Here is a 129,141-nt window from a genome sequence, read left to right as displayed (position 1 = left end):
CTTAACTTAACTTAACTTAACTTAACTTAACTTAACTTAACTTAACTTAACTTAACTTAACTTAACTTAACTTAACTTAACTTAACTTAACTTAACTTAACTTAACTTAACTTAACTTAACTTAACTTAACTTAACTTAACTTAACTTAACTTAACTTAACTTAACTTAACTTAACTTAACTTAACTTAACTTAACTTAACTTAACTTAACTTAACTTAACTTAACTTAACTTAACTTAACTTAACTTAACTTAACTTAACTTAACTTAACTTAACTTAACTTAACTTAACTTAACTTAACTTAACTTAACTTAACTTAACTTAACTTAACTTAACTTAACTTAACTTAACTTAACTTAACTTAACTTAACTTAACTTAACTTAACTTAACTTAACTTAACTTAACTTAACTTAACTTAACTTAACTTAACTTAACTTAACTTAACTTAACTTAACTTAACTTAACTTAACTTAACTTAACTTAACTTAACTTAACTTAACTTAACTTAACTTAACTTAACTTAACTTAACTTAACTTAACTTAACTTAACTTAACTTAACTTAACTTAACTTAACTTAACTTAACTTAACTTAACTTAACTTAACTTAACTTAACTTAACTTAACTTAACTTAACTTAACTTAACTTAACTTAACTTAACTTAACTTAACTTAACTTAACTTAACTTAACTTAACTTAACTTAACTTAACTTAACTTAACTTAACTTAACTTAACTTAACTTAACTTAACTTAACTTAACTTAACTTAACTTAACTTAACTTAACTTAACTTAACTTAACTTAACTTAACTTAACTTAACTTAACTTAACTTAACTTAACTTAACTTAACTTAACTTAACTTAACTTAACTTAACTTAACTTAACTTAACTTAACTTAACTTAACTTAACTTAACTTAACTTAACTTAACTTAACTTAACTTAACTTTTCTAGGGTCCAAAATGAAAAGCAAGGCTGACATAAGCTATCAACACTACAGCTATAAGCCATACAACCATGAAATGTGTACTCACCACCCACCTCCTCAGCCACTGAAACTATTGAACAGTTAGCTTCAAAACTGCAACAAAGTATAACTTACACTCCAATTCATTTTGCAAACACAAAACTCAAATGACTGAGCACAGTCCAAAGAACATTGTACAAATATTACAAAACTTAACAATAAATCCTAAAGAGCACACCCAAAACTTTATTGTGCTCTAATTACAATACTAACAACAAATATTTATAACATAACAAACAGTGCAAATTAAACCACTTCAAATACATAGCATTACAAATTAAAAAAACTTTGCAATTCTGAATTCTTACATTAGCTCATTTGAAAAAATGAATTCTCACAAAACCATACAGTACAGCTTAAAACAAGATTGTATAACAAACATATCCAAATTTTTTCAGTCATCATACAAATCCTCAAAGAGCACTCCCAGAAACTTTATTGTGCTCAAATTACAATACTAAACCAGATCATGAAAATTGACAACATAACATGCAGTGAACATCCTTCACAATACAAAACAATCTACCATCCATTTGTTTCCATCACAATTAAGCTCTTTACAGTCCAAAAACAGACCATTCACTTACTCCTAACAATACACAGAACATATTCACTTAACATACCACAACTTTTAAAAGTCCATCACTACTTCAGACAGGCTCCTCAACTCCATCCAGAAACTTGACTTGCTTGTAGAAACTCTCAAGTTGAAACACTTGCAACAGAAAAATATCCACTCAAACACTGCTCCTGATGAGGCCTCTTCAAGATGTACTCCATTTTCATCTTCAGTTCCAATAGTCAGGAAATAAAAATACATCACACCTGGAAAACAGACACCACCTCCCTCATCTGCACCACACTCCATGCACATATACAGGTACCCAATGAAACAAACATCTGCCCACCACCACCAACAAAATGACCCAAGTAGAAAAACAAAAGAAACTTTCAGATTAATTTACATTAAACATCCAAATAAAATACATTTCAAAAAATCCCTCCCCCAAAACCACACAAAACTAACCCTAACCCTAACTTCAAAGCATTAGAAATACAAAATTTCCAAAGTAACATTGCAATACAAAACCTAACCAGACTATTCAGACTTAAACATAGCCAAATACATGCAAGACTCTACTTACAATTACTCCAAACAACTACCCAAACTTAAATAGTGAAACAAGAAACACACACCTGCAATCTGCAAATGAATCCACACCCCAACTACAAGAACGCCCACAAAAAACATACTCACCCAATTCCTCTTCAATCCCAGAAAGGTACATGGACCTTGAAATGGACAGTTGATGAGTTTCCAACCATGTCAGATTTCTTGTATTACAAATATATACAATGAAAAACATGGTCCATTACACTACAAAACACTTTTGGAAAAATAAACTTCTTTCCAATCCAACACATTTTAACAGTGTTTCTCACATAAACTCACTCAAAACAATAAACTTTTTTAATCTACCACAATTTACAGCTTTAGCTTCAACCAACTCAAAATTAAACCTCTAGCACACAAAAAAGATCCCCTCAAAGAACTACCATCACCTCATCAACATGCACACAAATAGCAGATTCCATTCCAATTTTACAGTCCACAGCAATGACCAAAAACATCCCTCTTGGAAGACAGACACCACCTCACATCTGCACATTTTACCAGTAAAAAAAAAAACTAAACTTCATATTGTATGACAGCATTAAATATTAAAGTGCTTAAAAGGTAGATAAAAACAACATTACTCCATTGGATATATAAAATAGTTAATTATTATACTGTAGCTTGTGAACAAAGAACCTCTTTCAGGTTTCCATTCAAACAAAAATGTGAATTTACAAACAGCTACTTACCACCTGCCTCTTCAATCCCTGAAAGGATGTCAAACATTGCCATTTATCAAACTTCTTCAATTTCAATTAAACAACCTTGGATAAACATCCCATATCATTTAACAACATGAAACCACATCACCAAACACTACAACTTAATACAATATTGTACAACAAAACATACCCACATCTTTTCAATCACTAATACCCTGAAAGAGCACACCCAGCAACTTTATTGTGCTCAAATTACAATGCTAAAACTACAACAAAGTGACAATACACCAGACATTGAGCATTAAACAACTTCAAAAAATCTTGCATTACAAAGTTTTGAAAATACAATTTACAATTGAGAACACTGTCCATCACACTACAAAACAACTTTTCAAACATATTCAAGTTCTTTAAAGTTAAAAAAAGGAGACAAAGTAATTTCCCACAAACTTACTCAAAACAATAAAAGATCACATTTATTTGATCTTCCACAAATTTAATTGCTTTTAAACTCCAACTTTAAACACTCCTCCATTCCATCAAGACACATTCAAAAGTTGAAACACTGACACAAAAAACTTCTAAATTTACTCATAATAAGGCCTCTTCTACATGCACAAAATCATATGCCATTACAAATGTAGAAATCACACATAAAAACAAAACAGAAACAAACAGAAAAGCATACTTTTAGAATTGAATTAATAGGGAATATAATATGGAAACATATAAAAAAAATAATAACAATAATAAAGTTCAAGTACTGTAGCACAAACAGTACTAAAAGACTTTCTATTGATGTGTACAACTGTTTCACCACTGTGCTGTCACCGTCTGTAGTGTGATGTCTTAAATAACTGACTTAAATAAGTGTGAGATTGGGTGCAATTGCTATGAGTTTTTTTAAACAAATAAACATTTCTTTTCAAAACTAAAAGAGCAAATCTTAATTGCATTATATTGACATCTTTTACATTTCTAAATATCACATGTTCACACTGTATGAACACAGCGGTACCACAGGGTGTAGGGCGCAAACCCACAGGAGTCCAAGAGCACAACATTGCAGGATGGGATAGCCCTACGCTGAGGACATTGAATTAAGTGGAGGAGAGTGTAACACCTACAGCCACCATTGCAGGTTTTTTTTTTTTTTTTTTTAAAGCTACATACAGGACTCACTCAAGTCGCCCCTCCTCATCCCCTGCATGTGCGAGTTTTTTTTTTCATCAGAAGGAAAGACAGCTCTTTAAGACCATGCATTGATTACCGCAGCCTTAATGCCATTACAATCAAGAATCACTACCCTCTGCCACTTATCCCTGCAGCCATAGAAGCCATCAGGGGTGCCACCATCTTCTCTAAACTCCATCTACGTGGTGCCTACAACCTCATTCGCATCCGCAAGGGCAACAAATGGAAAACTGTTTTCATTACCACCCACGGTCACTATGAATATCAAGTCATGCCATTCAGCCTCACAAATGCTCCTGCGGTCTTCCAGAATTTTATGAACTACATCTTCAGGGACATTATCAATCAGTTTGTTCTGGTCTACATCTTGATCTTCCTCAGCTCTCTTCAGGAACACATCACTTGCATCCAGGAGGTCCTCCATCGCCTCATCGACAACAAACTGTATGCAAACGCAGAGAAATGCCTTTTTCACATCTCCAAGGTACAATTTATAGGCTACATTATTTCTCCACTTGGTATCAAGATGGACCCTGCCAAGACAGAAGCCATCAAGGACTGGCCCACCCCTAGGAACTTGAAGCAGATTCAACAGTTCCAGGGATTCACCAACTTTTATCATCGCTTCATCAGGGACTTCAGTTCTGTCACTGAACCCATTACCTCCTTGATTCGCAAGGGTCCCAGTCAGGGTAAGTGGACTCCTGAAGCTGACTGTGCTTTTCTCCGCTTGAAGTACCTTTTAACCTCTGCTCCACTTCTCCACCACCCTGATCCTCTCAACCTTTTGTCTTGCAAGTGGATGCCTCGGCACACAGAATTGGCGTCATCCTATCCCAGTGCCATGGGGACAGGGGCATTCTGCATCCCTGTGCCTTTTTCTCTCAGAGACTGTCTCCTGCCAAAATGAATTATGACTTGGGTGACAGGGAACCACTCTCCATCAAACTCGCTCTAGAAGAGTGGAGACACTGGCTGGAGGGGGCTATGCACCCCTTGACCATCCTTACTGACCACAAGAACCTGGCTTACCTCCAGTCAGCAAGGCAACTTAACCCCCCATCAAGCTTGATGGTCTCTATTCTTCACCCGATTCGACTTCTTCATTACCTATATACCCAGCTCTAAGAATATCGAGGCAGACGCCCTATCCTGCCTGCACAACCCCCCTGATTCTGAGAATTCCCCTGAACCCATTGTTCCCTCCAATAAGATCATTTCCGCTATCCACTGTGACATTGAGGACCTTGTGCGCCGCTCTCTCTCCAGCCAGCCTGTACCACCCCAGTGCCCCCCGGATAAACTTTTTTTTCATGACTCTCGATTCACCAGACATCTCATCACACCTCTCTCTCAAGACCGATGTGGCCGACTATATTAAAGCTTGTCCGACCTGCACCATCGCCAAGACTCCTCGCCTCAAGAGAGCCAGTCTCCTTCAACCCCTCCCTAGTCCCAGGTCACACGTCTCCATGGACTTCATTACTGACCTTCCCCCAAGTCAAGGCAAGTCTGTCATTATGGTCATCGTCAATAGATTCTCCAAAGCCGCCCACTTTGTGCACCTTACCTCGTTACCTACTGCTCAGGAAATGGCTGACATCTTCGTCCTTCAGGTCTTCACCTCGTATTCCGTCTTTCACCCTTTGGATTTCTGGACACCTATTCTCTCAGCACCGCATAGGGTCCTAACACCTTTTTACAGCAAGTCCCTAGTGACTTCAGTGACAGAACAGTGAGCCTTAAGATGGACCCCGCAGGCTCTAATTTTCCTTCAGCGCTGCTGGCAAAGTACTCGGGCACTGGACCAGCTCAGCTCTAACGTTCAACAATTAGTTAACTTTGTCTCCGGGTCTGCCCCCCAGCCTGTCATTTCCCACCCACCCCGGAACCCCATGCCTCCTCCCACCCTGGACCGATTCGATGGCAATCCGAACATGCCAGGTTTACCTGATGCAGTGCTGGGTGGCTTATAATCTCCGTCCAAACTGCTTTCCTACAGATAAAGAAAGGATTGATTTTATGGTAGCCTACCTCTCTGGCCGGGCCCTGGAATGAGCTGCAGGTCTCCTCACCAGGAATGCTCCGGAAGCCAAGATCTCACAGTTTCAAGCACTGTTGACCAACTTCAGACAGTCCCAATCCTATTTCGCCACCTCTCGCCTTTCAGTCCTATCGCAAGATGCAAAGCCTCTCCAGAAATACATCACAGACTTTCGGGTTCTGGCATCCCAGCTTGCTTGGAATCAGGAGGCCCTCATTCATCAATTCCGCCGGGGTCTGTCCCACGCTGGAGAGCTTTGTTTCGCTGGTCGTAGAGTTAGACGTCCACCTGCAGCAACGTAGGGCTCTAGCCAAACCCCTCCCGTTCCTACTCTGGCTACTCCCCCTTCGGTCTTATTCCTGAAGAACAGAGCCGCCGACTCTGAGGGATGCTATCTTTATTGTGGGGCCCCGATCACCTCAGAGCCTCCTCTCTAGTCCAACCCCTTCGCACCACCCATCCCCCTGCTAAGGTCAGTATCCATTCTCTCAGTCCTTCCACATCCGGGCTCTCCCTCCGTGCTACTCTTTCCTGGGGCAGTTCTCGGGAACCCATCTTGGCTTTTGTCGATTCAGGTGCTGTGGGCAACTTTCTAGACTCCAGTCTCGCCACCTCTAAGGATTCCCCTGCTGTCAGTCTCCCCTCTCATCCACATACAGTCCATCGACAGCTCCTCCCTCTCTCCGGGATTGGTGGAATGGCATACGATCCCCCTCTCTCTGCATATTGGTATTACTCACCAAGAACAGATCCAGCTCCTCCTCATCCATTCCCCATCTCTTCCACTTAATCTTGGTTTTCCCTGGTTGCAAGTACACAATCCTCGTATTTCCTGGCTTGCCATGATATCACTGCCTGGAGCCCTCGCTGCATTTCCCATGTCAGGGAACCTATAGGTAGTATAGGAGGATCCTTATGCTTGACCGGAATTCCACAGAACACAGAGTAGCAAAGGGACGATCCGAAAGACGAAATCCAAAGGCTGGGTCGATTAGGGAGGCAAAGGGTTTGGTAACGAGAGATATCCAAAAACAATCCAAAAGTCAAAATCCAGAAGGCGAGGTCAAGAGGCGGAAGCAGAAGATTCTAACGGGAGATCAGTCAAAAGGCTAGGAAACACACTGGAGAATACTGCGAGAGGCTTCTCAGTAGTGAGCGTGGGAAGGTGTGTGAGGGGAGTTTAAATACTGAAAGGAAAGGGGTGTGAGTGGATGATTGCTTAGGGAGTGAGAATTTGAGGAATCTGATGCATGTGAGAATGTGATGGGTTCAATCAGGGATGAGATTGTGAAGCAGATTTTCCCAGAATGTAACGTCATTTGCGAGGGAAAGTGTGGGGTGTGACAGGGACAGAACGGCGTTTGAGGTACAGTGTGGGGCGTGACAACCCATTGTTGTCAACTTCCCCAGAAACTCCCAATCACCCTCATCTCTCAAGATATCCCATCCACTATACCCCCTGCTTACGCCAATCTTCATCTGGCAGTTTGTAAACAGAAAGCACTGTCTCTCACCCCACATCACCTTTACAACTGCCCAGTCGATCAAAATCCAGGTACCTTACTTCCCAGTGGATGCATCTTCCCTCTCTCTGTACAGGAATCCAAGGTCTTAGAAACCTACATCCAGGACTCTCTGAAATCAGAATTTAGTCACCCCTCCGCCTCCCCTGCCTGTGCAAGTTTTTTGTTGGTAAAAAGGATGGCTCCTTAAGACCATGTGTGGATTACCGCAGGCTTAATGCAATTACCGTATAGAACCATTACCATCTGCCTCTTATCCCCACAGCCAAAGAATCTGTCCGGGCCGCCACCATCTTCTCAAAATTTGACCTACGTAGTGCCTACAACTTTCATCCGCATCTGCGAGGGCAACGAATGCAAGACGGCTTTCATTACCACTCACGGCCACTACGAAAACCAGATCATGCCTTTAGGTCTCACCAACACTTCGGCTGTTTTTCAGAATTTCACAAATGACATTTTTCGGGATATTATTAAATCGGTATGTCCTGGTCTACCTGGATGATATCTTGGTCTTCTCCAGCACCCTTCACGAACACACAACCCATGTCCGGGAGGTCCCTGGTCGCCTCATTGAGGACAAGTTATTTGGCAAGTTGGAGAACTGCCTTTTTCATGTGTCTAGGGTGCAATTCCTAGGTGACATTTCTCCACTTGGTGTTCAGATGGACCCTGCCAAGAAGGGCCATAAGGGACTGGCCCACCCCCAAGAACTTGAAGCAGATTCAGCACTTCCTGGGTTTTGCCAATTTTTAACGCCACTTCAGTTCTGTCGCAGCCCCCCATTACCTCCTTGACCGCAAGGGCTCCAAGCATGGCAAAATGGACTCCTGAAGCACCTTTCATCACCTTTTCACCTCTGCTCCACTCCTCCACCACCCTGACCCCTCTCTGCCTTTTGTCCTGGAAGTTGATGCCTCCTCTCACAGAGTCGGAGCTATCCTGTCCCAACGTCATGGGGACAGGGGCGCTCTTCACCACTGTGCCTTTCTCCCGAAGAGTGTCTCCCACCGAGATGAATTCTCTGGGTGACAGGGAGCTACTCTCCATTAAACTTGCTCTCGAAGAGTGGAGACACTGGCTGGAGGGGGCCCTGCATCCCTTCACCATCCTCACCCATCACAAGAATCTGACCTACCTCCAGTTGGCAAGGCGACTCAATCCCCGACAAGCCTGGTGGTCCCTGTTCTTCACTCGATTTGACTCTCTCATCACTTACACTGCTGGCTCTTAGAATGTCAAGGCTGACGCCCTTTCCTACCTGCATGATCTTCCTGACTGAGAAACCCCTTAAACCCATTATCCCTCCTCATAAGATTGACGCCATCCGCTGCAACATTGAGAACCTCGTACGACGCTCACTGTCCAACCAGCCCGTACTCCCCCCCCAGTGCCCTCCGGATAAGCTTTTCGTTGCTGACCAGGTCTGCTCCAACATTCTCCGCTGGGGCCATGACTCTCGCGTTGCCGGTCATCTGGGGGTTCGACGCACCATCTCCTCTCACTTCTGGTGGTCCTCCCTCGAGACTGATGTCACCGACTGTTAAGGCTTGTTCCACGATCAAGACACCTTGTCTCAGAAGAGCTGGTCTCCTTCAACCTCTCCCTATCCCCAAGCATCCCTGGTCTCACGTCGCCGTGGATTTCCTTGCTGATCTCCTGTTAAGTAAAGGCAAGTCTGTCATTCTTGTCGTTGTTGATAGATTTTCCAAAGCCGCCCAGTTTGTTCCCCTTACCTCGTTACCCACTGCCCAGAAGATGGCGGACGTTTTCGTTCATCAGGTCTTCAGACTCCACGGCATACCGACTGATATAGTCTCTGGCAGAGGCCCTCAGTTTACGTTCCACTTTTGGAAAGCTTTCTGCAAGGCTCTAGGGACCTCTGACTCCCTCGCCACCGGCTATCATCCCGACGCTAACGGCCAGACCGAGCATCTGAGGCAGGAGCTTTTAACCTACCTGCGAGCTTACGTTTCCCCATCCCAGGATGTCTGGAACTCTCTGCTACCTTGGGTCGAATACGCCCATAACTCCCTCTACTCCTCCTCCACCGGCGTCTCACCCTTCCTCTGCTCCTTGGGGTATCAACCCTCATTCCTCCTGAATAGCAGCCCCGACTGACTCGGATATTCCCTCCATCTGTCAATATACGTCTTCTCTTAACTCTGGAAAACAAGCACAGAAGACCCTTTCCCAGGCTCCAAAGGGGACAACTTGTCTGGTTATCAACCAAGAACATTCCATTACGCCAACCCTCTGTCAAGTTGGGACCCCATTTTGTCGGCCCTTTCTGGGTTGTTTCCAGGATCACCCCGGTTAGCTTTTGTCTTGCTCTCCCCCCTACCCTTCGAATCCACCCAACCTTCCACGTTTCTCTTTTTAAGCCTTATCACCGTCTCCCCTCTCTAGACCCCAACCTCGGCCATCTCATCAATGGCACTTCCACCTTGGCACTGGGGGCAGTGCCAGTACCTAATAGACTGGGAAGGATAAAGTCCCAAGGACAGATCGTGGATTCCAGAACGGGACATCCTGGATAAATCCCTCATCAGGATCTTCCGTCAGTCTACGGCATCCAGAGCCGCCCGTGAGCGGGGGGGGGGGTACTGTCACGAACCGCACTCCCGCGTGCACCTCTCTGCATCAACACCTGCACCCTAGTTGAGCAATTAGCACTCCTCACACCCTCTTTCCCATTTAAACCCTCGCTCACTGTTGAGATGTCTTAGCCTTTCTCTTGTGCGCTTACCTTACTGTACTGACTTCTGGATACCGACCCCGTTTTGTCTTCAGCAACGTCTTCATTTTTGTCTCACAGCTTTTGGATTTGGATACCTCACAGACCTGACTACTGGATATCCGATTGCTCTGTCCCCGGCTTTGTCTTCATTTCTGTTTCGCAGCTTTTTGATTTGGACACCGTACCGACTTAACTACTGGAAACCCGACCTAGCCTGCCCATTCAACCTCGTATTCTGTCTTTCGTCCTATGGATTTCTGGACACCTATTCTCTAAGCACCGCATAAGGTCCTAAAATCTCCCCCCCCCCCCCCTCCACACAAGTCCCTAGTGACTTCAGTGACATTTAGCCAGTTGTGGGTCAACTTCAACATCTGTCCAACTGTTTTTGATCATTTAACTTGAGCTTCTTAAAAAAAAAAAAAAAACAGAAAAGGGTCCTCAGATTAAAATTAAGTATTACATTAGCTAGATTGAGTGAATGGCCTCCTGTTGTTCATAACCCTTTTAATGGTTTTAGATTCCAGGCACTATTGATAAGTAAACCGCTACCCCACACTGCACAGCATAATAGCTATATTTGAAAACAGTAATGAAAAGTATCTTTTCTCAGGATAACTCCCCTCACAAAGAAAGCCAAGTAACAGTTTCAATACTCCCAAAACGCAGTATGTCTTACAAAACTGTTAACTTTCAGAACCAATGTGAAACTGAAATAAGACACAGGAAACCCAGAAATTACTGGAAGCACTCCCCATCCCAGTGTATTACCTGCAGTGTTCTCTTAAAAAAAAAAAAAAAAAAAAAAGTTTCTCAACCCAAAGCAAGGTTGTATAACGTGAGGGGGGCTGTCTGGTGTGTAAATGCTATTGAGTCATGAAGACCCCCTATTCCAGTATTACCTGTAGTGTCATCTTCAAAAAAAAGTTTCACAACACAAAGCATGACTTGGAAAGTATAAAACACTTACTTGCAGCATTGTGCAGCTGCTAATAAGCTGCCGAGTAACAATTTGAATTTTCCTGCTGTCAGCAGTATTGTGTATATAGTTTACCCTTACCTGAATGAAAACAGGACATAAATAAAGGGTTTCAGAAATCAAACAAAGCTTAATTCCCGTGCTTACAGTCTTGGTAATTGGAGGCTGCGCTGTTCTGCTTCCTATGGTGATATAGGAATTTTTCCACAAAGCCGTATTGAGCAGTATTTCTCACATTGTGTGTACACAGCGGCCCCCCAGGTTCCAGTTAGTGCATAATTAAGCATTAATGAAAAACCAGAGGTTTTAAAAAAAGAATTAGCTCACTGATGTTTTACCTGGAGGCTGTGAACACTTTCACAAGTCGTGGTCTTTAAAATGCATTTGTTTGAAGGCTTTCTGCACTTCCCTTCCAAAGATATGGACAGAAGAATAATTCAGCGTGGTAAAAAAATGGCTTAAAAATGACAGTGAAGGCTGTGAAAACAGTCACAATGTACTTTGTACACACAGCCAGTGTTTTCGTAACTCAAGGAGGTTTCGTGAAAAAGCTACAGGCATGCCAATGTAATCTTTTTTTTAAATTTTTAGAAAAGTTTTTTAGAACCATAAAATAGCAGGAGAGCAGAAAAAGACCCCATGCAAAGAGGCCGAACAGGGAGTTAGCCCGGGCTCAGCAGTGCAAAGAGTTCTGGATTGGCATATAGAAACCTTTTGTCACGGATGTCGGAAAGGACGAACCATGGAATGGCAGGAGAGCAAAAAGACCCCATGCGTAGGAGCAAGACGGGGGTTAGCCTGGGCTCAGCTGTTCAGGAAATGCCGTATAGAAACCTATGCCCTCAGTTAGCGGATGTGGGGCGACCTGGTGCTAGGCAGATTTCAGGACATCCAAATGTCAATGCTGAGTGAGTAGCAGAGCAGAAGCAGGAAATAAATGGGCTACACAACAAGACAAGAATAATCACAGGGAACTAGGAACAGGAGGAAAGTAGAGCGCCATCTAGGTGTACTGGGTGTGACAGCTATGCCCTCAGGCCACGGACGGAGCAATGACCTGGTGCTAGGCGGGTCTCAAGATATCCGAACATCAATGCTGAGCGAAGTTACCCAGAAATATATAGCCCCTGCGAGAGAGAGAGACAACGGAAGGAGAGCAAAGCACAGGAAACTAGGGACAAGACAGTAGGAGCATCCTGCAGAGGGCGTGACAGTACACCCCCCCCCCCCTTCATGGGTAGCTCCTAACGTCCATACAAATAAGTGAGCTGCACAGCACTGGGGAGAGGAAAAACCTCATTTAACTGAAAGGAAACCTCCAGGAGTTCACGGCTGAGAACTGCCCCCTCCTTCAGGTAAAAAAAAAAACCTTTGAGTAGAGGAAGGGGGGGCTGGATTGGGCTCCGGAGGAGCAACACAAAAAAAGGCAGAACAGACAAAATCAAACAAAAATAAACCCTAATGGAACAGGGGGAACAATTAACACATAGGGGCATGGAAACCCAGACCAGAGGTGGTGGGAGCTCGGAGCCAGGGAGATCAGAGTGCATGGGAGCCCAGGACAAAGTTAAAACATGCAACAGGTGGGGCAACCTGGTGCTAGGTGGATTTCAGGACATCCAAACGTCAATGCTGAGTGAGTAGCAGAGCAGAAGCAGGAAATAAATAGGCTACACAAAAAGACAAGAATAAATCACATGGAACTAGGAACAGGAGGAAAGTAGAGCGCCCTCTAGGTGTACTGGGCGTGACACCTATGCCCTCAGGCCACGGACGGAGCAGCGACCTGGTGCTAGGCGGGGTCTCAGGATATCCAAACATCAATGCTGAGCAAAGGAGAATAAGTTACCCAGAAATATATAGCCCCCAGGAGAGAGAGACACCGGAAGGAGAGCAAAGCACAGGAAACTAGGGACAAGACAGTAGGAGCACCCTGCAGGGGGCGGGACAGTACGCCCCCCCCTTAATGGGTGGCTCCTAACGTCCAAACAAATAAGTGAGCTGCATAGCACTTGGGGGAGGAAAAACCTCATTTAACAGAAGGGAAACCTCCAGGAGTCCACGGCTGAGAGCTGCCCCCTCCTCCAGGGTATTAAAACTTTATTGGGTAGAGGAAGGGGGGGTCAGGTAGAGCTCCGGAGACTTGCCAAAAAAAAAAAAAAAAAAGCACAAACCACAACAGAATTAAACGTGAGACCATAAAGAAGGGGAAACCAGGAAGTGAAAAATCAACACCAAGCAAAAAACAAGAAAAAAAAACACAGACTGGGCAAAACATGTTCAACATTCTATCACTGATATCGGAATGAACAACCCAAGGAGAGCCAGGCAAGGAGCCCGCTCACAGACACGGATGTCCGGAGTGATATCCGGCAATAAGAATAGGAATGCCAGCTCAACATTAAATCACGGAAGCCAGGAGAGACAACCCAAAGAAAGCCAAGTATTCAGAAGTGTATGTCGGGATGGCATGACAGACTGACCCGCTCACAGCCTCGGAAGTCAAGAGTAGCATCCCACGAATAGAATATCAGAACTGAAAAAAACTACATTCATTAATACTATTAGTAATATCTTCAGTAAATACTGATGCATAAAATATTTATGATAAAGGTAGGTTGTGTGCTTTTGTCCAACTGAGCAATCTTGCTTTCATCGAATATACCCTTTTTAATGTTGGATGATTAACATGCTGTAATACAGTTTAAAGTCTAAAGAATATACAGCTTAAATTCTTAATTGAATAAAGATTGTCCCTCAGCATTGATCTGGATTCAAAACTGGCAATTTCTGGTGACAGCTCAAATGCTGGACATGCAAGGTTAAGCTTTATGAGCTCCACCTGGTGGTTTTACAAGGTGATTCCGGGTACTATTAACAATCTAATTTGCATACAGTCAATTGCAGTATGACACGAAATTGCGCGTTTTGATGCAACACGCCCACCGCGTTGTACCACAGCATACCCAGCTTGTTTTGAATGGCTGCATCTGTACAAATCGAAACAAACCGACCCCCAAAACTAACACCTCCCTTCCTGCACAATACCCCTTGCTAAACTAATGTAATTGTGCACACTTCCATCAAGAAAAAACAAACTACCTCCACAATCGTAGAGCAAATAAATGCTCCAATTTCAGTTCTACATTGTATTGCATGACTCTCAAAAAAATACAATACAAAGCAATAGAAATTCCAAAACATGAAAATTGCAAAGTTCCAACATAACACACAACCAAAACAGGCTATTCACATTGAAAATTAAAACTTTGACTTAATTCCAAAAGTCAAAAAGAACATAACCAGCACATTCACCTAATAACAAACCATAACAACCATCAACATAAATTGTTAGTGTAATAAGGGTATCATTAAACATCCAAATATATACAGGGCTTTACTTTCAATGACTCAAAAAGGTGTGAATGGTGCAATTAGCCAAAGAGCTTACCACCAGGAAAACAATTGTTCAAAACAAAGTTACTTCAGATATCATTCAGCCAAATCATAACAGAACATCTTCAATGTCCACTAGAACCAATAACATTATAGCCATTGAAAATAAGTGAAGCTCCAACTCTTCTCTGAATCCAACATGGCCTCATCATTCACAACCACCCTCACTGTAAATCAGCATACCTTACTCCACAAATTCAGAGTACTAATCTAAACAATGTTACCAAAAACATTCATATTAAAAAAAGCAAAATAGACTAATTTCCAAATCAGCTAAAATGACAAAACTGAAAGCTCAAAACAACCATAAACATCTAAGCATGTTTCAAAATACTCATATTTAAGCATAAAAAAAGGATAACTCCTAACCTTTAAAAAAAAAAACACCACATTCAACATTATCCAAAAAGCTCAGTGCAGCCAACCTGAAGCTCCTCCTCACTTTCACATCAATAGTATTCATACTATCTTTTTAAGTTGCCCAAGTAGAGCATCGTGTGTAACGCACAAACTTCACATTGGCACCCAGGTTATTTCCATCACCATTCCAAAACCCACAAAGTCAAAATTGACTCTCCTTCATTATTCCAGTCACTTAAACATTAGATCCACAAAATACACCAACAGCAACATACTGAACCTCCAGTACAACCTTCACAATTCAATAAGCTTTAAATACCACACAACAAAACACTTGACCAAATTAGTCCCTAACCCTTTAACTCCTTCTCCCATCTAAAAAGGAAAAACCATTGTGTAATTATTCCAAATGTCAACTTCCCATCAAAACAGTTTAGGCATACAACAAAAAGGAGTTACACACCACAAACACATATCTCAATTTCCCCAACTCAACGCTTGCCTAAACACTGAACCGGATCTAAAATACTACCTATTTGCCAACTCAATTTACATTCTCTTACCTGCCACCTTTTTGAAAACAATCATCCAAGAATGTAATGTCCTATAGCCTTGACTGCTTACAAAAACCAATGAAAATTAACAAATTCAGGTCCAAACAGGTTTAAATCCTTTGAAATCCTACCACCCTTTGGAAAACCCATTTACAAAGAACCTTATAGAACACAACCCATGGCTGAAAACATTTCAATTCAAAGAACATAACCCTCACAAGAATAAACATCAGATTTCAGAACACATTAAAATAAACTAAAGTAACTTTTCTTCCATATCTCCAGAAAAAAAAACTCTAGTTTCAACTGATTATAGTACCATTAAACTCAACAAGTACCACAAACCTTCCCAAACCCACATTGCACAAATATTACCCCCCCCCCCCAAAAAAAGCATAAAAAACACCCACCTTTCTCAGTCTTTCGGCTAACACAGCTGCAAGCCAAGACCTCCTACCCCTACAGGAACCAGAAACAGACTGACTACTAGACCCAAGGCTGCGTTTTAAAACCCTCATCATTAACTCAGAAGTGTGGCTAATTCACCAGGAACCTACCACAACATGTCCTCAAAATGGTCAATTTGCAAAGCCCTATTGTTCATAATGTGACACACACCTGTTTCCAATGACTAAACAAGTATTAGCCAGCCCATCTACAGATCCAGCCATTCAAAATGCACCGGTGATAATGTGGGGGCTACTTAGAGGTTCAGGATCTGCTGGGTAACAATTTATTTTTTTTTTTTTTTTTTTTTTACAAACAGTTGTGGGACTGCACTACTTTGTGGAACATTTGGACAGTCTTTAGAAGACAGTCAAGTTTCAACTAAATATGTTACCTTTCCACCCATCACATACAACCCTTCCCAAACTCACAGTACAAAAATATTCTAAACACCTTCAAAAACTTCAACTGGCAACAACTTCAACCTACAACCTTCTTCAAATTACCACCCAAACCCAACAAACATCAAAACCACTCACCTTCCATAGCAGTCTTTGGGCTAACACAGCTGCAAGCCAGGAGCTCCTACCCATCCAGGAGCCAGAAGCAGACTGACTACTAGTCTCCAAGGCTGTGTTATTAAACCCCTCATCATTAACTCAGAGGTGTGGCTAATTCATCAAGAACCTATCCCCACATGCCCTCAAAATGGTCAATTAGCAAAGCCCTATTGTTCATAATGCGACACACCTGATTCCGATGACTAAACAAGTATTAGCCAGCCCATCTACAGATCCAGCCATTCAGAAGACACAGGTGATAATGCAGGAGTACTTAAAAGGTTCAGCATCTGCTGGGTGCTGCAACTTTTTACAAACACTCAGTTGTGGGACTGCACTTCTTTGTGGAATATTTGGATAGTCACCAGAAAACGCCTGAGTTTAAATCCAAGTCAAAGGTAAGGAACAAATCTTTGCCAGTTATAGAAATTGAATTGTATACTGTGTATGACAGCATGTTAAATATCAAAGTACTTAAAAGTAAGTAGATAGAATAAAAACAAGATTGCTTAGTTGGATATATACAAATAGTTTATTATTATACTGTAGGGTGTGAACATAATGTGCCTCTTTCAGGTTTACATCGACAAAGAGAAAATCCAAATATATAATTTTATGGCAGAAAGTAAAAATAAAACATAATATATAAATAATGTACACAACAGTATTCCACCTTCTTCATACATCTTTTTAGGCATCAAAATCTTTAAATTGGTAAATTACAGTGGGATATACAAAAGTTTAAACATGCTGCTTCTAACACTATAGTTTATATACATGTGAAATTATTTTTATCCTTTTCAAAGAATACATAGTAAATGCCACTTGCTGTTATAAATAATGGCATTGAATTAATACCACTTAATTATATTAATATGGAATCACGTAACTAAGCAGCCAAAAATATCACAAATTGATGTTTTGGACTTTTAACTTTTAAAACTTTTTGTGTCCCTATAGAGGTAAAGGACAATAGATAATAACACTTTATTGGCCATATATATTTTTATGATATTAGGAATTTGTCTTTCCACATACCCTGTGTATGAGACACACATACAGGGAGAGAAGCTTGGGGTCAGACTGCAGGGTCAGCCATTTGAACAGCACCCCTGGAGCATTTGGGGTAAAGGGCCTCACTCAGGAGCCCAATGAAATAGGATTCCTGTGCCAGCTGTGGGATACTAACCAGCAACCTACCAGCCACTCTCAGATCCTTAGCCATAGAGCCACCACACCACCCCATGGAAAATGGGATTTCATGGCCCATGCAGGAATTGAACCCACAACCTTGAGCTCATTAATACCATACTCTAACCCATTGAGCTATCCAGCACCCGACAGCACACATAATGTAGCGTGCTCTACCTGTTTTTCATTCCTAAAGATTTGTTTGACTAGATAGTTATATAAAAAAGTTATATAAAAGTCTATAGTTATATAAAAATCTTAATATACTATACATAATTACTATTTCATGTTTTTAAAAAGTAGACTTTGTTTATTAGAAAAAAAACCTTGAGCCCTAAGCAGGAATTGAACCCAGATCTCCTAGGGGGGGTGAGAGGACCACACAGCTAAACCCACTGCACCAACAGAGCACTTGGAGCTGCTGCTGAAACAGACAGGTCAAACTGTTCCAAAAGTAATCAGGACTGAATGAGTCACAAAATAAACATTTTCAAATAAAACAGACTACAGTTATACAATCAGTTACATAAATCTTTAATATTTTGATCCATTCATGTGATTACTAATTTCTTTTACTACATATTTCCATTTCATAATCCCATGAGGAAAGTGTGGTGGCTCTGTGGCTAAGGATTTGCACCTGTGGCTGGAAGGTTGCTGGTTCAAATCCCACAGCTATCAGAGGGCTTTTTCTCCATTGGGCCCCTAAGCAAGGCCAATTGCTCCAGGGGTGCTGTATAATGGGCCCCAGACCTCTCTGTATCTCATGGACAGCAAGTTTGGCTTATGTGAAAAAGACAAATTCTTTTATAATTGTATATGGCTAGTAAAGTAATCTTACCTCATTCAGTGGATTCTAAAAAGTACATGTATTTTATTGGAATAATGCAAGGAGTCATAGAGAAGATTTATATGCTTTTTAAAAGAATCCATAATATTTTAATCTTAATAATGTTTTACATTTAACATAGTCAGAAAGAGCACATCAAAACTTAACCACATAAAGTGAGTCTTTGATGCATAATGTTTGTAAAGTGCAATCCTTCTGTGTACTTTTTATTTAAGCTACCTCTATCAGTCTTAGACATTAAGTATGTTTATATTACTAAATCAATATAATTTATGATGATATGATGTTCAAAGATTTATTCTCCTGTTTTTTTTTATGCTCAGCTACCAAAATTACCCTTTTGTTTTAAAATTCGATATTAAGATTCCATATTAACCAGGTTTAAACATGCACTTTGAATGCCTACATCTGTATAAATCTCTTGATCAAAAAACACAAAGAGGCTCAAAAGTGCAAACAATAATCATCAATGAATAGCTTCCCACATATGATTCAATCAGTCGCACTTTATTTAACCCCAAAATGAGAAATTCATTATCCATCTTCAAATGAATAGATGTATTATATGGAGTTTGTATAACTGTTGATTTAATTCAGCCAGCCACTATATACAGTTGTGAAGGTTTCACCCCTCACTGGACTTGGTACATTCTGAGGGGGAGGAGCCAGCCCAGCTCAGAGGATAAAAGAGCAGACTCCCTGTGCCTCTGTTTTCATTCAAGAGTCCAGGAGCTGAGGAGAGTGGTAAGTGGTGAGTACTATTTCCTTACTTTTGTAAATCTTTTTTTCTAACAAAGTTTATTTTAGAAAAGGGGTACTTAGATTAAATACACTTGGCTCCTACTACAAACCTTTTGTTGAGCAAAGTATTTGTTATTTTATATTTATTAACCAGTAGTAATCTACTACCTTTTTTGCAATAACCTACTCGCACGTTAAAGTTTCTACTGACTTAATTGGTGGACACTTCCAAACAGGTCTATATAAATGAAGAGGATTTATTTCATAATGTGATAAATTATTAAAGGTTTTAAGAATAAAAAGTGTTAAAAACAAAACCACAAATTAAGGTGTCTCTTTAGCTAAACCATGCACTTACAATTCAAAACCTACAAAGTTGGCATTTTTATGGTTAACATGGTACTTGAAAAAACTGGGATATAATTAATGAAATAGATTATAATTGTAAAGGTCATTACACTCTGTACTGGACTGACCCAAATCACACTAACCTCTGGGATTGGAGAAAAAGACCCCTAAACTCTAGTAGAATACATTGAGCAGCTAAGCTACTGTACCAAAAGTAGAAGAGTAATAAATCAACAAAACCTTGATAACTACCAATCTCATATGGCATATATGAATACTGGAGTGGCATATTTTATAATAAACTCAGTATGTCACCATTGTGTTTTCATTAATGAAATGTAATTACATCTACAAGCAGTTGAACTTGAAGAGGCAGGATCTGGACAACCTGACCTTTTCACACTTTTTTGGGTTCTTCTAAAAATGAAGAAAAGGTTGCTTTAACTACCAACTCAAGTTTATGATGTGATAACTAATGTGAAACTTCTTTATCCTATGAATGATGCATACCATTGCTTATTAAATGTCAATGTGCACATTCTTGCTTCTCTCCAAGCCATCATCATGGTTCCAAAGGACTCCTTCATGCAGGGCTCATGAAAATAAACACTCCTTACACATGGTACTTGTCACCGGTTTATTTTTCTACACATTACACTTCATGGGACGACTGGAACAGAACCAGATTTGGGCTTCTCATGTAATTTTCTCTCCAGTTTGTGGCTGTCTCCGAGATGTGTTCTCTGCCACAGTCCAAGAATATGGAGGTAGGTTAATTGCATTCTTGCACAAGTAGATGAGGAAAGGAATGGCATTCCATCTGATCTTCATTGGTGCAGTGAGCAGTATGGTTAAACCACTGTAAATAGATTTATACTTCCTTGCTGGCAGAAATCACTTATAGTAACATCCACAATAGATCTATTGCAGAGACAGACAAGCCCTCTATAAAAGACTTCACTAACCAAAAATCTAATTAGTTTAAAAGGATGAAAATTGTGTAACAATTACATTTGCTAGACTGTAAACCTAATGTATAAATAATTTTACTGCCACCAATGCTAGCAGTTGTCTCTGCCCTAAATGGCAACCTCTACACCACTCCATACAATTCTGATAACTCCTTTCTTAAATCTATTATATTCTCTTGGTCTATTCTATAATCTACAACTACTGCAGCTATAACAATTTCACACCAACATGTTACAAAAATAGTACTTACTTTGCAATGCAGTCTCAATCACTACAGTATGAAATGGATTCATCTTGGCAATACTTCCAGTAGACTTTTGTTCTTTTAAAGACATCAACTAATGCATTAAGACATACAAATAGCTGCACCCAAATTCACTACACATACAGAAAACCTTGTATAATGGACAGCTTAAGTAAACTGCTTTTGGGACATTTTCACATGGAAGGGAATGGAAGACTTAATTGGTGTAACTTCAGTTGCACTGGAACTGCTTGTTTACTCTTAAATAAGTGTATCCATTGTTACTAATGGGAGGCACTGTAGAGAGCATCAGTAAAAAAAAAGTCAACCACCCCAGATGGAAAAGTACCAGTATGACATTAGCAGCAACCACAAACAGTGAAAAAATAAACCATAGTGCCAACATTACCTCCAGACTGGACTAACACTATTGAGCAGGGTGCATAAAGTAAAAAGCAAAACCTTACTACCCAAGATGCATGAGTTTGTCTACACATGGAGAAAGGCATAAAGGGACAAGCAAGGAGGAAATGACACCTTACAAGGGTGCAATCCCCTCCAGGACTGTAGGAGTAAAAACTCCCTCTATAGGGGATGGTACTGCTAGTCACAGAGGCTGTCCAGTGTGCCTGTTACAACCAAGTGTCTAAAGTTGTAACTTCTAGGATGGTTTTGGATGGTGGTGGGTTTCTGGTGAAGAACTTAAAAAGCATGACAAGTTTTGGTGCAAAAGATTTATTTAAAGTGACTGGTACATAAACAGGATAACATGGAACTAGAGCAGTGCCAAAAAAAACAAACAAAATGAGGCTGGCTAATAGTGAGAAAGCCAACCAAACAAAAACCCAAAACACTCAGGTCTTCGGCATCTGAAACCCTGGCTAACCTTAACTACCCCCAGCCAGCCATATAAAACAAAGGCACTTGCCCATCCTAAACTAGTGTTTCTAATACAAAAACCAATGTACCTGACAACTTCAATACACTAGGGAACTACAACCAAAAGCAAAAAACAAAAGATGACAAAACATACTACAAAAGAACACAAAGGTTGATAACATGTTAGGACAAGGTAATTGCAAAAAAGTTCACACAAAAAAAATGAAGCCAAAGCTAGACAAAAAAAACCCAAAAGTAAAACATGAGAACTGAAGAAAATCAAAGCCGAGCCAATCACAACCAAAGACACCTTCATTCTAAAAACCTCTACTTTACAAAGAAAATAAAGTACATTTTCATTTCTACACAACTGAACAAGGCACAAACCACCCAGGGGCAAAAATCTAATAACTTTCATAAACCCAAACCATTAAAATTCTGTGCTTTACATTGTCAATGCCTAAAAATATATACCAAAGCTTAGATGCCTAAAGAATGCTAATAAACATCCTCTACTTACATCAAATGTACCCAAAAAGTAGGACCTGAACCTCCCCAGTAGTAAAAAAAAAATAAATAAATTGTGAAACCAATCAATTAGGAAGCAAATAAAAATAAAAATTGTAGTCCAAATAAAAACTACAGGAAAAAGCAGATCCAGTGGCACAATGTACTTAATATAATTAACAGCAACTTATGTTGATAGTGGTGGTACAAGAAAAAAAAATTGGTACTTTATTAACATCCCATACAGACAAAAAGACATTCAATACACGAGAACATTCTCTGGCAAAGTATTTACAAAGCCACAACATAAAACAAAAATCCTCTCCCATGACAAGAGCTTTCTGTGCAGGTACCAAAAAAAGAGCCACACTCGGGTAAACCTTTCCTAAAGGAGTGGATGGGATTAGTTTTCCTTTTATTCATGCCTACTTAATAGGTTTAATTCACTTTTACTCTACAGCCAAGGCAAGATTTATCTACATGTGTGCACCCATGCAAATAAATCATTGCTTGACCTTAGCCTCTCAAACGCTTTTCAAAATGGCTAAGAATGTGCAAAGTAGCTACCAAGTTACAAAACTTGGAACTCTTTCTCTGTTCCTGCACCAAAAGTCACTGTCTCCTCCCTGCCAGGTGGCTCAGGTGCTTGAGTTACAAGCCAAGGTCCTAACAGCCATTACAAGGCTGGTGTGCAGAGATTCACAGCTCCTGTTGGACCATCAAAAGCACCTGAACCTCTTTCCAGCCCACAATTAACCCAAAAAAAGACCCCCCCTCATTTTTTGCTTGTCATTAGAAACTTCTACAGCAGCTTTAATGATCCTCTGATTTGCCCATTGGCTTCTGGGATGGGAACAGATTCATCAAGATATTTGCAGACAGAACCTGCTACCCAGTCTGCTGCATCTGGGCTCCTGTCCTGGTGAAGGTCTTCTCTTGGCAGCAAAGGCCTGGTCATCCCCCTGACAGCAAAGAACCTGAAGAAAAAAAAAAACTAGTCAGAAATAGTCCAGCCTACATTTCCACTTCCAACACCCAGTTTGACCTAAACTACTATAAATGTTCAGTACTACCTTTTCAGGACAAACCAACAAAACCACCCTAAAATGTGATAAAGCAAAAACAGAGTGCAGAACTCAAGTCCATTTCTAATACCTTGTTTAAAGCATTTAACATTCCCACACAAGTTCCCCAAAACAGCCAGTTAAACCTCTCCCTTCCCTCAACCTTGAGGAACTAAATTGTTCTTGAATACTTATCAAGGACATAAATCCACTTGCTTCTCCTCCTAGGTGTGCTAGCTTAAGACAAGACAATTAAAACTGTTAACATTCTCAAATATTCAATTCCTCATTAAAAGTGCAGGGTTTCAGATTCCTCCACATTCCTCAGATAACAGGATCTTTCATGTTAATTTAAAGTAAAAACATTTAGGCAAGAAAAAGTTGTTTGTACTATACAACTCCCATGCACATGCCAACAGCTGCCTAACCAATATACTCAATTATCTAACTTGACATGCAATCTCCACAACTGTACCTAAACAAATCAACATATACCCAAAGTACTCAAATGAAACCCCATGTACCCAGTGTACTCAAAATGAGAACTTGTCTCACTCACCTGACTGGATCCTCTGATGCTGCCTTTAACTTGCAGTCTTCAGACAAGCACACAACTCTAGCGGACCTTCACTGAAAGACCCCCGCGACCAGCCCCATCTGTGCTCCACTCCTGGGCGATGAAAGGACCTCCCTCTGAAGCCCAAGCTTGCTCATCTCCTCTAGCAGCATAGAGCCTGAAATGGAGAGAAGGATTCAGACCAGGTCCTCTGCACTTCTTAGAAACAGTCAAGCCAGCATTTCCACTCCCAACATGAACACAGTGCAGCACCTGTCCAGGACAAACCAACAAGAAAACACCCAGCAGAGAGCCAAGAAAAACCCCCTAGTCAAGGGTTCTTGGCACAGGATCCAGTGCAGTTCCTCCCCTGGGAGAAGAGCAGGTCCTGTGCCAAGCACCCATCAAGAGAAGCTGGCTGACATGTGGTCTCCACAGAGCTGTAACCAGCAAGAAATCACTGAAGGGAGCAGCTGGTGTGCCAAGTCACCATTGTACTGCTCGGTATTTAAGTGATTTATTTACATGTGTGCACCCATGAAATAAAATCACATACAAAAGCACTGATTCCATCTTTCAGAGCCAGAATGACAGCCAGTCAAGTGCACATTAGTATACAAATACCTCAACCAAGCAGGGAGGAAAAATTACCCAGAAGAAAGTCAAAGAAAAACTACATCACTATGACTCTAGATGTTTAGCACATTAAAGCATAATGTGCTCTGCCAGAAGATAAACAAGAGCTTAACCAAACCAAAAGGAGCTTTTTAAAAAATGTCTTACAAGCAAGGACAAAATTAAGTGTTTATATTTGATTTAGACTTGATTAGAGAAATGAGTTATTGGAAAGTGAAACTCACCAATCGCTCCAGGAACAAGGTCCTCCTAGACTTCCTTTGCAACAGCTCCAAGATCCATAGGCATCCAAAAGAATCTAAAAGCCTCACCCAGCATATAAAAGGCTCATACTTTACTTCCATGACATTAACAGATTGGTGACTGGCTATGAAAATTAACTGTTCAAACCAGTTACACAAGCAATAAATAGAGAAAGACCTTTATCTAAAACCATCAAGCTTAGATTCCATTATTGTATAACCAAGGTAAAAAGGAATGACCAAGTCCATTAACATTTTTATTCATGTAGACCAAACATGGAAATAAAACTCATTTTAAATAAAACCATCTTCTATTAAAAGGCAGTACAGATTTCATACAAGTCAAAATCTCAAAAAGTTTTACACCCAATTAAATAGTGGTTGATATTCAGGCGTTTTTAAGCACACTAAAATGTGTACCTAGGGCTGTAGAAATGTGACTTAAAAACCAAATTAAAATTTTTGGTTTTACATAAAGAAAAATTCAGGGCACCCCAATAATCCTGAGATCCACAGGAATATGAGACCAAAACACTGACCATGTTCAGTACTAAACGGCTGCATCCTGGACTGAAAGGGTTTTAAAGCTTAAACATTCAGAACAAACTCAAAAGCACACCAGCAGCACTCAAAACCTAGTGATGGGTCACAACCAATGGATTTAAACCTTCCAGCCACTTCATGCATTCTACCATCAGGGTGATTACAGCCTGCACACATACAGATCAAACCAAGTCTTGCATTCCCCAATGAATAGAAACTCCTCAAAGTTCAGGTTTGACAACCACTTTGCACAAGTTGACACTTTTACAGCCACATCTCCTTTATATGACCTGCTGTACAAGATACTCTGAGCAAAACCATGCACCATTTTGTATAGTATACATCAGTACTACACTTATACACAGAACAATAAAACTTAATGTAGCAGTTAGTATTGTTTTAAAAAAGTAAACATCTACAAGAAGAAAGTCCTCTAACAAAAGCATAAATATTATTGCAGCTCCCCCTTTTCACAAAGCACAGCACACATCCACTTCCAGACAGCTGGAAACTCATCCCTCCCCTTTCTGCACCAAAACGGACAGCATTACTTTCAGTGCTAAACTTTTGGTTTTAGGCATCTTAATCCTTACAATGAACCCCAGCTGCAATCCTAGTCTAAAGCGTACCACATCTGTAAGTAACTCAGGTGCAGATTTAGACTTGATCCTCTGCACCTTTTAAAAACAGTCAAGCCAGCATTTCCACTTTCAACATTTTCACAGCAAACCTTGTTCAAGAGAAAACAAACAAAAACACCCTGAAGAGAGCAAAGAGGAAACCTCCCAGTCCACAGGGGAGGGTTCAAGTGCCGTTCCTGTGCCAACACCCATCAAGAGAACCTGGCTGACATGCCATCTCCTCAGAGCTGTAACCAGCCAGGAGTCTGCTGGTGTGCCAAGTCATTCTTGTGCTGCAGTGCATCTAAAGAGATTTACTTCAAAGTGCACCCATGAAATAAATTCAGGCTTTCAGAGCCAGAAAGACAGCCAGTGAAGTGAGACACTGCTTAACCAAGACCGACAAGCATTTCCAAGAAATAGACCAACAGCTCTACTAATCGTGTGGATTAAGCTTAAGGATGCTTAAAATTGCCCACCAGAAATCACAAAACTAAGCCTCAAACTGAAAAGACATTTAAACATTTTGTATAAGCTAGCAAGACTCGTTTCCTAGTTCTAAAGGAGGCAGGAGCCTTAGTAATCAAGCTCTAGTTCTCAATTTCAGTTACAACTCTTGACTCATGTTTTCACCAAAACTTAGCTAACATAGTATTACAGACTCAGCAATACACCTAGATGGGTTTTCTGCCTTCAACATGGACAGAACTACAGAGTCTGGTAAATCCAGAGGTGGGGGAGTTTGCATTTTTATTAACACATGGTGCAACATCTTCCATCATGAAACACTGCTCACCCACTCTGGAATTTCTAATGATCAAATAACACCCCTTTTATCTGCTGAGGGAATTTAAAACTTATTATAGGTAGATATTTTGATCCCATGAGGGAAATTGCAGTTCAACAGCAGCTAAAGTGAACAGCATTGTAATGAATGATACAATACAATCAGTACAGTGAGAAGTGCACTAAGTAGAGTTACTCACAGTCCAGAACATACAAAGAATAAACCAAAACAGTACACAAAGTTGTATTGCACAAGTCCCTGGCATATTGCACGAAAACAGATGTAGCAGTTTACTGTTCAGACCGTTTATGACTGCCATCTACATCCACCCCCGACTAATGGCAAAGAACCTGCACATCCCGACAACCTTTATCATTTTGGGTGACTAGTCTTACAAACTCAACCCCATTCTCCTGAAATACCAATCGGCAAGTCTCCTTCCCAACGAGAGGAGAAAACACTCTGGACCACGTTTACACCAACATTCAGAATGCTTACAAGGCCATACCCCTCCCCCAGTGTGGAAACAGACCACAATCACCATTTCTCCTCCCCACACACAGACAGCTGCACAGGTGAGTGAAACCAGCAGTCAGGACAGTGAAAGTGTGGCCTGAAGGAGCTGAATCACTCCTGCAGGACTGTTTTGAAGGCACTGACTGAGGTGTTTTTAAAAGAGGCATCCACACAGTATGCATCAACATACAGGAATATACATCAGTCACTAGCTACATCAAGACATGTGCTGGCTATGTGACAAAGGTAATAAGAGCATTTCCTAAACAGAAACCATGGATGAACAGAGGTCTGCAACATTCAATCGGGCAATAAATCAGAACTGAAGTCAGCCAGTATCAATCTAAAGAAAGGTATTAAACATGCAAAAATCACACTCAAACAGGAACTGGAGTAACACTTCAGCACTATTGACCCAAGGCGCATGTGGCAAGGTATACAGGCCCTCACAGACTACAAAAAGGCAGACCATCTGTCCATGATGCCTCCCTGCCTAATGAGCTCAATGCCTTTTATGCTCATTTTGAAGCCAGCAACACTTTTTATCCACATCTGGATAAAAAAAAAAAAAAAAAAAAAAACACAGGATTACTATTCATCTACTTCAGCTCAGCTTTTAATACCATCATTCCAGAAACTAGTCAAGAAACTCAATGCACTGGGTCACGACACCACCCTCTGCAATGGGATTCGGGACTTTCTGACAGGCAGACCTCCAGCTGTCAAGCTTGGAAACCGCACCTCCAGCAACACTGCACAGAAGTCCCCCGGGGTGTGTGCTTAATCCATTGTCCACCTGTCTGATTAAGAAAGTGCAACACAGCCTGAATTTCCCCAAGACGGTTGAAGGCGGCTAAGATATGTCCCCAGATTCTCACCAACTTTTACAGATGCACTACAGAAAGCACACAGGTTGCATCAGTGTAGTATGGCAACTGCAGTATTGCGGACCACAAAGCCCTACAGCGGGTGGTGAAAACTGCCCAGTCCATCACTGGGGTTACTCTCCCATCCAAGTCATTTATGATGGAGAGTGCTTGAGGAAAGCTCTAAGCAAAGACCCCACACACCCTAGCAAGAAGACTGCTTGAGCCTCTACCATCTGGAAACCAGTACCGGAGTATTTGGGCCCAGACAGTTTTTACCCACGCACTACACAACTATTAAACTTCCAGCCTCTCACCCATGAGCTGAACCCTCAATCAAATCTAAAACGCACACATTGAAATCTACCTCACTTGCCAAGAAGCTCACTCTCCATAAAATGTTTTATCCTTTATTTCACATAGTTGAAGTATGATCTTGCACATTGCCTATTTTCTTATACAAAAGTATTGTTTTGTACTGCTTAACATCCAAGAGCTAGCCAAATAGCATTTTGTTATACCATATACCTGTATATAAGTATAATGAAACTTGAACTCTACACTTTCCCAAATCAAAGACAAGATGCAAAAGCCCACAACTCACCGCTGCAGTAGGGACAGTGTCCTGCATGACTACTGTACCTTTGCATGTGTTCCAACATCCACAGGTGCCCAGCAGATTCACCAAGGGCAGCTTAAAACCCCTCCTTGCTTTCTAGTGTTCAACCTGCAGGACTTCAATACTCACAGGTCACACTCCCAATATCCATTCAGACAGCCAAGTCTGTTCCATGGAAGCTCATCTCCAAACAAGACGTCATCAGCACTGTCTGCATTCAGGTGGGCAGGGACTGGGGAGCACTGGGGACTGGGGCATTCCACTCTAAATCACAAACAATATTCCAGAGTCAATCATACCACTCAGCACCACTGTGGTCTAGCCTCATTGAGAGAGGTGGTTCTGTGAACATAACTGACCAAGATACCAACACTCTTCTCTTGAGACCAGGAGCTGAAAACTTCAAAAGCATCCTTTTTCCAGTGACAGTCCTCATCTGACAGCTGCCTCTCAGTGCACCAACTGCAAGGACAAAACAGGACTGTCCATTTTCCTCCTCCACACTACCACCATGCAGATGCAGTTTTAAAAGTGCCCCTCACACTGACCTGCATCTCCCCTTGTTCACAGAGAGGAGTCCAAGTCCACTTCCCAAGCAGTAGCACTCCTTGCTCTCCACCAAGACAGCTATGGGAAAACTGCATCCTGTGGAAAAAAAAGATCAGACCCCCCCCCCCCCCCCACAGTCATTTACATCGAAGCCAAAAAGATAAGGATAACCAATTAAGCAGAACATGATTATACTAAAAATGCAAGATGGGTTAGGAGTAAACTAATCAGGCAGCGGGATAATTAGATTACTCAGTTTACTCCACTTCTGGTGATGAGAGGTCATCCATCTGGGAGCAAAAGCCTGGTCAACCCTTCTGGCAGCAGATAACCTAGTAGACAGATTGTTATGATCCTCTGCACTTAGAAACAGTAAGAACAATTACTCCCAGCTCCAGTTTTGTACTAAACGTCAAATGTTTATGGTGCAGCATCTGTCCAAGATAAAACAGGAAAAACACCCTGCAGAGAGTGAAGAGAAAACCCCCAGTCAAGGGCTCTTGCCACAGGGGAGGGATCCAGTGCAGTTCCTCCCCTGTGAGGAGAGCAGTTCCTGTGCCAACACATCGCGAGTACCTGGCTGATATGCTGTAACCAGCAAGGAGTCTACGGAGGAGGCTGTTGGTGTGCCAACTCACTATTGTACTGCTGTGCATCAAAACCAATTTACATGTGTGCACCCATGAAATAAATCCGATGCAAAGCAGTAATTGCCTTACAGAGCCAGTCAAGTGCACATTAGTATACAAATGCCTCAACCAAACGGGGAGTAAAAATTACCCAGAAGAAAGCCCAAAAAAGGTTCACCTCTAGAAACAGTTCAGCATGTTAAAGCGTGACGTTATACACCAGAAGAGATCCAAGAGCTTAACATGTAGCCTACTCCAGAAGAAACTTTTCAGCTTCAGTAAACAGTTCTAACAAGCAAATACTAAAAGGTTATATAGCATCAAGTTTGAAATGGATAAGGTTAGACCGGAAAAGAGTGAAACTCACCTCTGCTCCAGGGACATGTCCTCTATTACACCACCCTTGCACCTGCTCCAAGATCCATGTGCATCCAGGAATTTCAAGGACTGCTTGCAGCACCTCTTCACTTTCTACTGTTCAAACCACAGACTTCATTGCTTACCAATGGGCATCAACCAGTCACACAGCTGGTATCCAGTGAGCTTCCTCTGAGCAGGGTCCTCCAAGGCTGTCACTGCACTATGCATTCAGCTGGCCAGGAACTGCAGAGCACTGATTGAACTATAATCAAATGCACAGATCTGCATCACTGCTGACCCATCTCAGGAAAAACAGCTACACTTGCACCTCCTCTACTTACCTTCAAACCCACCTATACCTAGGCCTCAAGAGTGCACCGATTAGAGTGAGAGCAAATAACATATCCACACCGAAGATGAGGGTTACAGCCCAAGCACGTCGTCAGGCAGTAGAATGATTGGTTTACCCACCACTCTTTCTACCTTATTCAGAGGCTCGGGACTTTCTGTAGATGAGAACTTGAAGCAGGTGGATCACCTCACCTTACTCAGGACAAAGCTAGCCTCCTCTCTTCTGAGCTGGACCATCATGCAGCATGGCATCATGGACACAGACACCACTAACATTGACAGTTCTGGATCTTGTTGCAATACTCCAGGACAGTTCTCACCCTGGACTTAGATGCTGTTGCTTCACTTCCTTGAGATTAGCTTGGATACTGGCTGAAACCAGAAATGAAAACTAGTCAAATCGGTTGCAAAAGCAAAAAAGTAGAAAATTTGAGACACTCAATTAAAAACCTCTAGCTTAACCAACTGAGCCTTATAACCAAGATACATGATTGTTACCAAATCCATTTAAAGTAGTTCACCACGTAGATGTGCTGCACATTCAAGCACAACTTACCCATCATTAAAATCCAACCACCACTACCGAAAAACAGAACTGATTATGCAAAGCTGCATATCCAAATAAAATAGTAATTGAAATTCAATTTTTAAAGAGACCCTAAAAATGCATACCTAGTGCAGCAGAATTTTTGCCTTAAACTCAAATTTGAGACGAGGCACTTCTGATTTTGCAAAAGTAACAAAAATTCAAAAACAGCAAGGATCCACAGCAGTATGAGATCAAAACACTATCCATCTTCAGTACCAAACCGCTACAGCCTTAACCAAGGTGAAAAGGCTTTAGAGCTTAAACAAATTAAACAATTGAAACAAGAGTACATAGTACTCGAAACTGATTGATAGGGCACCACGTGGATTGAGGTCTTTGAGCTGCATCACACACTTGACCATCATGGAGAGAATACTTTGAACACATACCAATTAACCCATGGTCAAACTAAGCCTCATATTCCTCAATGACTAGAAACACCTTTAAAAAAAGCTTTCTAGAAGATCAGCAGAACCACTTAACCAAGTTTCACAGCCAGTTTTACACCAATAACAGGTTTGTGCTCATGGTTAAAGTACACATCCAGTATAAGAAAGTCCAACAGTCTTCATGTAGCTCTCTCCCTCACAAGGCACAATACACAACCACTTCTAATCAGCTGGAAACTCACTCCCCTTTGTGCACTAAACCTCTGACAGGACTGTGCTGGACATTCACAGAATAGTCTCACTGGGTAATCAGGAAGACACCATACTCTTAGTTCCCCCTTTAATTTACTTAATTCACTTCTAAAATTTCAATGTAAGATTTAGTTACATGTGTGCACCCATGAAATAAATCTTACATACTGACAATTCTCTAATTTCCCAGTCATACCATAAACAATTTTGCCAAATCCTCCCCAGTGCTTGCACAACACTTTCAGTATTTGACTTCCGTCCCCTGATTAACCAGTACTTATGCTACAGTGACACTTTATCATTAAGGCTAAAAAAAAAAAAAACAAAGAACCCCAGCAGCTCCAGGCTACATCAGAGTCCCCTCTTACCTGGAACAAAGTCAACTTTGGCTCAATCAGCCAGGTGGCTCAGCTGCTCCTGGGAACAACCATCAAAAGGCTGATGTGTAGAGCACCAGTCGGAAAAGAAAGCTGCTCAAGTGGTGTCAAGCCCACAGCTGCCCCACACAACCTCCCCAATCTACTCTTGAGTGGTAAGGAACTCACTGATCTGACGGTCTCAGACATGGTATTTCACTGTTTGAAAACATCACCAAGGAGTCTCCAAGAGGAGGAGGCTGCTGGTGCTACAACTGCTTAAGCAAGAAACATCAAAACAAAAGCCTACAATAAAGAAACCCACAGTTCAACAGGAAGCTAAACTTGCCCAGTGAATCCCAAAACTAAGCCTAGTACAAAAGTGAAAAGGCATTGCATTTGGAATTTGCTAGCAAGACACTCACACCTGACTCCATATAAAGATGCTTTTAATCAAACAATATAGTTTGATATTTCAGTCATCTTTGATTTGGGAAAGTCTACAGAACCAGTCACAAGGTGCAAAATGCCAAAACTCACCAATGATTAGACAATGTTCTGCACAACCTTCCCACGTGTTTAATACTCACAGAACACTCCCGATATCCTTTCGGACGGCCAATACTATTCAATGGAAGCGTCCATCAGCACTCTTTGCATTCAGGTGGACAGGGACTGGGGAGCACAAATCACAGCATTCCACCCTAAATCACAGAAACATTCCAGAGACCAAGACACTTCTCTTGAGACTAGGAGCATCTGGTCTTCAACCACTGCCACGTGCACCAACTGTAAAAGAAACAGAACTAACCACTCCCATCCTCCACACAGAGGGGACCAGGTTGTGCTGTGTAGGCTGCTCCCAACTTTAAAAGCTCTCCTCACACTGACCTGAATCTCTCCTTTGCTTACCTTCAGCTCACATTGTTCACTCGGCGCAGCCCAAGTTCACCAGCAGTAATGCTTCCTACTCCCACATTCTCAGTCTGACAGCTGTCACCTGCTCATTGGAATACACAGTGTAAAAAAAGTATTTCAACATCACTATCTTGCATCACAACACTGGCTTGAATACTGAAGATGCCCAACAGATTGCTACAGTTAAAATTAGTTGCAAAATCAAAGATTCTCAAAATATTCAATTTTCCATGCAGTAAACTAAAGAATGCTTGGCTTTCAGATTGTCCTGCATCTCTGACCCTGATTACAGGGTCTTTCAACTTCAAGTACAAACTAGAAGTAGCCAAGAGTTTGTCATACAACACTATGTCCCATGCCAAAAGCCATCTGCCCAGTACACATAAATATACCCCATACAACAGTCTACACAATTGTACGTGAACCCAGAGTACCCAGGTGTATGTACTGTAACCCAATGAAAATGTTCCCCATGTAGCTAGTGTACACATTGTAGTCAAACCTGAATCCTCTGATGTTATCAATGACATTCAGACTTGGAACAAGCTCCCCACTCCTCCAGTAGACCTTCATAGAAAGACCGGCCCCATCTGCGCTCCACTCCTGGTGATGAAAGGTCTTCCCTCAGGAGCACAAGCCTTCTCATCCCTATTGGCAGCAGAGAGCTTGAAATGGAGAGAAGGATTTAACCCAAGTCCTCTTCCTTTCTTGGAAACAGTCAAGTCCGCATTTTCACTACCAACAGGGTCCAAGTCAAACCAACAGGACAACACCCTGCAGAAAAAGGAAACCTCCCAGTCCACTGTCGTGCCACAGGGGAGCAAGTGCAGTTCCTGTGCAAACACCCATCAAGAGAACCTGGCTGACATGCTGTCTCCTCAGAGTTGTAACCAGTCCGATTCATCAGGTCACAATTGAAGCAAAGTGATTTATTTGCATGTGTGCACCCATGAAATAAATCACATACAAAGCACTAATTTAGTCTTTGAGAGCCATAATGACAGCCAGTCAAGTGCACGTCAGTGCCTCACCCAATCAAGGAGCAAACATCACCCAAAAGAGACAAGACAAATCCAAAATTACACCTCATTTCCAAGTGGATAGCATGTTGCAATGAGGTTCAAGAGTTTAACACTAAGCCTACACTAAAAGTACCTTTTCCTCCATTGTAAAATTCTTACAAGTGAGGGGGTTGTTTGATCAATTTGGACTAAGCAACATGAAAGATATCCGAAAGAGAAGCTCACTCACCAATACTAAATGGTTAGAGCATCAAATTTGGTTTGGATTAGGGAAGACAGGAGAAGAGTGAAACTCACCTCTGCTCTGGGTAGTGCAACTGCTCCAAGATACATGGGCTTGCAGCATGTCTTCGCTCTCCCGTTTTAAAGTTCTGCACTTTATACTCACGGTAGGGCATCAACAGGTCACGCAGCTAGCATCTTTTCGGCCAGCCAGTGAGCTTCCTCGAAACAGGATTCTCCAGGCCTGTCACTCCACACTGTGCATACAGCTGGCCAGGGACCGGGAAGCACATCACTGCTGACCAAATGCACAAAAAGTTTGACTTGCAACTCACCTTTACCTTGGCCACATGGGTGCACTGATTGGGTTAGGATCAATGATCAGGTCAGCATTGAAGGTGCAGGTTATAGGTTAGGGTCAGGAATTTCAGGCAGTGGGATGATTGGTTTACAGTCTGCGAGTCCTAACAATTTAAGCCGATAAAAAAAAAAATTGAGCAGATGCATCACCTCAGCTTTATCCATACAATTAGTTAATTCACCACATAAAAGGATCAATGATCACTAAAACAATTTTCATCCAATAAAGCTCAGGGCTACAGTAAATCTGATTACACTGGCTCGCAAAAAAAAAAATCTAGAAAAATTAAAACCTCAAAAGAAGCTATTACTCTTACCTACCACAGTAATACTAACATTTTAAAAGTAAAAAACCACCACAAATCACAGGAGCGTCTTCACCTTCTGCAGCTGGGAACGCACTGGCTCCAGGGCTGCCTTATAAAACTCCTCAGGGCGATTAACAGGAGCCAATCCCAACCTGTGCTCAGTGTCCCACCTCCACTGTTTCCAAATCAACACAACTGCTTCCAATGACTAAACTAGCACTTACCACCTCATCTATAATTCAGATGAGATTTGGATAATTAATGGACTACAATCAACCATAGAGAACTTTCCCACCACTATTAATCCATTAGTTATCTCAAACTAAAAAGGAAATTAACCTTTATTTAAAATAAGACAAGACTGGAGGAACAAAATTACTTAACCATGTGTTCAGCTTGGGAAGACTAGAGAAAGGTATGATATCTGAAACATACTTGAAGTAAAGCAGAAATATTAACCAATACAGACAATTCTTTCCATATGACTTAATTACATGCAGCACTTTATGGTCCCAGGAACTAGCATGGAAACTGCTGAGCAAGAGACTTTAAGGCAGAGGTCTTAAGTCTGAAAAATTCCTTATCTGGAGCAAGCACAGCACTACCCATTGATTCAAACCAGTTTTAAACTGATACAATGCATGTAAAACCAAAAGATTCAAGCAGGAGGTGTCCATTCGCCTTAAGCTCACATCTCCTACCACTATATGGGTACAGAGTAACAGATTCCACTCTTAGACTCCATCACAGATAAGTACAACTGACACCCCTGCATGTTGTCACACTAAGTCCTTCTGGACCCAAGGCCTGCTCATCCCTTCTGACAGCAGAGATCCTGAAATTGAGAGAAGGATTTAGTCCAAGTCCTCAGCACTTTTCAGAAATACTAAGGAAGCTCAACCCCAAATCCAGGATCGTGCTGAACTTGCAAAATGTTCAGTATAGCACCTGCCCAGGACAAGCTAACAGGGAAACAATGTAGAGAGCAGAGAAAACCCCCCAGTCCAGGGCTCTTTCCACAAGGAAAAGATCCAGTGCAGTTCCTCTCCCTTGAAGAGAGCAGTTCCTGTGCCGACACCCATCAAGAGAACCTGGCTGACATGCCATCTCCTCAGAGCCTCAACCAGTAAGGAGTCTGCAGTGTGCCAAGTCACGGTTGTACTGCAGTGTATCCAATGTGATTTACTTACATGTGTGCACCCATGAAATAAAATCCCACACAATGCAGTAATTCAGTCTTTGAGTCAGAATGGCAGCCAGTTCAGTGCATGACGGTGTAGGAGAGCTTCAACCAAGCAGGGAACAAACCCAGAAAGAAAGCCAAAAAGGTTTAACACATTAAAAACCATGTCATTTGCCACCAGAAGATATCCAAGAGGGGGGGTTGGGTGAGTGAAACCCACCTTGTCTCCAGGCACAGTGTCTTTCTAGACACTACCCTTCCATCTCCTCCAAGATCCATGGGCATCCAGGAAACTTGAGGACAGCTTACACCTCTTCACTTTCCCCACTGTTCAAAGCACAGGACTTCCATACTCACAGATGGACAACAGGTCACAAAGCTGGTATCCTTTTAGCCAGCCAGTGAGCTCCCTCTGAACAGGATTCACCAATCTTGTTTCTCCACACTGTGGATTAATCTTGCCAGGGATTGGGGAACACTGATCATTGTACTAAAATCAATTAACAATCCACACTAAAAGATCTTGACCTACACCTCCCCTCTACATACCTTCAAACTCACCTTTACCTTGGCCACAAGAGTGCACTTGAGTTAAGAGCAATAATTGGATCAGCATTAAAGACTCTGGCTGACTTGATTACTGACCACTATTTTCTGCAAACTGCCCATCACAGAGCAGCCAAGGTCAGGGATTCAGGCAATAGTTGAAATAGACACAGCCTTCCGCTTCCTCAACATTCTTCCTTTGACACGGCAGACGTCCAGGGAAACTGGATCCTTTTGCAATATCCATTAATGGTTGTCAACAGCTCACTAGAACATGTAGCACCAAACAACAACAACAAAAAACAATGAATCAAATTCAGTGCATCCAACTCGACTCCACCCCAATCCTGATGGATCACGGATCCTAACCCTCAATGCTGGATCCTTACTAGCTGAAAGAAAAAAAAAAACAAATCCTTGTCCTGCTCACCCAGGACATAGATGCCCTTGCTTCTCTTCCTTGACATTAGCTTGCAAGCTTCTGAGGCAAGAGATTAGAATTCTTCAACTTGCTTCCCCGTGCCACACAAATACTCAGATCTTTAGGTCAATTTACAGAAGACTAACATTCCTAAAGTAAAGGGGAAAAATAGTTAATGGAAGATATATTTTTCCCCATCTGGACATAGGGTACATACAAGTACATCTAATGCACACCTAAATAAAACTACCAGTACTTCTACATAAAAACAGTAACAAGTTTACAGTACAGAGAATTGACAGACATTTCAAAGTTGTATACCCAAACAAATAGTGGTGGACAATGCTTTAAGAAAATGCCTCAACACACAACGAAAGAGGTGCAGTAAGTTTGCATTTACTACAAAAAGAGCAGAAAGTCCCCCCCCCCACCTCCAAAAAAACAATTAGGTTCCACAGCAGTACAAAACCAAACACACTAACCATCTTCAGTACCAACAGCAGCAGCCTTGACTGGAGTTCCATAAGAGGGGAACGGTTTGAGTTTTAACACTTAAAGTTGATTTCAGCCTTCCAGCTACAGCATGCTCTATACCATTAGGGAGATTACAGCTTGTACATATGCAGAACAAGCCATTGGTAAAACTAAGCTTAACATTCCCTAATCAAGTCATTCAAGTGTTCCAAGAGGTGTAAAAATAGAAATAGTTTACTACCATAGTATCTTGTATGGTCACAGGTCAATACACAGGAGCCAAGGGAAAAATATGCAGTATAAAACCAGTTTAAACAGGAGCACAAACAATGAAGTCCTCCAGCACAAGTAAGTTTCCATACTGCTCTCTCTCCCTTCTCACAAGAGAATACATACCACTTCAATCACCCAGAAACTCATACCTCCCCTTTCTGCACTAAACCTCTGACAGCATGGCTTTTAGTGCAGATAATGGGGAAAAATACAGCCTCACTGGGCTAAATCAGGAAGTCCACCTTACACTAGACTGGAGCATAGGTTTCCCCATTTTTTAAGTTTAATTCAGTTCAGAATTTCAGTCAATGTTAGATTTATTTACATGTGTGCACCCATGAAATAAATCTCACATACTGTGAATCTCTATTTTTCACTGGAACCCTTAGCAAAATAATTTAGCCAGATCTTTCCCTGTGCTTGCACAACACTTTCAGTATTGGACTTCCATTCCTAATTTACCACTTCATTTAAGTTAGAAAACAAAGAACCCCAGCAACTACAACTAAACAAAGGCTGTAAAATCAGGGACCCCTCCTGCCTGGAACAGTCAGTTATAGCTCAACCAGCCAGGTGGCTCAGGTGCTCCTAGAAACAGCCACCCCAAGGCTGGTGTGCAGAGTGGCAGTCAGAACAGAAAGCCACTCCTACCTTTGAAGGAGGATCAAGCAATGTCAAGCCCAGAGCTGCCCCACACAGTCACCCCGGTCTCTACTCCTGGGTGGTAGAGAACTCACTGAGCAGCTCTGACAGGGTCCCCTAACAGCTGTTGTCTTGGTTTAGTAACTAAGAACTCCTCAAGCAGATCTTCACTGAAGAGAAAGCACCCAGTCTACAGTGTGCCACATCTGCACATTCCTGGCAAATAAAGGTCATCCCTCTGGGAGCAAAGGCCTGGTCAACCCTTCCAACAGCAGAACCTGAAGTAGAGATTTAGATTTGATCCTCTTCACTTTGAGACAGTAAGAATTTTTACTCCCAGTACCAGTTTAGTACTATACATGTCAGTATATATTACAGCACCCAGAAGATAAGAAAACCTACACCTCAAATTAAACCAACACTCAAACATGATAGAAAAATCACCAGAAGTCTTCCAAAACTAACACTAAGCCAATTCTTAAGGGTAAAAATAAATAAATAAAAAAAACAGGATACAAGAGTGAAACTCACCTCCTCCTAGACACTACCTTTACAACTGCTCAAAATTCATGGGCATCCAGAATATTCAAGGATTGCTTGCAGCACCTCTTCACCTTCCACTGTTAAAACCACAAGACTTCAATATCCACAGGTGGGCATCAACAGGTCACACAGTGGGTATCCTTTTAGCCAGCCAGTGAGCTTCCTCTGAACAATTCTCCAAGCGATGTCTCCATACTGTGCATTGAGATGGCCAGGGATTGAGAAGCTCCGAGTACTGCAGTGTAGTTTAACTCACAGACAATCAGAACCACTGCTGAACAGCCTTATAAGAAGCTGGTCTGTGCAGTTTCCACACACCGTTCCAACAAAATCTCCTCTGGAAACTCCACCAGCATCCTCTCTCAAGTGAATGTGCTCATTGTCACCATCTGCCTCTCAGAACAGCACCTGAAGGAGACAAGGGCAGCAAAACACTGATGGCCACCCCACTGCCACAGAGAGGGGACCAGAACAAGTGCCATACAGACTTCTCCCAGCCTTAAGAGCTCACCCCGCACTGACCTGCATCTCCAGTTTTCTACAGTCCAGCAGAGACTGGAACACCAGCATGTTGGACAGAGAAGGGTCTTCCCTGATGTCCCAGTGAAACTGTCAAGTCAGGATATAAAGCCTTTCCTGTTGCCAGTTTGAGCTCTAGAGAAGAGATCACAGTATTTACCAACAAGAGTTTCATACACTAAAACAAAATGTATAAGTGTTGGGGAAAACTAAAAATTGTCTAAACCAAAAGCAAATAGAGACTTCACACTAATCTTAACTTCACTCCATACTCTCAAGTATTGACACTTCTTAAAGTTTTTAAAAACACATCTTTGCAAAAGCTTTACAATTCTTCAACAACTCCTGGTTAAAAAAAGCATAGCAAAATAATTTACCTTATATAATAATGACATTAAAAACTAACAACCACCACTCTAATAACATAAAGCCTCTCTTTAACCTGCTGTAATAAGAGACAAAGAGAGCCAGACACCCACCCGCCTGGGCTGCCTTGTTATAAGCCTCATGATGACCTCACGGCTGTAGCTAATTCACCAGGGGCCAATCCCAACGGCTCCTCAAAGGGCCACTACCAAACCCCCACCGCTCCTAATACAACACACACCTGCTTCCAACGACCAAACAAGCATTAGCCAGCTAACCTATTGATCTCTCATCCCAAAGCCAAATTAATTTCCAAATGACTACCAAGAACACTTGTTAAATAGCACCCTGCTCCTGTTATTCAATTAGTTGCAGTTTCTTAGTGATTAAACCACCTTTTTATCCCTTCAAATTTCACTCATAAATGGTGAAAAGTGACTTGAAGCCAAACTGCAAATTATTCAAGATCCTTAAAATGTCCTTAATATAATTTCAAATGTTCAAAGTGTATATATATCCACACTGTATATCACATATATAAACACAACATGTTTGGTTGTGTAACAAAACATAACTGCAACCTTGATATTAACTTAACATAAAATTTTATTTGGTCAAAACCATCACTAATCACACAGAAAAAAATAACACTCCTACACTCCTGAGGAAAAAAAAACATTAATTAAAAAAGTTAATTTATATGACAAATGAACATGGTGGGAGTACAATAAGTAATGGTTGGGCTCTTAAATTTCACATTTATATCTGCAGATGACTAGAAACTCATCTCTCCTACATATGTGTGTGTTTACAAGGCTGTTTTTTTATTCAGTTCAGTTTATTTGTTATATACACAAGTACAATTAAATCCTTATTCACATGTATGGTCCTATAAAAAGACATTAAGGAACACCCCTTTTAACTGTGGGTTAAACCTGTTTCACAGCCACTACGACTGTCACCTGTGGATGCTTTGCTCCTCTGTTTTTGCTACATTCCAAGGGGGAGGTGCCAGCCCTGCTCAGGGTATAAAACAGATTACTCCCTTTGCTCCTGTTTCCATTCAGTGGTTCAGAACAGGGGTGAGTACAGGCTGCTCTGGGGGGTAGAATATGTTCTTGAGATTTGCTTTAAGTTTACAGGGCTGAACTAGTTGGTTTTTCACTTTCTGGGGTTAAAGGGGACTACCACTCCTGGACTGGAGCAGCAAGTGTTTGTATTGTTGCTAAATATTGATTTAAATGAGTGTTTACAAGGTTGTTTTATCAAACACTTGATTATGACCATTTAGTTTGCATTCCTATAATAGTATAATTATATTTCATAGGTAAAATATAACTAGTATACTTTTCTTGATTACCTGGTAGAAAGCAGCTGAGCTGCATGAAGCCATTTCTGGTGGACTATTGATATTGTAGGTGGGTACCTGCATCAGCATGCGCAGTCTGCAAAGGAACAAGTAATATGCATATTCCATGCTGAAAAGAGAAGAAAGAAAACACACTTCAACTGTGAAGCCTTCTTTTTGTTTCCAATTGATTTTGGCTTTTTTTGTTGCTTGGAAAACTGGTTTTACTCAGGTTTCTTGTGGAGGTGCCAGCCCAGCTTAAGGTGTAAAAAGTCACTGCTCCTGTGTTCATTCAGCATTTATAAAGTGGTGACATCTGGCTGTTTTTGGGACAAGCCTCTTTGTCAAGTGCTGTTTTTCTCTAGTTGACTTTTTTAATGAGTGGGGGCTCTTAGATTCGTTCACTTGGCTGGTTCTAGTAAACTGACTGGAGTGCCTGTTCCTGATGGAAAGGTCAGGATACTGTGAGCTGGGTAGGTACACTGTAGCAGTGTCCATTTTCCTTCATGTGGAATCCTTCTGTTAAGCTATGACACTTTCCACCTGCCCACCAAAGTGAGGGTTTCCCAGTTTATTGAAAATAACTTTTCCTGAATCTTGGGAAACAATTCCAGTGGCTCTTAACTCTAGAGAAGTGGTTCCCAATCCTGTTCCTGGTGACCTTGTTTCAGCTCAGCCCTTAGTTACACAATCAAACCCTTCATTGACTGTGGTTTGTTCCCTGTTCTTACTCATGTTGGAGATTTAAAGTAATATATTGTAAGTTAAATAAAGTCCCAAAGGGGTGCAAGTCACCAAGACTTGGAACTACTGCTATAGAGCATAGATACCCCGTCTTGGCCCGACAAACTTACTCTTCAGGTTTTCCATGTTTTTTTAAAGAATTGGCACCTAATGAGCAGTGTTAACCAGAGCTGCTGTCCTTGTCCTTCATTTCCCAGCTGGAATGAACCAGGGTTTGGGAAGGAGGACCCGTGGACCCCTGTGAAGAGTGATCCTGAGAACAGGAGGTGCTGTACTCCTGCCATTGTGGGAGTCCCAAACAGTGCTTAGCCACATCACGGAGGCAGACGCCTTGGGTTCTTTCAATAAAGGGCTGGGTAATATGCTTATGTGATTACACAAAAGCTGTGTAGCTCTACCCTTGAGAAGGATAGACTATGGCTTTGACTACTAAACTTCAAATGGCCTATCAATAGTATCCCTTTTCCTTACCTCATGTACAGCATCAAACCCTGGGAGGTGGTTCATCTTCAGTGCTTCTGTCATTTTTGCAAAACGTGATGCAGAGCTTTCTTCCTGGTGCACACTGTTCTTTAGTAACACTTGCATCTCGTGTAGAGCATGGAAAAGGTGAGTAAATGTACTAGTTTCCCTGAATCACAGATTCAACTGCACAGGTTATAACTGTGTAATACTGTTTACAACACATACTAGTTTATGCCAAGTTTTGAACTATAATGGCATTTTAAGTGATTGATTCATCAATGGTGTAGTTTTTTAATCTGTTACTATTGTCTTTTTTTCCCATAGGCAAGTGTACTATTCTAGGTTTATAAAAGTTATAAATCTTACCATCTTACTTGAGTGCAACATGTAACACTGCAAGTGTTAATCCAAGGGCTCAGTACTGCAATTAAACTGGGGGGGAAGTGGAGGTGAACGCTGGACACATTCCTACTGGAATAGTGCTCTATAGGCAATATTAAAATTATCTTCCGGTTTTAAGGCTCAGCAGTGGAAACCAATCTATTGTTCACTTTGCAATTAACTTTCTTGTTCCTTTACAACCAAAAAATGTGGACAGCTTCCTCCTCAAGCACTTACTAGTTTAAAACATGATTTTTTAGCTGCTGTGGTACTAGTAATACATACCTACTACCTGCAACTACAACCAGCATGTGGTGGCAGTGCCAGATGAGATTAAGTGTCACAAGTAGAAGTTCACACCCATGTCTTTCCAGGATATAATCTGGAGTTTAACTGTCTGCCTATGCTGAAACAAGCCATCAGTCCTTTAAAATGGTAACTATCATTGGTTAAATGTTTGTTTTATTTATATAGTTAACTGACTGTTTTAGAAATGAAGCTTTTCCATTGCCTTTCCAGTCTGACCTTAGCAGAATCTCACTACTCTTTACAAAATCCACAAGGTGGCCAAGATCAATATTGTCTTCTGGATCTGTAGCAGCTTCACATGTGCACCTCAATGAAGGCTGACATCAGTAAGGAGGAATTGAGACCCAGTTTAACTACTGCAGTTTAATTTAGATCTCCTGTACCTATTGGGCGGAAGAAAAGTGATTTTTTTTGTGGAAGTGATTTCAAAAGCTAGGGCAAAGCCCACAGAGCTCAACCAATCGTTGACAATGTGGCAACTGCTTTACCTCAAATGTTTGTCTTCAGAGTACAAAAAAGTATGAGAAAGCAGTTGGGGAAAAAATACTCAACTCCATTTACATATTAAAATGTACCTTCTTCCACTGTTCTCTTTTGCCCAGTCCCACACAACCTTCCTTAAAATACAGGAGAAATGGTTTTGCTCAGAATGTTCATGACTAGACTAACCTATCAAGTTTAAGTTGTTTTCTGATAGCGGTAGGTTTTGCACCATGAAATTTGAAAATGCTAGATGTAAGTAGGTTACCTTTTTTCAGAGAGAAGTAATGTATTTATACATATTGTGAATTTTTAAACATACAATTAAAGAGTGTGTTTGCATTAAAGCTTAATTAAAAATATTATGTGCGATAGCTTATGTAAAAAGCAAACAAAATATACAAAAGTGGATGACTGTAAAAAATTAAGGTACAACAGAGTTCCTCACGTATTCAAGCCTGGGTTCAATTTTAACTTGGCAATATCACTCTACACTGCATCTCCTGTTCCAGTTTGCTCTTTCTCCAGGCCTTCACTCTGCACTACAGCTCCCAGTTCCAAACCTGCACTCCAGTCTGCACTGTGGTTCCTGGCCTTTGCCCTGGAGCTCTGGCCTATTTTCTGCTGGTTCTCTTGCCTGAGTTTCCAATCTACGTTGGGAGGCAGCCTTCATCCTCTAGGACCCCAGGGCTCCTCTAGTGCAGGCACATTTCATTCTTACGTCAATGTAAACCATCCAATAAAATTAGCAGGTCTCAACCAACAGACTCACAAGTAAACCAGAATGAACAGTGGAAGAAGAGTATTGAGTGAGCTATCATGATCCTCACTGCCTACTCAACCATAAGACAAATCTCTTAATGAGCACTAGGACTGGCTAAAGAAATTACTGTTGTTAATAAGGTCCAAATTATAATTGCTAGACTTGGACTATGCAGAAACTGATTTAAAAAAATTGAAGTGATTGTCCAAAATTTGAGGTTCCAGAGGCTTCACTTCTGCTCAAAGTGACTGGGGTGAGACTTTACTGAGAACCCTGGGCAGTAGCTGTGGTTTTAGAGCAAAGCCATGAAAATACAGCTGGATGCTTCATTCACACATCCTGCTATACCATGGTAAAACCAGAAGGCATTAGCTCATGCTGAAGGATCTATAACTAGTAAGATGACAGAATATTGTAGGACATTTTTGCCTTGTTGTTTGGAGGTAATGCAGTAAAATTCCTGTGAAATCTGTAACAAACACTCCCAGTTTATCTGGTGTTTATCCACCCCTCAACTCTTCCTTCTCCTCAGCCTTGATCCCCTAGACATGTTTAAAACCAATAAACATGCTACCACTGTAGGTGGTACTCAGTCTTAAGGTGTGTTATACAAGGTTACAAGAACAATATGTTTACAAGTCCAATTGAATTATCAAGAGTGTGAAAGTTAGATAAGAGTTTTAACTGCAGTTTTGTCTTTAAACTTGAAGGTATCATCTCTGGAACAGAAGGTACTATGCTCACTGACCTCCTGGGACCATCAGGACTACACACCAGTGGAAAAGCATTTTGGCACAAACAGGCATTCAAAGGGTCTGAAAAAAGCCATCATAGTATTTCCAAGAGTAACTTGGATAATCACCATGGCCTGCCTGCACCACCCAAAAAGACAATTTTTCCTGTTCAAACAAGTTTGCCTACTTGTGCCACTGTAAAATCCTGGGAAGGTTATTCCGAAAGGAGCAGCTCTCCCCCTGTACTGTTCTACTTAGTTCTGCAGGACTGAGGCTACAAATCAGCACAATAAAAACTAAGTCAAGACCTGGCTGTGCCTTCTTGTTTCATTAAAGATGCACTATGTACAACCAGAATTAGTCCTGAAGTGTGTAGAAGAACAATAAAAAAATAAATGACACCGAGGACAGTAATGGAACAGCACAATCGTGTTCCTCAGGAGAACCTCAGATGGCTTTAGATAGATACTTTATTGATCCCGTGAGGGAAATTGCAGTGCAACAGCAGCTTAACACAGACAACACAGCCACAGTGTAACGAATTACATAATAATAGTACAATACATACAATACAAGAGTTACTCACAGTCCGGACACAGAAAGAACAAACTAGAACAGAACAGTACACAGAAAAATCGTATCACACATCTGAATATAAATATAGATGTAATGCACAGGTCCCTGGCATATATTGCACAAAAAACGGTTGTAAACGGGGAAAAAGAAAGAGAACAGATCACTGTCAATGTTGCCTCTGCCCAGACGCAAGGTGGATGTGTTGTACAGTCTTATGGCAGAAGGCAAGAACGACCTCCTGTAGCGCTCCCTGTTGCACCGTGGATGAATCAGTCTATTGCTGAACGTGCTCTTCATTTCTGCAAGCCTGTCATAGAGGGGATGGGAGAAGTTGTCCATGATGGCCTCCATTTTGGACATCATTCTCCTCTCAGCCACTACCTCAAAGGGGTCCAGGTCAGACCCAATGACAGAGCTTGCTCTTCTGATGAGCTTGTTCAGCCTTTTAGAATCCACTGCTCTAATCCCAGAGCCCCAGCACACCACTGCGTAGAAAATGGCACTCGCTACCACCGACTGATAGAACATATGTAGCATCTTACTACACATAATTCAGAAATGTATGTACTTGAAAAATAATTGGTACTGTTTCATCACCAACTTACAAATCCTTTTTGCAATCAATTTCAGTGCGTCTCTTATACCAGCCACACGAGAAAATGAATCACTAAGTGGATGTTAAAGTTTAATTTATCCCATATTCCTTCTTCCTTATATTTTTCCACTTTTTGCACAAATTCAGGTAATTATCTTTTCTTGAATTTCCTGGAAACTAGTTAAAGAGATCAAAAGCTCTTGGGATCCTAAGAGGTGACCACTGCATTTAAACTTGAAAGTTTTTAATACCATAAACCGATATTGCACTAACCGGGAGCATTTCCAAATCCTACATGAAAAACAGACAGCTCTCCTCTTTCCAACACAAGCACAAGTCCGTTACAGATGGCTGCATTAGACTGTTTCCCACACATCAAATGCACTCTGTGCAGAAAATTAAATTGCTTAAGTTGATGATGTACAGAAATAGACACTGTGTACAGTACATCTTTCCAGACCCTATTCCCCTGTTCAGCCAGATCCTTCTCCCAGATAAACTCAATCGCATGACATGCTGATGTTCCAGAGATCCTGTTAATTCAATATAGTTGACAGGCTACATGGGTATAAGTTTTAAGTACACCTGTGAGCTTCTCCTCAATTCTGACGCTTTTAAAGTGTGAAGAGTGTTTTAAGAGCTGCACTGTGAGCTGCAAATCAGTTTTTGTTTGATTACATTTTTCATCAAATACACTCTGCTGAAAATTAAATTGCAGACGCTTATGATGAGCAGAAATAGACACTTTGTAATTCAACATAGTTAACGGGCTACATGTTTATAAGTTTTAAAGATCCCCGTAAGCTTCTCCTCAATTCTAACAATTAGGTGAAGAGTATTTTTACAAACTAAAGTCCAGCTCATAGTTAGTCTTGAAAAAAATCTAGGAGCGTTACTTGGAGACTAAACAATTATATGAATATTTGTGGATGTAATAAATTAAGATCTCTGTTGCAAGATGACAATATCCTTGCTGTTACAGTATATTGGAATTCCTCATTTGTAAAATGGGTTGATTGGAAAAGCAAATGTGGATGCTGCCGAATAAATATTGTATAACTAATAAGGTTAAGGAGGTTTCATACAAAATAATTAATCATATTTACCCAGTTGAGACCCTTGTTGTCCAGCGATTTAAAATTGAGATAAGTGATAAATGTGTTTTATTGTGACATTAGTAACTTTTCTATATTTATTTTGGTTATGTCCCATGGTAAAACCTTTCTGGACTAAGTTGCAAATTATATTAAAAAATAGACCAATATTTATATTTGCTTTGAAGAAATAGATGGCATGTTCAATCTCAGCCCCATCGAAAACGATACAAAAATATCGTTTGTAACTTTATTAGAATGGCACATTATCATGTACACAAAATGAAATAGTCTGGGAAAAATCCTATGTTTGAGCATTTTAATATGGATGTAAAGGAGAATCTGCAGACTGTTTCAAATTGTAAAAATATGAAAGCGGTGCAGACTTCAATTTGTTTCACCTTTTTATAATTTGTATTTATTTTATATGTACCCCTGTGATGCTTTTGTCTTGAAATGTTATCTGTACTCTTGTTTGTATTGTGTTCGATAATGCTTACATATTTTTTAAAATGAACTATTAATAAATAAAATTTAAGAACTAAAAACTATTAAACTTACATTCTGTTAACGGTATTTTCAATTTAAAAAGTTTCGAAGGTGAAATTTTGCTTAATGGCCACAAGGTGGCGCCATTGCACTATTTCTGTAAGAATCAAAATGTATTTTTCCAGTTTAATTCCACGGATCGGCCAACAGAGGGGGCACTTCTCCTACTGCTTCTATTGAATTCATTATAATTGCTTTCACTTATATCGCGCTTTTCTTTACGGGAAGATGTGATGAATTATGGAAAATGAAGCCTGTGCACTGTGGATTTGAAAACTATTTTAAGTTTCATGATGGATGAATTATGAGAAAATGTTACATTGTCTGGTGGTATTTGCAATATTCTCAAAATATACAACAGAGCGACATTTTAATCTCACACAACAAATATTAGAAGATCCTTCTTTTATACCTAAAAGCTTTCAGATGTTGAACAATTAAAATATTGCTTGCAGGAATCCAATTACTGTTATGAACTTTTTACAAGCTAATTGTCTGATTTAATTTTAATCTTATGATATTATGCATAATGGTAATGTACCATTGTTGTATTTTATTATTGTCATGTATGTTTTATGTTTAAGGTTTTGATGAAAACAACAAATTAGCTTCAGGACACTAAAGATGAATTAAATTATAAAGTAGATAATTAAATCATAGTATTGCAACCATATTTACTGGCAACCACACTGTCTAATTTTGGTGCTGCTCTTAATCTTGTCAGTTGGGTTGCTGATTTCCTTACAGACAGAACTCAGGGCCTAAGAGTCAACCATACTTCGTCTCAAGCTGCATTCTTGCACAAATGCTTCCCGAGGATCTATATTATCTTCCTTTCTCTTTGTTCAGTATACAATTTGTACGTTATTACCAGTCAAGTAAGACACATTTGCAGACAACTGTTATTAGTTTCTTGCAGGCAGATGTGTAGAGTCATGGGCCAACTAGAGAAGATTTTGCCACCTGGTGCAAACAAAACTACTCCAAGTAAGTTCACTGTCAGCTCAGCTCAGCTCTGGGCATCAGTGTGGTGGACTGTGCTGTAAGAGTGCCTTCACTGTCAGGCCCCACTCGGATCAAGAGAACACAGCAGCACAGGGACACACTGACACAGCCAAGCCAGCTGCATGACCTGCACCAGGCGTAGATGGACTCCAAACAGCCACGAATGCCAAAGAGCCCTAAAGACAAACTTCAAACAAAATAAACTACATTTCAAAACTCAAAGAAGGCTCCACAGCCAAAACATTGTTTTCTTTCGTCTCTTTATAGCAGGGAATAAACCCATTACTTGATCCCTTACATTTCAAAACGCTCTGTATCAAACCAACAAATCGTTCATAAATTTAAACCATGTTTTTGAGAAACTAGCCTTAAAATCAAAATGACTACATTCATATGAAACACACTCAGAAACAATATCAAATGGTTTGATACAGAGTGCAGAAACAACTGAAGAGAACTACCAGAACTAAAACAACACCACACCACTCTGAACTGCGCCTCAGATACTGTGAGATGGTTGGACACTACATGCACACCCTAAAGAAGATAAGCACATACACAAACAGACAACTCTCAGACCATAAAAGAACTGTGGCCAAGACACAGTCAACAACACCTGACCCAACTGCAGCTCAGACCTGCAGCAAAGCCTGCTCAAACTCCTCAACCTTGTCCTGACAGCCGGCTGTTTCCCTGAGGCCGGGAATCAAGGACTGATCATGCCTGTCTGTAAGAATGGAGACAGACTCGACCCCAACAGGTACCGAGGCTTCAGTGTGAACAGTAATCTGGGGAAGGAACTCTGTCGTATCTTGAATATCTGATAACTGGCCCTCCTTACTGAGCACAATGTCCTGCATTAGAGTCCGACTGGCTTCCTACCAAACCGCCACACATCCCATAACATTCACACCTGGGCTCTGATGGCCCATCTGGACCCAGAACAGCAGAGCCTGGCACCGCTGGAGCAGCACTGTCACACCTGGGCACTGCCAGCCCATCTGGACCCAGAACAGCAGAGCCTGGCACTGCTGGAGCAGGACTGTCACACCTGGGCACTGCCAGCCCAACTGGACCCAGAACAGCAGAGCCTGGCACCGCTGGAGCAGCACTGTCACACCTGGGCACTGCCAGCCCATCTGGACCCAGAACAGCAGAGCCTGGCACTGCCACACCTGGGCACTGCCAGCCCATCTGGACCCAGAACAGCAGAGCCTGGCACTGCTGGAGCAGGACTGTCACACCTGGGCACTGCCAGTCAATCTGGACCCAGAACAGCAGAGCCTGGCACTACTGGAGCAGGACTGTCACACCTGGGCACTGCCAGCCCATCTGGACCCAGAACAGCCTGGCACTGCTGGAGCAGGACTGTCACACCTGGGTACTGCCAGCCCATCTGGACCCAGAACAGCAGAGCCTGGCACTGCTGGAGCAGGACTGTCAGACCTGGACACTGATAGCCCTTCTGCGTGAGACCAGAGTCATTGGTTCCCAGAACAGATCCAGATCTCAGGAAAACAGTTACAACTTCACAGTGAACAACAACACTTTGAAACACATACTTCTAACAGACAATCAGTTCATCTGGGAGTTTTCCTGGCAGTGAAGTCACTGAAGAAGAAGGCACACAGGGCTTTCCATGGCAGTAAAAAGAGGCTCTACAACATCAGTCCCCCAAATACAATTGGCTCTGAATATTCAAAAGTGCAATCGAACCCTTTACCCTATACTGCAGTGAAGTGTGGGATCCCCTCAGTGAGCAAGATTACACTAAATGGGACAAACAGCCTGTAGATACTCCATCCAAAAGAGTAAAAACATCCTCCAAACTGGAATGCTACAGAATCCTAAACAGACGATCCACACAATAAACACTAGCTGGATATTTGACCAGGCTAAGAAACAGCAAAGAGATACAGACCCTGTCAAGTACAGGTTCAGAGACACAATCAGGCCAGAGCAACTGGCTGACAAAGACCCGAATGTCCAGAGAGGACAGGCTGTGCTCCCATTGCCGAAAGAAAAAAAGGAAAGAGAGATACACTTTCTGCCGCACGGTGAGAAATATTCTGGAACAAGACGAACATTATTCACCAATAAAACAGATCATATCGCAAACCTGTCAGAATCAGAACAATGTCGAGTCCTGCTGGGAGAGAAATAATACAGTGTGTGATCTCCTGTCCCAGCCTGAGGAACAGTGAGCCTGTCTCTCAATAATAATAATAATACAGTGTGTGATCTCCTGTCCCAGCCTGAGGAACAGACAGTGAGCCTGTCTCTCAATAATAATAATACAGTGTGTGATCTCCTGTCCCCAGCCTGAGGAACAGTGAGCCTGTCTCTCAATAATAATAATAATCCAATGTGTGATCTCCTGTCCCAGCCTGAGGAACAGTGAGCCTGTCTCTCAATAATAATAATACAGTGTGTGATCTCCTGTCTCAGCCTGAGGAACAGACAGTGAGCCTGTCTCTCAATAATAATAATAATACAGTGTGTGATCTCCTGTCCCAGCCTGAGGAACAGACAGTGAGCCTGTCTCTCAATAATAATAATACAGTGCGTGATCTCCTGTCCCAGCCTGAGGAACAGACAGTGAGCCTGTCTCTCAATAATAATAATACAGTGTGTGATCTCCTGTCCCAGCCTGAGGAACAGACAGTGAGCCTGTCTCTCAATAATAATAATACAGTGTGTGATCTCCTGTCTCAGCCTGAGGAACAGACAGTGAGCCTGTCTCTCAATAATAATAATAATACAGTGTGTGATCTCCTGTCCCAGCCTGAGGAACAGACAGTGAGCCTGTCTCTCAATAATAATAATACAGTGTGTGATCTCCTGTCCCAGCCTGAGGAACAGACAGTGAGCCTGTCTCTCAATAATAATAATACAGTGTGTGATCTCCTGTCCCAGCCTAAGGAACAGTGAGCCTGTCTCTCACTAATAATAATACAGTGTGTGATCTCCTGTCCCAGCCTGAGTAACAGACAGTGAGCCTGTCTCTCACTAATAATAATACAGTGTGTGATCTCCTGTCCCAGCCTGAGGAACAGACAGTGAGCCTGTCTCTCAATAATAATAATAATAATAATAATAATAATACAGTGTGTGATCTCCTGTCCCAGCCTGAGGAACAGACAGTGAGCCTGTCTCTCAATAATAATAATCCAGTGTGTGATCTACTGTCCCAGCCTGAGGAACAGAGAGTGAGCCCGTCTCTCAATAATAATACAGTGTGTGATCTCCTGTCCCAGCCTGAGGAACAGTGAGTCTGTCTCTCAATAATAATAATACAGTGTGTGATCTCAACAGATGACTCTTGGGCATGTGCCTGTGTGTTGTTAGTTTGTGTGCTTTTCTATATATTGCCTGCTGCCGTGAAACACATCCACCTCGGGGATAATGAAGACTCCCTCTCTCAAGAAAACACAACGCATCTGAAAATGACTTTTCTACAAATGTTTTCACTCCTCTGGTGTCAAAGTACGGCATCTGCAGGAAGGGGCGACTTGTCCATCCATCGTCCAGCAGGCCCACTCTACAGCACATTAGACAGATGCCTGTGAAATCAGCACCTTCAGGCTGCTTTACAAATATATTATGTAATACAATGCGTATTTTTACGGTCACGTTAACTTGCACTGTTAGTGTGTGTTGTGAGTTCTGGTGTGAATGAAACATGGCTGCTGTGATCAAATAACATTCAGAGAAACTCCAGCTCTCAGTGTTTAAGAATATTAAACCTTTACTGACCACAGTGGTGTTGAAAGCGAAGCTCCACTAATGTCTGTCAGGAGCTCCTCAGAGCCTCAGCTGCAGAGACCGGCCTGGAGACGCCCATCCTTCTGACTTGAAACCTGACAGGTGATGAACAGGAAAGGTTTTTACTCGTGTGTCGGGACACCTGGAGTGACGGACTGGTTGGCATTGCAGCCCTGGCTTTCTCCTCAACTGGGATACGATCAGGTGGGGATTTTGTTTTCCTGGGGGTTTAAGTGGTGCACCTTGACTTGCAAATTCGTTTTTACTTTATGACAGTTTTTTTTAGTTGTTTTAAAGAACTTACTGTTTTGATTAGATGCATCAGAGATTGTGACTCTGCTTTTAGCTTCCCATTCCTTCCAAACAAAGGGTCTTCTGTTGTAGAGAACAGCACAGCATATCCAAAGCGAAGCGGGAGGGGACTGCAGTCCAGAGAAACCTTTAATTTTACAAAGAATGGAGGCAATTTCACACCTCTGGTTGTGCCAGAGGGTCCTCAGTGGAAGAGATACCAGGGTCCCCAGCACTGCTGTCACCTCTTCTGTACTCCTCCTATGCTAACAACTGTGTATCTACTGCTGTGAAAGGAATCAAGTCTGCAGATGATCCCACCGGAATAAAAAAAAAAATCTGTAGAGGAAGGAGGTAACTGTTTTAATCAACTCCAAACAGACAGCACCCCAGGAACAAGACCCATGAGAACAGGGGCAGAGTATGCAGACTCCATACAGACAGCACCCCAGGAAACCAAACCCATGAGAACAGGGGCAGAGCATGCAGACTCCACACAGACAGCACCCCAGGACACCAGACCCATGAGAACAGGGGCAGAGCATGCAGACTGCACACAGACAGCACCCCAGGAACCAGACCCATGAGAACACAGGCAGAGCATGCAGACTCCACACAGACAGCACCCCAGCACACCAGTCCCATGCGAACAGGGGCAGAGCATGCAGACTCCACACAGACAGCACCCCAGGACACCAGACCCATGATAACAGGGGCAGAGCATGCAGATTTCACACAGACAGCACCCCAGGAAACCAGACCAATGAGAACAGGGGCAGAGCATGCAGACTCCACCCCAGGAAACCAGACCCATGAGAACAGGGGGCAGAGCATGCAGACTCCACACAGACAGCACCCCAGGAAACTGAACCCATGAGAACAGGGGCAGAGCATGCAGACTCCACACAGACAGAACCCCAGGACACGAGACCCATGATTACAGGGGCAGAGCATGCAGACTCCACACAGACAGCACCCCAGGACACCAGACCCATGATTACAGGGGCAGAGCATGCAAACTCCACACAGACAGTACCCCAGGAAACTGAACCCATGAGAACAGGGGCATAGCATGCAGACTCCAAACAGACAGCACCCCAGGACACCAGACCCATGATTACGGGGCAAAGCATGCAGACGCCACACAGACAGCACCCCAGAAAACCAGACCAATGAGAACAGGGGCAGAGCATGTAGACTCCACACAGACAGTACCCCGGGACACCAGACACATGAGAACAGGGGCAGAGCATGCAGACTCCACACAGACAGCAACCCAGGAAACCAGACCAATGAGAACAGGGGCAGAGCATGCAGACTCCACACAGACAGTACCCCGGGACATCAGACCCATGAGAACAGGGGCAGAGCATGCAGAATCCACCCCAGGAAACCAGGCCCATGAGAACAGGGGGCAGAGCATGCAGACTCCACACAGACAGCACCCCAGGAAACTGAACCCATGAGAACAGGGGCAGAGCAGGCAGACTCCACACAGACAGCACCCCAGGAACAGGACCCATGAGAACAGGGGCAGAGCATGCAGACTCCACACAGACAGCACCCCAGGAAACCAGACCCATGAGAACAGGAGCAGCGCATGCAGACTCCACACAGACGGCACCCCAGGACACCAGACCCATGATTACAGGGGCAGAGCATGCAGACTCCACACAGACAGCACCCCAGGACACCAGACCCATGATTACAGGGGCAGAGCATGCAGACTCCACACAGACAGCACCCCAGGACACCAGACCCATGAAAACGAGGCAGAGCATGCAGACTCCACACAGACAGCACCCCAGGAAACCAGACCCATGAGAACAGGGACAGAGCATGCAGACTCCACACAGACAGCACCCCATGAACAGGACCCATGAGAACACAGGCAGAGCATGCAGACTCCACACAGACAGCACCCCAGGACACCACACCCATGACAACGAGGCAGAGCATGCAGACTCCACACAGACAGCACCCCAGGAAACCAGACCCATGAGAACAGGGACAGAGCATGCAGACTCCACACAGACAGCACCCCATGAACAGGACCCATGAGAACACAGGCAGAGCATGCAGACTCCACACAGACAGCACCCCAGGACACCAGACCCATGACAACGAGGCAGAGCATGCAGACTCCACACAGACAGCACCCCAGGAAACTGAACCCATGAGAACAGGGGCAGAGCATGCAGACTCCACACAGACAGCACCCCAGGACACCAGACCCATGAGAACAGGGGCAGAGAATGCAGAATCCACACAGACAACACCACAGGAACTAAATCCAGGCTCCCAGCGCTGCCACCCACTGCGCCGCCGTCTCTCACCTTTTCACCTCCACCTGCACATCATGACGCGACCGGAGACCGGAGACTCCTCACTCCGGCAGTAACACACCCCAGCAGGAGGAGGCGCCGACGGACTCGCTCATGGTGCAGTGAGCCCAGCGGTGTGAGGCTGGTGTCCAGCGCTGATGTGTCCCTGATAGTCCTGTCCCACAGCCTGCGAGTCACCGTTTCTTCCACAAAATACTCCAGCCAGCGCTTTTTAGACTCAAGTTTCTCAAGTTTCTGTTTTTCTCGCAGATTAGATTAAAAAAGCCGCCTGTTGACCTGCTGGAGGTCAGACCCGCTCCGGCAACAACTACTGCAGCTCCGTTGCCCCGGCAACCACGTTTTATTTAACAAAGTAAAATAAACACCGGAGAAAAGTTTGCAAACAAGACAAGAGAGCTCAGAAACCCACAGACACGACGGCAGTGGGTTTTGTTTCTGTGTCGAGTGGATAAACCAGGCAGGACGAGCGCTGCAAACACACTAGAGTACACATAACACAATCAGGGGTACACAAGACTCCTGCTTTTTACACAAACAGGTTCAACAGGTCAATAAAGAGCAGGTCGGCACAGCTGTCATGATGTCTCATTTACAAAGAGTCTGAAGATTTGCTCGTCTCTTCCCAGAGCAGCTTCACTCCGGAGAGCAAGGAACAGCTCCTGCCGAGTCCGTCTTGTAAGACAGACATAGAAATCCGCGACACGGTAAATACACTGACATTGTATAATTAATTCTGATGCTCAATCAAATCTGCGGAACACGTGCGGAGCGCAGTCCAGAGCACTATAAAGACTACATTTCCCACAAGCCCTGTGGCGACTTCCTTTTGACGTAATCGATTCGCGTCTTTTTATTTTTAATTATAACAACAATACATGCCATAAAAACAAGAATACATATAACACAGAGTATAGTCAGGGGTACATACGATAATACATGTACATGTTATGGAAAAAGATTAAACAAGTAATCTTGTTTAATAGTAAACAAAAGCAGATGAGGTCCGTACATGTTTCAAATTGTCTGTACAGACGCATTTACATCCGTTTTAAAGTGTTTAAACATGGGTCTCCTCTCACAGCATTTCGTTAATTATTATGAAGTATCATATTTTTTTAAATACAAACGATATTTTCATATTACTTTCAATAGGTTTAAAATGTAGTATTATTTAACTTCTTTAAAAGTAATGTCAATATTAGTTTCCTTCTTTACGTTATCTTTCAGAGTTGCTGTCACAAACGTCACAGTTATCATGACTCGCCGCCATAGACTCGTGTATCTCTGTCGCCGCCCAGTGGACATTTCTCGAAAGTGCAGTTCTTTTTAACTTTTTATGGTGGCAATAAAAATAGATACAATACAAACAAGAGTATATTGATAGCACATCAATAATACCATCAGGGGTACATAGTATAATATATTTACACTTCTGAAAAAAAGATTAAACCAGGTTAATAAAGATAAGGGCTGATATAGTCTGTAAATACACTTTTACATCTATTTAAAATGTTCTAACGAAGCTGCCTGAGGAAAGAACTTACTGTTTTGATTACATGAATCAGAGATTGTGACTCTGCCTTTAGCTTCCCATTCCTTCCAAATAATTTCAATTTCACACCTCTGGTTGTGCCAGAGGGTCCTCAGTGGAAGAGATACCAGGGTCCCCAGCACTGCTGTCACCTCTTCTGTACTCCTCCTATGCTAACAGCTGTGTATCTACTGCTGACTCCATGAAAGGAATCAAGACTCCAGATGATCCCACCCAAATAAAAAAAAAATTCTGGAGTGGAAGGAGGTCTCTGCTTTAGTCGGCTGGTGCCGTGAAAACAACCTCTAACTCTATATAACTCCAACTGCCTGTGTCTCAGGAAGCCCTGGTCCGTTTGTAATGGAAAACCATTGAGAGCACTAGAATGACTGATTTCCATCTTCACTCTAGGTCACTGTGCTGAACAGCACATTACTGTATTCTGCATATGATATGTCTGTTATTTACACCTTTTCTTTCTCACATTGTCTCTCTGTCCGTTTGGATCAGGTATTTGGAGAGCACCACCACACCAGCCAAACTACCCAAACAGTTGCTTAGGCACTCAAGTGGACTTGATCAAATTAAACTTTCCAACCTAAACAGGAAAATGACAGTTTAAATGGATTCTGCTGCCTTATTAATCATATTTCTCTTCTAAATTCTTTTAAAATAAAAACAAATATTTCTGACATGATACACACAAATAGCTATTTTTATACTTTCTGGTTATATTTCAATCTTATAAATGAGGCATTTCTTTCCTGCGGTTTGAGGTTGTTAAAGAGAAAGACCCCATACTATCACAACCCCCTTTACAGGCTGGTGAAAGAGGTGAAATGAGGTAGCGGAGGTGTAATTGAGTCGGACAGCAAACTGTCACCTGCTGCTTGCCAGGACAGGAATCTTACAAAGGTCCACTCCTCCCAGGAGGGTCACAGTAAGAATGATGATGAGTAACACGAATGATTACAGTTCAGGGCCCCAGCACTGCCACCCACTAAAATAAACATGACACACAAGAGAACCCACAAGACAGTCATGGAAATCCATGACACGATAAACACGCTGAAATGGTACAATATAATTAATTCTGATGTTCAATCAAATCACCGAAACACGTGGGCAGTGCGGGCCAGAGAACTACAGAAACTACATTACCCATACGCCCTGTGGGCGACTTCCTTCTGACGTCATCGACTCGCGCCTTTTGACTGTTATTTTAATTTTGGGTTCATTGTATTTATTTTGTATTTTGTATCCATGTACAATACATTCATTCATTCATTCCTCTTGTTTGCAATGCAATGTATTCTTTGCATTCTTTGCTGTTGAAAATGCTTAAATATATTTAAAATTAAAATAACGTATTAATACGAACATTACTAACGGTATTTTAATTAAACAAACTTTCGGTGAAATTTTGCTGAATGACCACCAAGCGGCGCCATTGGCACATTATTGTAAGAATAATCATTTCTAAGAAATTTTCCAGTTTAATTCCACGGACCGGCCATCAGAGGGGCACTTTACTCGGCCTGCTGCTTCTGTTGAATTAATAATTGCTTAAATTATTGTCTGGTGCTAAGTATTTGTAATATAGGATTGCTCATGTCTGATCTGGAACACGAGATGGAAGTTTAACATGTGTGATTCACTGAGGTGGAGGGGTGGGAAATGACTGAAAGAAGTCTTGCCATGCTGTATTATTAATAGTAGTAGCAGTATTGTCATATTAACACAAATCCTCAGACTCACTAACATCTCCAATAGAACGACAATCTCACACATCAAATATTAGAGGACCCTTCCTTTATACCTAAAAGCTTTCAGTTGTTGGACAATGAAAAGAGTGCTTGCAGGAATCTAATTACTGTTGTTATAAACTCATTACAAGCTAATTGTCTCATTTCTTTTTTTTCTTTCTTCTCTTTTCAGCAGTAAATAAACCCATTACTTGATCCCTTACATTTCAAAACGCTCTGTATCAAACCAACAAATCGTTCATAAATTTAAACCATGTTTTTGAGAAACTAGCCTTAAAATCAAAATGACTACATTCATATGAAACACACTCAGAAACAATATCAAATGGTTTGATACAGAGTGCAGAAACAACTGAAGAGAACTACCAGAACTAAAACAACACCACACCACTCTGAGCTGCGCCTCAGATACTGTGAGATGGTTAGACACTACATGCACACCCTAAAGAAGATAGGCACATACACAAACAGACAACTCTCAGACCACAAAAGGCCTGTAGCCAAGACACAGTCAACAACGCTTGACCCAACTGCAGCTCAGACCTGCAGCAAAGCCTGCTCAAACTCCTCAACCTCGTCCTGACGGCCGGCTGTTTCCCTGAGGCCTGGAATCAAGGACTGATCACGCCCGTCTGTAAGAATGGAGACAGACTCGACCCCAACAGATACCGGGGCTTCAGTCTTGAATATCTGATAACCGGCCCTCCTTACTGAGCACAATGTCCTGCATTAGAGTCAGACTGGCTTCCAACCAAACCGCCACACATCCCATCACATTCACACCTGGGCTCTGATGGCCCATCTGGACACAGAACAGCAGAGCCTGGCACTACTGGAGCAGCACTGTCAGACCTGGGCACTGCCAGCCCATCTGGACCCAGAACAGCAGAGCCTGGCACTGCTGGAGCAGGACTGTCAGACCTGGGCACTGCCAGCCCATCTGGACCCAGAACAGCAGAGCCTGGCACTGCTGGAGCAGGACTGTCAGACCTGGGCACTGCCAGCCCATCTGGACCCAGAACAGCAGAGCCTGGCACTGCTGGAGCAGGACTGTCAGACCTGGGCACTGCCAGCCCATCTGGACCCAGGACAGCAGAGCCTGGCACTGCTGGAGCAGGACTGTCAGACCTGGGCACTGCCAGCCCATCTGGACCCAGGACAGCAGAGCCTGGCACTGCTGGAGCAGGACTGTCAGACCTGGGCACTGCAAGTCAATCTGGACAAGACCAGAGTTATGGTTTTCCAGGAGAAAGCCAGACCTCAGGGAAACAGGTACAAATTCACACTGAACAACAACACATTGGAGCACACATCCAGCTACACATATCTCGGTCTCACCATCAGCTCTTCTGGGAGTTTTGACCTGGCAGTGAAGGCACTGAGGGAGAAGGCACTCAGGGCTTTCTACGCAATAAGAAGGAGGCTCTTCAATGTCAACCCACCAACAAGAATTTGGCTCCAAATATCTGAAAGTGTAATCCAACCCATTGCCCTATACGGCAGTGAAATGTGGGGTCCCCTCACAGACCAGGAGTACACTCTGTAGAAACTCTAATCAATCTGTAGAAACATCCTCCTTGCGCAGAGAAAAACAGCTAACAGCGAGTGCAGGGCTGAATTAGGCCAGTACCCACTGATAAACATACAGAACAGAGTAATCAGACACTTGTTACACCTGAGAAACAGAGGCCACAATTCATACCACCACTAGGCCCTGCTGATCCCAGAGTACAGCTGGTCTTGACACCAGTCAGTCTCAGGACAGCACAACTACAGCAACACCAATCACAATCATCCAAATGCGGAGGGGACTGCAGTCCAGAGAAACCCAGCATTTGACAAGGACTGGAGGCCATTTCGCACCACAACTGTAGAACAGGATTCTTTCTGCACACCCAGTACTGGGGGCTGTGTCGGAGGCTCCTCACCAGAAGAGACTTGCATTCCTGTTGGCTCCTCTCATTCTGTGATGATTTTAGACGTCGCATCGGGCAGGAGGCAGGCGCTCTTCGGGAGCTCTCGTCCCGTGCTATAACTCGGACCACGTGTTGGCACAATTGCTTCCTACATCGAAACAGAAACTTCAAACAACAAACCCCAACAAGAAATCTGTGCACACTTGGACTCCTGCTGCAGCTGAGGAGCTGTCACGCACACACCTCCTGTGTGGGTAGTGTTGGCCGTAAGACGTGTTGTTCACAGAGAGAAAAAATACACCATAGCAAGTCAGCACTCAAACAAACCAAAAGGCCAGTTTTATTGAAGTTGACGCAGCTGGCCACACAAACACTCACTGCGTCTCTTCACCAGGTATCAGAAACAAAATAAAGGAACAATCTTTTTATCATATCCACTCGCACCTTGCTCTAATTTCCAGACTCCTAACTTACCACTCCCAACAAACCCCAGTGCTCGCAACACCCTTTAAATAGGATTTGGCCCGTACCACTATGGATACAATAGGTGTAAAACAGAAAATTCACAAGACAAACAACACATAGCACAGCAGTCCGGACTACTTGGACACACAATTACATGAAACCCTTAACAATTCACAGGACAGACATTCATCAGATCTTCTATACCTAGTTGCCATTTTTCGCAATAACATTAGGCTCTGATAACCTCCCCTCTCAGCATTCCAGCAATGTTATGTTCCTCTAGCTAAGCTTCAGGCATATAACCAGTCTCCTATCTGTTTGCAACCTTTTGACCTTTCTGAGGACCCCTCAGAACAAATAGACACTGGCTTCTCCTCTCATGCAGTGCTGTTAAGACTTAAGCTAGTGGCATCCTACACTATGCTTTGTTCCTTTAGGGCCATTTCTCTAAAAATAGTGTTCTCTACCTTTTGATTCCCCTCCTGTCCACAGCTAGAACAACTGTTTGCTAACAAAGACTGTTTATCTGTCTGGAAAGGTCTCCAAACTGTTACCAATTCCAAAAGAAAATCCCCTCAGATACATCTTGATCACTCTCTACCAGATAACACATTTTACAGCAGGTCTGAAACACAAAGGATCTCCAACGACCTTGTCCATGGCAGTCTCGCAACTCCTCCAAATAATTCACATCCTGGGGATGAGCTATTGTCCCCCACTCAACTGGAGTGCCACACCCACTCACACTCAATCTCTCACGAAGACTTGACGCCGTTTACAAGTCTTGAGAATGCCCTGTGAAGCAAAGAACAGGATGTGTTAAGGCTATTCAAAAAGCAAAACTGTAAAAAGTCAGCAGGACCTGACTGTGTATCTCCAGCCACACTACAGCCCTGTGCTGGCCAACTCGCTCCAATCTTTACAGACGTTTTTAAGCAATCATTGTCCCAGTGCACAGTGCCAGACTGCTTCAAATCTTCTGTTATTGTTCCTGTTCCAAAAAAGGACACAAGAACCTGCCTTAATGCCTACAGACCCGTCGCACTAACGTCAGAACTGGCGCATCTTCCCAACACGTTCGTGTCACAGTGAGGTGACCCCTCAAACAAGAATTATTTCCTGCCTCATATATGACTACGGCACCTAGCAATGCAAACAGGGTGCTAGGGCCCCTCTCCATTACCACAGGTTCTGTTGATCTCCCAGATCCACCAATGCCCACACAGACCAGCGACAAGCATGTGTATCGTATAAGTGACCTTTTTATTTTCTATCCATATTCACCATCAGCCAAAGACACAACGAAAACAGCAGCAACAAAAGGTCCTTCCAAGGGTCATAATGAATCCAGAGGGACGGCAGTCTTTTCTGTCAAGTACCGAAGAGTGGCCACTCGAACGATTCTTCTTCGTACCTGTAAAGTCTTTGATGGCCCCAGTGAACGAGAGGCCGGTCCCATTTCCCCAGACTCCGTTCAGGTTCCACTAGAAATCCTCCCGCGAACTGTATTCCATTCCCCTCAGTTTGGAGCGGCTAGCCGGGCCGGTTTCTCGCTCCTTGCCTTCAGGTATTAAAAGTCTCTGTACAGTACCTCTGATCCGATGCCACTGTCTCCCGTGGTCGTCAATCGGTCCTTGCCTCCGCGAACTCGCGCTCCGCAGCTTCCCTTGTGCTGCCTGTGTCGTCTCCCAGGTCTGGTGGGAATCGGGAGCCCGCTCCGTTCCGGCTCAGATGGTTTTATTCCTCCCCTCAGCCCATCTCCCTCAGGGGGTTTTCCACTGTCCCTGTCAGAAAGGGGCTTGCCCAGTATTTTACCAGGAGGAAGCTCGTGTGGCTGAAGAGTGTGAGAGTGCCGAGCTTAGGTGTTATGGGCCCTTATCACTTCTTTGTTCACTCTCCAGGTCGGAGAAACCTGAAAAGAGACAAACGTTGTGAGACCATTTATAAGCTCGGTGACCTCGAATTAAACAGAACAATAGCAACACTGTTCTACAAACCTTTCATTGAAAGGGTTTTCAAACACTGTCCCACTTGCTGGTTTGGCAACATCAGTAGCTGGAATTGAATATGCAGCCATTAGTCTGCCTGGCAAAAAACAACCGGTCTCTCCAGTGGTCTGCATACAAGTGAACACACAAACCCCATACTATTAAAACCCCCTTTAGGGCACACTCACACCACAACACAATCAACCCGACAGACTCACCAACACTGGACTGCAGAAGCGGCAGGAAACCCTTGAGAACATGAGCAGAGCATGCAAACTCCACACAGACAGCACTCCAGGAAACCAGACACATGAGAACATGTGCAGAGCATGTGCGCCGTCTCTCAGCCTTTCACCTCCACATGCAGATCAGGACGCGACCGGAGACCGGAGACTCCTCACTCCTGCAGGAGGAGGCGCCGACGGACTCGCTCAGCCCAGCGCTTACATTTCCCCGACAGTCCTGTCCTACAGCCTGCGACTCACCGCTTCTTCCTTTTCTTCTGCGAAATGTCCACAAAATACTCCAGCCAGCGCCGTTTAGACTAAAGTTTCGGCTTTGCCAGCTGTCTCCCTCCCGGAGGTCAGATCGAAACAACTTCTGCAGCACCGTTTCCCCAGCAACCACGTTTTATTTAACAAAGTAAAATAAACACAGGAGAAAAGTTTGCAAACATGCAGGCAGGATGAGCGCTGCAGACACATGCTGCTGCCCGGGTCCGTCTTGTGAAATAAACAGAATTTTGCACCCCAGAAAACTGGAGCCACGAGAACATAAGGAGAGCATGCAAACTCCACACACACAGCACCCCAGGAACTAAATCCAGGCTCCCAGCGCTGCCACCCACTGCGCCGCCGTCTCTCACCTCCACTTGCAGATCATGACGCGACCGGAGACCGGAGACTCCTCACTCCTGCAGTAACACACCCCAGCAGGAGGAGGCGCCGACGGACTCGCTCATGGTGCAGTGAGCCCAGCGGTGTGAGGCTGGTGTCCAGCGCTGATATTTACCGACAGCCTGCGACTCACCGTTTCTTCCTTTTCTTCTGCAAAATGTCCACAAAATACTCCAGCCAGCGCTTTTTAGATTAACGTTTCTGCTTTGCTCGCTGATTAGATTACAAAAGCCGACTGTTTACCTCCTAGAGGTCAGCTCGCACCAACTTCTGCAGCACCGTTTCCCCGGCAACCACGTTTTATTGACAAAGTAAAATAAACACAGGAGAAAAGTTTGCAAACAAGACGGGAGCTAAGAAACACGAGGACAGTGGGTTTGCTTTATGTGCCGGGTCGATTAACCAGCGCCGCAGACACGTGAAATACAAGAAAACATACACACAAGGGAACACATAAGAGAGACAAAGAAATACAAGACACGATAAATACGCTGAAATTGTATTAATATAATTCATTCTAATGTTCAATGAAATCAGCGAAACACATGGGCAGGGCAGCCCAGTGAACTACAGAGACTACATTACCCATAAGCCCTGTGGGCGACACCATTTTGACGTCATCGACTCATACTTTTGTATTTTTTATGAGACCAAAAACTACAAGAAAACGTAACGTAGCAGTCGTATTGTCAGGATACATGCAATAATACATGAACATTTTATGGAAAAAAAGATTCAACAAGGTAAATGCAGATAAGGCCCGTCCATGCTTCAACGTTCTTACAACACAGAAACAGACACATTTCAGAAAGACATTCTGAAATAAAATGTCTTTACATCCGTCTTAAACTGTTCAAACACGGTCTCCTCTCACACCATTCCCTTAATAATTACGTTGCGCAAGTATAATAATGTTTTAAAATACAAACGATATTTTCATCTTCCTTTTCAATGGGATTAAAACGTAACAAATGTATTTCCGATTTCAAGTCTTTCCGATAGCGCTTTGAGACTCAGCTCCGTGTATCTCTGTCGCCACCCAGTGGACATTTCTCGGAAGTGTCACCGCCCGCCAGAATTCGGAAAAGTCCCGGGACTGAAGCTGTGTGACTGGACAAGAGCCTGTCTCCCGCCTCCTGCTGAAATCTCAGCGCCGATTGGACAAAATCTGCTCACAGTCCGGATCCAGTGGAAGGCCGATCCACTCCGGGTTTTCCTTAACCGGCAGTCCGGATCCAGTGGAAGGCCGATCCACTCCGGGTTTTCTGTAGCCGGCAGTCCGGATCCAGTGGAAGGCCGATCCACTCCGGGTTTTCTGTAGCCGGCAGTCCGGATCCAGTGGAAGGCCGATCCACTCCGGGTTTTCCGTAGCCGGAAGTCCGGATCCAGTGGAAGGCCGATCCACTCCGGGTTTTCCGTAGCCGGCAGTCCGGATCCAGTGGAAGGCCGATCCACTCCGGGTTTTCCGTAGCCGGAAGTCCGGATCCTTTACGATGCACGCAAGACTACGTTACAGATCACCGGAGTACATTATACAGGCAAATAAAGATAAGGTACGCACAGCTTTCATGTTGTGATACTTAGACATGGTTTGGAGACGTTCCCTCGTGTGTATTTTGAATTATTCAAATGCGTGTCGCTTCAATTTGGAAGCGCATCATTTCAGTGCATGAGCTTACCCGTTATATTGGGCGAGATTTCACACGGATAATCAAACAAGAACGAGTTTGCCCTGGAATCCAGTCCACTGCCCAACCTGAAAGTCAGAGCATGAGAACGGACGGATTGTATGGCGATTGTGGTGTTGCTCGACCACATCAATTAGGCGAGAAGTACAATCTGCTACTACGACATACGGTCTAATTATTCAATTTTCGATTATTTCTCATCTTTAGGCTATTTCTACATCTAATAACGAGCAAGTATAATGATTAAGCCAATGATACATTATATTTTAGATTCGGTTCAGCAGTATTGAGCAGTAAAATAACATCAATTTGTCTACAGGAAATGTCAGAATTAGAAGCCTTCTTTACACCATTTTGCCGATCTGTTCAGAGTGTTTTAACAACAGAACAAAACAAAAACAAACGTAAGGTTTCTGGGCTGCTTTGAGAAAGACAATTATCATCTATATTACTTTTAAATCTATGCACACTGTGTATCTTTATCGGGTCGATTCAATGTACAAATTTGTATTGACGCCTTAACCATATTATTCATACAAAATCTGTTTGACAATAGTCATGTTTGATTCCACTCACTTTCCCCAAAGAGGTGCTCCAAAATAGTTTGACAAGATATTGTGAGATTGCGAGAGGGATCTGAAGTATTTATTAGTACAAGTATAACTCAATTGTTTTCCTTGTAGTCTAATAAAGGCTGTAAATTCTTCCATAGTTTCTGATGGGCTACTGTTAGTTTCTTAAAAGCATCAATACCTCTCTAGGAGTAGCTCTGGTTACGACGGATTGTTATCAGACGTATCACAAACATTATATCTATTCATAAAATCTGCTTGATTCTACATTTCATCATCCACACCAGTTAATTTGTTGACCCCGCTTATACTATTTTAAACCCAGTTTTCAAAGCACAGGTTTATTTTTTCTCTGTATTCTAGATGATGTATCTATGGGAGGTATGTTTATCTATAAGAGACCACGTGATGAGAACTTCTTCATGGAAGCTGGCAAGTTTCAGGGGGGTTTCCAGCATCCAAATGACATTCAAGTAAAAAGTCTATACCCGCTAGTTCCTGAATGATTAAATTAGGGAAACATACACCACCTACTTTGCTTAATTTTGTAAATAGTACTCTGTCGGTATCGGTATTAGATGCTCTAAACCCTGTAGCATTTAGGCCTCCTTCTGCCCGTGTTTGACAAATAACAACCATGAATAAAGTTTTTTTTTTATTTTACTAAGGTAGAGAACATCAAATCACAAAATCACCTTTTTGAAAATCTTAATACCAAGATATTTAATCACATCTTTTACATGTATATAACGTACGGAGCAGACACTTTTCAACAGCCACCAGTTCACTTTTCTGATATGTAAAGAAAGACCAGATACAGAGGAAATGACTTGTAAACGCATTTAATTGCTTTGTCCACCTCTGTGTGCTTTCTCAGAGAGAGAGTTGTATCCTCAGCCAATTGGGAACACCTGTAATCTCTTTATCCTGTACTTGAATACCCTGAAACTATTTGTTATAGGGGTGTAAGCAGTGGGAAGAGGAGTGGGCTCGTGTCGAATTGCCTTACCCGTTCCCAATCTGCAGGAGGTCCCACGACGGCAGGTAGCTGCTCCAGTCGCTGGAGCTCAGTTCGCTGTCGAGGGAGGAAGAGGGCTCTGGCTCGGGGGAATCACGGCTCCACGGCTCCTACCTGTTGCATAGTGTTTCTGCCCTCCCGATGGCCTCTGTGTTTTAGAAGGATCTGTCTCTTTTCGCTTGCTTACACCACAGGTTTCATCGAGGATAGTGTGCATCCTGAAGCAGTGAGTTATCGGTCTTATTTCTACTGAGAAACAGTTCAAGCACTCACAAAACAATAACCAGGAGACGGTGTATGAAAAAGAATTGTAAGACTTGCAGAGTAGATTTGAATAGACAGTAGACGTCACACTGCGTGCTTGAATATCAGAGATTCAATTCATTCTTTCCTGTAGGTTAACTTCCTGTTTGACATTGTTCCGCTGTCACTTCTTCACAAACTCATAACTCGCCGTGTTCAATTTTGTGTTGAGTTACAGGAACCTCAGCATCAGATGAAATCCTCTTCAGCGCCCCAGGGAGACTGGGGGACTTGCCAGATTTTCAGCTTTATCACTGGGTCCTTCGGCTCAGGGCTGTTGAGCAAAGTGCTCCCCTCTGCTGGAGAGCCACAGGGGCACTACAGAGCGGCCTCGTGTTCCCTGCTCCTGCCCGTGCCTGTGGACGGCCAGTGTGACCGCGCGTGAGACAAAGTAGTGCATTCGTGGTGTAAATACAGAATGTTCACTAGCTGACTGAGGAAAGTTACAGAGACGGGAGTATACGTTCTGAAATAATGTGAACCACTGTTACTACACACAGACAGACTACTTAAAAATCATGTGGCTTTTTAAGGTTGTTTTGTCTGCCTAAAGTACGTTAGATTTGTCACAGCAAAGAGTTTGAATACTTACAGAATGCAGCAGCTAGAATTGTTACTTGGAGCAGAAAGAATGACCACATAACCCCCATACTTCTCTCTCTTCATTGGCTTCCTCTCAGGTACAGGGCGGACTTCAAACTCCTTCTACTTACTTACAAGGCTCTCAGAGGTCAGGCACCTGTCCTGCCTCGCAGGGATGCTGCAGAGGAGAAATACTGTACACAGCATAGTTTCAGAGGCCTGTCTGTCCTGGGCTGGGCACCATGTGAGTTGAATGCTGCATCAGTGCCATGGATCCAAGAGGGGCATCATGGATACAACTGTCGTTTAGGAGGATTCTGCTGGTCTGCAGAGACCTGCATGGGGTACTGACATACAGACGACGTGATGGATGGATGGATTAATACCCGCATTCATTTCTTTCTTTTTTTTTAATGATATAATGTTAGCATGCCCAAAGGAGTTGGGCAGCCAGTTGACCTTGGACCCCTAGAGGATTTTATTCTCCTTACTGAGGAGTCTTTGGTTCCTTTCCTCCATTGTCTTCAGTTCTGTATTCACAAAATGTATATTTACCTGCATTGTTCAGCGCCTTGGGGCAACCTTGTTGTGAAAGGCACTATATGAAAATAAATTGAATTGAATGGAATGACAGAGTCACGGCTTTTCCAGTTTCCTCTCCTATTATCTTCTTTATCTGCACTCTAAAACACAGTGAAACCTTGAACCTTTCAACTGGACCACTGCCGTTCTACATCACAATGACTCTAACTAGGACGGAGACTTGAATGGGATGAAAAAGGAAAAGGCATTATTTGCAGGAAGAAAATAAACTGTTCCACCTGATCACTTGCTAAACAAAGTGATTCACTGGAGTGGAGGCGGTGAAAGCTTTGTGAATCAACTTACAAAAGGAAACATGTAAGAAACGTGGCTCCCATATTTAACCCTTGAAAAATCTATGAGTGTTATGTGGAGGTGAAAGTATTGTTCAATTATTCTAATAAAGCTCACTCAACTAAGACCCAGAAAAGTACCAGAGTATTCTCACCTAAGAGGAAATACTAACAAGTAGGATGCTAAAATGAAAAGCATTAAAAACTGAATGATCTTCAGTAGCTGAAATGATTATTGAGCTCTGGGTCACAGTGCTCCTGAAAAAAAATCAAATTTCAGCAGACACCCAAGGACAGCAGGTGAGCACCATGCTGAGCCAGTGTATAAGTGTATGAATCACAGTTTCAAGGAGCTTTTTTCAGTTTCGTTCCACTGATCGGCCAACACGGGGGGAACTTCAGTCTTACTCGCCCTATTGCATTAAGAAACTGTACAACATTCTCCAATAAGAACTTGCGACCTCACCTAACGAAAAGCAATTTGCGTAGCAGGGAAAGAGTGGACTCCCACTGGGGATTTTTGTTTTTCATCCCGATGGTGATGTGCACTATATAGAACGTTGCTGGACCCATGTGCAATTGGTGTCATTTCTAATCTAGAGGTCAAAGCTGTGAAACTTTCAAAGAGATGGAAGATCTCTTGCGAGACACCAATTCACAGAAGGGGCTAATGAGATCTTTGCTTGAAGTCTCATTGTGCTGCACTATTTCATTTTTCAGTGGGCACGACTCACAGGCATCTAAAATCATCTCAGTGACAGACTAAACAGGCCTCTCGCAAAGACTCGGGAACAGACACAGACCTTATCATCTCTGCTCCTCGGGAAACGTGCAGAGATCACATTAGATGTGTTGCTCAAGCTCTTTATTGTCACATACAGTAAACCCAGCAGTGTGGTCAGTGCGGGATGTGTTCTGTCCTGACGGCAGGGTCAGCAGCCAGAGGAGACCTGAAACACAAGACGGAGAGGTAAGACATTGATTCCGACAGAGAGAGCTTTCACACCGGATTACTGACAAGAGGAGCAATAAGAGAAGAGTTGTAAAGACACGCCGAAGAGAATATTCTCATCTAAGAGGAAATATTAACAAGTAGGATGTTAAAATGAAAAGCATTAAAAACTGCATGATCTTCAGTAGTGAAATGATTACTGAGCTCTGGGTCACGGACAGCAGGGGAGTGAATGAGTTGTTTATTTTGTTTCCTGTGAATTATGTAGAATTCACAACGTGTTCCATTTGTACAGGAAAACCATTGAGAGCAGATTCACTTCTTCTGCGCCAGAATGAATGATTTCCATCTTCACTCTAGGGTACTGTACTTTACAGCTCTGTATTGTTTTCTGCATATATGTCTGTTATGTATACATTTTCTTTCTCACTTTGTCTCTCTGTCCATTTGTATCAGTTTGTTGGAGAGCACCATCACACCAGCATCACAACATTTATTCTACTGCCTTATTAAGCAAATGTCTCTCCTAAATTATTTTTATATTTAAAACATTTTTTGACATGATATACACAAATGGCTAGTTATACTTTCTGATTATATTTCCATCTTAGAAATGAAGCATTTCTCTCCTGCAGTTTGAGGTTGTTAAATAGAAAACTGGATCACTCCAGGGCCGAATCTTCTCCCTCTCTTACATTCGTTCACGAATGATCACAAGAGCAAACACATAGACTGACTTCTCACAAAGTGTGTCGATGACACAGTCCCGGTCAGCTTACTAAAGGACCCAGAAAATCACCACGGGCCAGTCTGAACAGTTTCACGGAATAGTCTGTTGACTTCTCTTTGATGTTTCATGTTACAAGAGCAAAACAATACTCACTGATTTGAGGATAATTGCGCCATCCCTCCAGCCTACTGAAATGAACCGTCAGACTGCAGAAAACGTCAGTGACTACAGGTCCTTGGGACTGGTCAGAGAAACCTGAGATGAGACAAACGTTGTGAGACCATTTATAAGCTTGTGACCTCAAATTAAACGGAAGTCAGACATTTTCAAAGGGGGCAACACTGCGGCACAGTGGTTAGCATCGCTGCCTCATAGCACCGGGGCCCTGGGTTTGATTCCAGGGGTGCTGTCTGTGTGGAGTCTGCATGTTTGTTCGCGCTGCAGGGGACACCTCACCCCCACAGGGCACACAGACACAAACTCACACCACAGCCCGATTTTTCCACAACACAATCAACCCGCCAGTATCAGTTTGTGTTCAGTGCCGGGGAAGTGCCTTGTCCTTGCAGAACAAAAACAAGGTGATCAGGACTGACGGCAAGATTCAGGTATTCAAGTACCCAGTAAATCCAGGGCTCAAATGGGGGAACTGTTTCACGAGCTACACAACATCCTCACACACGATGACAGAGCCTTGGAAAGCCGTGTGGAGAGTGAGGTGCTCGTACCCAGCCGGAGTTAAAAGAGCACGCATTGAGCAGAGCAACTGAGCAAAAGCACACTATCGATCTACCCAACCCAGAAAAGCACACATCTCTGTGATACAGAGGCTAAGGCAACATGTGAGTAAAGGATTTTGAATCAGCAATTGTGCTGATGAGCCAGTCAGCAATTTTTCAGAAACAGCAAACATGTCGTCAGCCTCCAGGAGCTGCAGAAGATTGTGAGATATAAAGGAGTGAAACCAGGGCAGGAGAAACTGATTCCTCGTGTAGGAAGCTGAGGAAAACGATGCACACCCTGCAGACTGAAAGGAAGACAGCACAAACTATCGGTAATGTCAGCCTAGAAGAAAGTGTAGTGCAGTGTGTTGCAACTAAGTTTTTGTTCAATATTTGTTTTGTCTGAAAGAGACTGTTTTGATCAGATACATGCAATACTATTTCTTTCTCATTCTCTGTCTTTGTATGTCTTATTTGGATCACACCATAAAGTTCATAACCCAGCCAGTTGCTTTGGCTCTGAAAGCATCCCTCAGCAGGGACAGCCCTGATCCCCAAACACAGGGCTGCCCTTCCCACTGCCCGTCTGCTCTCTGCCCAGTGGAAGTAGCGTTTCTGCCCCACAGCTGTGTGAGAGAAGATGACCTGAGAGCACTAACCCACCTCTGGAGAGGGAAGAGTCTCAGCTGGAAGGGAGGAGGAGCTGCCGGGCTGCCGCAGACAAGGCGCCGCTGAAATGATAGAGAAATCTTTTAGAATCAAACGTCACCTGGCTCAGTGTTTAAGCTGTAGTACATGATCACATTAGATTATTAAAACATGCAGACTGCCATTTCCATTCTGTACAAACAAAGGGTTTTCCATTGTAGAAAACACCACTGCAAATCCAAAGCGGAGTGCACTGGGACTGCAGTCCAGAGAAACCCATCATGTTACAAGAACTGGAGGCCATTTCACACCAAAACTGTACAATAGGATTCTTTCTGCACACCCAGTACTGGGGGCTGTGTCAGAGGCTCCTCACCGTTCTGTGATGATTTTAGCCGTCGAATCGGGCAGGAGGCAGGCGCTCTTCGGGAGCTCTGGTCGCGTGCTATAACTCGGACCACGCGATGGCACAATTGCTTCCTACATACAAACAGAAACTTCAAACAACAAAACCCAACAAGAAATCTGTGCACACTTGGACTCCTGCTGCAGCTGAGGAGCTGTCACGCACACACCTCCTGTGTGGGTAGTGTTGGCCGTAGGACGTGTTGTTCACAGAGAGAAAAAATACACCATAGCAAGTCAGCACTCAAACAAACCAAAAGGCCAGTTTTATTGAAGTTGACGCAGCTGGCCACACAAACACTCACTGGGTCTCTTCACCAGGTATCCACACAGACAGCACCCCAGGAAACCAGACCCATGAGAACAGGGGCAGAGCATGCAGACTCCACACAGACAACACCCCATGAACAGGACCCATGAGAACACAGGCAGAGCATGCAAACTCCACACAGACAGCACCCCATGAACAGGACCCATGAGAACACAGGCAGAGCATGCAAACTCCACACAGACAGCACCCCAGGAACTAAATCCAGGCTCCCAGCGCTGCCACCCACTGCGCCGCCGTCTCTCACCTCCACTTGCAGATCATGACGCGACCGGAGACCGGAGACTCCTCACTCCTGCAGTAACACACCCCAGCAGGAGGAGGCGCCGACGGACTCGCTCATGGTGCAGTGAGCCCAGCGGTGTGAGGCTGGTGTCCAGCGCTGATGTGTCCCTGATAGTCCTGTCCCACAGCCTGCGAGTCACCGTTTCTTCCACAAAATACTCCAGCCAGCGCTTTTTAGACTCAGGTTTCTTAAGTTTCTGTTTTTCTCGCAGATTAGACTAAAAAAGCCGCCTGTTGACCTGCTGGAGGTCAGACCCGCTCCGGCAACAACTACTGCAGCTCCGTTGCCCCGGCAAACACGTTTTATTTAACAAAGTAAAATAAACACAGGAGACAAACAAGACAAGAGAGCTCAGAAACCCACAGACACGACGGCAGTGGGTTTTGTTTCTGTGTCGAGTTGATAAACCAGGCAGGACGAGCGCTGCAAACACACTAGAGTACATATAACACAATCAGGGGTACACGAGACTCCTGCTCTTTACACAAACAGGTTCAACAGGTCAATAAAGAGCAGGTCGGCACAGCTGTCATGATGTCTCATTTACAAAGAGTCTAAAGATTTGCTCGTCTCTTCCCAGAGCAGCTTCACTCCGGAGAGCAAGAAACAGCTCCTGCCGAGTCCGTCTTGTAAGACAGACATAGAAATCCGCGACACGGTAAATACACTGACATTGTATAATTAATTCTGATGCTCAATCAAATCTGCGGAACACGTGTTGAGCGCAGTCCAGAGCACTATAGAGACTACATTTCCCACAAGCCCTGTGGCGACTTCCTTTTGACGTAATCGAGTCGCGTCTTTTTATTTTTAATTATAACAACAATACATGCCATAAAAACAAGAATACATATAACACAGAGTATAGTCAGGGGTACATAGGATAAAACATGTACATGTTATGGAAAAAGATTAAACAAGTAATCTTGTTTAATAGTAAACAAAAGCAGATGAGGTCCGTACATGTTTCAAATTGTCTGTACAGACGCATTTACATCCGTTTTAAAGTGTTTAAACATGGGTCTCCTCTCACAGCATTTCGTTAATTATTATATCGTGGAAGTATCATATTTTTTTAAATACAAACGATATTTTCATATTACTTTCAATAGCTTTAAAATGTAGTATTATTTAACTTCTTTAAAAGTAATGTCAATATTAGTTTCCTTCTTTACGTTATCTTTCAGAGTTGCTGTCACAAACGTCACAGTTATCATCTGTATTGATTTTCAATCTCTGCACAACGAGGATCTGTACGGAGGCGCTATTGGACTCGCCGCCATAGACTCGTGTATCTCTGTCGCCGCCCAGTGGACATTTCTCGAAAGTGCAGTTCTTTTTAACTTTTTATTGTAGCAATAAAAATAGATACAATACAAACAAGAGTATATTTATAGCACATCAATAATTCCATCAGGGGTACATAGTATAATATATTTACACTTCTGAAAAAAAGATTAAACCAGGTAAATAAAGATAAGGGCTGATATAGCCTGTAAATACACTTTTACATCTATTTAAAATGTTCTAACGAAGCTGCCCGAGGAAAGAACGTACTGTTTTGATTACATGAATCAGAGATTGTGACTCTGCCTTTAGCTTCCCATTCCTTCCAAACAATTTCAATTTCACACCTCTGGTTGTGCCAGAGGGTCCCCAGCACTGCTGTCACCTCTTCTGTACTCCTCCTATGCTAACAGCTGTGTATCTACTGCTGACTCCGTGAAAGGAATCAAGACTCCAGATGATCCCACCCAAATAAAAAAAAAATTCTGGAGTGGAAGGAGGTCTCTGCTTTAGTCGGCTGGTGCCGTGAAAACAACCTCTAACTCTATATAACTCCAACTGCCTGTGTCTCAGGAAGCCCTGGTCCGTTTGTAATGGAAAACCATTGAGAGCACTAGAATGACTGATTTCCATCTTCACTCTAGGTCACTGTGCTGAACAGCACATTACTGTATTCTGCATATGATATGTCTGTTATTTACACCTTTTCTTTCTCACTTTGTCTCTCTGTCCGTTTGGATCAGGTATTTGGAGAGCACCACCACACCAGCCAAACTACCCAAACAGTTGCTTAGGCACTCAAGTGGACTTGATCAAATTAAACTTTCCAACCTAAACAGAAAAATGACAGTTTAAATGGATTCTACTGCCTTATTAATCATATTTCTCTTCTAAATTCTTTGAAAATAAAAACAAAAAGTTCTGACATGATACACACAAATAGCTATTTTTATACTTTCTGGTTATATTTCAATCTTATAAATGAAGCATTTCTTTCCTGCGGTTTGAGGTTGTTAAAGAGAAAGACCCCATACTATCACAACCCCCTGGCCAGCAGCCATATCACCCTGCAACTCACAACTGGTAACCCACTGAAGCTAAGCAGGTGTGAGCCTGGTCAGTACCTGGATGGGAGACCTCCTGGGAAAAACTAAGGTTGCTGCTGGAAGAGGTGTTAGTGGGGCCAGCAGGGGGCGCTCACCCTGTGGTCCACGTGGGTCCTAATGCCCCAGTATAGTGATGGGGACACTATACTGTAAAAAGGTGCCGTCCTTCGGATGAGACGTAAAACCGAGGTCCTGACTCTCTGTGGTCGTTAAAAATCCCAGGGCGTTTCTCGAAAAGAGTAGGGGTGTAACCCCGGCGTCCTGGCCAAATTTCCCATTGGCCTTAACCAATCATGGCCTCCTAATAATCCCCATCTATGAATTGGCTTCATTACTCTCTGCTCTCCTCCCCACTAATAGCTGATGTGTGGTGAGCGTTCTGGCGCACTATGGCTGCCGTCGCATCATCCAGGTGGATGCTGCACATTGGTGGTGGTGGAGGGGAGACCCCATTACCTGTAAAGCGCTTTGAGTGGAGTGTCCAGAAAAGCGCTATATAAGTGTAAGCAATTATTATTATTATTATTACAGGCTGGTGAAAGAGGTGAAATGAGGTAGCGGAGGTGTAATTGGACAGCAAACTCTCACCTGCTGCTTGCCAGGACAGGAATCTTACAAATGTCCCCTCCTCCCAGGAGGGTCACAGTAACAAATACTAAACACGAATGATTACAGTTCAGGGCCCCAGCACTGCCACCCACTAAAATAAACATGACACACAAGAGAACCCATAAGACAGTCATAGAAATCCATGACACGACAAACACGCTGAAATGGTACAATATAATTAATTCTGATGTTCAATCAAATCACCGAAACACGTGGGCAGTGCGGGCCAGAGAACTACAGAAACTACATTACCCATACGCCCCGTGGGCGACTTCCTTCTGACGTCATCGACTCGCGCCTTTTGAACGTCATTTTAATTTTTGGTTTATTGTATTTATTTTGTATTTTGTATCCATGTACATACATTCATTCATTACTCTTGTTTGCAATGCAATGTATTCTTTGCTGTTGAAAATGCTTAAATATTTTTAAAATTAAAATAACTTATTAATACGAACATTACTAACGGTATTTTAATTAAAAAAAACTTTCGGTGAAATTTTGCTGAATGACCACCAAGCGGCGCCATTGGCACATCATTGTAAGAATAATCATTTCTAAGAAATTTTCCAGTTTAATTCCACTGACCGGCCATCAGAGGGGCACTTTACTCGTCCTGCTGCTTCTCTTGAATGAATAATTGCTTAAATTATTGTCTGGTTAAATTGCTTGGTGCTAAGTATTTGTAATATAGGATTGCTCATGTCTGATCTGGAACCCGAGATGGAAGTTTAACATGTGTGATTCACTGAGGTGGAGGGGTGGGAAATGACTGAAAGAAGTCTTGCCATGCTGTATTATTGATAGTAGTAGCAGTATTGTCATATTAACACAAATCCTCAGACTCACTAACATCTCCAATAGAATGACAATCTCACACATCAAATATTAGAGGACCCTTCCTTTATACCTAAAAGCTTTCAGTTGTTGGACAATGAAAAGAGTGCTTGCAGGAATCTAATTACTGTTGTTATAAACTCATTACAAGCTAATTGTCTCATTTCTTTTTTTTTCTTTCTTCTCTTTTCAGCAGCAAATAAACCCTTACATTACTTGATCCCTTACATTTCAAAACGCTCTGAATCAAACCAACAAATCGGGCATAAATTTAAACCATGTTTTTGAGAAACTAGCCTTAAAATCAAAATGACTACATTCATATGAAACACACTCGGAAACAATATCAAATGGTTTGATACAGAGTGCAGAAACAACTGAAGAGAACTACCAGAACTAAAACAACACCACACCACTCTGAACTGCGCCTCAGATACTGTGAGATGGTTAGACACTACATGCACACCCTAAAGAAGATAAGCACATACACAAACAGACAACTCTCAGACCACGAAAGGCCTGTAGCCAAGACACAGTCAACAACGCTTGACCCAACTGCAGCTCAGACCTGCAGCAAAGCCTGCTCAAACTCCTCAACCTCGTCCTGACGGCCGGCTGTTTCCCTGAGGCCGGGAATCAAGGACTGATCACTCCCGTCCGTAAGAATGGAGACAGACTCGACCCCAACAGGTACCGGAGCTTCAGTGTGAACAGTAACCTGGGGAAGGAACTCTGTCGTAACTTGAATATCTGATAACCGGCCCTCCTTACTGAGCACAATGTCCCGCATTAGAGTCAGACTGGCTTCCTACCAAACCGCCACACATCCCATCACATTCACACCTGGGCACTGCCAGCCCATCTGGACCCAGGACAGCAGAGCCTGGCACTGCTGGAGCAGGACTGTCAGAGCTGGGCACTGCAAGTCAATCTGGACAAGACCAGAGTTATGGTTTTCCAGGAGAAAGCCAGACCTCAGGGAAACAGGTACAAATTCACACTGAACAACAACACATTGGAGCACACATCCAGCTACACATATCTCGGTCTCACCATCAGCTCTTCTGGGAGTTTTGACCTGGCACTAAAGGCACTGAGGGAGAAGGCACTCAGGGCTTTCTACGCAATAAGAAGGAGGCTCTTCAATGTCAACCCACCAACAAGAATTTCGCTCCAAAGATCTGAAAGTGTAATCCAACCCATTGCCCTATACGGCAGTGAAGTGTGGGGTCCCCTCACAGACCAGGAGTACACTCAGTAGAAACTCTAATCAATCTGTAGAAACATCCGCCTTGCGCAGAGAAAAACAGCTAACAGCGAGTGCAGGGCTGAATTAGGCCAGTACCCACTATTGATAAACATACAGAACAGAGTAATCAGACACTTGTTACACCTGAGAAACAGAGGCCACAATTCATACCACCACTAGGCCCTGCTGATCCCAGAGTACAGCTGGTGTTGACACCAGTCAGTCTCAGGACAGCACAGCTACAGCAACACCAATCACAATCATCCAAATGCGGAGGGGACTGCAGTCCAGAGAAACCCAGCATTTGACAAGGACTGGAGGCCATTTCGCACCACAACTGTAGAACAGGATTCTTTCTGCACACCCAGTACTGGGGGCTGTGTCGGAGGCTCCTCACCAGAAGAGACTTGCATTCCTGTTGGCTCCTCTCGTTCTGTGATGATTTTAGACGTCGAATCGGGCAGGAGGCAGGCGCACTTCGGGAGCTCTCGTCCCGTGCTATAACTCGGACCACGCGATGGCACAATTGCTTCCTACATACAAACAGAAACTTCAAACAACAAACCCCAACAAGAAATCTGTGCACACTTGGACTCCTGCTTCAGCCGAGGAGCTGTCACGCACACACCTCCTGTGTGGGTAGTGTTGGCCGTAGGACGTGTTGTTCACAGAGAGAAAAAATACACCATAGCAAGTCAGCACTCAAACAAACCAAAAGGCCAGTTTTATTGAAGTTGACGCAGCTGGCCACTCAAACACTCACTGCGTCTCTTCACCAGGTATCAGAAACAAAATAAAGGAACAATCTTTTTATCATATCCACTCGCACCTTGCTCTCATTTCCAGACTCCTAACTCACCACTCCCAACAAACCCCAGTGCTCGCAACACCCTTTAAATAGGATTTGGCCCGTACCACTATGGATACAATAGGTGTAAAACAGAAAATTCACAAGACAAACAACACATAGCACAGCAGTCCGGACTACTTGGACACACAATTACATGAAACCCTTAACAATTCACAGGACAGACATTCATCAGATCTTCTATACCTAGTTGCCATTTTTCGCAATAACATTAGGCTCTGATAACCTCCCCTCTCAGCATTCCAGCAATGTTATGTTCCTCTAGCTAAGCTTCAGGCATATAACCAGTCTCCTATCTGTTTGCAACCTTTTGACCTTTCTGAGGACCCCTCAGAACAAATAGACACTGGCTTCTCCTCTCATGCAGTGCTGTTAAGACTTAAGCTAGTGGCATCCTACACTATGCTTTGTTCCTTTAGGGCCATTTCTCTAAAAATAGTGTTCTCTACCTTTTGATTCCCCTCCTGTCCACAGCTAGAACAACTGTTTGCTAACAAAGACTGTTTATCTGTCTGGAAAGGTCTCCAAACTGTAACGAATTCCAAAAGAAAATCCCCTCAGATACATCTTGATCACTCTCTACCAGATAACACATTTTACAGCAGGTCTGAAACACAAAGGATCTCCAACGACCTTGTCCATGGCAGTCTCGCAACTCCTCCAAATAATTCACATCCTGGGGATGAGCTATTGTCCCCCACTCAACTGGAGTGCCACACCCACTCACACTCAATCTCTCACGAAGACTTGACGCCGTTTACAAGTCTTGAGAATGCCCTGTGAAGCAAAGAACAGGATGTGTTAAGGCTATTCAAAAAGCAAAACTGTAAAAAGGCAGCAGGACCTGACTGTGTATCTCCAGCCACACTACAGCCCTGTGCTGGCCAACTCGCTCCAATCTTTACAGACGTTTTTAAGCAATCATTGTCCCAGTGCACAGTGCCAGACTGCTTCAAATCTTCTGTTATTGTTCCTGTTCCAAAAAAGGACACAAGAACCTGCCTTAATGCCTACAGACCCGTCGCACTAACGTCAGAACTGGCGCGTCTTCCCAACACGTTCGTGTCAGAGTGAGGTGACCCCTCAAACAAGAATTATTTCCTGCCTCATATATGACTACGGCACCTAGCAATGCAACAGGTTCTGTTGATCTCCCAGATCCACCAATGCCCACACAGGCCAGCGACAAGCATGTGTATCGTATAAGTGACCTTTTTATTTTCTATCCACATTCACCATCAGCCAAAGACACAACGAAAACAGCAGCAACAAAAGGTCCTTCCAAGGGTCATAATGAATCCAGAGGGACGGCAGTCTTTTCTGTCAAGTACCGAAGAGTGGCCACTCGAACGATTCTTCTTCGTACCTGTAAAGTCTTTGATGGCCCCAGTGAACGAGAGGCCGGTCCCATTTCCCCAGACTCCGTTCAGGTTCCACTAGAAATCCTCCCGCGAACTGTATTCCATTCCCCTCAGTTTGGAGCGGCTAGCCGGGCCGGTTTCTCACTCCTTGCCTTCAGGTATTAAAAGTCTCTGTACAGTACCTCTGTTCCAAAGCCACTGTCTCCCGTGGTCGTCAATCTTGTGCTGCCTGTGTCGTCTCCCGGGTCTGGTGGGAATCGGGAGCGTGCTCCGTTCCGGCTCAGATGGTTTTATTCCTCCCCTCAGCCCATCTCCCTCAGGGGGTTTTCCACTGTCCCTGTCAGAAAGGGGCTTGCCCAGTATTTTACCAGGAGGAAGCTCGTGTGGCTGAAGAGTGTGAGAGTGCCGAGCTTAGGTGTTATGGGCCCTTATCACTTCTTTGTTCACTCTCTGGGTCGGAGAAACCTGAAAAGAGACAAACGTTGTGAGACCATTTATAAGCTTGGTGACCTCGAATTAAACAGAACAATAGCAACACTGTTCTACAAACCTTTCATTGAAAGGGTTTTCAAACACTGTCCCACTTGCTGGTTTGGCAACATCAGTAGCTGGAATTGAATATGCAGCCATTAGTCTGCCTGGCAAAAAACAACCGGACTCTCCAGTGGTCTGCATACAAGTGAACACACAAACCCCATACTATTAAAACCCCTTTAGGGCACACTCACACCACAACACAATCAACCCGACAGACTCACCAACACTGGACTGCAGAAGCGGCAGGAAACCCTTGAGAACATGAGCAGAGCATGCAAACTCCACACAGACAGCACTCCAGGAAACCAGACACATGAGAACATGTGCAGAGCATGTGCGCCGTCTCTCAGCCTTTCACCTCCACATGCAGATCAGGACCCGACCGGAGACTCCTTAGTTTTCTTCTGCGAAATGTCCACAAAATACTCCAGCCAGCGCCTTTTAGACTAAAGTTTCGGCTTTGCCAGCTGTCTCCCTCCCGGAGGTCAGATCGAAACAACTTCTGCAGCACCGTTTCCCCAGCAACCACGTTTTATTTAACAAAGTAAAATAAACACAGGAGAAAAGTTTGCAAACATGCAGGCAGGATGAGCGCTGCAGACACATGCTGCTGCCCGGGTCCGTCTTGTGAAATAAACAGAATTTTGCACCCCAGGAACTAGACCCACGAGAACATAAGGAGAGCATGCAAACTCCACACACACAGCACCCCAGAAAACTGGAGCCACGAGAACATGAGCAGAGCATGCAAACTCCACACAGACAGCACCCCAGGAACTAAATCCAGGCTCCCAGCGCTGCCACCCACTGCGCCGCCGTCTCTCACCTCCACTTGCAGATCAGGACGCGACCGGAGACCGGAGACTCCTCACTCCTGCAGTAACACACCCCAGCAGGCGGAGGCGCCGACGGACTCGCTCATGGTGCAGTGAGCCCAGCGGTGTGAGGCTGGTGTCCAGCGCTGATATTTACCGACAGCCTGCGACTCACCGTTTCTTCCTTTTCTTCTGCATAATGTCCACAAAATACTCCAGCCAGCGCTTTTTAGACTAACGTTTCTGCTTTGCTCGCTGATTAGATTACAAAAGCCGACTGTTTACCTCCTAGAGGTCAGCTCGCACCAACTTCTGCAGCACCGTTTCCCCGGCAACCACGTTTTATTGACAAAGTAAAATAAACACAGGAGAAAAGTTTGCAAACACGACGGGAGCTAAGAAACACGAGGACAGTGGGTTTGCTTTATGTGCCGGGTCGATTAACCAGCGCCGCAGACAAGTGAAATACAAGAAAACATACACACAAGGGAACACATAAGAGAGACAAAGAAATACAAGACACGATAAATACGCTGAAATTGTATTAATATAATTCATTCTAATGTTCAATGAAATCAGCGAAACACATGGGCAGGGCAGCCCAGTGAACTACAGAGACTACATTACCCATAAGCCCTGTGGGCGACACCATTTTGACGTCATCGACTCATACTTTTGTATTTTTTATGAGACCAAAAACTACAAGAAAACGTAACGTACCAGTCGTTTTGTCAGGGTACATGCAATAATACATGAACATTTTATGGAAAAAAAGATTCAACAAGGTAAATGCAGATAAGGCCCGTCCATGCTTCAACGTTCTTACAACACAGAAACAGACACATTTCAGAAAGACATTCTGAAATAAAATGTCTTTACATCCGTCTTAAACTGTTCAAACACGGTCTCCTCTCACACCATTCCCTTAATAATTACGTTGCGCAAGTATAATAATGTTTTAAAATACAAACGATATTTTCATCTTCCTTTTCAATGGGATTAAAACGTAACAAATGTATTTCCGATTTCAAGTCTTTCCGATAGCGCTTTGAGACTCAACTCCGTGTATCTCTGTCGCCACCCAGTGGACATTTCTCGGAAGTGTCACCGCCCGCCAGAATTCGGAAAAGTCCCGGGACTGAAGCTGTGTGACTGGACAAGAGCCTGTCTCCCGCCTCCTGCTGAAATCTCAGCGCCGATTGGACAAAAGCTGCTCACAGTCCGGATCCAGTGGAAGGCCGATCCACTCCGGGTTTTCCTTAGCCGACAGTCCGGATCCAGTGGAAGGCCGATCCACTCCGGGTTTTCCGTAGCCGGCAGTCCGGATCCAGTGGAAGGCCGATCCACTCCGGGTTTTCCGTAGCCGGCAGTCCGGATCCAGTGGAAGGCCGATCCACTCCGGGTTTTCCGTAGCCGGAAGTCCGGATCCAGTGGAAAGGCCGATCCACTCCGGGTTTTCCGTAGCCGGAAGTCCGGGTCCGGTGGAAAGGCCGATCCACTCCGGGTTTTCCGTAGCCGGAAGTCCGGGTCCGGTGGAAAGGCCGATCCACTCCGGGTTTTCCGTAGCCGGAAGTCCGGGTCCGGTGCAAAGGCCGATCCACTCCGGGTTTTCCGTAGCCGGAAGTCCGGGTCCGGTGCAAAGGCCGATCCACTCCGGGTTTTCCGTAGCCGGAAGTCCGGGTCCGGTGCAAAGGCTGATCCACTCCGGGTTTTCCGTAGCCGGAAGTCCGGATCCTTTACGATGCACGCAAGACTACGTTACAGAGCACCGGAGTACATTATACAGTCAAATAAAGATAAGGTACGCACAGCTTTCATGTTGTGATACTTAGACATGGTTTGGAGACGTTCCCTCGTGTGTATTTTGAATTATTCAAATGCGTGTCGCTTTAATTTGGAAGCGCATCATTTCAGTGCATGAGCTTACCCGTTATATTGGGCGAGATTTCACACGGATAATCAAACAAGAACGAGTTTGCCCTGGAATCCAGTCCACTGCCCAACCTGAAAGTCAGAGCATGAGAACGGACGGATTGTATGGCGATTGAGGTGTTGCTCGACCACATCAAGTAGGCGAGAAGTACACTCTGCTACTACGACATACGGTCTAATTATTCAATTTTCGATTATTTCTCATCTTTAGGCTATTTCTACATCTAATAACGAGCAAGTATAATGATTAAGCCAATGATACATTATATTTTAGATTCGGTTCAGCAGTATTGAGCAGTAAAATAACATCAATTTGTCTACAGGAAATGTCAGAATTAGAAGCCTTCTTTACACCATTTTACCGATCTGTTCAGAGTGTTTTAACAACAGAAAAAACAAAATCAAACGTAAGGTTTATGGGCTGCTTTGAGATAGACAATTATCATCTATATTACTTTTAAATCTATGCACACTGTGTATCTTTACCGGGTCGATTCAATGTACAATTTTGTACTGACGCCTTAACCTTATTATTCATACAAAATCTGTTTGACAATAGTCATGTTTGATTCCACTCACTTTCCCCAAAGAGGTGCTCCAAAATAGTTTGACAAGATATTGTGAGATTGCGAGAGGGATCTGAAGTATTTATTAGTACAAGTATAACTCAATTGTTTTCCTTGTAGTCTAATAAAGGTTGTAAATTCTTCCATAGTTTCTGATGGGCTACTGTTAGTTTCTTAAAAGCATCAATACCTAGTTCCTGAATGATTAAATTAGGGAAACATACATCACCTACTTTGCTTAATTTTGTAAATAATACTGTCGGTATCGGTATTAGATGCTCTAAACCCTGTAGCATTTAGGCCTCCTTCTGCCCGTGTTTGACAAATAGCAACCATGAATAAAGTTTTTTTTTATTTTACTAAGGTAGAGAACATCAAATCACAAAATCACCTTTTTGAAAATCTTAATACCAAGATATTTAATCACATCTTTTACATGTATATTACGTACGGAGCAGACACTTTCCAACAGCCACCAGTTCACTTTTCTGATATGTAAAGAAAGACCAGAAACAGAGGAAATGACTTGTAAAGGCATTTAATTGCTTTGTCCACCTCTGTGTGCTTTCTCAGAGAGAGAGTTGTATCCTCAGCCAATTGGGAACACCTGTCATCTCTTTATCCTGTACTTGAATACCCTGAAACTATTTGTTATAGGGGTGTAAGCAGTGGGAAGAGGAGTGGGCTCGTGTCGAATTGCCTTACCCGTTCCCAATCTGCAGGAGGTCCCACGACGGCAGGTAGCTGCTCCAGTCGCTGGAGCTCAGTTCGCTGTCGAGGGAGGACCAGGGCTCTGGCTCGGGGGAATCACGGCTCCACGGCTCCTACCTGTTGCATAGTGTTTCTGCCCTCCCGATGGCCTCTGTGTTTTAGAAGGATCTGTCTCTTTTCGCTTGCTTACACCACAGGTTTCATCGACGATAGTGTGCATCCTGAAGCAGTGAGTTATCGGTCTTATTTCTACTGAGAAACAGTTCAAGCACTCACAAAACAATAACCAGGAGACGGTGTATGAAAAAGTATTGTAAAACTTGCAGAGTAGATTTGAATAGACAGTGGACGTCACACTGCGTGCACAAACTCATAACTCGCCGTGTTCAATTTTGTGTTGAGTTACAGGAACCTCAGCATCAGATGAAATCCTCTTCAGCGCCCCAGGGAGACTGGGGGACTTGCCAGATTTTCAGCTTTATCACTGGGTCCTTCGGCACAGGGCTGTTGAGCAAAGTGCTCCCCTCTGCTGGAGAGCCACAGGGGCACTACAGAGCGGCCTCGTGTTCCCTGCTCCTGCCCGTGCCTGTGGACGGCCAGTGTGACCGCGCGCGAGACAAAGTAGTGCATTCGTGGTGTAAATACAGAATGTTCACTAGCTGACTGAGGAAAGTTACAGAGACGGGAGTATACGTTCTGAAATAATGTGAACCACTGTTACTTCACACAGACAGACTACTTAAAAATCATGTGGCTTTTTAAGGTCGTTTTGTCTGCCTAAAGTACGTTAGATTTGTCACAGCAAAGAGTTTGAATACTTACAGAATGCAGCAGCTAGCATTGTTACTTGGAGCAGAAAGAATGACCACATAACTCCCATACTTCTCTCTCTTCATTGGTTTCCTCTCAGGTACAGGGCGGACTTCAAACTCCTTCTACTTACTTACAAGGCTCTCAGAGGTCAGGCACCTGTCCTGCCTCGCAGGGATGCTGCAGAGGAGAAATACTGTACACAGCATAGTTTCAGAGGCCTGTCTGTCATGGGCTGGGCACCATGTGAGTTGAATGCTGCATCAGTGCCATGGATCCAAGAGGGGCATCATGGATACAGCTGTCGTTTAGGAGGATTCTGCTGGTCTGCAGAGACCTGCATGGGGTACTGACATACAGACGACGTGATGGATGGATGGATTAATACCCGCATTCATTTCTTTCTTTTTTTTTTAATGATATAATGTTAGCATGCCCAAAGGGGTTGGGCAGCCAGTTGACCTTGGACCCCTAGAGGATTTTATTCTCCTTACTGAGGAGTCTTTGGTTCCTTTCCTCCATTGTCTTCAGTTCTGTATTCACAAAATGTATATTTACCTGCATCGTTAAGCGCCTTGGGGCAACCTTGTTGTGAAAGGCGCTATATGAAAATAAATTGAATTGAATGGAATGACAGAGTCACGGCTTTTCCAGTTTCCTCTCCTATTATCTTCTTTATCTGCACTCTAAAACACAGTGAAACCTTGAACCTTTCAACTGGACCACTGCCGTTCTACATCACAGTGACTTTAACTAGGACGGAGACTTGAATGGGATGAAAAAGGAAAAGGCATTATTTGCAGGAAGAAATTAAACTGTTCCACCTGATCACTTGCTAAACAAAGTGATTCACTGGAGTGGAGGCGGTGAAAGCTTTGTGAATCAACTTACAAAAGGAAACATGTAAGAAACGTAGCTCCCATATTTAACCCTTGAAAAATCTATGAGTGTCATGTGGAGGTGAAAGTATTGTTCAATTATTCTAATAAAGCTCACTCAACTAAGACCCAGAAAAGTACCAGAGTATTCTCACCTAAGAGGAAATACTAACAAGTAGGATGTTAAAATGAAAAGCATTAAAAACTGAATGATCTTCAGTAGCTGAAATGATTATTGAGCTCTGGGTCACAGTGCTCCTGAAAAAAAATCAAATTTCAGCAGACACCCAAGGTGAGCACCATGCTGAGCCAGTGTATAAGTGTATGAATCACAGTTTCAAGGAGCTTTTTTCAGTTTCGTTCCACTGATCGGCCAACACGGGGGGAACTTCAGTCTTACTCGCCCTATTGCATTAAGAAACTGTACAACATTCTCCAATAAGAACTTGCGACCTCACCTAACGAAAAGCAATTTGCGTAGCAGGGAAAGACTGGACTCCCACTGGGGATTTTTGTTTTTCATCCCGATGGTGATGTGCACTATATAGAACGTTGCTGGACCCATGTGCAATTGGTGTCATTTCTAATCTAGAGGTCAAAGCTGTGAAACTTTCAAAGAGATGGAAGATCTCTTGCGAGACACCAATTCACAGAAGGGGCTAATGAGATCTTTGCTTGAAGTCTCATTGTGCTGCACTATTTCATTTTTCAGTGGGCACGACTCACAGGCATCTAAAATCATCTCAGTGACGGACTAAACAGGCCTCTCACAAAGACTCGGGAACGGACACAGACCTTATCATCTCTGCTCCTCGGGAAGCGTGCAGAGATCACATTAGATGTGTTTCTCAAGCTCTTTATGGTCACGTACAGTAAACCCAGCAGTGTGGTCAGTGCGGGATGTGTTCTGTCCTGACGGCAGGGTCAGCAGCCAGAGGAGACCTGAAACACAAGACGGAGAGGTAAGACATTGATTCCGACAGAGAGAGCTTTCACACCGGGTTACTGACAAGAGGAGCAATAAGAGAAGAGTTGTAAAGACACGCCAAAGAGAATATTCTCATCTAAGAGGAAATATTAACAAGTAGGATGTTAAAATGAAAAGCATTAAAAACTGCATGATCTTCAGTAGTGAAATGATTACTGAGCTCTGGGTCACGGACAGCAGGGGAGTGAATGAGTTGTTTATTTTGTTTCCTGTGAATTATGTAGAATTCACAACGTGTTCCATTTGTACAGGAAAACCATTCACTTCTTCTGCACCAGAATGAATGATTTCCATCTTCACTCTAGGGCACTGTACTTTACAGCACTGTATTGTATTCTGCATATATGTCTGTTATGTATACATTTTCTTTCTCACTTTGTCTCTCTGTCCATTTGTATCAGTTTGTTGGAGAGCACCATCACACCAGCATCACAACATTTATTCTACTGCCTTATTAAGCAAATGTCTCTCCTAAATTATTTTTATATTTAAAACATTTTTTTACATGATATACACAAATGGCTAGTTATACTTTCTGATTATATTTCCATCTTAGAAATGAAGCATTTCTCTCCTGCAGTTTGAGGTTGTTAAATAGAAAACTGGATCACTCCAGGGCCGAATCTTCTCCCTCTCTTACATTCGTTCACGAATGATCACAAGAGCAAACACATAGACTGACTTCTCACAAAGTGTGTCGATGACACAGTCCCGGTCAGCTTACTAAAGGACCCAGAAAATCACCACGGGCCAGTCTGAACAGTTTCACGGAATAGTCTGTTGACTTCTCTTTGATGTTTCATGTTACAAGAGCAAAACAATACTCACTGATTTGAGGATAATTGCGCCATCCCTCCAGCCTACTGAAATGAACCGTCAGACTGCAGAAAACGTCAGTGACTACAGGTCCTTGGGACTGGTCAGAGAAACCTGAGATGAGACAAACGTTGTGAGACCATTTATAAGCTTGTGACCTCAAATTAAACGGAAGTCAGACATTTTCAAAGGGGGCAACACTGCGGCACAGTGGTTAGCATCGCTGCCTCATAGCACCGGGGCCCTGGGTTTGATTCCAGGGGTGCTGTCTGTGTGGAGTCTGCATGTTTGTTCGCGCTGCAGGGGACACCTCACCCCCACAGGGCACACAGACACAAACTCACACCACAGCCCGATTTTTCCACAACACAATCAACCCGCCAGTATCAGTTTGTGTTCAGTGCCGGGGAAGTGCCTTGTCCTTGCAGAACAAAAACAAGGTGATCAGGACTGACGGCAAGATTCAGGTATTCAAGTACCCAGTAAATCCAGGGCTCAAATGGGGGAACTGTTTCACGAGCTACACAACATCCTCACACACGATGACAGAGCCTTGGAAAGCCGTGTGGAGAGTGAGGTGCTCGTACCCAGCCGGAGTTAAAAGAGCACGCATTGAGCAGAGCAACTGAGCAAAAGCACACTATCGATCTACCCAACCCAGAAAAGCACACATCTCTGTGATACAGAGGCTAAGGCAACATGTGAGTAAAGGATTTTGAATCAGCAATTGTGCTGATGAGCCAGTCAGCAATTTTTCAGAAACAGCAAACATGTCGTCAGCCTCCAGGAGCTGCAGAAGATTGTGAGATATAAAGGAGTGAAACCAGGGCAGGAGAAACTGATTCCTCGTGTAGGAAGCTGAGGAAAACGATGCACACCCTGCAGACTGAAAGGAAGACAGCACAAACTATCGGTAATGTCAGCCTAGAAGAAAGTGTAGTGCAGTGTGTTGCAACTAAGTTTTTGTTCAATATTTGTTTTGTCTGAAAGAGACTGTTTTGATCAGATACATGCAATACTATTTCTTTCTCATTCTCTGTCTTTGTATGTCTTATTTGGATCACACCATAAAGTTCATAACCCAGCCAGTTGCTTTGGCTCTGAAAGCATCCCTCAGCAGGGACAGCCCTGATCCCCAAACACAGGGCTGCCCTTCCCACTGCCCGTCTGCTCTCTGCCCAGTGGAAGTAGCGTTTCTGCCCCACAGCTGTGTGAGAGAAGATGACCTGAGAGCACTAACTCACCTCTGGAGAGGGAAGAGTCTCAGCTGGAAGGGAGGAGGAGCTGCCGGGCTGCCGCAGACAAGGCGCCGCTGAAATGATAGAGAAATCTTTTAGAATCAAACGTCACCTGGCTCAGTGTTTAAGCTGTAGTACATGATCACATTAGATTATTAAAACATGCAGACTGCCATTTCCATTCTGTACAAACAAAGGGTTTTCCATTGTAGAAAACACCACTGCAAATCCAAAGCGGAGTGCACTGGGACTGCAGTCCAGAGAAACCCATCATGTTACAAGAACTGGAGGCCATTTCACACCAAAACTGTACAATAGGATTCTTTCTGCACACCCAGTACTGGGGGCTGTGTCAGAGGCTCCTCACCGTTCTGTGATGATTTTAGCCGTCGAATCGGGCAGGAGGCAGGCGCTCTTCGGGAGCTCTGGTCGCGTGCTATAACTCGGACCACGCGATGGCACAATTGCTTCCTACATACAAACAGAAACTTCAAACAACAAAACCCAACAAGAAATCTGTGCACACTTGGACTCCTGCTGCAGCTGAGGAGCTGTCACGCACACACCTCCTGTGTGGGTAGTGTTGGCCGTAGGACGTGTTGTTCACAGAGAGAAAAAATACACCATAGCAAGTCAGCACTCAAACAAACCAAAAGGCCAGTTTTATTGAAGTTGACGCAGCTGGCCACACAAACACTCACTGGGTCTCTTCACCAGGTATCCACACAGACAGCACCCCAGGAAACCAGACCCATGAGAACAGGGGCAGAGCATGCAGACTCCACACAGACAACACCCCATGAACAGGACCCATGAGAACACAGGCAGAGCATGCAAACTCCACACAGACAGCACCCCAGGAACTAAATCCAGGCTCCCAGCGCTGCCACCCACTGCGCCGCCGTCTCTCACCTCCACTTGCAGATCAGGACGCGACCGGAGACCGGAGACTCCTCACTCCTGCAGTAACACACCCCAGCAGGAGGAGGCGCCGACGGACTCGCTCATGGTGCAGTGAGCCCAGCGGTGTGAGGCTGGTGTCCAGCGCTGATGTGTCCCTGATAGTCCTGTCCCACAGCCTGCGAGTCACCGTTTCTTCCACAAAATACTCCAGCCAGCGCTTTTTAGACTCAAGTTTCTTAAGTTTCTGTTTTTCTCGCAGATTAGACTAAAAAAGCCGCCTGTTGACCTGCTGGAGGTCAGACCCGCTCCGGCAACAACTACTGCAGCTCCGTTGCCCCGGCAACCACGTTTTATTTAACAAAGTAAAATAAACACAGGAGACAAACAAGACAAGAGAGCTCAGAAACCCACAGACACGACGGCAGTGGGTTTTGTTTCTGTGTCGAGTTGATAAACCAGGCAGGACGAGCGCTGCAAACACACTAGAGTACACATAACACAATCAGGGGTACACGAGACTCCTGCTCTTTACACAAACAGGTTCAACAGGTCAATAAAGAGCAGGTCGGCACAGCTGTCATGATGTCTCATTTACAAAGAGTCTAAAGATTTGCTCGTCTCTTCCCAGAGCAGCTTCACTCCGGAGAGCAAGAAACAGCTCCTGCCGAGTCCGTCTTGTAAGACAGACATAGAAATCCGCGACACGGTAAATACACTGACATTGTATAATTAATTCTGATGCTCAATCAAATCTGCGGAACACGTGTGGAGCGCAGTCCAGAGCACTATAGAGACTACATTTCCCACAAGCCCTGTGGCGACTTCCTTTTGACGTAATCGAGTCGCGTCTTTTTATTTTTAATTATAACAACAATACATGCCATAAAAACAAGAATACATATAACACAGAGTATAGTCAGGGGTACATAGGATAAAACATGTACATGTTATGGAAAAAGATTAAACAAGTAATCTTGTTTAATAGTAAACAAAAGCAGATGAGGTCCGTACATGTTTCAAATTGTCTGTACAGACGCATTTACATCCGTTTTAAAGTGTTTAAACATGGGTCTCCTCTCACAGCATTTCGTTAATTATTATATCGTGGAAGTATCATATTTTTTTAAATACAAACGATATTTTCATATTACTTTCAATAGCTTTAAAATGTAGTATTATTTAACTTCTTTAAAAGTAATGTCAATATTAGTTTCCTTCTTTACGTTATCTTTCAGAGTTGCTGTCACAAACGTCACAGTTATCATCTGTATTGATTTTCAATCTCTGCACAACGAGGATCTGTACGGAGGCGCTATTGGACTCGCCGCCATAGACTCGTGTATCTCTGTCGCCGCCCAGTGGACATTTCTCGAAAGTGCAGTTCTTTTTAACTTTTTATTGTAGCAATAAAAATAGATACAATACAAACAAGAGTATATTTATAGCACATCAATAATTCCATCAGGGGTACATAGTATAATATATTTACACTTCTGAAAAAAAGATTAAACCAGGTAAATAAAGATAAGGAACAAGTAATAGGTTTATTCCATGCTGAAAAAAAGAAGAAAGAGAACACAACGTTTCGGCCGTGGAGCCTTCTTCAGGTGTGAGAGAGACAGGGCAGTAGGCAAAGGTAAAGTAGCGGGAGAACAAAGGTTGGGAGGGAGGAGGAGTGAGAGGCGGGAGCAGGGGACAGAAAGAGAGGCCAATCAAGAGGTGTGAAGTCAGAATGGGTGCAGAGAGGTGTGAAATGAAACTTCCAATGAATGGAGAAAATTTAAAAGAACAGTAATCTGTCGTTAAGGGAAGGGAGAATGTGTGATCCTAACTGCAGAATAATTTTAGTTTCGGTGGTCTTTCTGATGTATGAGTTCGGAAAACCGTCTTTGAGAACACAGACGGAGAGATTAGTGTGGTCGTCGATTAGTGTGGTAGTGTGGAAACTAAAATTGTTCTCAAAGACGGTTTTCCGAACTCATACATCAGAAAGACCACCGAAACTAAAATTATTCTGCAGTTAGGATCACACATTCTCCCTTCCCTTAACGACAGATTACTGTTCTTTTAAATTTTCTCCATTCATTGGAAGTTTCATTTCACACCTCTCTGCACCCATTCTGACTTCACACCTCTTGATTGGCCTCTCTTTCTGTCCCCTGCTCCCGCCTCTCACTCCTCCTCCCTCCCAACCTTTGTTCTCCCGCTACTTTACCTTTGCCTACTGCCCTGTCTCTCTCACACCTGAAGAAGGCTCCACGGCCGAAACGTTGTGTTCTCTTTCTTCTTTTTTTCAGCATGGAATAAACCTATTACTTGTTCCTTTGCAGCCTACGCATGCTGACGCAGCTACCCACCTGAAATAAAGATAAGGGCTGATATAGCCTGTAAATACACTTTTACATCTATTTAAAATGTTCTAACGAAGCTGCCCGAGGAAAGAACGTACTGTTTTGATTACATGAATCAGAGATTGTGACTCTGCCTTTAGCTTCCCATTCCTTCCAAACAATTTCAATTTCACACCTCTGGTTGTGCCAGAGGGTCCCCAGCACTGCTGTCACCTCTTCTGTACTCCTCCTATGCTAACAGCTGTGTATCTACTGCTGACTCCGTGAAAGGAATCAAGACTCCAGATGATCCCACCCAAATAAAAAAAAAATTCTGGAGTGGAAGGAGGTCTCTGCTTTAGTCGGCTGGTGCCGTGAAAACAACCTCTAACTCTATATAACTCCAACTGCCTGTGTCTCAGGAAGCCCTGGTCCGTTTGTAATGGAAAACCATTGAGAGCACTAGAATGACTGATTTCCATCTTCACTCTAGGTCACTGTGCTGAACAGCACATTACTGTATTCTGCATATGATATGTCTGTTATTTACACCTTTTCTTTCTCACTTTGTCTCTCTGTCCGTTTGGATCAGGTATTTGGAGAGCACCACCACACCAGCCAAACTACCCAAACAGTTGCTTAGGCACTCAAGTGGACTTGATCAAATTAAACTTTCCAACCTAAACAGGAAAATGACAGTTTAAATGGATTCTACTGCCTTATTAATCATATTTCTCTTCTAAATTCTTTGAAAATAAAAACAAATATTTCTGACATGATACACACAAATAGCTATTTTTATACTTTCTGGTTATATTTCAATCTTATAAATGAAGCATTTCTTTCCTGCGGTTTGAGGTTGTTAAAGAGAAAGACCCCATACTATCACAACCCCCTGGCCAGCAGCCATATCACCCTGCAACTCACAACTGGTAACCCACTGAAGCTAAGCAGGTGTGAGCCTGGTCAGTACCTGGATGGGAGACCTCCTGGGAAAAACTAAGGTTGCTGCTGGAAGAGGTGTTAGTGGGGCCAGCAGGGGGCGCTCACCCTGTGGTCCACGTGGGTCCTAATGCCCCAGTATAGTGATGGGGACACTATACTGTAAAAAGGTGCCGTCCTTCGGATGAGACGTAAAACCGAGGTCCTGACTCTCTGTGGTCGTTAAAAATCCCAGGGCGTTTCTCGAAAAGAGTAGGGGTGTAACCCCGGCGTCCTGGCCAAATTTCCCATTGGCCTTAACCAATCATGGCCTCCTAATAATCCCCATCTATGAATTGGCTTCATTACTCTCTGCTCTCCTCCCCACTAATAGCTGATGTGTGGTGAGCGTTCTGGCGCACTATGGCTGCCGTCGCATCATCCAGGTGGATGCTGCACATTGGTGGTGGTGGAGGGGAGACCCCATTACCTGTAAAGCGCTTTGAGTGGAGTGTCCAGAAAAGCGCTATATAAGTGTAAGCAATTATTATTATTATTATTACAGGCTGGTGAAAGAGGTGAAATGAGGTAGCGGAGGTGTAATTGGACAGCAAACTCTCACCTGCTGCTTGCCAGGACAGGAATCTTACAAATGTCCCCTCCTCCCAGGAGGGTCACAGTAACAAATACTAAACACGAATGATTACAGTTCAGGGCCCCAGCACTGCCACCCACTAAAATAAACATGACACACAAGAGAACCCATAAGACAGTCATAGAAATCCATGACACGACAAACACGCTGAAATGGTACAATATAATTAATTCTGATGTTCAATCAAATCACCGAAACACGTGGGCAGTGCGGGCCAGAGAACTACAGAAACTACATTACCCATACGCCCCGTGGGCGACTTCCTTCTGACGTCATCGACTCGCGCCTTTTGAACGTCATTTTAATTTTTGGTTTATTGTATTTATTTTGTATTTTGTATCCATGTACATACATTCATTCATTACTCTTGTTTGCAATGCAATGTATTCTTTGCTGTTGAAAATGCTTAAATATTTTTAAAATTAAAATAACTTATTAATACGAACATTACTAACGGTATTTTAATTAAAAAAAACTTTCGGTGAAATTTTGCTGAATGACCACCAAGCGGCGCCATTGGCACATCATTGTAAGAATAATCATTTCTAAGAAATTTTCCAGTTTAATTCCACTGACCGGCCATCAGAGGGGCACTTTACTCGTCCTGCTGCTTCTCTTGAATGAATAATTGCTTAAATTATTGTCTGGTTAAATTGCTTGGTGCTAAGTATTTGTAATATAGGATTGCTCATGTCTGATCTGGAACCCGAGATGGAAGTTTAACATGTGTGATTCACTGAGGTGGAGGGGTGGGAAATGACTGAAAGAAGTCTTGCCATGCTGTATTATTGATAGTAGTAGCAGTATTGTCATATTAACACAAATCCTCAGACTCACTAACATCTCCAATAGAATGACAATCTCACACATCAAATATTAGAGGACCCTTCCTTTATACCTAAAAGCTTTCAGTTGTTGGACAATGAAAAGAGTGCTTGCAGGAATCTAATTACTGTTGTTATAAACTCATTACAAGCTAATTGTCTCATTTCTTTTTTTTTCTTTCTTCTCTTTTCAGCAGCAAATAAACCCTTACATTACTTGATCCCTTACATTTCAAAACGCTCTGAATCAAACCAACAAATCGGGCATAAATTTAAACCATGTTTTTGAGAAACTAGCCTTAAAATCAAAATGACTACATTCATATGAAACACACTCGGAAACAATATCAAATGGTTTGATACAGAGTGCAGAAACAACTGAAGAGAACTACCAGAACTAAAACAACACCACACCACTCTGAACTGCGCCTCAGATACTGTGAGATGGTTAGACACTACATGCACACCCTAAAGAAGATAAGCACATACACAAACAGACAACTCTCAGACCACGAAAGGCCTGTAGCCAAGACACAGTCAACAACGCTTGACCCAACTGCAGCTCAGACCTGCAGCAAAGCCTGCTCAAACTCCTCAACCTCGTCCTGACGGCCGGCTGTTTCCCTGAGGCCGGGAATCAAGGACTGATCACTCCCGTCCGTAAGAATGGAGACAGACTCGACCCCAACAGGTACCGGAGCTTCAGTGTGAACAGTAACCTGGGGAAGGAACTCTGTCGTAACTTGAATATCTGATAACCGGCCCTCCTTACTGAGCACAATGTCCCGCATTAGAGTCAGACTGGCTTCCTACCAAACCGCCACACATCCCATCACATTCACACCTGGGCACTGCCAGCCCATCTGGACCCAGGACAGCAGAGCCTGGCACTGCTGGAGCAGGACTGTCAGAGCTGGGCACTGCAAGTCAATCTGGACAAGACCAGAGTTATGGTTTTCCAGGAGAAAGCCAGACCTCAGGGAAACAGGTACAAATTCACACTGAACAACAACACATTGGAGCACACATCCAGCTACACATATCTCGGTCTCACCATCAGCTCTTCTGGGAGTTTTGACCTGGCACTAAAGGCACTGAGGGAGAAGGCACTCAGGGCTTTCTACGCAATAAGAAGGAGGCTCTTCAATGTCAACCCACCAACAAGAATTTCGCTCCAAAGATCTGAAAGTGTAATCCAACCCATTGCCCTATACGGCAGTGAAGTGTGGGGTCCCCTCACAGACCAGGAGTACACTCAGTAGAAACTCTAATCAATCTGTAGAAACATCCGCCTTGCGCAGAGAAAAACAGCTAACAGCGAGTGCAGGGCTGAATTAGGCCAGTACCCACTATTGATAAACATACAGAACAGAGTAATCAGACACTTGTTACACCTGAGAAACAGAGGCCACAATTCATACCACCACTAGGCCCTGCTGATCCCAGAGTACAGCTGGTGTTGACACCAGTCAGTCTCAGGACAGCACAGCTACAGCAACACCAATCACAATCATCCAAATGCGGAGGGGACTGCAGTCCAGAGAAACCCAGCATTTGACAAGGACTGGAGGCCATTTCGCACCACAACTGTAGAACAGGATTCTTTCTGCACACCCAGTACTGGGGGCTGTGTCGGAGGCTCCTCACCAGAAGAGACTTGCATTCCTGTTGGCTCCTCTCGTTCTGTGATGATTTTAGACGTCGAATCGGGCAGGAGGCAGGCGCACTTCGGGAGCTCTCGTCCCGTGCTATAACTCAGACCACGCGATGGCACAATTGCTTCCTACATACAAACAGAAACTTCAAACAACAAACCCCAACAAGAAATCTGTGCACACTTGGACTCCTGCTTCAGCCGAGGAGCTGTCACGCACACACCTCCTGTGTGGGTAGTGTTGGCCGTAGGACGTGTTGTTCACAGAGAGAAAAAATACACCATAGCAAGTCAGCACTCAAACAAACCAAAAGGCCAGTTTTATTGAAGTTGACGCAGCTGGCCACTCAAACACTCACTGCGTCTCTTCACCAGGTATCAGAAACAAAATAAAGGAACAATCTTTTTATCATATCCACTCGCACCTTGCTCTCATTTCCAGACTCCTAACTCACCACTCCCAACAAACCCCAGTGCTCGCAACACCCTTTAAATAGGATTTGGCCCGTACCACTATGGATACAATAGGTGTAAAACAGAAAATTCACAAGACAAACAACACATAGCACAGCAGTCCGGACTACTTGGACACACAATTACATGAAACCCTTAACAATTCACAGGACAGACATTCATCAGATCTTCTATACCTAGTTGCCATTTTTCGCAATAACATTAGGCTCTGATAACCTCCCCTCTCAGCATTCCAGCAATGTTATGTTCCTCTAGCTAAGCTTCAGGCATATAACCAGTCTCCTATCTGTTTGCAACCTTTTGACCTTTCTGAGGACCCCTCAGAACAAATAGACACTGGCTTCTCCTCTCATGCAGTGCTGTTAAGACTTAAGCTAGTGGCATCCTACACTATGCTTTGTTCCTTTAGGGCCATTTCTCTAAAAATAGTGTTCTCTACCTTTTGATTCCCCTCCTGTCCACAGCTAGAACAACTGTTTGCTAACAAAGACTGTTTATCTGTCTGGAAAGGTCTCCAAACTGTAACGAATTCCAAAAGAAAATCCCCTCAGATACATCTTGATCACTCTCTACCAGATAACACATTTTACAGCAGGTCTGAAACACAAAGGATCTCCAACGACCTTGTCCATGGCAGTCTCGCAACTCCTCCAAATAATTCACATCCTGGGGATGAGCTATTGTCCCCCACTCAACTGGAGTGCCACACCCACTCACACTCAATCTCTCACGAAGACTTGACGCCGTTTACAAGTCTTGAGAATGCCCTGTGAAGCAAAGAACAGGATGTGTTAAGGCTATTCAAAAAGCAAAACTGTAAAAAGGCAGCAGGACCTGACTGTGTATCTCCAGCCACACTACAGCCCTGTGCTGGCCAACTCGCTCCAATCTTTACAGACGTTTTTAAGCAATCATTGTCCCAGTGCACAGTGCCAGACTGCTTCAAATCTTCTGTTATTGTTCCTGTTCCAAAAAAGGACACAAGAACCTGCCTTAATGCCTACAGACCCGTCGCACTAACGTCAGAACTGGCGCGTCTTCCCAACACGTTCGTGTCAGAGTGAGGTGACCCCTCAAACAAGAATTATTTCCTGCCTCATATATGACTACGGCACCTAGCAATGCAACAGGTTCTGTTGATCTCCCAGATCCACCAATGCCCACACAGGCCAGCGACAAGCATGTGTATCGTATAAGTGACCTTTTTATTTTCTATCCACATTCACCATCAGCCAAAGACACAACGAAAACAGCAGCAACAAAAGGTCCTTCCAAGGGTCATAATGAATCCAGAGGGACGGCAGTCTTTTCTGTCAAGTACCGAAGAGTGGCCACTCGAACGATTCTTCTTCGTACCTGTAAAGTCTTTGATGGCCCCAGTGAACGAGAGGCCGGTCCCATTTCCCCAGACTCCGTTCAGGTTCCACTAGAAATCCTCCCGCGAACTGTATTCCATTCCCCTCAGTTTGGAGCGGCTAGCCGGGCCGGTTTCTCACTCCTTGCCTTCAGGTATTAAAAGTCTCTGTACAGTACCTCTGTTCCAAAGCCACTGTCTCCCGTGGTCGTCAATCTTGTGCTGCCTGTGTCGTCTCCCGGGTCTGGTGGGAATCGGGAGCGTGCTCCGTTCCGGCTCAGATGGTTTTATTCCTCCCCTCAGCCCATCTCCCTCAGGGGGTTTTCCACTGTCCCTGTCAGAAAGGGGCTTGCCCAGTATTTTACCAGGAGGAAGCTCGTGTGGCTGAAGAGTGTGAGAGTGCCGAGCTTAGGTGTTATGGGCCCTTATCACTTCTTTGTTCACTCTCTGGGTCGGAGAAACCTGAAAAGAGACAAACGTTGTGAGACCATTTATAAGCTTGGTGACCTCGAATTAAACAGAACAATAGCAACACTGTTCTACAAACCTTTCATTGAAAGGGTTTTCAAACACTGTCCCACTTGCTGGTTTGGCAACATCAGTAGCTGGAATTGAATATGCAGCCATTAGTCTGCCTGGCAAAAAACAACCGGACTCTCCAGTGGTCTGCATACAAGTGAACACACAAACCCCATACTATTAAAACCCCTTTAGGGCACACTCACACCACAACACAATCAACCCGACAGACTCACCAACACTGGACTGCAGAAGCGGCAGGAAACCCTTGAGAACATGAGCAGAGCATGCAAACTCCACACAGACAGCACTCCAGGAAACCAGACACATGAGAACATGTGCAGAGCATGTGCGCCGTCTCTCAGCCTTTCACCTCCACATGCAGATCAGGACCCGACCGGAGACTCCTTAGTTTTCTTCTGCGAAATGTCCACAAAATACTCCAGCCAGCGCCTTTTAGACTAAAGTTTCGGCTTTGCCAGCTGTCTCCCTCCCGGAGGTCAGATCGAAACAACTTCTGCAGCACCGTTTCCCCAGCAACCACGTTTTATTTAACAAAGTAAAATAAACACAGGAGAAAAGTTTGCAAACATGCAGGCAGGATGAGCGCTGCAGACACATGCTGCTGCCCGGGTCCGTCTTGTGAAATAAACAGAATTTTGCACCCCAGGAACTAGACCCACGAGAACATAAGGAGAGCATGCAAACTCCACACACACAGCACCCCAGAAAACTGGAGCCACGAGAACATGAGCAGAGCATGCAAACTCCACACAGACAGCACCCCAGGAACTAAATCCAGGCTCCCAGCGCTGCCACCCACTGCGCCGCCGTCTCTCACCTCCACTTGCAGATCAGGACGCGACCGGAGACCGGAGACTCCTCACTCCTGCAGTAACACACCCCAGCAGGCGGAGGCGCCGACGGACTCGCTCATGGTGCAGTGAGCCCAGCGGTGTGAGGCTGGTGTCCAGCGCTGATATTTACCGACAGCCTGCGACTCACCGTTTCTTCCTTTTCTTCTGCATAATGTCCACAAAATACTCCAGCCAGCGCTTTTTAGACTAACGTTTCTGCTTTGCTCGCTGATTAGATTACAAAAGCCGACTGTTTACCTCCTAGAGGTCAGCTCGCACCAACTTCTGCAGCACCGTTTCCCCGGCAACCACGTTTTATTGACAAAGTAAAATAAACACAGGAGAAAAGTTTGCAAACACGACGGGAGCTAAGAAACACGAGGACAGTGGGTTTGCTTTATGTGCCGGGTCGATTAACCAGCGCCGCAGACAAGTGAAATACAAGAAAACATACACACAAGGGAACACATAAGAGAGACAAAGAAATACAAGACACGATAAATACGCTGAAATTGTATTAATATAATTCATTCTAATGTTCAATGAAATCAGCGAAACACATGGGCAGGGCAGCCCAGTGAACTACAGAGACTACATTACCCATAAGCCCTGTGGGCGACACCATTTTGACGTCATCGACTCATACTTTTGTATTTTTTATGAGACCAAAAACTACAAGAAAACGTAACGTACCAGTCGTTTTGTCAGGGTACATGCAATAATACATGAACATTTTATGGAAAAAAAGATTCAACAAGGTAAATGCAGATAAGGCCCGTCCATGCTTCAACGTTCTTACAACACAGAAACAGACACATTTCAGAAAGACATTCTGAAATAAAATGTCTTTACATCCGTCTTAAACTGTTCAAACACGGTCTCCTCTCACACCATTCCCTTAATAATTACGTTGCGCAAGTATAATAATGTTTTAAAATACAAACGATATTTTCATCTTCCTTTTCAATGGGATTAAAACGTAACAAATGTATTTCCGATTTCAAGTCTTTCCGATAGCGCTTTGAGACTCAACTCCGTGTATCTCTGTCGCCACCCAGTGGACATTTCTCGGAAGTGTCACCGCCCGCCAGAATTCGGAAAAGTCCCGGGACTGAAGCTGTGTGACTGGACAAGAGCCTGTCTCCCGCCTCCTGCTGAAATCTCAGCGCCGATTGGACAAAAGCTGCTCACAGTCCGGATCCAGTGGAAGGCCGATCCACTCCGGGTTTTCCTTAGCCGACAGTCCGGATCCAGTGGAAGGCCGATCCACTCCGGGTTTTCCGTAGCCGGCAGTCCGGATCCAGTGGAAGGCCGATCCACTCCGGGTTTTCCGTAGCCGGCAGTCCGGATCCAGTGGAAGGCCGATCCACTCCGGGTTTTCCGTAGCCGGAAGTCCGGATCCAGTGGAAAGGCCGATCCACTCCGGGTTTTCCGTAGCCGGAAGTCCGGGTCCGGTGGAAAGGCCGATCCACTCCGGGTTTTCCGTAGCCGGAAGTCCGGGTCCGGTGGAAAGGCCGATCCACTCCGGGTTTTCCGTAGCCGGAAGTCCGGGTCCGGTGCAAAGGCCGATCCACTCCGGGTTTTCCGTAGCCGGAAGTCCGGGTCCGGTGCAAAGGCCGATCCACTCCGGGTTTTCCGTAGCCGGAAGTCCGGGTCCGGTGGAAAGGCCGATCCACTCCGGGTTTTCCGTAGCCGGAAGTCCGGGTCCGGTGCAAAGGCTGATCCACTCCGGGTTTTCCGTAGCCGGAAGTCCGGATCCTTTACGATGCACGCAAGACTACGTTACAGAGCACCGGAGTACATTATACAGTCAAATAAAGATAAGGTACGCACAGCTTTCATGTTGTGATACTTAGACATGGTTTGGAGACGTTCCCTCGTGTGTATTTTGAATTATTCAAATGCGTGTCGCTTTAATTTGGAAGCGCATCATTTCAGTGCATGAGCTTACCCGTTATATTGGGCGAGATTTCACACGGATAATCAAACAAGAACGAGTTTGCCCTGGAATCCAGTCCACTGCCCAACCTGAAAGTCAGAGCATGAGAACGGACGGATTGTATGGCGATTGAGGTGTTGCTCGACCACATCAAGTAGGCGAGAAGTACACTCTGCTACTACGACATACGGTCTAATTATTCAATTTTCGATTATTTCTCATCTTTAGGCTATTTCTACATCTAATAACGAGCAAGTATAATGATTAAGCCAATGATACATTATATTTTAGATTCGGTTCAGCAGTATTGAGCAGTAAAATAACATCAATTTGTCTACAGGAAATGTCAGAATTAGAAGCCTTCTTTACACCATTTTACCGATCTGTTCAGAGTGTTTTAACAACAGAAAAAACAAAATCAAACGTAAGGTTTATGGGCTGCTTTGAGATAGACAATTATCATCTATATTACTTTTAAATCTATGCACACTGTGTATCTTTACCGGGTCGATTCAATGTACAATTTTGTACTGACGCCTTAACCTTATTATTCATACAAAATCTGTTTGACAATAGTCATGTTTGATTCCACTCACTTTCCCCAAAGAGGTGCTCCAAAATAGTTTGACAAGATATTGTGAGATTGCGAGAGGGATCTGAAGTATTTATTAGTACAAGTATAACTCAATTGTTTTCCTTGTAGTCTAATAAAGGTTGTAAATTCTTCCATAGTTTCTGATGGGCTACTGTTAGTTTCTTAAAAGCATCAATACCTAGTTCCTGAATGATTAAATTAGGGAAACATACATCACCTACTTTGCTTAATTTTGTAAATAATACTGTCGGTATCGGTATTAGATGCTCTAAACCCTGTAGCATTTAGGCCTCCTTCTGCCCGTGTTTGACAAATAGCAACCATGAATAAAGTTTTTTTTTATTTTACTAAGGTAGAGAACATCAAATCACAAAATCACCTTTTTGAAAATCTTAATACCAAGATATTTAATCACATCTTTTACATGTATATTACGTACGGAGCAGACACTTTCCAACAGCCACCAGTTCACTTTTCTGATATGTAAAGAAAGACCAGAAACAGAGGAAATGACTTGTAAAGGCATTTAATTGCTTTGTCCACCTCTGTGTGCTTTCTCAGAGAGAGAGTTGTATCCTCAGCCAATTGGGAACACCTGTCATCTCTTTATCCTGTACTTGAATACCCTGAAACTATTTGTTATAGGGGTGTAAGCAGTGGGAAGAGGAGTGGGCTCGTGTCGAATTGCCTTACCCGTTCCCAATCTGCAGGAGGTCCCACGACGGCAGGTAGCTGCTCCAGTCGCTGGAGCTCAGTTCGCTGTCGAGGGAGGACCAGGGCTCTGGCTCGGGGGAATCACGGCTCCACGGCTCCTACCTGTTGCATAGTGTTTCTGCCCTCCCGATGGCCTCTGTGTTTTAGAAGGATCTGTCTCTTTTCGCTTGCTTACACCACAGGTTTCATCGACGATAGTGTGCATCCTGAAGCAGTGAGTTATCGGTCTTATTTCTACTGAGAAACAGTTCAAGCACTCACAAAACAATAACCAGGAGACGGTGTATGAAAAAGTATTGTAAAACTTGCAGAGTAGATTTGAATAGACAGTGGACGTCACACTGCGTGCACAAACTCATAACTCGCCGTGTTCAATTTTGTGTTGAGTTACAGGAACCTCAGCATCAGATGAAATCCTCTTCAGCGCCCCAGGGAGACTGGGGGACTTGCCAGATTTTCAGCTTTATCACTGGGTCCTTCGGCACAGGGCTGTTGAGCAAAGTGCTCCCCTCTGCTGGAGAGCCACAGGGGCACTACAGAGCGGCCTCGTGTTCCCTGCTCCTGCCCGTGCCTGTGGACGGCCAGTGTGACCGCGCGCGAGACAAAGTAGTGCATTCGTGGTGTAAATACAGAATGTTCACTAGCTGACTGAGGAAAGTTACAGAGACGGGAGTATACGTTCTGAAATAATGTGAACCACTGTTACTTCACACAGACAGACTACTTAAAAATCATGTGGCTTTTTAAGGTCGTTTTGTCTGCCTAAAGTACGTTAGATTTGTCACAGCAAAGAGTTTGAATACTTACAGAATGCAGCAGCTAGCATTGTTACTTGGAGCAGAAAGAATGACCACATAACTCCCATACTTCTCTCTCTTCATTGGTTTCCTCTCAGGTACAGGGCGGACTTCAAACTCCTTCTACTTACTTACAAGGCTCTCAGAGGTCAGGCACCTGTCCTGCCTCGCAGGGATGCTGCAGAGGAGAAATACTGTACACAGCATAGTTTCAGAGGCCTGTCTGTCATGGGCTGGGCACCATGTGAGTTGAATGCTGCATCAGTGCCATGGATCCAAGAGGGGCATCATGGATACAGCTGTCGTTTAGGAGGATTCTGCTGGTCTGCAGAGACCTGCATGGGGTACTGACATACAGACGACGTGATGGATGGATGGATTAATACCCGCATTCATTTCTTTCTTTTTTTTTTAATGATATAATGTTAGCATGCCCAAAGGGGTTGGGCAGCCAGTTGACCTTGGACCCCTAGAGGATTTTATTCTCCTTACTGAGGAGTCTTTGGTTCCTTTCCTCCATTGTCTTCAGTTCTGTATTCACAAAATGTATATTTACCTGCATCGTTAAGCGCCTTGGGGCAACCTTGTTGTGAAAGGCGCTATATGAAAATAAATTGAATTGAATGGAATGACAGAGTCACGGCTTTTCCAGTTTCCTCTCCTATTATCTTCTTTATCTGCACTCTAAAACACAGTGAAACCTTGAACCTTTCAACTGGACCACTGCCGTTCTACATCACAGTGACTTTAACTAGGACGGAGACTTGAATGGGATGAAAAAGGAAAAGGCATTATTTGCAGGAAGAAATTAAACTGTTCCACCTGATCACTTGCTAAACAAAGTGATTCACTGGAGTGGAGGCGGTGAAAGCTTTGTGAATCAACTTACAAAAGGAAACATGTAAGAAACGTAGCTCCCATATTTAACCCTTGAAAAATCTATGAGTGTCATGTGGAGGTGAAAGTATTGTTCAATTATTCTAATAAAGCTCACTCAACTAAGACCCAGAAAAGTACCAGAGTATTCTCACCTAAGAGGAAATACTAACAAGTAGGATGTTAAAATGAAAAGCATTAAAAACTGAATGATCTTCAGTAGCTGAAATGATTATTGAGCTCTGGGTCACAGTGCTCCTGAAAAAAAATCAAATTTCAGCAGACACCCAAGGTGAGCACCATGCTGAGCCAGTGTATAAGTGTATGAATCACAGTTTCAAGGAGCTTTTTTCAGTTTCGTTCCACTGATCGGCCAACACGGGGGGAACTTCAGTCTTACTCGCCCTATTGCATTAAGAAACTGTACAACATTCTCCAATAAGAACTTGCGACCTCACCTAACGAAAAGCAATTTGCGTAGCAGGGAAAGACTGGACTCCCACTGGGGATTTTTGTTTTTCATCCCGATGGTGATGTGCACTATATAGAACGTTGCTGGACCCATGTGCAATTGGTGTCATTTCTAATCTAGAGGTCAAAGCTGTGAAACTTTCAAAGAGATGGAAGATCTCTTGCGAGACACCAATTCACAGAAGGGGCTAATGAGATCTTTGCTTGAAGTCTCATTGTGCTGCACTATTTCATTTTTCAGTGGGCACGACTCACAGGCATCTAAAATCATCTCAGTGACGGACTAAACAGGCCTCTCACAAAGACTCGGGAACGGACACAGACCTTATCATCTCTGCTCCTCGGGAAGCGTGCAGAGATCACATTAGATGTGTTTCTCAAGCTCTTTATGGTCACGTACAGTAAACCCAGCAGTGTGGTCAGTGCGGGATGTGTTCTGTCCTGACGGCAGGGTCAGCAGCCAGAGGAGACCTGAAACACAAGACGGAGAGGTAAGACATTGATTCCGACAGAGAGAGCTTTCACACCGGGTTACTGACAAGAGGAGCAATAAGAGAAGAGTTGTAAAGACACGCCAAAGAGAATATTCTCATCTAAGAGGAAATATTAACAAGTAGGATGTTAAAATGAAAAGCATTAAAAACTGCATGATCTTCAGTAGTGAAATGATTACTGAGCTCTGGGTCACGGACAGCAGGGGAGTGAATGAGTTGTTTATTTTGTTTCCTGTGAATTATGTAGAATTCACAACGTGTTCCATTTGTACAGGAAAACCATTCACTTCTTCTGCACCAGAATGAATGATTTCCATCTTCACTCTAGGGCACTGTACTTTACAGCACTGTATTGTATTCTGCATATATGTCTGTTATGTATACATTTTCTTTCTCACTTTGTCTCTCTGTCCATTTGTATCAGTTTGTTGGAGAGCACCATCACACCAGCATCACAACATTTATTCTACTGCCTTATTAAGCAAATGTCTCTCCTAAATTATTTTTATATTTAAAACATTTTTTTACATGATATACACAAATGGCTAGTTATACTTTCTGATTATATTTCCATCTTAGAAATGAAGCATTTCTCTCCTGCAGTTTGAGGTTGTTAAATAGAAAACTGGATCACTCCAGGGCCGAATCTTCTCCCTCTCTTACATTCGTTCACGAATGATCACAAGAGCAAACACATAGACTGACTTCTCACAAAGTGTGTCGATGACAGTCCCGGTCAGCTTACTAAAGGACCCAGAAAATCACCACGGGCCAGTCTGAACAGTTTCACGGAATAGTCTGTTGACTTCTCTTTGATGTTTCATGTTACAAGAGCAAAACAATACTCACTGATTTGAGGATAATTGCGCCATCCCTCCAGCCTACTGAAATGAACCGTCAGACTGCAGAAAACGTCAGTGACTACAGGTCCTTGGGACTGGTCAGAGAAACCTGAGATGAGACAAACGTTGTGAGACCATTTATAAGCTTGTGACCTCAAATTAAACGGAAGTCAGACATTTTCAAAGGGGGCAACACTGCGGCACAGTGGTTAGCATCGCTGCCTCATAGCACCGGGGCCCTGGGTTTGATTCCAGGGGTGCTGTCTGTGTGGAGTCTGCATGTTTGTTCGCGCTGCAGGGGACACCTCACCCCCACAGGGCACACAGACACAAACTCACACCACAGCCCGATTTTTCCACAACACAATCAACCCGCCAGTATCAGTTTGTGTTCAGTGCCGGGGAAGTGCCTTGTCCTTGCAGAACAAAAACAAGGTGATCAGGACTGACGGCAAGATTCAGGTATTCAAGTACCCAGTAAATCCAGGGCTCAAATGGGGGAACTGTTTCACGAGCTACACAACATCCTCACACACGATGACAGAGCCTTGGAAAGCCGTGTGGAGAGTGAGGTGCTCGTACCCAGCCGGAGTTAAAAGAGCACGCATTGAGCAGAGCAACTGAGCAAAAGCACACTATCGATCTACCCAACCCAGAAAAGCACACATCTCTGTGATACAGAGGCTAAGGCAACATGTGAGTAAAGGATTTTGAATCAGCAATTGTGCTGATGAGCCAGTCAGCAATTTTTCAGAAACAGCAAACATGTCGTCAGCCTCCAGGAGCTGCAGAAGATTGTGAGATATAAAGGAGTGAAACCAGGGCAGGAGAAACTGATTCCTCGTGTAGGAAGCTGAGGAAAACGATGCACACCCTGCAGACTGAAAGGAAGACAGCACAAACTATCGGTAATGTCAGCCTAGAAGAAAGTGTAGTGCAGTGTGTTGCAACTAAGTTTTTGTTCAATATTTGTTTTGTCTGAAAGAGACTGTTTTGATCAGATACATGCAATACTATTTCTTTCTCATTCTCTGTCTTTGTATGTCTTATTTGGATCACACCATAAAGTTCATAACCCAGCCAGTTGCTTTGGCTCTGAAAGCATCCCTCAGCAGGGACAGCCCTGATCCCCAAACACAGGGCTGCCCTTCCCACTGCCCGTCTGCTCTCTGCCCAGTGGAAGTAGCGTTTCTGCCCCACAGCTGTGTGAGAGAAGATGACCTGAGAGCACTAACTCACCTCTGGAGAGGGAAGAGTCTCAGCTGGAAGGGAGGAGGAGCTGCCGGGCTGCCGCAGACAAGGCGCCGCTGAAATGATAGAGAAATCTTTTAGAATCAAACGTCACCTGGCTCAGTGTTTAAGCTGTAGTACATGATCACATTAGATTATTAAAACATGCAGACTGCCATTTCCATTCTGTACAAACAAAGGGTTTTCCATTGTAGAAAACACCACTGCAAATCCAAAGCGGAGTGCACTGGGACTGCAGTCCAGAGAAACCCATCATGTTACAAGAACTGGAGGCCATTTCACACCAAAACTGTACAATAGGATTCTTTCTGCACACCCAGTACTGGGGGCTGTGTCAGAGGCTCCTCACCGTTCTGTGATGATTTTAGCCGTCGAATCGGGCAGGAGGCAGGCGCTCTTCGGGAGCTCTGGTCGCGTGCTATAACTCGGACCACGCGATGGCACAATTGCTTCCTACATACAAACAGAAACTTCAAACAACAAAACCCAACAAGAAATCTGTGCACACTTGGACTCCTGCTGCAGCTGAGGAGCTGTCACGCACACACCTCCTGTGTGGGTAGTGTTGGCCGTAGGACGTGTTGTTCACAGAGAGAAAAAATACACCATAGCAAGTCAGCACTCAAACAAACCAAAAGGCCAGTTTTATTGAAGTTGACGCAGCTGGCCACACAAACACTCACTGGGTCTCTTCACCAGGTATCCACACAGACAGCACCCCAGGAAACCAGACCCATGAGAACAGGGGCAGAGCATGCAGACTCCACACAGACAACACCCCATGAACAGGACCCATGAGAACACAGGCAGAGCATGCAAACTCCACACAGACAGCACCCCAGGAACTAAATCCAGGCTCCCAGCGCTGCCACCCACTGCGCCGCCGTCTCTCACCTCCACTTGCAGATCAGGACGCGACCGGAGACCGGAGACTCCTCACTCCTGCAGTAACACACCCCAGCAGGAGGAGGCGCCGACGGACTCGCTCATGGTGCAGTGAGCCCAGCGGTGTGAGGCTGGTGTCCAGCGCTGATGTGTCCCTGATAGTCCTGTCCCACAGCCTGCGAGTCACCGTTTCTTCCACAAAATACTCCAGCCAGCGCTTTTTAGACTCAAGTTTCTTAAGTTTCTGTTTTTCTCGCAGATTAGACTAAAAAAGCCGCCTGTTGACCTGCTGGAGGTCAGACCCGCTCCGGCAACAACTACTGCAGCTCCGTTGCCCCGGCAACCACGTTTTATTTAACAAAGTAAAATAAACACAGGAGACAAACAAGACAAGAGAGCTCAGAAACCCACAGACACGACGGCAGTGGGTTTTGTTTCTGTGTCGAGTTGATAAACCAGGCAGGACGAGCGCTGCAAACACACTAGAGTACACATAACACAATCAGGGGTACACGAGACTCCTGCTCTTTACACAAACAGGTTCAACAGGTCAATAAAGAGCAGGTCGGCACAGCTGTCATGATGTCTCATTTACAAAGAGTCTAAAGATTTGCTCGTCTCTTCCCAGAGCAGCTTCACTCCGGAGAGCAAGAAACAGCTCCTGCCGAGTCCGTCTTGTAAGACAGACATAGAAATCCGCGACACGGTAAATACACTGACATTGTATAATTAATTCTGATGCTCAATCAAATCTGCGGAACACGTGTGGAGCGCAGTCCAGAGCACTATAGAGACTACATTTCCCACAAGCCCTGTGGCGACTTCCTTTTGACGTAATCGAGTCGCGTCTTTTTATTTTTAATTATAACAACAATACATGCCATAAAAACAAGAATACATATAACACAGAGTATAGTCAGGGGTACATAGGATAAAACATGTACATGTTATGGAAAAAGATTAAACAAGTAATCTTGTTTAATAGTAAACAAAAGCAGATGAGGTCCGTACATGTTTCAAATTGTCTGTACAGACGCATTTACATCCGTTTTAAAGTGTTTAAACATGGGTCTCCTCTCACAGCATTTCGTTAATTATTATATCGTGGAAGTATCATATTTTTTTAAATACAAACGATATTTTCATATTACTTTCAATAGCTTTAAAATGTAGTATTATTTAACTTCTTTAAAAGTAATGTCAATATTAGTTTCCTTCTTTACGTTATCTTTCAGAGTTGCTGTCACAAACGTCACAGTTATCATCTGTATTGATTTTCAATCTCTGCACAACGAGGATCTGTACGGAGGCGCTATTGGACTCGCCGCCATAGACTCGTGTATCTCTGTCGCCGCCCAGTGGACATTTCTCGAAAGTGCAGTTCTTTTTAACTTTTTATTGTAGCAATAAAAATAGATACAATACAAACAAGAGTATATTTATAGCACATCAATAATTCCATCAGGGGTACATAGTATAATATATTTACACTTCTGAAAAAAAGATTAAACCAGGTAAATAAAGATAAGGAACAAGTAATAGGTTTATTCCATGCTGAAAAAAAGAAGAAAGAGAACACAACGTTTCGGCCGTGGAGCCTTCTTCAGGTGTGAGAGAGACAGGGCAGTAGGCAAAGGTAAAGTAGCGGGAGAACAAAGGTTGGGAGGGAGGAGGAGTGAGAGGCGGGAGCAGGGGACAGAAAGAGAGGCCAATCAAGAGGTGTGAAGTCAGAATGGGTGCAGAGAGGTGTGAAATGAAACTTCCAATGAATGGAGAAAATTTAAAAGAACAGTAATCTGTCGTTAAGGGAAGGGAGAATGTGTGATCCTAACTGCAGAATAATTTTAGTTTCGGTGGTCTTTCTGATGTATGAGTTCGGAAAACCGTCTTTGAGAACACAGACGGAGAGATTAGTGTGGTCGTCGATTAGTGTGGTAGTGTGGAAACTAAAATTGTTCTCAAAGACGGTTTTCCGAACTCATACATCAGAAAGACCACCGAAACTAAAATTATTCTGCAGTTAGGATCACACATTCTCCCTTCCCTTAACGACAGATTACTGTTCTTTTAAATTTTCTCCATTCATTGGAAGTTTCATTTCACACCTCTCTGCACCCATTCTGACTTCACACCTCTTGATTGGCCTCTCTTTCTGTCCCCTGCTCCCGCCTCTCACTCCTCCTCCCTCCCAACCTTTGTTCTCCCGCTACTTTACCTTTGCCTACTGCCCTGTCTCTCTCACACCTGAAGAAGGCTCCACGGCCGAAACGTTGTGTTCTCTTTCTTCTTTTTTTCAGCATGGAATAAACCTATTACTTGTTCCTTTGCAGCCTACGCATGCTGACGCAGCTACCCACCTGAAATAAAGATAAGGGCTGATATAGCCTGTAAATACACTTTTACATCTATTTAAAATGTTCTAACGAAGCTGCCCGAGGAAAGAACGTACTGTTTTGATTACATGAATCAGAGATTGTGACTCTGCCTTTAGCTTCCCATTCCTTCCAAACAATTTCAATTTCACACCTCTGGTTGTGCCAGAGGGTCCCCAGCACTGCTGTCACCTCTTCTGTACTCCTCCTATGCTAACAGCTGTGTATCTACTGCTGACTCCGTGAAAGGAATCAAGACTCCAGATGATCCCACCCAAATAAAAAAAAAATTCTGGAGTGGAAGGAGGTCTCTGCTTTAGTCGGCTGGTGCCGTGAAAACAACCTCTAACTCTATATAACTCCAACTGCCTGTGTCTCAGGAAGCCCTGGTCCGTTTGTAATGGAAAACCATTGAGAGCACTAGAATGACTGATTTCCATCTTCACTCTAGGTCACTGTGCTGAACAGCACATTACTGTATTCTGCATATGATATGTCTGTTATTTACACCTTTTCTTTCTCACTTTGTCTCTCTGTCCGTTTGGATCAGGTATTTGGAGAGCACCACCACACCAGCCAAACTACCCAAACAGTTGCTTAGGCACTCAAGTGGACTTGATCAAATTAAACTTTCCAACCTAAACAGGAAAATGACAGTTTAAATGGATTCTACTGCCTTATTAATCATATTTCTCTTCTAAATTCTTTTAAAATAAAAACAAATATTTCTGACATGATACACACAAATAGCTATTTTTATACTTTCTGGTTATATTTCAATCTTATAAATGAAGCATTTCTTTCCTGCGGTTTGAGGTTGTTAAAGAGAAAGACCCCATACTATCACAACCCCCTGGCCAGCAGCCATATCACCCTGCAACTCACAACTGGTAACCCACTGAAGCTAAGCAGGTGTGAGCCTGGTCAGTACCTGGATGGGAGACCTCCTGGGAAAAACTAAGGTTGCTGCTGGAAGAGGTGTTAGTGGGGCCAGCAGGGGGCGCTCACCCTGTGGTCCACGTGGGTCCTAATGCCCCAGTATAGTGATGGGGACACTATACTGTAAAAAGGTGCCGTCCTTCGGATGAGACGTAAAACCGAGGTCCTGACTCTCTGTGGTCGTTAAAAATCCCAGGGCGTTTCTCGAAAAGAGTAGGGATGTAACCCCGGCGTCCTGGCCAAATTTCCCATTGGCCTTAACCAATCATGGCCTCCTAATAATCCCCATCTATGAATTGGCTTCATTACTCTCTGCTCTCCTCCCCACTAATAGCTGATGTGTGGTGAGCGTTCTGGCGCACTATGGCTGCCGTCGCATCATCCAGGTGGATGCTGCACATTGGTGGTGGTGGAGGGGAGACCCCATTACCTGTAAAGCGCTTTGAGTGGAGTGTCCAGAAAAGCGCTATATAAGTGTAAGCAATTATTATTATTATTATTATTACAGGCTGGTGAAAGAGGTGAAATGAGGTAGCGGAGGTGTAATTGGACAGCAAACTCTCACCTGCTGCTTGCCAGGACAGGAATCTTACAAATGTCCCCTCCTCCCAGGAGGGTCACAGTAACAAATACTAAACACGAATGATTACAGTTCAGGGCCCCAGCACTGCCACCCACTAAAATAAACATGACACACAAGAGAACCCATAAGACAGTCATAGAAATCCATGACACGACAAACACGCTGAAATGGTACAATATAATTAATTCTGATGTTCAATCAAATCACCGAAACACGTGGGCAGTGCGGGCCAGAGAACTACAGAAACTACATTACCCATACGCCCCGTGGGCGACTTCCTTCTGACGTCATCGACTCGCGCCTTTTGAACGTCATTTTAATTTTTGGTTTATTGTATTTATTTTGTATTTTGTATCCATGTACATACATTCATTCATTACTCTTGTTTGCAATGCAATGTATTCTTTGCTGTTGAAAATGCTTAAATATTTTTAAAATTAAAATAACTTATTAATACGAACATTACTAACGGTATTTTAATTAAAAAAAACTTTCGGTGAAATTTTGCTGAATGACCACCAAGCGGCGCCATTGGCACATCATTGTAAGAATAATCATTTCTAAGAAATTTTCCAGTTTAATTCCACTGACCGGCCATCAGAGGGGCACTTTACTCGTCCTGCTGCTTCTCTTGAATGAATAATTGCTTAAATTATTGTCTGGTTAAATTGCTTGGTGCTAAGTATTTGTAATATAGGATTGCTCATGTCTGATCTGGAACCCGAGATGGAAGTTTAACATGTGTGATTCACTGAGGTGGAGGGGTGGGAAATGACTGAAAGAAGTCTTGCCATGCTGTATTATTGATAGTAGTAGCAGTATTGTCATATTAACACAAATCCTCAGACTCACTAACATCTCCAATAGAATGACAATCTCACACATCAAATATTAGAGGACCCTTCCTTTATACCTAAAAGCTTTCAGTTGTTGGACAATGAAAAGAGTGCTTGCAGGAATCTAATTACTGTTGTTATAAACTCATTACAAGCTAATTGTCTCATTTCTTTTTTTTTCTTTCTTCTCTTTTCAGCAGCAAATAAACCCTTACATTACTTGATCCCTTACATTTCAAAACGCTCTGAATCAAACCAACAAATCGGGCATAAATTTAAACCATGTTTTTGAGAAACTAGCCTTAAAATCAAAATGACTACATTCATATGAAACACACTCGGAAACAATATCAAATGGTTTGATACAGAGTGCAGAAACAACTGAAGAGAACTACCAGAACTAAAACAACACCACACCACTCTGAACTGCGCCTCAGATACTGTGAGATGGTTAGACACTACATGCACACCCTAAAGAAGATAAGCACATACACAAACAGACAACTCTCAGACCACGAAAGGCCTGTAGCCAAGACACAGTCAACAACGCTTGACCCAACTGCAGCTCAGACCTGCAGCAAAGCCTGCTCAAACTCCTCAACCTCGTCCTGACGGCCGGCTGTTTCCCTGAGGCCGGGAATCAAGGACTGATCACTCCCGTCCGTAAGAATGGAGACAGACTCGACCCCAACAGGTACCGGAGCTTCAGTGTGAACAGTAACCTGGGGAAGGAACTCTGTCGTAACTTGAATATCTGATAACCGGCCCTCCTTACTGAGCACAATGTCCCGCATTAGAGTCAGACTGGCTTCCTACCAAACCGCCACACATCCCATCACATTCACACCTGGGCACTGCCAGCCCATCTGGACCCAGGACAGCAGAGCCTGGCACTGCTGGAGCAGGACTGTCAGAGCTGGGCACTGCAAGTCAATCTGGACAAGACCAGAGTTATGGTTTTCCAGGAGAAAGCCAGACCTCAGGGAAACAGGTACAAATTCACACTGAACAACAACACATTGGAGCACACATCCAGCTACACATATCTCGGTCTCACCATCAGCTCTTCTGGGAGTTTTGACCTGGCACTAAAGGCACTGAGGGAGAAGGCACTCAGGGCTTTCTACGCAATAAGAAGGAGGCTCTTCAATGTCAACCCACCAACAAGAATTTCGCTCCAAAGATCTGAAAGTGTAATCCAACCCATTGCCCTATACGGCAGTGAAGTGTGGGGTCCCCTCACAGACCAGGAGTACACTCAGTAGAAACTCTAATCAATCTGTAGAAACATCCGCCTTGCGCAGAGAAAAACAGCTAACAGCGAGTGCAGGGCTGAATTAGGCCAGTACCCACTATTGATAAACATACAGAACAGAGTAATCAGACACTTGTTACACCTGAGAAACAGAGGCCACAATTCATACCACCACTAGGCCCTGCTGATCCCAGAGTACAGCTGGTGTTGACACCAGTCAGTCTCAGGACAGCACAGCTACAGCAACACCAATCACAATCATCCAAATGCGGAGGGGACTGCAGTCCAGAGAAACCCAGCATTTGACAAGGACTGGAGGCCATTTCGCACCACAACTGTAGAACAGGATTCTTTCTGCACACCCAGTACTGGGGGCTGTGTCGGAGGCTCCTCACCAGAAGAGACTTGCATTCCTGTTGGCTCCTCTCGTTCTGTGATGATTTTAGACGTCGAATCGGGCAGGAGGCAGGCGCACTTCGGGAGCTCTCGTCCCGTGCTATAACTCGGACCACGCGATGGCACAATTGCTTCCTACATACAAACAGAAACTTCAAACAACAAACCCCAACAAGAAATCTGTGCACACTTGGACTCCTGCTTCAGCCGAGGAGCTGTCACGCACACACCTCCTGTGTGGGTAGTGTTGGCCGTAGGACGTGTTGTTCACAGAGAGAAAAAATACACCATAGCAAGTCAGCACTCAAACAAACCAAAAGGCCAGTTTTATTGAAGTTGACGCAGCTGGCCACTCAAACACTCACTGCGTCTCTTCACCAGGTATCAGAAACAAAATAAAGGAACAATCTTTTTATCATATCCACTCGCACCTTGCTCTCATTTCCAGACTCCTAACTCACCACTCCCAACAAACCCCAGTGCTCGCAACACCCTTTAAATAGGATTTGGCCCGTACCACTATGGATACAATAGGTGTAAAACAGAAAATTCACAAGACAAACAACACATAGCACAGCAGTCCGGACTACTTGGACACACAATTACATGAAACCCTTAACAATTCACAGGACAGACATTCATCAGATCTTCTATACCTAGTTGCCATTTTTCGCAATAACATTAGGCTCTGATAACCTCCCCTCTCAGCATTCCAGCAATGTTATGTTCCTCTAGCTAAGCTTCAGGCATATAACCAGTCTCCTATCTGTTTGCAACCTTTTGACCTTTCTGAGGACCCCTCAGAACAAATAGACACTGGCTTCTCCTCTCATGCAGTGCTGTTAAGACTTAAGCTAGTGGCATCCTACACTATGCTTTGTTCCTTTAGGGCCATTTCTCTAAAAATAGTGTTCTCTACCTTTTGATTCCCCTCCTGTCCACAGCTAGAACAACTGTTTGCTAACAAAGACTGTTTATCTGTCTGGAAAGGTCTCCAAACTGTAACGAATTCCAAAAGAAAATCCCCTCAGATACATCTTGATCACTCTCTACCAGATAACACATTTTACAGCAGGTCTGAAACACAAAGGATCTCCAACGACCTTGTCCATGGCAGTCTCGCAACTCCTCCAAATAATTCACATCCTGGGGATGAGCTATTGTCCCCCACTCAACTGGAGTGCCACACCCACTCACACTCAATCTCTCACGAAGACTTGACGCCGTTTACAAGTCTTGAGAATGCCCTGTGAAGCAAAGAACAGGATGTGTTAAGGCTATTCAAAAAGCAAAACTGTAAAAAGGCAGCAGGACCTGACTGTGTATCTCCAGCCACACTACAGCCCTGTGCTGGCCAACTCGCTCCAATCTTTACAGACGTTTTTAAGCAATCATTGTCCCAGTGCACAGTGCCAGACTGCTTCAAATCTTCTGTTATTGTTCCTGTTCCAAAAAAGGACACAAGAACCTGCCTTAATGCCTACAGACCCGTCGCACTAACGTCAGAACTGGCGCGTCTTCCCAACACGTTCGTGTCAGAGTGAGGTGACCCCTCAAACAAGAATTATTTCCTGCCTCATATATGACTACGGCACCTAGCAATGCAACAGGTTCTGTTGATCTCCCAGATCCACCAATGCCCACACAGGCCAGCGACAAGCATGTGTATCGTATAAGTGACCTTTTTATTTTCTATCCACATTCACCATCAGCCAAAGACACAACGAAAACAGCAGCAACAAAAGGTCCTTCCAAGGGTCATAATGAATCCAGAGGGACGGCAGTCTTTTCTGTCAAGTACCGAAGAGTGGCCACTCGAACGATTCTTCTTCGTACCTGTAAAGTCTTTGATGGCCCCAGTGAACGAGAGGCCGGTCCCATTTCCCCAGACTCCGTTCAGGTTCCACTAGAAATCCTCCCGCGAACTGTATTCCATTCCCCTCAGTTTGGAGCGGCTAGCCGGGCCGGTTTCTCACTCCTTGCCTTCAGGTATTAAAAGTCTCTGTACAGTACCTCTGTTCCAAAGCCACTGTCTCCCGTGGTCGTCAATCTTGTGCTGCCTGTGTCGTCTCCCGGGTCTGGTGGGAATCGGGAGCGTGCTCCGTTCCGGCTCAGATGGTTTTATTCCTCCCCTCAGCCCATCTCCCTCAGGGGGTTTTCCACTGTCCCTGTCAGAAAGGGGCTTGCCCAGTATTTTACCAGGAGGAAGCTCGTGTGGCTGAAGAGTGTGAGAGTGCCGAGCTTAGGTGTTATGGGCCCTTATCACTTCTTTGTTCACTCTCTGGGTCGGAGAAACCTGAAAAGAGACAAACGTTGTGAGACCATTTATAAGCTTGGTGACCTCGAATTAAACAGAACAATAGCAACACTGTTCTACAAACCTTTCATTGAAAGGGTTTTCAAACACTGTCCCACTTGCTGGTTTGGCAACATCAGTAGCTGGAATTGAATATGCAGCCATTAGTCTGCCTGGCAAAAAACAACCGGACTCTCCAGTGGTCTGCATACAAGTGAACACACAAACCCCATACTATTAAAACCCCTTTAGGGCACACTCACACCACAACACAATCAACCCGACAGACTCACCAACACTGGACTGCAGAAGCGGCAGGAAACCCTTGAGAACATGAGCAGAGCATGCAAACTCCACACAGACAGCACTCCAGGAAACCAGACACATGAGAACATGTGCAGAGCATGTGCGCCGTCTCTCAGCCTTTCACCTCCACATGCAGATCAGGACCCGACCGGAGACTCCTTAGTTTTCTTCTGCGAAATGTCCACAAAATACTCCAGCCAGCGCCTTTTAGACTAAAGTTTCGGCTTTGCCAGCTGTCTCCCTCCCGGAGGTCAGATCGAAACAACTTCTGCAGCACCGTTTCCCCAGCAACCACGTTTTATTTAACAAAGTAAAATAAACACAGGAGAAAAGTTTGCAAACATGCAGGCAGGATGAGCGCTGCAGACACATGCTGCTGCCCGGGTCCGTCTTGTGAAATAAACAGAATTTTGCACCCCAGGAACTAGACCCACGAGAACATAAGGAGAGCATGCAAACTCCACACACACAGCACCCCAGAAAACTGGAGCCACGAGAACATGAGCAGAGCATGCAAACTCCACACAGACAGCACCCCAGGAACTAAATCCAGGCTCCCAGCGCTGCCACCCACTGCGCCGCCGTCTCTCACCTCCACTTGCAGATCAGGACGCGACCGGGGACCGGAGACTCCTCACTCCTGCAGTAACACACCCCAGCAGGAGGAGGCGCCGACGGACTCGCTCATGGTGCAGTGAGCCCAGCGGTGTGAGGCTGGTGTCCAGCGCTGATATTTACCGACAGCCTGCGACTCACCGTTTCTTCCTTTTCTTCTGCATAATGTCCACAAAATACTCCAGCCAGCGCTTTTTAGACTAACGTTTCTGCTTTGCTCGCTGATTAGATTACAAAAGCCGACTGTTTACCTCCTAGAGGTCAGCTCGCACCAACTTCTGCAGCACCGTTTCCCCGGCAACCACGTTTTATTGACAAAGTAAAATAAACACAGGAGAAAAGTTTGCAAACACGACGGGAGCTAAGAAACACGAGGACAGTGGGTTTGCTTTATGTGCCGGGTCGATTAACCAGCGCCGCAGACAAGTGAAATACAAGAAAACATACACACAAGGGAACACATAAGAGAGACAAAGAAATACAAGACACGATAAATACGCTGAAATTGTATTAATATAATTCATTCTAATGTTCAATGAAATCAGCGAAACACATGGGCAGGGCAGCCCAGTGAACTACAGAGACTACATTACCCATAAGCCCTGTGGGCGACACCATTTTGACGTCATCGACTCATACTTTTGTATTTTTTATGAGACCAAAAACTACAAGAAAACGTAACGTACCAGTCGTTTTGTCAGGGTACATGCAATAATACATGAACATTTTATGGAAAAAAAGATTCAACAAGGTAAATGCAGATAAGGCCCGTCCATGCTTCAACGTTCTTACAACACAGAAACAGACACATTTCAGAAAGACATTCTGAAATAAAATGTCTTTACATCCGTCTTAAACTGTTCAAACACGGTCTCCTCTCACACCATTCCCTTAATAATTACGTTGCGCAAGTATAATAATGTTTTAAAATACAAACGATATTTTCATCTTCCTTTTCAATGGGATTAAAACGTAACAAATGTATTTCCGATTTCAAGTCTTTCCGATAGCGCTTTGAGACTCAACTCCGTGTATCTCTGTCGCCACCCAGTGGACATTTCTCGGAAGTGTCACCGCCCGCCAGAATTCGGAAAAGTCCCGGGACTGAAGCTGTGTGACTGGACAAGAGCCTGTCTCCCGCCTCCTGCTGAAATCTCAGCGCCGATTGGACAAAAGCTGCTCACAGTCCGGATCCAGTGGAAGGCCGATCCACTCCGGGTTTTCCTTAGCCGACAGTCCGGATCCAGTGGAAGGCCGATCCACTCCGGGTTTTCCGTAGCCGGCAGTCCGGATCCAGTGGAAGGCCGATCCACTCCGGGTTTTCCGTAGCCGGCAGTCCGGATCCAGTGGAAGGCCGATCCACTCCGGGTTTTCCGTAGCCGGAAGTCCGGATCCAGTGGAAAGGCCGATCCACTCCGGGTTTTCCGTAGCCGGAAGTCCGGGTCCGGTGGAAAGGCCGATCCACTCCGGGTTTTCCGTAGCCGGAAGTCCGGGTCCGGTGGAAAGGCCGATCCACTCCGGGTTTTCCGTAGCCGGAAGTCCGGGTCCGGTGCAAAGGCCGATCCACTCCGGGTTTTCCGTAGCCGGAAGTCCGGGTCCGGTGCAAAGGCCGATCCACTCCGGGTTTTCCGTAGCCGGAAGTCCGGGTCCGGTGCAAAGGCTGATCCACTCCGGGTTTTCCGTAGCCGGAAGTCCGGATCCTTTACGATGCACGCAAGACTACGTTACAGAGCACCGGAGTACATTATACAGTCAAATAAAGATAAGGTACGCACAGCTTTCATGTTGTGATACTTAGACATGGTTTGGAGACGTTCCCTCGTGTGTATTTTGAATTATTCAAATGCGTGTCGCTTTAATTTGGAAGCGCATCATTTCAGTGCATGAGCTTACCCGTTATATTGGGCGAGATTTCACACGGATAATCAAACAAGAACGAGTTTGCCCTGGAATCCAGTCCACTGCCCAACCTGAAAGTCAGAGCATGAGAACGGACGGATTGTATGGCGATTGAGGTGTTGCTCGACCACATCAAGTAGGCGAGAAGTACACTCTGCTACTACGACATACGGTCTAATTATTCAATTTTCGATTATTTCTCATCTTTAGGCTATTTCTACATCTAATAACGAGCAAGTATAATGATTAAGCCAATGATACATTATATTTTAGATTCGGTTCAGCAGTATTGAGCAGTAAAATAACATCAATTTGTCTACAGGAAATGTCAGAATTAGAAGCCTTCTTTACACCATTTTACCGATCTGTTCAGAGTGTTTTAACAACAGAAAAAACAAAATCAAACGTAAGGTTTATGGGCTGCTTTGAGATAGACAATTATCATCTATATTACTTTTAAATCTATGCACACTGTGTATCTTTACCGGGTCGATTCAATGTACAATTTTGTACTGACGCCTTAACCTTATTATTCATACAAAATCTGTTTGACAATAGTCATGTTTGATTCCACTCACTTTCCCCAAAGAGGTGCTCCAAAATAGTTTGACAAGATATTGTGAGATTGCGAGAGGGATCTGAAGTATTTATTAGTACAAGTATAACTCAATTGTTTTCCTTGTAGTCTAATAAAGGTTGTAAATTCTTCCATAGTTTCTGATGGGCTACTGTTAGTTTCTTAAAAGCATCAATACCTAGTTCCTGAATGATTAAATTAGGGAAACATACATCACCTACTTTGCTTAATTTTGTAAATAATACTGTCGGTATCGGTATTAGATGCTCTAAACCCTGTAGCATTTAGGCCTCCTTCTGCCCGTGTTTGACAAATAGCAACCATGAATAAAGTTTTTTTTTATTTTACTAAGGTAGAGAACATCAAATCACAAAATCACCTTTTTGAAAATCTTAATACCAAGATATTTAATCACATCTTTTACATGTATATTACGTACGGAGCAGACACTTTCCAACAGCCACCAGTTCACTTTTCTGATATGTAAAGAAAGACCAGAAACAGAGGAAATGACTTGTAAAGGCATTTAATTGCTTTGTCCACCTCTGTGTGCTTTCTCAGAGAGAGAGTTGTATCCTCAGCCAATTGGGAACACCTGTCATCTCTTTATCCTGTACTTGAATACCCTGAAACTATTTGTTATAGGGGTGTAAGCAGTGGGAAGAGGAGTGGGCTCGTGTCGAATTGCCTTACCCGTTCCCAATCTGCAGGAGGTCCCACGACGGCAGGTAGCTGCTCCAGTCGCTGGAGCTCAGTTCGCTGTCGAGGGAGGACCAGGGCTCTGGCTCGGGGGAATCACGGCTCCACGGCTCCTACCTGTTGCATAGTGTTTCTGCCCTCCCGATGGCCTCTGTGTTTTAGAAGGATCTGTCTCTTTTCGCTTGCTTACACCACAGGTTTCATCGACGATAGTGTGCATCCTGAAGCAGTGAGTTATCGGTCTTATTTCTACTGAGAAACAGTTCAAGCACTCACAAAACAATAACCAGGAGACGGTGTATGAAAAAGTATTGTAAAACTTGCAGAGTAGATTTGAATAGACAGTGGACGTCACACTGCGTGCACAAACTCATAACTCGCCGTGTTCAATTTTGTGTTGAGTTACAGGAACCTCAGCATCAGATGAAATCCTCTTCAGCGCCCCAGGGAGACTGGGGGACTTGCCAGATTTTCAGCTTTATCACTGGGTCCTTCGGCACAGGGCTGTTGAGCAAAGTGCTCCCCTCTGCTGGAGAGCCACAGGGGCACTACAGAGCGGCCTCGTGTTCCCTGCTCCTGCCCGTGCCTGTGGACGGCCAGTGTGACCGCGCGCGAGACAAAGTAGTGCATTCGTGGTGTAAATACAGAATGTTCACTAGCTGACTGAGGAAAGTTACAGAGACGGGAGTATACGTTCTGAAATAATGTGAACCACTGTTACTTCACACAGACAGACTACTTAAAAATCATGTGGCTTTTTAAGGTCGTTTTGTCTGCCTAAAGTACGTTAGATTTGTCACAGCAAAGAGTTTGAATACTTACAGAATGCAGCAGCTAGCATTGTTACTTGGAGCAGAAAGAATGACCACATAACTCCCATACTTCTCTCTCTTCATTGGTTTCCTCTCAGGTACAGGGCGGACTTCAAACTCCTTCTACTTACTTACAAGGCTCTCAGAGGTCAGGCACCTGTCCTGCCTCGCAGGGATGCTGCAGAGGAGAAATACTGTACACAGCATAGTTTCAGAGGCCTGTCTGTCATGGGCTGGGCACCATGTGAGTTGAATGCTGCATCAGTGCCATGGATCCAAGAGGGGCATCATGGATACAGCTGTCGTTTAGGAGGATTCTGCTGGTCTGCAGAGACCTGCATGGGGTACTGACATACAGACGACGTGATGGATGGATGGATTAATACCCGCATTCATTTCTTTCTTTTTTTTTTAATGATATAATGTTAGCATGCCCAAAGGGGTTGGGCAGCCAGTTGACCTTGGACCCCTAGAGGATTTTATTCTCCTTACTGAGGAGTCTTTGGTTCCTTTCCTCCATTGTCTTCAGTTCTGTATTCACAAAATGTATATTTACCTGCATCGTTAAGCGCCTTGGGGCAACCTTGTTGTGAAAGGCGCTATATGAAAATAAATTGAATTGAATGGAATGACAGAGTCACGGCTTTTCCAGTTTCCTCTCCTATTATCTTCTTTATCTGCACTCTAAAACACAGTGAAACCTTGAACCTTTCAACTGGACCACTGCCGTTCTACATCACAGTGACTTTAACTAGGACGGAGACTTGAATGGGATGAAAAAGGAAAAGGCATTATTTGCAGGAAGAAATTAAACTGTTCCACCTGATCACTTGCTAAACAAAGTGATTCACTGGAGTGGAGGCGGTGAAAGCTTTGTGAATCAACTTACAAAAGGAAACATGTAAGAAACGTAGCTCCCATATTTAACCCTTGAAAAATCTATGAGTGTCATGTGGAGGTGAAAGTATTGTTCAATTATTCTAATAAAGCTCACTCAACTAAGACCCAGAAAAGTACCAGAGTATTCTCACCTAAGAGGAAATACTAACAAGTAGGATGTTAAAATGAAAAGCATTAAAAACTGAATGATCTTCAGTAGCTGAAATGATTATTGAGCTCTGGGTCACAGTGCTCCTGAAAAAAAATCAAATTTCAGCAGACACCCAAGGTGAGCACCATGCTGAGCCAGTGTATAAGTGTATGAATCACAGTTTCAAGGAGCTTTTTTCAGTTTCGTTCCACTGATCGGCCAACACGGGGGGAACTTCAGTCTTACTCGCCCTATTGCATTAAGAAACTGTACAACATTCTCCAATAAGAACTTGCGACCTCACCTAACGAAAAGCAATTTGCGTAGCAGGGAAAGACTGGACTCCCACTGGGGATTTTTGTTTTTCATCCCGATGGTGATGTGCACTATATAGAACGTTGCTGGACCCATGTGCAATTGGTGTCATTTCTAATCTAGAGGTCAAAGCTGTGAAACTTTCAAAGAGATGGAAGATCTCTTGCGAGACACCAATTCACAGAAGGGGCTAATGAGATCTTTGCTTGAAGTCTCATTGTGCTGCACTATTTCATTTTTCAGTGGGCACGACTCACAGGCATCTAAAATCATCTCAGTGACGGACTAAACAGGCCTCTCACAAAGACTCGGGAACGGACACAGACCTTATCATCTCTGCTCCTCGGGAAGCGTGCAGAGATCACATTAGATGTGTTTCTCAAGCTCTTTATGGTCACGTACAGTAAACCCAGCAGTGTGGTCAGTGCGGGATGTGTTCTGTCCTGACGGCAGGGTCAGCAGCCAGAGGAGACCTGAAACACAAGACGGAGAGGTAAGACATTGATTCCGACAGAGAGAGCTTTCACACCGGGTTACTGACAAGAGGAGCAATAAGAGAAGAGTTGTAAAGACACGCCAAAGAGAATATTCTCATCTAAGAGGAAATATTAACAAGTAGGATGTTAAAATGAAAAGCATTAAAAACTGCATGATCTTCAGTAGTGAAATGATTACTGAGCTCTGGGTCACGGACAGCAGGGGAGTGAATGAGTTGTTTATTTTGTTTCCTGTGAATTATGTAGAATTCACAACGTGTTCCATTTGTACAGGAAAACCATTCACTTCTTCTGCACCAGAATGAATGATTTCCATCTTCACTCTAGGGCACTGTACTTTACAGCACTGTATTGTATTCTGCATATATGTCTGTTATGTATACATTTTCTTTCTCACTTTGTCTCTCTGTCCATTTGTATCAGTTTGTTGGAGAGCACCATCACACCAGCATCACAACATTTATTCTACTGCCTTATTAAGCAAATGTCTCTCCTAAATTATTTTTATATTTAAAACATTTTTTTACATGATATACACAAATGGCTAGTTATACTTTCTGATTATATTTCCATCTTAGAAATGAAGCATTTCTCTCCTGCAGTTTGAGGTTGTTAAATAGAAAACTGGATCACTCCAGGGCCGAATCTTCTCCCTCTCTTACATTCGTTCACGAATGATCACAAGAGCAAACACATAGACTGACTTCTCACAAAGTGTGTCGATGACACAGTCCCGGTCAGCTTACTAAAGGACCCAGAAAATCACCACGGGCCAGTCTGAACAGTTTCACGGAATAGTCTGTTGACTTCTCTTTGATGTTTCATGTTACAAGAGCAAAACAATACTCACTGATTTGAGGATAATTGCGCCATCCCTCCAGCCTACTGAAATGAACCGTCAGACTGCAGAAAACGTCAGTGACTACAGGTCCTTGGGACTGGTCAGAGAAACCTGAGATGAGACAAACGTTGTGAGACCATTTATAAGCTTGTGACCTCAAATTAAACGGAAGTCAGACATTTTCAAAGGGGGCAACACTGCGGCACAGTGGTTAGCATCGCTGCCTCATAGCACCGGGGCCCTGGGTTTGATTCCAGGGGTGCTGTCTGTGTGGAGTCTGCATGTTTGTTCGCGCTGCAGGGGACACCTCACCCCCACAGGGCACACAGACACAAACTCACACCACAGCCCGATTTTTCCACAACACAATCAACCCGCCAGTATCAGTTTGTGTTCAGTGCCGGGGAAGTGCCTTGTCCTTGCAGAACAAAAACAAGGTGATCAGGACTGACGGCAAGATTCAGGTATTCAAGTACCCAGTAAATCCAGGGCTCAAATGGGGGAACTGTTTCACGAGCTACACAACATCCTCACACACGATGACAGAGCCTTGGAAAGCCGTGTGGAGAGTGAGGTGCTCGTACCCAGCCGGAGTTAAAAGAGCACGCATTGAGCAGAGCAACTGAGCAAAAGCACACTATCGATCTACCCAACCCAGAAAAGCACACATCTCTGTGATACAGAGGCTAAGGCAACATGTGAGTAAAGGATTTTGAATCAGCAATTGTGCTGATGAGCCAGTCAGCAATTTTTCAGAAACAGCAAACATGTCGTCAGCCTCCAGGAGCTGCAGAAGATTGTGAGATATAAAGGAGTGAAACCAGGGCAGGAGAAACTGATTCCTCGTGTAGGAAGCTGAGGAAAACGATGCACACCCTGCAGACTGAAAGGAAGACAGCACAAACTATCGGTAATGTCAGCCTAGAAGAAAGTGTAGTGCAGTGTGTTGCAACTAAGTTTTTGTTCAATATTTGTTTTGTCTGAAAGAGACTGTTTTGATCAGATACATGCAATACTATTTCTTTCTCATTCTCTGTCTTTGTATGTCTTATTTGGATCACACCATAAAGTTCATAACCCAGCCAGTTGCTTTGGCTCTGAAAGCATCCCTCAGCAGGGACAGCCCTGATCCCCAAACACAGGGCTGCCCTTCCCACTGCCCGTCTGCTCTCTGCCCAGTGGAAGTAGCGTTTCTGCCCCACAGCTGTGTGAGAGAAGATGACCTGAGAGCACTAACCCACCTCTGGAGAGGGAAGAGTCTCAGCTGGAAGGGAGGAGGAGCTGCCGGGCTGCCGCAGACAAGGCGCCGCTGAAATGATAGAGAAATCTTTTAGAATCAAACGTCACCTGGCTCAGTGTTTAAGCTGTAGTACATGATCACATTAGATTATTAAAACATGCAGACTGCCATTTCCATTCTGTACAAACAAAGGGTTTTCCATTGTAGAAAACACCACTGCAAATCCAAAGCGGAGTGCACTGGGACTGCAGTCCAGAGAAACCCATCATGTTACAAGAACTGGAGGCCATTTCACACCAAAACTGTACAATAGGATTCTTTCTGCACACCCAGTACTGGGGGCTGTGTCAGAGGCTCCTCACCGTTCTGTGATGATTTTAGCCGTCGAATCGGGCAGGAGGCAGGCGCTCTTCGGGAGCTCTGGTCGCGTGCTATAACTCGGACCACGCGATGGCACAATTGCTTCCTACATACAAACAGAAACTTCAAACAACAAAACCCAACAAGAAATCTGTGCACACTTGGACTCCTGCTGCAGCTGAGGAGCTGTCACGCACACACCTCCTGTGTGGGTAGTGTTGGCCGTAGGACGTGTTGTTCACAGAGAGAAAAAATACACCATAGCAAGTCAGCACTCAAACAAACCAAAAGGCCAGTTTTATTGAAGTTGACGCAGCTGGCCACACAAACACTCACTGGGTCTCTTCACCAGGTATCCACACAGACAGCACCCCAGGAAACCAGACCCATGAGAACAGGGGCAGAGCATGCAGACTCCACACAGACAACACCCCATGAACAGGACCCATGAGAACACAGGCAGAGCATGCAAACTCCACACAGACAGCACCCCAGGAACTAAATCCAGGCTCCCAGCGCTGCCACCCACTGCGCCGCCGTCTCTCACCTCCACTTGCAGATCAGGACGCGACCGGAGACCGGAGACTCCTCACTCCTGCAGTAACACACCCCAGCAGGAGGAGGCGCCGACGGACTCGCTCATGGTGCAGTGAGCCCAGCGGTGTGAGGCTGGTGTCCAGCGCTGATGTGTCCCTGATAGTCCTGTCCCACAGCCTGCGAGTCACCGTTTCTTCCACAAAATACTCCAGCCAGCGCTTTTTAGACTCAAGTTTCTTAAGTTTCTGTTTTTCTCGCAGATTAGACTAAAAAAGCCGCCTGTTGACCTGCTGGAGGTCAGACCCGCTCCGGCAACAACTACTGCAGCTCCGTTGCCCCGGCAACCACGTTTTATTTAACAAAGTAAAATAAACACAGGAGACAAACAAGACAAGAGAGCTCAGAAACCCACAGACACGACGGCAGTGGGTTTTGTTTCTGTGTCGAGTTGATAAACCAGGCAGGACGAGCGCTGCAAACACACTAGAGTACATATAACACAATCAGGGGTACACGAGACTCCTGCTCTTTACACAAACAGGTTCAACAGGTCAATAAAGAGCAGGTCGGCACAGCTGTCATGATGTCTCATTTACAAAGAGTCTAAAGATTTGCTCGTCTCTTCCCAGAGCAGCTTCACTCCGGAGAGCAAGAAACAGCTCCTGCCGAGTCCGTCTTGTAAGACAGACATAGAAATCCGCGACACGGTAAATACACTGACATTGTATAATTAATTCTGATGCTCAATCAAATCTGCGGAACACGTGTGGAGCGCAGTCCAGAGCACTATAGAGACTACATTTCCCACAAGCCCTGTGGCGACTTCCTTTTGACGTAATCGAGTCGCGTCTTTTTATTTTTAATTATAACAACAATACATGCCATAAAAACAAGAATACATATAACACAGAGTATAGTCAGGGGTACATAGGATAAAACATGTACATGTTATGGAAAAAGATTAAACAAGTAATCTTGTTTAATAGTAAACAAAAGCAGATGAGGTCCGTACATGTTTCAAATTGTCTGTACAGACGCATTTACATCCGTTTTAAAGTGTTTAAACATGGGTCTCCTCTCACAGCATTTCGTTAATTATTATATCGTGGAAGTATCATATTTTTTTAAATACAAACGATATTTTCATATTACTTTCAATAGCTTTAAAATGTAGTATTATTTAACTTCTTTAAAAGTAATGTCAATATTAGTTTCCTTCTTTACGTTATCTTTCAGAGTTGCTGTCACAAACGTCACAGTTATCATCTGTATTGATTTTCAATCTCTGCACAACGAGGATCTGTACGGAGGCGCTATTGGACTCGCCGCCATAGACTCGTGTATCTCTGTCGCCGCCCAGTGGACATTTCTCGAAAGTGCAGTTCTTTTTAACTTTTTATTGTAGCAATAAAAATAGATACAATACAAACAAGAGTATATTTATAGCACATCAATAATTCCATCAGGGGTACATAGTATAAT

General features: G+C 43.8%; 12 long non-coding RNA genes across 18 annotated transcripts; 5 read left to right on the top strand and 7 right to left on the bottom strand.

Moving 5' to 3' along the window:
• Positions 1–22,586: 22,586 nt before the first annotated feature.
• LOC138241610 (uncharacterized) lies at positions 22,587–29,443 on the bottom strand. Its single transcript, XR_011190867.1, has 4 exons — positions 29,264–29,443; positions 29,034–29,168; positions 24,079–24,253; positions 22,587–23,432 (listed from the first exon to the last, which is right to left on the bottom strand). It is a non-coding gene; the product is annotated as an uncharacterized lncRNA (long non-coding RNA).
• Positions 29,444–29,461: 18 nt separating this feature from the next.
• LOC138241611 (uncharacterized) lies at positions 29,462–30,648 on the bottom strand. Its single transcript, XR_011190868.1, has 3 exons — positions 30,450–30,648; positions 29,706–29,785; positions 29,462–29,549 (listed from the first exon to the last, which is right to left on the bottom strand). It is a non-coding gene; the product is annotated as an uncharacterized lncRNA (long non-coding RNA).
• Positions 30,649–30,651: 3 nt separating this feature from the next.
• LOC138241609 (uncharacterized) lies at positions 30,652–56,393 on the bottom strand. Of its 2 annotated transcripts, XR_011190865.1 has the most exons (11): positions 55,612–56,393; positions 53,289–53,423; positions 52,976–53,079; positions 41,537–41,654; positions 39,814–39,945; positions 39,280–39,699; positions 37,369–37,509; positions 33,800–37,205; positions 33,292–33,379; positions 32,392–33,168; positions 30,652–31,165 (listed from the first exon to the last, which is right to left on the bottom strand). It is a non-coding gene; the product is annotated as an uncharacterized lncRNA (long non-coding RNA). The 2 variants fall into 2 exon arrangements; XR_011190866.1 differs by lacking the exons at positions 41,537–41,654; positions 52,976–53,079; positions 53,289–53,423; positions 55,612–56,393 and adding an exon at positions 40,188–40,256 and having other exon boundaries at positions 32,392–33,379.
• On the top strand, positions 41,191–45,707 carry LOC138241608 (uncharacterized). Of its 6 annotated transcripts, XR_011190863.1 has the most exons (6): positions 41,191–41,258; positions 42,466–42,624; positions 42,751–42,877; positions 43,489–43,549; positions 43,634–43,749; positions 45,377–45,707. It is a non-coding gene; the product is annotated as an uncharacterized lncRNA (long non-coding RNA). The 6 variants fall into 6 exon arrangements; XR_011190862.1 differs by lacking the exons at positions 43,634–43,749; positions 45,377–45,707 and adding an exon at positions 44,432–44,517 and having other exon boundaries at positions 41,197–41,258; XR_011190861.1 differs by lacking the exons at positions 43,634–43,749; positions 45,377–45,707 and adding an exon at positions 44,416–44,503 and having other exon boundaries at positions 41,197–41,258.
• Positions 56,394–65,627: 9,234 nt separating the features above from the next.
• Positions 65,628–68,973, top strand: LOC138241607 (uncharacterized). Its single transcript, XR_011190857.1, has 2 exons — positions 65,628–65,735; positions 68,444–68,973. It is a non-coding gene; the product is annotated as an uncharacterized lncRNA (long non-coding RNA).
• Positions 68,974–69,487: 514 nt separating this feature from the next.
• LOC138241605 (uncharacterized) lies at positions 69,488–72,746 on the bottom strand. Its single transcript, XR_011190856.1, has 4 exons — positions 72,649–72,746; positions 72,288–72,355; positions 71,056–71,157; positions 69,488–70,170 (listed from the first exon to the last, which is right to left on the bottom strand). It is a non-coding gene; the product is annotated as an uncharacterized lncRNA (long non-coding RNA).
• A 10,860-nt stretch (positions 72,747–83,606) lies between these two features.
• LOC138241604 (uncharacterized) lies at positions 83,607–86,610 on the top strand. The gene is made up of 2 exons (XR_011190855.1): positions 83,607–83,761; positions 86,080–86,610. It is a non-coding gene; the product is annotated as an uncharacterized lncRNA (long non-coding RNA).
• A 102-nt stretch (positions 86,611–86,712) lies between these two features.
• Positions 86,713–90,333, bottom strand: LOC138241603 (uncharacterized). The gene is made up of 4 exons (XR_011190854.1): positions 90,267–90,333; positions 89,906–89,973; positions 88,674–88,775; positions 86,713–87,799 (listed from the first exon to the last, which is right to left on the bottom strand). It is a non-coding gene; the product is annotated as an uncharacterized lncRNA (long non-coding RNA).
• An 11,771-nt stretch (positions 90,334–102,104) lies between these two features.
• Positions 102,105–105,064, top strand: LOC138241602 (uncharacterized). The gene is made up of 2 exons (XR_011190853.1): positions 102,105–102,215; positions 104,534–105,064. It is a non-coding gene; the product is annotated as an uncharacterized lncRNA (long non-coding RNA).
• A 102-nt stretch (positions 105,065–105,166) lies between these two features.
• Positions 105,167–108,785, bottom strand: LOC138241601 (uncharacterized). Its single transcript, XR_011190852.1, has 4 exons — positions 108,719–108,785; positions 108,358–108,425; positions 107,126–107,227; positions 105,167–106,253 (listed from the first exon to the last, which is right to left on the bottom strand). It is a non-coding gene; the product is annotated as an uncharacterized lncRNA (long non-coding RNA).
• Positions 108,786–120,464: 11,679 nt separating this feature from the next.
• On the top strand, positions 120,465–123,468 carry LOC138241600 (uncharacterized). Its single transcript, XR_011190851.1, has 2 exons — positions 120,465–120,619; positions 122,938–123,468. It is a non-coding gene; the product is annotated as an uncharacterized lncRNA (long non-coding RNA).
• Positions 123,469–123,570: 102 nt separating this feature from the next.
• LOC138241599 (uncharacterized) lies at positions 123,571–127,191 on the bottom strand. Its single transcript, XR_011190849.1, has 4 exons — positions 127,125–127,191; positions 126,764–126,831; positions 125,532–125,633; positions 123,571–124,657 (listed from the first exon to the last, which is right to left on the bottom strand). It is a non-coding gene; the product is annotated as an uncharacterized lncRNA (long non-coding RNA).
• Between the last annotated feature and the right edge of the window lie 1,950 nt (positions 127,192–129,141).

The sequence above is a fragment of the Lepisosteus oculatus genome, chromosome 10, assembly GCF_040954835.1.
Source record: "Lepisosteus oculatus isolate fLepOcu1 chromosome 10, fLepOcu1.hap2, whole genome shotgun sequence".
NCBI lineage: Eukaryota > Metazoa > Chordata > Actinopteri > Semionotiformes > Lepisosteidae > Lepisosteus > Lepisosteus oculatus.
This window is presented reverse-complemented; position numbering and strand designations above follow the sequence as displayed.